The sequence below is a fragment of the Tympanuchus pallidicinctus genome, unplaced genomic scaffold, assembly GCF_026119805.1.
Source record: "Tympanuchus pallidicinctus isolate F22 unplaced genomic scaffold, pur_lepc_1.0 scaffold20, whole genome shotgun sequence".
Classification (NCBI taxonomy): Eukaryota; Metazoa; Chordata; class Aves; order Galliformes; family Phasianidae; genus Tympanuchus; species Tympanuchus pallidicinctus.
Genome location: NW_026294722.1, coordinates 5,022,327 through 5,139,047, shown reverse-complemented (window position 1 = coordinate 5,139,047; position 116,721 = coordinate 5,022,327). Strand labels below are relative to the sequence as shown.

The following is a 116,721-nucleotide window of genomic DNA, read 5'->3' as shown; positions in this document are numbered from 1 at the left end:
AAAGATATCCGGGAGCACCAAGCACCTCTATCAGAGCACTGAGCCCTCCACGTTGCCTCCTGCCCAGAGGAGTGGAAGCAGAGAGCTTCTGTCACCTCTCCCTGCTTTTGCTCAGCCCAAGCAGCAGGTAACACACAGACATGCCAGGATGGGGATGCACTTATAGCTAAGCTCCACCAGAGTGGGATAATTAGCTTTTGGAGAGGCACATCTGATGACAGTGTCATCTCTTTGCAATCTCCATGGCTGCATGATAAAGTTTGCTTTGCTCTCAAGAAAGTCAGGGCTCCATTCCTGCCTCTAAAGCAGTGTGACTTTGGGACTGTGAGTGATCAGCCCCACTGCCCTCTAAATACTCATACCAAGTTGCTTTTTGCAGTGGTGGATATGGAGATGGAGATGGCAGCTGAAATGACAGAGGCTCTATCATTTTAATCAAGGAAGGCATTGCTTGATTATAACAGAATTATAACAGAAGCAGAGTTAGTCTTGAAGAGCTGTGAGTGTTTGAAACCTGGTAGTAACAAAGTTATTTTTATTCAAATCAGACACAGGGAGAAAAAGAACAAACAAAAACAAGCAGACTGTGAATACCTAAGGTTGGGAGCTGGACTCTGAAATGATCTCAAATCCTGTTTTTAAATGGTAAAGTGTATTGATTATCTGACCTGTGCACTGAGCAGAACCAGGGCAGCAATTAATGCAGTCAGATACAATAACAGACACTTTATTATGTGTGAAATGAATACACCCAGTGAAGAAACCAATTTACTTCACCCAGAAAAATGTGGTCTGAAGAAGCTTTGGCACTAATTGTATTCTCAGAACAGTGGATTTTGGATGGCAGAGGCAATAGGAACAAAGTCCAGTTTATTTTTTAGATGAACATAGAAGAAACACTCCTCACAAATTGCACAGGGAGGGCTCACTCTTATCTATGGGCTCAGGCAAGCTGACATCAGAGGGAGAAGAGGAGCCATGCACAGGCTGGGGTTGGGCTGTGGTGCAATGGGCTCTGCAAGCTGCTGGAGCAATGGGAGCAGGCAGGGATGCAGCTGTGCAGGTTGGTACCAGCCCTCAGGGCCATTGCTCAGAGTTTCCTGCATCTTTTGTTCCATCTCCTGCTTCTAACAGCCTCCCATAAGTGCAGCTATTTTCCAGCGCAGTTGTAGTACGAAGGAGATGCTGTGAGAAACAGCAAAAGGTGTCACTGCTGGAATTGCATTGGACACAAACAGGAGTTTTCCCCTTGCACTTTTTTCTTGATAAGCCAGGGAAAAGGCTGCTCTGTGCTGGCTGAGCCCTGCATGCATCTGAAGGAGAACACACAAATCTTTTTTGCCTGTTTAGAAGGGTAAACACGTTATAATGCAACTGTATCACAAAGAGAGACTTAAAACTCCTACAGCCTGGTGGTGTAATCTTAACTTACATGATTTCTTGGCATGGCATGGAGCCCTCACACAGAAGCATTTGTCCTTAAATATCCAAGTGGCCTCGCTGGCTTTAGTGCAGCTGTTCCCATGCCAGTGTTTGGATGCTTGCTCCAGTGCCATGCTCTTCAGCATCTTCTGTCTATGGACAGCAGAGGAGATGCACGCAGCCTGAGCACCCCGACAGCAGGGCTGGGCTTTGGGTTACTCTTTGCAAGCCAGTTAAAAAGCATCCTGTGGACTCCTGGAAAATTCCTTATTTCAATGTGAATAAATATTAACTGAGCTGAATTTGGACCTAAGACCAAATAATAATAATAATGGATCTTCATTAGGTAGTATATTGAATTAGCAAGTGGATTAACGAGGCGTCATTGGATGGAGCAGTCCAGAGGCTGCCAAACACAATGTCAACACCAATGTGCACTGTGCCACCAGTGATGTGCTATGGGCCACCACAAAGGGCTGCTTGAAAGCCACAGGGAATGATCCTCAGCTACAAACGCTGTTCCAGAGACCCCTAGCCACGGTGCCACATCCAAAGGCAGCACATGCCTGTCCCTGTGTTGTGTGCTCCCCTGCTCAGGACAGCCTTTCCAAGGTGGCACGTCACATCCTATTCTTCTGTCACACATTGGAAGTAAAGCTCACTGCCAGTCCTCTGATTGATGGCTCCTTTCCATTGTGCACATCACAGTTTGACAGAGGAACGTGTTCAGCATGATAGGTTGGGAGCCCTTATGTAAGAATTGGGCGAGCTGCTCCAGGACACTGTGGACATTCAGAATGAATGGATGAGGGCCAATCCTGGGGAATATGTTGGATGCTGTGACAGCATCTCACTCATGGTGACCAGACGTGCCACCACTCCAGAAACTGGGCTTTGTGTTGTTCCACAGAAGACTGTTTTACATAGGAAAGGATAACTGAGCTAGCTAGAAAGGGAGAGAGATTATGTAATAAAGGGCAAAGACTTTTGATCTTCTACTTTTAAACTTGTAATGTCTTAAAGCTCTCATTACCTGGGATAATGTCCAGGGAGCTGCTCTGGGATGGAGGCCAGCTGCAGCCAATGCTACCAAAGGAGAAGAAAGCTTAAGAGTGGTGGCAAATGCTTTGTAGAAAATGAGACAGACCTGTGACAGCAAAGCACAGTGTTTTAAAAATCGTCCTCATTAGAAAGGAAACAATCCCAATGACTTCCATGCTTCAAAATAGGTTCCCAACAGCCAAGGGTGATCTGTAAGTTTTATCACAACTGGTGTGTGAATTCTGTTGTTTTCTTTCTGATCCCCGTGAAACCTTTGCTGCTGGGAGGGGACAGCTTCTAATCAGCTTCTATGGCATTTCAACACCTCATTTTGCATCTGTAATTCCCTAACATTACCTTGCTGAGCCACACAGCGCATTTCCATCACTGTTTGAAGAAGAAGTGGAGGATGGCAGAGGTGGAAGGAGGATTCAGAGCACACAGCGAGGTCAGCGCTTTGCCCACACCCACCCCATGCACATCCTTTCTTCACAGCAAGGGCTTGCATGAAGGAAACACGACTGGTATCACACTGAGATGCATTTTTCCTCCTTGGGATTGCACACCCACATTCCCAAAGGAATGGCCTGAAGCAGAGAGGAGGGAGTGCCCAAAGGGTTAATTCCCATTGGAGAAGCAAGCTGTGGCAGCTGACATCGCTGCCCTGCAATCTGAGTCCTTGGCATGATTGCAGCCACATTTCCAGCTGCAATTTCATGAGGCGGTGTGACCAAGAAGTAACTCAATGCAGCTGCTAAAATCCACGGGTATTGACACCAAGTGATCGCCCGAGGCTGCCATGCAACAGTTGCATTTCTCAAATGATAGGACACAAAGAAGAGCCAGAAGGGTGAGAGCAGGCCCTGATTTGGGGCAGCCATGTGGGAGCTCTCTTGTAGACAAGCAGCTTCCCTTGTCTGCTTAGGAATCAGTGGCAAACTTTCCCTAGCCAATTAAACACATGTACATGGGACAGAGCTGCTTTCCTGCCCTGTGTCAGCTATACTTGTTCCAGCACCAGCAACTAACACCTAAGAAAGACCTAGAAATGTGTGTAGGCAGAAGGTCTAGTGAGGCTTTCCAAACACAAGTTGCTGCTGCAGCTTTCCTTTGGCTCCAGCTATGAAGTGTCACTGCAGGAACACCAAGGATGCCTCAGTGCCATACTGATGGTGCAAACACACACACCAACATGCACTCTTAGCTCCATGCACTCCAAGCTCCATGCACTCCAAGCTGCATTTCCACAGCCAGTAGCAATAGCCATTGTTGCTTGGTGAGGCTGCTGTGTTTTGGCTGCCAAGTGCAATGAATAGCAATAATTCTGAATGCTATAATTAATAACATGTAAATGTTGTTTGATATTAAATAATTTTAAAAGGCAGTAAATAATGATAATAATACAAAATCAATGTTTGAGAAGAACTGATGTTCCATCCCATGGCAGGAAATATTCCTTAGAATCAGAGAAACCACCAAGTTGGAGAAGACTTACTTATCTCAATGTGTGAGTGGGAACAAGCTCCTACCAGGACCTATAAAAACAAGACACCCCCTAAAGTCACACAAGCTTCTCAAACTCATCCCTTTAAAAAAGTAACCCAGACAGATATGGTTTCCTAACCCTGCCAAATGCTGCCAGTACTGAGCACTGTACTGATCCAACAGGGGTGTCACTGAACAAGTCAACTTAGAGATGCTACGGATACTACGTTTTGTAGCCAAGTAAAATTAATTCTATCTGAAAAACCTCGGCATGGAAGAGACCATCCTTGCCTTCTGTTTTCTTATGTTATCCTATAATTTGTTCCTTGCTGCATTTCGTATGTGGGTGACTCAGGACGTAACAATTACAGCAATGGCAACTGTGCAAAAAACATGAGGAATTTCATGATAGAACCAATTCATAACTAGAGAAAGGGATGAGCTGGGAATACGGTGAAGGATGCCTTTGTAAATATTATTAGTATGGCATTCTATATTATCTTATAATAGGTATTTGCCACAGATTGCAGAGATGGGAAGAGAGCTATGCAGCCAGCCCAAATTCTGGGAACAGAGCAAACTGGATTTGCCAGGGAATGGCATGCACTTATGTGCTTGCAAAGGAAGGCAGATGCCTGCAGCTTCCTTTCATTCCTGCTGAAAACCAGCCCTATCCTGCAGCCTTTGCCCCTTCCATCTCAGCACACACCAACAGGTTAACGATGATGCTGGCTCAGGGCAACTCGCAGTGTGAACACAGCAGCACTGCTCGCTCTTGGTTGGTAGCAGCAGTTTTGGGCCCAGGAAGACGAAAGTGTGTGTTTGGGATACGAAGCAAGCAGCAGCCATCAGGAACTCAGCGCAGCATCGTTATGGATGGAAAACGTTGCCCAACACTGCTCCCCTGAGGCTGCGAGCACAAGTACCGAATGTGGGATGCGAGCCCAAAGCCACCGGTTCTATCACTTCGACAGAAGAACCGAGATTACAATCCTCATTAGATCTTTTAATACAGTGTGTGCATGATGGGAACCTCATTGTCCACTGGTTCGTGTTTACCAGAAAATAACAGTGCTTATCAGAAGAGACCACTTTGTCCTTAACTGGAAGAGCAAATTATCTAAGTAGAATTTTCTTTATGTTTCACACCCCCCTCCTCTCTCCTTCGAATGCGCACACATCGATGGCCCGTTATCTTCTTGTTGATGCAGGGGCCTTATGTGTAGCTGCCGTTAATGTTAATGAAAACGGCTCTTGTTAATCTCTCCTGCACCGATGGTAAGATAACAGCCTACTTATTAAGCAGGGAGGCCAGATAGGAGTTATACTGAAAACCAGCAGCATATTGTCTCCGTGGGATTCATATGTAAATGTTAAAGCTTTGCTCCGGCCTGTCTACGGCTGTTGATTAAAAATAAATTAGTGATTATTATCAGTGCGCTCTCCAGGCACTTGTCTGCAACCATCACAAAGCACTTCCACCTTCTCTTATTCATACTTGATTTCTCATCACCTTTAGGGCATTGCCGGGTGGCAAGGTATGGAAATTGCCATCTAGTGCCCACAGAATCACTGAGGTTGGAAAGATCCCCACGTCCAACCCCACTGTGCCCACTGCCCCCATCCCTCAGTGCCCCATCTCCGTGATTCTGAACACCTTCAGGGATGGTGACCTCACCTCCCCCTGGGCAGCTGTGCCACTGCATCACTGCTCTTTTGGAGATGTTTCCTAATATCTAATCTGATCACCTGGTGCAGCACGAGGCCATCACCAAGCACGGGGATTCAGATGGCACCAAATGGAGCCTGCATGCTGGGCTGGGCTGGAGTCTGGTTAGTTGGCACAAATGGCAATGGTGATGAGGAGACGGTTGGACTGGATGATCTTATAGGTCGTTTCCAACCTCGTGATTCTATGATTCCCCTTATTAAAAATGATGCAACATTTTAAAATATCTCCTTGACCCAAAGCAGGATTATAGGACAATAGCGTGTCTTGAAAAGCAGCGGTTCTGATGAGTGTTTTTAATTCAAAAGAGATTCAACCTTCATACAACATAGAAAACAGGAAGAAAAAAAAAAAAAGTAAAAAGAAAAGTAAAAAAAGAAAGGAAGAAGGGAGAAGGGAGAAGAAAAAGGAAAAAGAGAAAAGAGAAAGGGAAAAAAAAGAAAGGGAAAAGGAGAAAAGGAAAAGGGGAAAAAAAAAAGAAAAAAGTAAAAGAAAAAAGAAGATAAAAAAGAATAAGAAAAAAAAAGAAAAAAAAAAGAAATAAAAAAGGAAAAAAGAAGAAGAAGAAAAAAAAAAACTAAAGAAAAAAGGGGGAAAAAAGGGGAGGAAAATAGAAAAAAAAAAAAAAAGTTTTCCAATATTTCTTCCAACATCTCTTTTGCCATTTCGCCCCCCCCGCTTCCCCACGTCACCATTCCCACCCGCGTCGGACGCTGCCTCCTATCTCACTGCCCACCGCCGCAGGTTCCCCCCGCAGCCGCCGCTCACCCCGCCACGTCTCACCGCCTCCCCCCGCCCGGCACACAACGGGTTAACCCGGCGCCCACAATTCCTCGCGGCGCTGCAACGTCGCCGTCCGTGCCGTGAGCGGCGGCTGCGCCGTGAGGCGCCGGGCGGGACCGGAGCGGCCGCCGCGTCAGTGCTGTGCCGGTACGTGCGGCTCCGTTCTTTCCTTTCCGGGCCCGGCCGGGCGCCGTTTAGCCCTTCTGCTCTATCTGTCTCTGCTTTTCTTTCCCAGAGGTGGCTGGAAGCTGGCCATGTTCTGAAGCGGTTCTCCCGGACTCGCCTCGGATCCGCGCGGTGCAGCTCGCGGCTCTCGGTGGAGGAACCGTCCGCCCCGCGTCCCCCGCGCGGTGCTCGGTGAGCAGCCCTGCAGGCTGGAGCTGCGCCTTGGCGGCTGCTCCGTGGGCATCGTTTATCAGCCGGCACGGCCTGCGAGGTGTCTGTGCCAGGAGGCTGGAGCCGGGCGGGGGGTCGGGCTGTGCCAGGTTGGGCGTTAGGCGGCATCTCCAAATGATGCGTGGTGCGGCTGCCCTGTGTACGGGGTCACCGTCTGTGGAGGTGTCCGACGTGGAGATGTGGCGCTCAGGGATGTGGCTACTGGGTGTGGTGCTGGGTTGGGGATCCGGAAGCTCTCGTTCAACCTCAGCGATGCCACAGGGTCCTGTTACAGCTCACACCGACTTTTTAGCACGCTGGAGATTCTTAGCATAGAAATCCAGGTTGTGCATTGTGTGATTATTGCTTTGGAAGCAAACTGTTTGGCTGGGAAATAAGTATGCGAGGCTGAGCTGCCTGCAACTGCATGTTTCCACCTTGCAACCTCTAGTCCAAGGTATTTATACCCATCAGTGGAAACATTCCTAAGCTGTACGCTTTGTTTGCTGCATTAGATGACAATAATATTCATTTCAGGTATGTAGCTCAGTCCTTCCTTGGAAATAAGCTGCAGAGGGGCTTTGTGCCCAGCCAGCTTCTGTGGCTCAAGAAACCTGTGATAATGAGATCCCTTACCGTTTGTGGTGAATATAACTGGAAGCAGGCTTGGCAGTTCTGAAGGTGATTCCTGTTCTGACAAAGCTTGGAGATTGACTTTTGAAAGGTGGGAAGCTGTACTGGACTCCTTTTGTGGATGGTTTTCATGGGGGAAGCTCGTGTCTCCAGCATGGACGTATGTTCAATCTGCAGTCGGCCAAAGGTCTTTTGATAAAGGATTTTGTACAAAAAAGCAGCGACGAACAGAATCATAGAACGGCCTGAGTTGAAAAGTAGCACAGTGCTCATCCAGTTCCAAGCCCCTGCTATGTGCAGGTCACCAACCAGCAGCCCAGGCTGCCCAGAGCCACATCCAGCCTGGCCTTGAGCCCCTCCAGGAAGGGGGCATCCACAGCCTCCTTGGGCAACCTGTTCCAGTGCCTCAACTCCCTCTGTATGAAAAACTTCCTCCTAATATCTAACCTAAACCTCCCGTGTCTCAGTTTAAAACCATTCCCCCTTATCCTATCCTCTGTCAGCTGGGAGGCAAAGGTTTGAAACTTGTGCAGTCTGTGATCACTTGAGTGGTACAGACATTGGCTTGGTCTACAAAAGGTGCCTGGTTCATATACTGTCCCTTAAATTACACAGAATTAAGTGCTTGTCAAAATGTTAACAGAGGAATCAATGCTTTTCATAAAGCTAGTGAGTTCTGCCACAGATAACCTCTGCTTATGTAACAAATAGATAGTATTTTGGGTTTATTTCCTTCTGAGCCCTGTTGTCTTAGCTGGTGATGTGTGTAATTGCATTTGCACTTTTCTGTTGCACTGCTGTGGCTGGAATTCACAGGGAAGCAATAAATTGACATTCCCTCATTCATACAGATTTAATGTCAGTTTTCTTACTGGTGGGATCTTATGCTTTTGATATTTAGTTTTCCAGTCATGAGCATTTTGTGTCCTTTGGTTTTTCCAGGCTATATACTGTGAGTGAGTCACTCCTCTTTCTTCGTGTGAATTGTATCTGTAGCTTGAAATTGCTCCCTGCAGCTGCATTTCACGTGCCATGAAAAACAGAGTGAGGTGATTTGGTCTGCACTGGAATTCAAATTCTTTTTTTGGGCAAAAGGGTCCAATAATCGCGTTATTTTCTCAGAACTTAATTGATCAGGAAACTCAGTACTTCTGGTAAAACGAGGATCTTTTTTGTGTCTTCCCATCAAGTGCTCTTTTAGCAGCGTTCAGCGCCTCCTCACTGTCAGAGTCTGTGTCGTTTTGTGCTTTGTTTGGTGCATTTCTGTGTGTAAGGCCCCATGGAACCATGTAGTGCTTTTGGAAGGGGCAGCGGGTGGCACCAGTGGGTGTCAGGTTGGCAGGATGTGGCCATAGGAGGAGTTCTGTTTCTCTTCCCTTGCCTGCTCAGCTGTGGCTGAATTACAGCTTTCCAACAGATGAGGTAGGATGACTAAAACTCCCCACACTGTACGAAGTGAATGGAAAGGCAGAGTCGTGGATACTTCTTCTGTCTTCTTTATGCCCTGTTGATTCCGTGGTGTTGTTTGTTAGCTTTTTATCATGGAGGTTATGCATTTGTGGTACTGAGCATCACATCAGTATCCAGCTCTGTAGTATGACTCAGATCTTGTTGGTTTTTCTTTTTATTCTTTTGTAGAATCATGGCAAGTCCAAGAACGAGGAAAGTTCTCAAGGAAGTCAGAGCACAAGATGAGAACAATGTGAGAAAACTCTTATTCTGCTGTTGATTCCCAGAGCTGAATTGTCTTTCTATCTGCTCCACATACAGCTGCTGCCTGTGCAAGCTAACCTATTTGTAGCACCTGTATGTCTAACTGATGGTAGCAGAGAAATATGGATCTCTTGTATTCACATTACTTCTAGTAACATTTATTCAAACATGTATTGTAACACGTGGCTGTGTGTTTGGCAGAAGGCTTTCAGGGGCTTTAAGTGCTATAAACCCTAGAGTCCAAGCAAGCAATGTCTTTGGTATAACTTAATTAAAACTGTCTATTTCAAACAGCTTGATAGAATGCTGCCTTAAATGCCACAGTCAGCTTCATTTTTGTTTATGTCTTTCTCTACTGGTGTTTGGTACGTGGTCGTTTTATAATACAACTCGGGTAGGTGAATGCTTTCCATTCAGCATAAATAAACATTTAAGGGAAGCTGATGCTCTTGGGGTGGTGGTTCCAGCACAAAGAACTTTCCCTGCTGAACTTAATTCCCTCACAACACAGTTTCATGGCCCAACTATTTGAGCTGTGGTTTGGGGACTTCCACGTGGGTGAAACCTGGTTATGAGTTAGAGGTGATTGCTTTCTCTCTTGCAGGTCTGCTTTGAATGCGGTGCGTTTAACCCCCAGTGGGTGAGTGTGACTTATGGAATCTGGATCTGTCTGGAGTGCTCAGGAAAGCACCGAGGCCTGGGGGTCCACCTCAGGTCAGCCCTGCATGCAAACACTGCACTCAGTTGGGTTTCCTTGGGAGGTGTTATGGCTGTGAACAGAAAGGATGATGGTGGAGGGGTGTAGGGTATCTCAGTTTCAGCACTTCTGCTTTATGCTCCTCTCCAAAGTGAGCTTTGTTCTCTTTGCTTTCTTTGACATTAGCTGGAATCTGTGATGCATTGGTGCAGATACATTGTGCCCAGGTCCAGAAAGCAGTGTCTCCAAATGGAGGCTGTGACCTTAACTTTCTTTTTTTTAATATAGTTTAATAAACAGTAGCAAGGATTTATGGCCCAAGGCAGAGCTGGCGTGTTCATTGCAGTCATGAATGCTCTGGGATGAGGTCATGGTAGGTGTTAGCACAGGCTGTGTTAGGCAGTTGAGATGTCATACCTGGTGGTCATTATGAGCAGAAACATGAAGCAGGGGCAGGAGGTGCTTTGCAGGGCACTCACATGTATCATTGAAAGTAGTTGGGAAAGGAAAACTTCCAAGTGAAATTTTCTTCTATACAGCATGTTGTGTTTCCTGGCTCGTTGGAGAAAGCTGCTTTTTTGCCACTTTCCTTCTCTTGACAGCATTTTTTAAGTGCCAGTGCTTTATCTTTTGTTTATTTCAATGAGGATTTGACCACCTTCTTAAGACACTCTTTCTTTCCGTGCTTTGAGAGTATTTATTAACATTTCTATACCCCCATCCTTTTTTTTTTTATCCCTGCTGATGTATCAGGAAGTTAAAGCAAGCATTGATTTTATATTATTTTTTAACCTGATTTTCAGTTTTGTGCGTTCTGTAACTATGGACAAATGGAAAGATATTGAGCTGGAGAAAATGAAGGCTGGAGGTAACAGCAAATTTCGAGAGTTTTTGGAGTCTCAGGATGACTATGATCCCTGCTGGTCAATGCAAGAGAAGTACAACAGCAAAGCTGCAGCTCTTTTTAGAGATCAGGTAAGTTCTGTTGTGCGTGTCCAGCTGGAAAGCCAACTTGTCCTTGCTTTATAGGACCAGTGCCTATCTAGCATGAAAAGTTGTAGCTGGAATTCTGATTGTTTTCCTACCCGTTTAGGTTGCTACAGTAGCTGAGGGCAAGGAGTGGTCCCTTGAAACTTCTCCTGCCAGGAACTGGACACCACCTCAACCTAAAACGTCTCTCTCTTCCACCCATCGGTATGCACTGTTGTCATTTATTGTCAGTATAGCTTTTGAATCTGCTGTTGCTGATGTTTGAGTGCCTGCTGCTTTTATTCTGTTGATGGTGTTGTCTGAACAAATGTTTATTTTGCTGAAGTTTATGAATATGAGGAGGCAGAATTTCTATTCTTGTAACTCCTTTCCCCACCTCCAACTGTACCTTAAAGAATTGCACCCAAGACAGTTGAGAAGGAGGGGAGAATGAGACGCCCTGTGTCTGTCTTGACTTGCAGTGCACCTGAGATTCATTGTAGCAGTCATGCATTGTGTGTCACTGCTTTACCTTAACTACAGTTCAGCTCCAGTTCACAATTGAGTGCCAGAGAAAAAGAAACAGGCTTTTCCTTATGGCTCTAACTACTAATGAGCATCAAAGCTAGATAGCAGTTTTTTTCTGCCTTTGCCTATATGTTTGTTATTTTTTTGCAATAAGGAGTCAAGTTAACTGAAAAAGTAATTGTAAATTGGCTTTTAGTGGTTACATTAAAGTTCCCTGTGTGCTAGACCAAAGAAATAATCAATTTCACACCTGATTTGTGATGGTACACAAACAAATGCATTGCTGAACTAGTGGTTTTTGCTATGGATGGCTTCATTGTTTAAATCTTTTGTTGAAGTAGTTCTGCTGGACCTTCTCAGAACGCAGCTGCCTCTTCTGACAAGGCTTTTGAAGACTGGTTAAATGATGATGTCAACTCCTACCAAGGGTAATGCAATATTTATTAACTATGTATTTGTCGCCTGGCAGTCAGGATGTTACACTACAGCTGTGCAGTCGTGATGCTGATTCACTGGGCCATACTAATGAACAGTTACATCCAAATGTTACGGTGGTAGGCTCCAAATTAGGTGATTCTTAGTGTATGTAGTATCCTAATGTGTTTTAGTCTGGAGGAATTTATAAAGGTAATTCTATTATTCTCCTTTCTTCCTCCTGTTTTCTTATATTGCTTCGTAATGGTTTGCTTAAGTGTCTGGTATGAGTGATCTGTTGGAGAATCATTAAGTAGGCATTATCTTGCATAAGAGATGCCTTAATTAGCAAGGATTCACCAGTGGATCCTTTTTGGTGTTAAGTTTCTGTTAAGAGGGTGGGTTTGTATTTTGGGTGCATTTTGGGTGCATTTGGGTGTGTTTTGGTAATACTGTCAGCACTACCAGGCTTTTTCTTGCAAGTGTGTTTTAAAGTCTGCAAAATGATTATTCTCCTATGCTTTATATTTTTGATTAGTGATTTGTTTTATTTCAGTCTGCTAATACAGATCCTGTTTATCCCTTTTCTTATTGTAGTGGCCAAGAGAATCGCTACGTAGGGTTTGGAAATACAGTAACCCCTCCAAAAAAAGAGGATGACTTCCTGAATAATGCCATGTCTTCACTGTACTCTGTAAGAAAATACTTAAAGACTTCTTTGATCTGCAGTAGTATTTCCTTCTGTTTCAAACTCTGTTATTGCAGTGCAGATGGACAAGGGAAACTAAAGGCTGCAAGTCGATACAAGGAGATGTAGAGCAGTTCAGCTCCCAGTGCAAGAAAAATATTGGAGGGCTTGGAAAGTGAAGCATCATATCTGAGATCAGTTCTTAGAGATAAGGAAATGAGGATATATGAGAACATAACAGCATATGGCTGTACATTGTTGTGAGTAAAGCAGAGATGATGAAAGTTGGATCACTGGAAGGAAACGTGGAGTAAAGTCAGCAGCTGTCATATGCTGCAAAGTAGCTGGGCAGGGCAAAATTTGGCATTTGGAGTCACTTTGGAGCCCCACATGATGTTATGATGTGGAATACCGAAAAACCAAAAGTCACAAAACCATGACAAGACGTAGTAAGGTTTTGACCAGGGTTAGTGGTCAGTGGTCTTCTGTAGAGCGTCGTCATGTGATTTGGACATAGAAATCTCTTGTGTTAATGTGCTCGGAAGCTGTATTTCTAGTTAAGTTGTAGACTGTAGGCTAGAGAGTGAAAGTTAGGAACCACATCTATAATACATTGCAGAGGTGCTTAGACAGCAAAAAAGAGGTGGCACTGTGTTGTCCAAGTGGCTGTCAGCTGTTATTGGAATACATGACGTCATTGAAACACAACTAAAATGCCCTCTTCTGACCATGAATGCGTATTACAGTGGGATTTTCAAGCATTTATATGTATTCAACCCAGTGAGGAAGCCTAAAATGTAATGTGTTACCTCAATATCCACTCTTTAAACAAAACATCTGTACTTTGGTGGGATTTATTTTAAAAAAAATATGATTAGAATCATTCTCCTTCTGCACTTTCATTAGCTGGTTTCTTAGAATGCTTATTTTCACACAGCCATTTCTAACAGAGTTACAGCTGAAACTCACATTTCTGCACACTGAAGCATTTTGCCACAGGTAATGGAGATTCACTGCTATTTTACAGTTGAGTGGTAGACTGCCATTTTTTCTGTCACTAGTGGGTGATTCTGATGTCCATGGGACAGGCTGGAGCACAGTTTGACTTAATTAGGCATGTAATAGTGAACACTTGGTTGTCATCTGTTACTGGCATTCAAATAACTTGGTGCATTCTTGCTTTCTTTTAAAGGGGTGGAGCAGTTTTACAACTGGAGCAAGCAAGATTGCCTCAGCTGCTAAGGAGGGTGTAAGTAAGCACAGTGTATTTCAGTGTAATTCTTGTGAACTAGAAGTGGTTCTGTCATCATGATCTGGCTTCTAATAGGGATCTGTCTCTAAAAGCATTACCAAGACAGACTAAATCCCATTTGTTGCATCTCTTTGCCTACGGTGTGTGAAATATTGGCAGAGAATGTTCCTATCTGCTGTATCTCTCATGTTCCTGAGCAGTCATTTCTTGTAAATTCAATTCTAAATTTTCCATTTGTTTTGGCAGGGATCTCTCAGCATTTCAGATGTATATGTTTGCTGGAAATAAAACCTTTGATTTTTAAATTTGAACTTACTTCTTTTTGCAGGCTACCAGGTTTGGATCTCAAGCAAGTCAAAAGGTGATCATAGATTAAGCTTGATCTGACTGACGTTTAAAAGTCAGTTATTGTCATGCATTTGTCTTACCAATTGATTCAGGCTTGTGTGTTTATCTTCGTAGTGCACAGTAATTCCTAGGTTCTAGCTCTTATTTCCATGGGAATTGCACTCAGTTAATGTGATCAAATTAAACAGAGAGCAGACCATGGTAATCTGCTGTACATGTAACTGTCAGGTGCATTCAAAAGGCAGCAGAATGTAATCCTTCAATTTGACTGTGGACAGAAAACACTCCTATTTTATTTGTGTGAAGTTTGTCTGTCTTAAAGTAGTTTTCTTTTGTAGGTGATCTAATGTGAAGCAACCCATTCATAAACCTTATTAAGATATTGCAAATGTGAACTGCTTAATATTGTTGTTAAGTTCATTTGATTTGACTTAAAATGATGGAAATTCCAGAAATATTTTCTCATTCATGCTATGGTTAGAACAGAGACAGCTGGACCTGAGTTATGCAAAGCTGTGATGTAAGCAAGATCTATTTGCATAGAATAGAATTAAATTTGAACAGAAAAACCTGTAAAAGGAGGGGCTTCTTAAAAGTGCCAGCATTCTGAGTGACTTGCAGGTGTAATATAAGCCTTATATAAGGTATTTGACTTGGAGCAGTGACTGCCTGTATGCACAGCACTAGCCTGGCACGTGGCTGGGCTGCTCTTGTGCCATACACATGTGAAACTGCAGGTGTTTGAGCAGGAGACGTGTGCAGTAGGATGGCAGTGCTCCACATAGCAAGACAAGCTTGTGTGTGATTTTTCACAATGAACAAAAACGTCCTGTGAGAGCAGCCCAACTTCATACCTAGAAGCTTTGAAATATTTACTGTTTGGCTTACCTAAAAAAAAAAAATAATAATGCAGTGTCTGGCAGGTCTTCCTTTTTCACTTCAGCCAGCAGTTTGCCTTTCAGAAAACTGTTCTTCCTTTATAACACGTGTAAATAAAATGCAGAGTGTACAAACTCATCGCATCTACTGACAAGGACCTCAGCAGTGGGGCTCCTTACAGCCTAAGCTGTGTTATTGAAGCTTACATTTGCTTCCCAAAACGTGCTCTATTCCTCTGTAGAACAGACATAAGTCTTACTGGTAGATTCATTAAAAGTGCATTTGATGCCCTTTGACCAAACGTATGCACTGTCAGTCTTGTCAGTAGATGTGAGGTTGGTGGAGGTTGGTGCTACGTAACTTCATAACTTGCCTGAAAGAGTGCTTCCAAATTTTTGCTAAAAGCTGCTTCTTCTGCCTTCCTTGCTCTTTCTCTTTTGCTGTCTGGGTAAAGTTTTGGGGCTACAAGCAGCAGCCAGAGCCGGTAACACCCTCACATATGTTCTTGTGCATGGACTCCTTGTCACTGTTCGTGCTGAATATGTGCATTTGCTCTTCAGCTGTCTTTTTTTTTTTTTCTTCTTTTTTTTTCTTTTGTGCCTTCAGTCAAATCTGTTCAGAATAGTGTTGTGTGTTTCGTATGGTAACATTCCTTCAAACCTACCTAAAACAGGTTAAAATGGATAGAGATATCCAGGCTCTCTATGCTCAGAAAACATTCTGTGCTTCTTTCCATGCTCCCCATAAGCACCAATTTCAGGATTTCCTTTTTGCATGTCTGATCCAGGAATGCAGTATTCAAGGAACTACCCTGGGGTGCTGTTTGAAGGCAGGCTCTTTAATAAACACACTGATGTAGTGTTAGTAATGGTGCTATCCAAAATCAACAGTAGCAAAGATAGTGATTTCAAAGGAAACATACCCAAATCTCATTTTTCTGTATTTATAAAATTGTGTGATTGAGAATGTGGGTTTACATCAGAATTCATGCTGATACAAACAATAGCTTCACTTAGCATGACTGAACTGTTGGTCTGTTATGCCTTCTGTTAGGTAACATCCATCAGTATGACAGGCTGCTCTTGTGCCATACTCGCAGGGATCTGTCATATTTGAAGAATCCTATTTGATCCCCTCTGTTTTTTATTTGAGCACTTCCTTAGCTTCACTTCCAGTGCAGACAGTGTGAAGCATTTGCAAACCTTGATGTCTTGGTCAGAATTGTCATTTCGTGACTTGTGCTGCAGGCTCACATGCAGTTTTGTAAGGTGCCCTATGCAAGGATGGATCTTGTTCTGGGCTGTAAGAGAAGTTCTGAAGTGTGTTGTTTCCTCTCCTTGCCTACCTGCAGCCTGAAAAGAGATGGTATAAGTCTTCTGTCACAATGTTGCCTCCTGTGTATGGCTTAGAAACCATTGGCTTGTTATCAACAGACAGCACCAGCAGCACTGCGAGGCAGAAGAATTGGTGAAAAATGAGCAGAACAGATGTAATCCTACATGTGATGTCACTGGGGGAGAACAGGAAAAAAAAATAGAGTGAATGTTGTTTTTTTCCAAATTCTCAGCTGAGAGCTCAGCAGAGGGCCTGTCCTAAGGGTGGTCCATCCATTGCTTCTGCTCCTGCTGTGAGGTCAGGTTTTGCTTTGGCTCTGGGCAGCCCCAGCAACCCTCTGCCACACGCCTGTGATCTTGGTTTTCCTCAGCACTGTACTGTGTGTGCTTTCAGCTCATTCTGCTTGTACAAATCAAAGCTTAAGGCTTCATGTATTTTTGGAGACACTGCTGAGAAACCAGTCTGCCGAAAATGTTGGCTGTGTTGTTGTTGTTGTTTTTGTTTGAAGGAAAACATGACTGACTTTGTTTTTGTTTTGCTTTTAAATAGGCATCAGAGTTAGGTCAGACATTAAATGAAAATGTTCTCAAACCTGCACAGGAAAAGGTAACTTTGGAACTAGTAAATTCCTTACAGAATGTGATCACAATGACTCAGAGAGCAATTGCATCCTTCTATCACAACTTCACAAGCTGTCAGTGTGTCCTTCTGTTGGGTTGGTTTTTTTTTTCTTGTACAGGCTCAGTAGTGAAGGGGAAGCATCAAATAACTCAGAGCTAATAGGTCACTAAAGGAGGGTTACTGAATGCATTTCTCCCTGCTATGCTTTTCTATGTCCACAAGAGTCTGTCAAAGTCTTTATTGTTAGATATTCTTGTATAGATTTCATGGTTTCAGTAATGGAACATGGGCTAAGAGAAAAATACACCTTAAATGGATAGAGAAATCATTTTTGTAAATACTAATAACCGTGGGTGTTAAGTTGGTAGTCTTTTCCCTCCTCTGCATGTCAGCATTTTTTACATTCAACCAAACATCTTTAAGCCACTGTTGTTCCTCTGCTGTCTCACTGGAGACAGTAAAGTTTGGAGCAAAGTGTGTGTGTGTGTGTGTGTGTGTGTGTGTGTGTGTGTGTGTACCCATGAATGGGGACAGGTTATCAAATAGAAATTTAAAAAAATACATATCTTGCAACCTTTACTTGGTATTTGTGCAGGAACTTCTGGTGGTTAGTACCAAATTTTGCATGCATTCATCAGCAAAATTCAGTCTAAAATAACACTGAGCTGTTCTGTTTGTGCTGTTTTGTGGAAGCATAGTGTGAAGAAGGTTTTTCTTCTTACAATTATTACTGACCAGAAACATACAGCTAATGGCACTTTGAAAGCACACAGAGGCACCTGGGTGAACGTAGGAAGTGGCCATACCAAAAAGCAAGGCAGGCAGTCCTCCTGAATGCTTAGTGAGAGCTGACAGTGCCAGTTTTAGGGTCATAGAGTGGCCTGGGGTGGAAGGGACTTCAAGGATCATCAAGTTGCACTCCCTGCTGCAGGCAGGGCATCCCTGGTTCACCTCACATCAAACGTTGCCTTCCTGTTTCCTCTGGTTAAAAAAAGAAAGCAGTGCTTTTACATCTTCCCCATTTCGTGTGTTTGTTTGGATCAGCTCCAAAATGTTGAAGTCTTTTGTGGCAGCTTGGTGGTCGATTTACCTCCATGCCTTTCCCCCATCTGTAGGGATTTTGATAAAGCAGCCTGGTGTTGCTTTCCAGAGAGAAGCGATGCCACTGCTTTGGGATGTGGGTTAATCTCCAATCTGAAAAGTACATTTTAGTAACAACAGGAATTCCTTTGCATCAATTTTATTAATTCAGCATTCTTTACTCGGATTCTTCTGTGGTTTGAAATGCTAATTGGGTTTTGTCCTCCCCCAAATCATCTGCAGTTTCTTTCACAGAGCTTAGGGATGTTATTTTTAGGGCAAAATGTTGGGGGGGTGTCTTTGTTTTTAGTGCTCAGTGTTAGTGTAATGCTGCTTTCCTCAGGTTCTGTGTATGCCCATACAACATTTCAACATATTTCAAAGGGCTGAGGTTTGTTCCACTGGAGATCAATGGACTTACTATTATCTTAATGGATTATTGTTCTTATCTTAAACTTGTTAGCCTTGATTTAGGATTACTGTGATTCACATCAGGTTTTTGTTCTCGTTAATTACTTGTTGCTAGTTAATACCACAAGAAAGCTTGTTTTAAGGCTTCAGCATTGCTCTGTTTGATGACTAACGACCAATACTTTGATTCATTAGGTGAAAGAGGGGAAAATTTTTGAGGAGGTCACCGTGGGGGTATCACAGTTGGCCAGCAAGGTATGGAGAGGCCTGCTTCTCTTGGAGGAGGCCAAGCAGTAAGCCAGTCTCCATATTCTTATACAGCACTCTGAGTGACCACAAAACATCTTTAGTCTATACTTGTGGTGAATAGAAACGCAGTTTCCAATGGTCAGTACTTGTTGGGGTACTAAAAGAGCTCTACAGCTTTGATGCAGTCCTTTCAGTGGCTTCACTGAGGGCACGTTGTAGGGCTGTAAGACAACCTGTGTCCTAAGCACACCAGGAAAACCTCTGCTGGAGAATATGGAGACAGCTTGCGTTATGTTTGTGTGGTTGAACTTACTAACACTGTGTACCTTTTTCTTTGTCTTCTTTTGCAATCATTGCTTGGTTTTGGGGTAAGTGCTCTCTGTGCCTGCTGGGGGCAGAAGTCTTGCAGAATCAGTGTTACTTAGGAGGGTTTGTTTGTCTGCTAAGCACTGTATAACAGCTCAGCACCCAAAGTGCTGGGAATACTTGAATAACACAAGTTTTGTGTTGCCTGTTCTGCTTAAAGCCTGGCGACTTGGAATCTGAATTCTGGGGTTCCTCCTCCATGTCTGTGACTTAGAATAGTGGCTTCTGTAGGCATTGCTTCAGAATTTGTGTTTCTAACCCAATACCTGTTCAAAATAATAACCCTGAAAGGGGTAATTTAGTCATACTTGCTCTAGAACTCAACATTTGTCCCATTCACGTGAATAATGCTAGTGAGAATGAGTGAGAAGTGTATAAAGTATTAGAGATATCAATACTAGTCACAAGAAACATCCAAAGAGTAGTGCTGTCATTAAGTGTAATTTCACATAAGAGATAATCCCAACATTTTTGTCAAGAAATTCTAGCAGATGGTTCAAAAGCCCTTACTTAAGTGGATGAAAATGCTGAACTTCATGTACCCCTCAAATCATCCAGCAGCATGGGGCTGTCAAACGTGTTTCCTTTAGAGCAACTAGAAATTGCCCATCAAAAGTGTTAATATTAATCAGCGTAGTGCAATTTTTCATGACATGTCATCTGTATCTGAACAAGTGGGAGAATGTGTTGTGACTTTTGCTGTTGGCTCAGTCCAGGTGAGAAGTCTGTTCTTTCTGCCTAGGTTCAGGGAGTTGGGAGTAAGGGATGGCGAGATGTCACCACTTTCTTTTCTGGGAAACCAGATGATCATTCTGAAAGGTATTTCTCTTGTTATTATGTTCTGTCTCTTTAAAACATATTGTTTTGTTTCCTGTGTGTTCTGTGCAGTGCAGTAGTACCATATATATATATATATATATATATACATATTTTAAGTGAATAAATTATTCTGTCTTTGGGGAAAAATTAGCCCTTCTCTAATGTAATTCAGGGGCCCGTAAAGTTGTTCTCAGTCTGCGAGCAAAGTAGTGCTCTGCATCTTGTATGCCAAATGCATCAATGTCTTTGTATTGTAGACAGTTAGCAGTATATTTGGAGAATAACCAGTGCTGCTCTGAGAAATGCATCTAATTCTTTTGCCTTCTGTTTTTGTTTCAGCAGAGGGTGGTAGCATTACCCTTGTGGTCATTTCTGCTTATTGTTGTGTTTGTGACAACTAATTTATTTCTCTCTTCCTCTTTTTCCCCACCTTGCCATAACAGACCAGCTGAGGGAGACAGCTACCAGAACAGTGGAGGGGAGGGCTACCAGAACAGTGCTGTAGATCAAAGCTTCTGGGAGACCTTTGGCAACTCAGACCCACCAAAAGCTCATAAATCTCCAAGCAGTGAGAGCTGGACCTATGTGGACAATTCCACAGAGAAGAAGAGCTCCGATAGCTGGGACGTGTGGGGCTCAGGAACAGTCTCCAACAACAAGAACAGTAACAGCGACAGTTGGGAAAACTGGGAAACCAACTGGGAAAACACAGGAGGGGAAACCAAGGCCAAAAAACCTCCTAAGGCAACAAAAAAGGCATCTTCAGCTGATGATAAGTGGGATGACTGGTAGAACTGTTAACCCTGTTTTGTGCAGCTAGGGAAGGGAGACCACGCTGGCTCATGGAGAGGAGAAAGTTTTACACACATCTGGAGTATCTTGGTTGACCTTACTGATGTGTTACTTTTTGTGCTTTTTCCATTTGTTTTCCTTCTGCCCCAACTTAGGAAGAAAAAACAAGTAGTGTCTGAATCTTTTATTATGCGAAGATGATTCTCTCATCTTTATGGATAGTGAGAAATATATGTTCTCCTTGCACTATTGAGACTGGGTGCACTGACTTTAAGAGCCATTTGAAAGACACAAGCACGTTTTAATGCCATACTCTTGCATGTGTAAGCTCGTAGGTATTCATCCAGTCTTCATATAATTTGAGATGACCAGAGATGTTTAACACAAATAAAGAACAGGCTGTATCTTGAAAAAGGCAGCCTTTCAATGAGCAAGCTGCACTTGAGTAGATCCAGCTGAAATGCCTTATGGATTGCTGTGACAGGACGAGGTCTGGCAATTCAAACTGGTCTGTAAGATACTTTTTATTGGAGCTTTGTTTTTAATCTTTGTGAGATTTTTAGCTTTTTCCAGGTTATTTTCTCCCCTTAGGATCAGGATTCTAGAGGTAGATGATTATTTGTTCCCACTCATCATTTGGGCAGCCTGAGCTATCAAGGGATGTTCAGAATGGCTCCTTGTGCACTATAAATTCTTAACCCATCAAGCAGGAGGAGCAGCTCCCCTACATGGCTGTGATGCAATGCTGTGTATCCTCCTTCCTTGCCCTCCTTCCTTTACCCTTTTCCCACTCTGGGTATTTTGTAGGGTCTGTTTTGTTTTGTCTTTTGTCTTTTTTCCTTATATCTATCTACGTTATCTATACTGACAAAAATGAGGTCTTCCTGCTGTTTATGGCCTTCTGGACATCTGTTTGGCAACTAAGCAGCAAAATGAGTTAGGAAGAAAAAAAGAAAAGATTCCAGTAAGAAAAAAATGCATGGAAAATATGAGTACATCGAGGAGAGAGTCTGGCAGTGAGCGCCTTCCAGGATGAGTAGATGTCTATGTTTAATAGTAAAACTTAGATTAAGCAGATGTTTTCCAAATTAATCTTTAATATGTCAAACTCTATCTCTCTGTCATGTACTTCTCCACGTTTTCTTCCTGGATCCTGTTAGAGGAATATAATTTTGGAAGCTTCAGGAATTCCTTGTCAGCATTAAGGAATGGGATAGAAGGTCCAGTTCTGTCTCAGTCTTAACCCCCAAAGGTGCTTCTCATTACATGAACCATAATGTATACAAAAGACCTGTGATCTTTTAACAGATTATTGTACTTTTTGTTTGTATTTTAGGTGGTGGATCATAAATGTACACTGCTTGAAAACAATCAAACTTTAATTCATGACATCATTACATAGTTTGCTTTGGCAGCAGCATGGAGTTCTGTACTGTGGACCCTGCAGATCTTAATCCCTACCCAAAAAGCCTTTTATTTTTAAAAGTAATGAATTGTTTGAGCAACAGTGGGTCAACACCTGGGTCTTGATTGACTCAAGCTACTGAAGTTACCTCAAATGTTTTTATTTTGTGTTTGGTTTTTTTTCCCCCCCCCCCCCTCATCAAGGAGGAAAAAAGCTCATCACGGACTTTTTCCAGACTGTAGTGATATTGATAAGTCAAAAAATTATATCCAGCAGCTAAAAAGCAAAGGGGAAAAAGGAAGAGGTCTACAAATCACTCCCAAATGCAGCAGATATTAAAGGCTTACAATCTTTGCAAATACCATACAGGTATTTGTCCTGATTCTGTAGTATTATTAGCATGACTTTTCAGCTAACGAACGAAATATCTCCCCAGCCTTCTCTAGCCCTGTCCTGCAACGGTTGCATTTCTTTTTTTCTTTTTCCCCTTTGCTTCTCCTGAGGCAATGCTCCGAAGCTCACGCAGTGTGTGGTGCTGCTCAGCACCCAGATCTGGGCTGAGCCATGCCTGCTTCCCCTTGGGGGGTGGTGAGAACGGGAGAGATCTCGGTTTGCAGCGCAGCTGTTGCTGCTATTGACAGATGGTTACAGCCTTGCCTGTGGGATTTTGTTCTACTTCTCCTCTTCCAGGTATACTTCTGTTATCACGTAGTTGCATGTCAAGCAGAACTCTGTCTCTTTATTCATTTACCTCTGTTGCCTACTTGTCACCTGTCTGTGGTGCAGTACGTGGCTGTGATGCACATCCTTGAGGGCCACACACTGCAGTGTATGTGAAGGAGCCCCTGCTGTGTCCCTGACTGATGATCAGTCCTTGTGACATCCTGCAGCAACGTTAGCAAAGTGCATCTGCTGCACTGCACTGCTGGTGTCTGTCTGGAGTGATGCAGAGCTGAATCAGCCTCCTCTGGACAAACTTGGTGTGGTTTCTTTTCATCAAGCTCCTGAAATAGCTGGTAGTGGGATAAGCTTTATTTTAGTGTTTTCAGTCAGCAGTGGTGTGACGTTTGCATACATTCTCAGCTGTGTGCTTTGCCTAGGAGAAAACTGGTTTATTTATATCTCTCTTGTAGCTATGATTGGTATGAACTTTTTGTTTGCTTTTCTGGTTTTACTTCTGCATTTTTGAGATTGTATTTTGTACATTAATGTAAATGGCCAGAGCCCTCTAAGGTTTTGGGGCATTAATTTTTCTTCCAGTTCAGGTGACAACGACAGAGCATTATCTCTCTTGATACAGGTACCCAGAAAGGTGTCACTGGAAGAAGCTAAAAGCCAACGTCATGGCAGAAAGTGGAACAGCAACCACAGATCTCACGTGCTGACTGGCTTTGGTTTGATGGACAGATTGGTATTTTTTTAGGGACTTGTTTGAATCTGTGCATTTTGTCATGTCTTCCAAAGGAGAGAGGATGAAATGAGAACACTTTCTGTTGCACGGCTCCAGTTTTATTGGACTCTTTGTTTAAGAGCGTATGGTTCAGAAGCTTGTGCTGTTTGAAGTTATTGTGTGTAGAGGGAATGTTCATTAACATTCCCCTCCTTTCCTCAATTCCTCTTTTTTTTTTTTCCCCACTCCTGATCATGAACCTTTTTGATAGGTGAACATCACTTTCCTTTCAGTCCCACATCAGTTATTAACAGTTCTGAGTCATGCAAGCAAACTGCCAGGGGAGTTTCAGCGGTGGCTGAAATTGCAGCTGGAACAACCAGACATTGCAGTGGAGGATAGCAGTTTCCTTTGCACAGCTTTAACTTTGGAAGACACAGAGCAGTTGGATTCCACCAGGTAGCATGAAATCAGAGAAGCATTGAGATGTTCAGGCTGAGTGCTGCTTCCAAAGAGAGCGTTCCCAGGCAGAAAGCGAGGTTCATCGTAGAGTTGGGGATCGCTTTCAAACATTTCACTTGTGTTTTGGTGCCTCCTAACAATCACTGTGTGTTCAAGAAGTGCTTGGCCAGCTATTCCTGGTGCTGAGACCTGAAAGGTTATGCTTCTTTTGTTTTCCCAGGCAGACATGTAACATTCCATGGGTTCATCATGTATTTATGAGTGTGATGATCTGTGCAATAACTTAAGTGTAGGTAAAACGTTTCTTGTTTAATCCAGGGTACACTTAAAGATACAATGGTCTTTGGAAATAGCTGACAGCCAACCAAGGTATTTCAGTTCTCCCTCTACTTTGGCAATTCTAAATTCTATTAATGATGGATTGAGCAATCAGTGACTTAAACAGAAATCAAGAAACACGATGATGCACATCATTAGAGTTTGATTGTAACGGTTCACGGTGATCTCTCATTGTAGAGCCATTTTTCATTATTGAGGCCAGCAGAAACCTGGTCAGTCTGGAATGCTGTATCTTTAATTTTCCTGACGTGTTTCATGTGAAGTTCACAGGAATGGCAATTTCAGTGAACCCTATTCATTGTTCTGTAGAGTGATACCGGACTTGAACTGCAGTGTCATCTTTTAAAGAGCATTATAATAAAGCAAAGAGCTATGGAGCAGAGCAGTGTGAAGCCCTTTTTCAGGAAACTTCCATTGCTTTTGAAAACCTTGGGAAAAGTCGTTGGTTTCCATCAGTGTCACTGCATGGCTTTTGAATGAAGCTGGTTTTACTGTGGTTAGCAACACAGAATGGACTCAAAATAGGGTACTTCATAATTAAGAAGCAAGCAAAGTACTGTGTCAATGCCAGTATGTCTGTTTGGAGCAGAATATCTGACATCAGCAGTGTAATGGTGTCGGTGTTTTGCACATTCTCTGCTGTGGGTGATGAAGTACAAAGGAAGATGCCTGTGTTGCTGTAAGAGACCACAACAGGTGCCTCATCTGTGTCCTGTAGGGGTTTCACAGTCTCACTTTAAAGAACAATTTAAGAACTTGTTGTGTTAGGAATAGTTAATAACAACATTGTGTGCACCTTTAAAGTGAGCTACAAAACACAAATTGGAGTGGTTGCACGTACTTCTGTAGACACTATTTTAACAGCTTGCTTAGAAACACACTGCAGGAGAAGAGGTAGTTCTTATAGTCTGTCTTGCCAAGCTGCCAGGTTCCTCTGGCTCATCCTTCAGCTGGTGGCGATGCTTCACACTCAGATTCCAGTCCCCTCCATTAGGCAGCCAGCCATGGGGGTGTCTCTGTGCTTTGTGCCCTGAGCTTTATGTAAATGGCAGAAGGATCCAATCCTGCTGACTTGTGGGAGGAATTGCATTGGCTTTCCCCCAGAAAAGTGGGCAGTGGGTTGGGTGGCTGCACTGTCACCATCCCAGCGATGTGCTGCGTCTGTTCCTGTTGCAGTGCTCTGTGTGTGTGGGATGCAGAGCTTCCCGCTGTGATTGCTGTGAGTAGTGGGATGTGCTGGCTGCACAGGGGGTTCTGAAAGCATGTGGATGCCACGAAAAGCATCAGTACTTGCTCTGAGCAGGATGGGGCTGGTGGGTGAAACAAAAAGTCTTTTATAAGGAGAAGTGAAGCAGAGCTGTCCCATAGTAAAACCTAAAGATCCAACCTAACTGCAGCACCTTTGTCCATCATCTGTAAGTCACTGGTTCACACATAGGCCAGCACTCATTGCTCGTCTGCTTTGGCTCCAGCTATTCTGCAAGAGGCTGCATCCCATCAGCAGTGCAGGGGAAGAAAAGTCACCTCCTCTGAGTGAGTCACTGGTGCTCTGTTTGGGTGATGGATCAAACCACGTATCTCAGTAGCATGGTTGCTGCTCAAGCAGGGGGATGCAGTGCTATCAGCTCCTTGCAGTTTGCAACCCCCCCTTGTATTTCCCTTTAAGCACTGCCAAGTCATGCTCCCTCGGAGGGCTGCTCAGCCCTGCTGAAGCTGCAGAACATTGCAGCAGGTAAAGAAATAAATCAGCTCCTGCCAGGAAACACGGGAAGGCTGGAGTGTGGAGATAAAATTGGCCCACTTCTGATTGAAGTACCACTGCTTAATAACAGCAGGATTGCTAAAGTTACCTCCAGTGAATGTTCAGTTGTGACTACGTGGACCCAAACTCTCTTGTGTGTACAGTATTTTCTACACTCCTGCCATGAAAGTCTGATACATATGTCAGTTAATGTGCCGGGCTGTATGTGGGATGTTGTGATCAATGCTGTAATAGAAATTCACTTCACAGCAACCTGTGCTCGTTGCATGTCAGCTTGTTGCCCTTCCTGCAGGATTTGCCCCTTTAACCCTGCTCACGGGTTTCACAGAATCACAGAATGTTCAGGGTTGGAAGGGACCTCAAGGATCATGAACCTCCAACCCCCCTGCCACATGCAGGGCCACCAACCTCCACGTTTAATGCTAAACCATTGCTGACTGCAGCAATTCCCTGTACCCAGCTGCAATGCACTGCGCTTAAATGGCAAATTTAATCCTCACCAGAACTTCGCCACTCAACATAGGCTCCGCAGTGCAGGCAAGAATAGAGTCTGAACCTAAAACCACTGGGGAGACCTAAACTTGTTGCCCACGCTGTGATGCATCTCTGGGTTGGCCACAGACCTCGCAATGGAGAGCGGAATGGATCACAGAAGGGCAATGGGCTCAGCTGCTCTGATGGCTCAGCTGCTCTGATAGCTCAGCGCAGGTCGAAGGGATGCTTACTTCCCCTTCCTTCCTCTAGAGGGAATTGCGTCCCCATGCCTGGCTGCAGAAGGAACCTGGCTGTAAGGGAGCAGCTGAGTGCAGGGTGATGTTTGGTTCTGCTGTGTCTGCTTAGCTGCTCTCCCATCCTGTCCCACCTTTCACGCTGTGCTAAGCCTTCGTGGCATGCATCCCTCTGACCCCAAGGAGGGACCAGGTGGGTTCGTGCCCCTATCACTGTGCTCTGCAGTTCCCAGCTTAACGCAGCAATGACAGCCTCACCCAAAGGTGAGCAGCAGAGCCAAACCTGTCAGACCTGCTCTGAATCCTCATACCCAGCACTGGTGCTGGAGGGTGAAAGTTAAGGGCTATTGAAGTTGTAAGGTTCCTTCTGGCAGCTGGTGAGGAATGGGGAAGTGGAGGTGATGCAGGTTCCACGTGGCGCTGCGTAGGAGTGGTTTTTCTGTCGTCCTCTGCTTTAATTTGTGTGGGTTTTGGTTTTGTTTTGCTTTGTTGTCTTTATTTTTAATGAGACCATTCATCAGTTTGTTACACCTGTCGGTGTTTGATGTTCCATTATGGCTGTGGATCCGTAAAGCAATGCAACTGTGGGATGATTTTAGGTTTCTTTTTATTGCTTTCTCTTGGTTTTGGTGACTTATTGGTAGGATTGTATTGGTTGTTTTCTTTTTTGCAAGGCAGGATTCAATTCTTTGTACTTTTTGGAGAACCCTGAGCTGCGATTTCAAAAGATCCCTCCAAAAAGATCCCTCCAGTGGCTGTTCTGAAGCCAAGCAGTCTGCTTTTCCTTACTTTACTTTCATTGCTTGGGGTTAGCAGTCTTTACATTGAAAAATAGCACTATCTTTTGCCCTAACATATCCTCACTTGTTTTCTGGAGCCAAACAAAGGACACTTGATGACTTGAAATCTCCAGCTTAGATTTATAACTGTCTAATAAGAAACTGTTGACCAGTGGGCTCATGTTCCACCACTAGAAAGTGATACATGTGTCCAAACCTCTCAGCCTCTGTTGGACCTTTTGGCTGTGAATCCCCTTTTTGCTAAACTGAATCCAAGTCAGTGGGGATCAACACAGTAGGTTTAACAGCACCTGAGTTGGTGACCCTTGGGGCTGTGAAATCAGAAGGGTGTGACATTGGAACTGCTGTGCTAATGGGCAGCAGCTGCTCCTTCAGGCTGGGCTATTTGCTCACTGGCAGTCGGTGTGGCACTGGGCTGTGGGTTGAGCCTGCACAAGGCATACAAGGGCAGCCTGTGTTCCCCCACACTTGGGAGAGGGGATGTCTGAGAGGGCTGGGATAAAAGCAGTGTTGTTGGTGCAGCCCTGGATGCTGCTGTTTGCCTTGGACAGCAGTGCTGTGGCTGGGGCTTGCTCTGCTCCTTGGTCAGCACAGAGCTGGGGGAACACAGCTGCAGGCGCCTGCATCCCATGTCAGATCTTCCATCCTCGCTCTGCCCCCACCTCTATGTGCAGAAGCATTTTCTTCTGCCTTCTCTCTGTCTGCTTGGGGAGGTGAAGATCATAGAATCACAGAATCATTGAGGTTGGAAAAGATCTCTAAGATCCCCAAGTCCAACCTCACCTCACCACATCCCTCAATGCCACATCTCCATGGCTCTGGAACTCCTCCAGGGATGGCGGTACCACCACCCCCTGGGCAGCTGTGCCAATGCATCAGTGCTTTTCAGAGAAGAAATACTTCCTAATTTCCAACCTGGCCCTCTCCTAAAATAGGCAATGTGCTCACAGAGCTGGCATAGGGGCACTGCTGCTGCTGGGACCCTCTGCAAAGAGCTCACATTCTGCTCAGGGCAAAGGATGGGTGCAGTGTGACAAGTCGTTCTGTGAAGTGATGAAAACCTGATGGAGGGTTGTGTTGGGGGGCAGCCCAGGTGTCATCATCTGAAATCTCTCTTCATAGGTCTCTGTGACAAAAGGGAAACGTCTTAGGGATTTGCTCTTGCGAGAGGGGTCAGGAAAGGTAATGAAGATGCTGTGGGCACGGAGCATCCTGCTACTTAAACAATAGGTAGGTGGGCCCTTAAGGAAAGGGAGATGGACAGAATTTACTGCTGCTATGTGTTGGAATGCCCTTTGCTGATATAATTTCCTTCCCCTTTCTCCTCTCCTCTGCATTTCTGAGTTCTGCCCTCTTCCCCAGCCAGCAGCTTGCACTCTGGGTCTCACTAATGGAAATAAGTTGCACGTGCAACTGATGGCGCTGATAGCTTCCACATCCCAGTTCCTTTGCTTATTTACTTGGTGCTATCACTGCAAGATAAACAGAGAAAAATTTCAGGTAATGGAAATGGCTGTGGAAGCCGAGGCAGGAATGAGTGTCTGGGACAGATGTATTGGCCAGAGCCAGGAGCATCACACAGACAAACAGCTTGGCCTTGGTACAGTCCCAGATTGGTCAGTGCCAGCTCTTCTATTCATAGAATCACAGAATGGTTGGGTTGGAAGGGACCTTAAAGACTTCTCAGCCATTCCACCTTGCTTTATCACTATCTGCCCATGTCAAAAGTCACTCTCCTCCTTCTTCTAAGCTCCTTTTGAATACTGAAAGGTCACAATGAAGTCTTCCTGGAGCCTCCTCCTGGCTGAACACCCCCAGCTCTTGGCTTGCCTTCACAGCAGAGCTGCTGCAGCCCTCTGAGCATCCCTGTGCCTTCCTCCGGCCCCACTCCAGCAGCAATGCATCCTTCTTGTGCTCAGAGCCTCAGACCTGGGTTCAGCTCTCCCACCAAACCCCTATGATGATTGCTACAAAGAAGGAGCCAAGCTGCTCGTAGCCTGTTTTCCAGAAGGTGAGAAGGAAAAACCCAGGTAAGGGGCTGGGAGCCAGATCTCGGCGCGTGGTGTGAGTTATGCTGGGGAATGCTCCATCTGGAACCAAATAAAGGAAAGGTGCAGCTCAAAGAAAGGACTGCTGCCGTTGCTCGGCTTTGTCCGTCCTGCCGCAAACCGAAGCGCGCAGCCGGCAGAGCTCCGTGCCAGCCGCACCGCGGGGCAGCGGCAAACCGGATTGCTGCAACGCTCCTCCTCCGGCTTCGGAGGGGCGGGGAACGGGACCCGGCATCCTCCCCGCATCCATCCCGGCCGCCGCACCGCGGGCACAACCCCCCCCCCACCTCCCCTTAACCCGCACCACATGGGCTGCGCGGTGCCCCCGGCCCGCAACCGCCCGCAGCCCGGCATGGAGCCTCTGAGCGGAGCGCTGAAGAAGAGAGCGACGGAGCAGCACTACCGAGCGGAGGTGATGATCGCCGGAGAGCAGCTGAGGTAGGGCTGAGCCTGGGCTCTGCGCTAACACGGCTTCAAAGCTTGGTCCTTGAGCAAGAACTTCCCCAAGGTGCCCCGAACCCAGAGCCTGAAGCAGGGATGGGGACAGCCCTGCAGAGTTGTCCCTTGGACGCCACATGCCTGAAGCAGGGCAACACAACACAAAGGGTTTTTGTTTTGAAAGCTACCTTTGGGCACTTCTGCTGTTTTATGGCCCTGGTTCTCAAACTACTTCTAAGCTTTCTTCTTAGGAAGGCAGAAACGCACCCTGCTGTGCAACAAAACCGGTGTGGCTGAGAATGTGTTCCTTGTGTGGATGGGGTCACAATACCAGAACTGCTCTCAAGTGTGTGCCTGAAGGCTTTTCCAGCTCTTGAGCAGTTTGCTTGTTTGTGTCTCGAGCCATTCTGTTCTGTTATGAAACACATAACTAGAAAATACATCCTTGAGTAACATAAAGAGCCCATGTTTGCTAGCACCAGATTCCCAAAGTTAGTTCTGTGTCATTATGTTGTCCAGCCTCAGTGAGGCACATCAACCTCAGCTTTATTTATCTGCACCATAAAGGACTGATAATTTCCAGCTAAATACTAGAACTGCATATTGAATACACAGCCCATGGCCAAGGTGGTTGGAATTTAATAGCGCCATCAAGGTCAGCTCCATCTCCGCTGTCTTTCTAAATTGTTGCTTTCCTGGCTCCAGAAATTAAATCTGGTTTGTTTGTTTGTTTGATAGTAAACGGGAAAGAGCTGGTGCCAGGGATGGGCTGCATCAAACCTTCACACCATTCACAATTCACATTGCAAATGAGGCTTAAACATTGAGCTTAACTTTCTTACAGGGAGGAGCAGCATCAGATCTAAGGCTGGGTATTGCTTTGTTTCAATAACTCAGTGCAAGAGACACAAAGTTGTGGCTTTTTCCGTGCTGTGAGCAGGGCAAGTGCATTCGCATTTGTATTTTCAATTCTGTACTCATCCAGGGTGACTGAGGGTTAAAATGGGTTCTATAGCCAAAAAAAGGGGGGTAGGTATGCAGAGAGAAAGTAAAATAACTGAGCTGTCTGTTAAAATTGCAAAGAGTGAGCAAGCAAGGGCAACGTTGTGGCCTTCAGTGAAGAGCTGGGGCCGTTGCACCCAGGAGCACAGTGCTGGCAAACACTGTTTTGCAAACACAGTGCTGTGAGGAGCAGAGCTGGGCGGCCTCAGCTGTTTCATGCCCCAGAGCTGCTCTCTCCAAGCACTCCTACTCCATGTTAGAGAGAAGCAGGTGGCCTTTTGCAGGTGATAGGTAAAATGTCAGTAAAAAGTCCTGGAGTGCTCAGGGATGGAAGCATGCAATTGTTTGCTCATGGTATGGCATGAAGCAACTGCATCCTTCTGCTTTGGGCTGGGGTGGGAGCTTATTCCCTGCACAGAAAGGCTGCAAATTGCTGCTGGGGAGGAAGGTGGAGGGCTGGGTTCTGCCAAGCTTGGCTAACTGAAAGGGGAATGAGGGATGGGTGAGCACTGCACTGAGTGCTTGAGTCCTTTGCCTGTCCTTGGGGGACTCTTCAGCCTGGCAGTTAGAGTGGAAGCAGTGATGTGAATCTTCCTAAGATCAGTTGGGTCAGTAGTGATGGGGAAACTGAGGCAGGGACCTGGATGACATTGTCTGAGGGAAGGACTGAGCAGAACTAAATGCACTGTGCTTCTTTGCTTGCCCAAGGAGAAGGAATCAAGGTGCTGTGTAAGACAGCCTTGTAGCCTTCTCCCACTCACACTCAATATGCCTTGATCAGCTCTTGCATCTACAGAAAATCTCAACCATTTGTTTTCCCTGTTCTCTGCTTCCTGCCCTGCCTCCTCGCTATTGTATCCAGCCAAACAAACCTTTGCTCTGTCTTTATGGTTCTTTGGCTTGCTAGCAAGTTTGCAAATCCCTCTCAGTTTGTTTTGGCTGCAGCATGAAGTCTGTTCAGTGTCAGGACTCATTTCCTAGCCAGAAATAGCTGCGCAAGTGAGGGGTGAGGAAATGCTTCTTGGGGGTGGCAGGGAACAAACACATCCCAAAGAAATCAGGGGGAGAGGAGTTTGGGTCTCGAGCCTCTCCCCAGAAAGATGGAAGTATTAATTTCCATTTCAGTCACTGCTGTGTTTGCAGGGCTGCTGTGTCAGGCATTCCTTGCACATTCTGCTGTCAGTCTTTGTGTTTCAGTTGTAAAATCTGGCGTGAAAGTCACCTCAGTTTTACTGAGTGGTGAGTGTTCCTGGGTGGCATTCTGTAAGAGAAGCCCCAGTAATTGCAACAAATGGCTGATCTGCACAGAAGTGCTCTGGAGCAGCCGCTGCTCTTTGAATTCACCCTCCTCTGTAACCTGGGTTTCTCAAGTACAGGCAGGTCCTTGGGTGCAGTTTGGGGATTCATTACTGTCAGGTGAACCAGATGTTCGCCACTAACTCTGCTAAGCTGCATTAATCACTCTGAGAAAGGAAATCTTCTCCGTAAGTTCATGTCCTGGGCAAAAGGAAGGGAGAGAAGGAAAGTTTTTTCCTACAAAGAACAGAACAGTGCTTTCAGGTGCCGTCCAGGTGAGTGCTTTTATTTGGATGCTCAGATTGCAAGGCTGTTCAGCAGAGTGTGAAGATTTTGATGCATTGGGCTCGCTTTGAGGTGCAGGGCTGAATGGGTCCTGGTTTGTACCTCTGTTTGGAACTGTGAGTACCTGATGTGGTGGTCCCTGGGGTACTTCTCTGGGCTGATGTTCAGATCACACTACATGATCAGAATGATCTTAGGAATCCTACTGCTCCATTGTTTAGCACCGGTGAAAGAGAAGGCTGGAATGTACAGCTGTTCTTGCTGGAACTGCTTTCTGAGATTTAAGTCCTGTTTTCTGTTTGTGCTTTTAAATAGAAAAGGGAAAATAAGACTGCATTTTGCATTGCTTTGGGTGGGCTGCCTTGTGCATCCAGGACTCTCCCCTTCCTAAAGCCTTTGTGCTCTTGTAGACATGGGAGAGCAGCAAGCTGAGTTTTGCAGCAGTTGTTTTGCATCAGTGTTCATCTCCAGCAGCTATTTAGCAGGGGTGCTTTTGTGACTGTTTCTTCCATTTACTGAGCACTCAGCTTTATGATTTTTCATCTTCCTCTAAAGATAGGAAAACATCATTTGGATGATGTGCCTTCAGGGTCATTCATTTGTATTTAATCGCTGTGGGAATGCAGCCTTGTGTTCACATCCTTGAGAGCTCTATCATTATGGGAGGCTCCAAGGTTCAGCTGTCCAGCTGCCATGCAGGAAACCCAGCTCCTTTTCCAACGAGAGGAAGCTGTTGGCTTTCAGCAAGGTTAAGCAGGATGAATGAGATGAATAAAGATGTCTTGTTAGTGACCTTGACAAAGAAACAAGTTGGTTCCCCAGTGCTGCCCATCCAAAGCAAGAGCATGTGCTAGCAGACAGCGGGTGTGCCAGACTAGGAGTGTTTCACAACAGCTGATTGTCATGTTCCAGCAAGCATTTTATTTCATTTTTTTGTCTTTTTGAATTAGCAATAGGTACATGGGAAAGGTTTTGGCATGTAGAAGAGTCGTAATATTGCATTACATGCTGTTCCTTAACATTTTTTTTTTATTTTGAAGTTTGGTTATGAAACAATTATCATTTCACTGGCTTCATTGTCCCAGCATGGTGATAGATTGCGTTAGACTTCCTCGTGTGATTATGGTCTGTGTCATTAAGTGTCAAGATGTGTGCGTGTGTATAAATATATACACATGTGGTCCTTCTAGACTTCTACAAACTCTTAACAGTAATGGATGGCTCTTGCTTAAACAGTTCCTATCTTCAACAAACATTCCTTAGAGTGACATCCCACTTGTTGGTTTCTAGGGAAATAAAATACATCAGAAAGGCCTGCTCATCACTTCTGGCACTGGGGGATGCTGTCTGGGTGGGGAGAAGGAGCCTCTCTGCTTGCAGTGGCAGCTGTCCAGGTGTGATTGCATTGGAGGGTGCACAGTAAAATAATGGAAGGAAAAAGAGCTCAAAACTGTAAAAATAGCAGGCAACTGTCTGCAGTAGGGTAAGCTGTTCTCTTCAGGTAAAATCAATATGCAGAATATGTGTTGGTTACTTGTGGGAATGAATCTTCCTGGTAAGGAGAGTAAGATGCTGACGCAGAGCTCAGTGTTTGAAGGAGGCCAGTCAAGGCGGAATCAGGAGCTGGCTCTGCGTGGCACGCTGGGTTTCACCATTTGCATTGCTTTCTTTGTGTCTCTGCTTTGTCACATCCTGCTGTGTTTCTCTGGGGGTTACCAGAAAGGTCTGGACCTATACTGCTAAGAACTTGGCCTGAAGTATCTCAAGCACTAATTGCAGCCATCACTTAGCTTAGCCATCACTGTTTTCATTCAACAGAGGTTTTATCTTAACACTTTTGAGACCCTAATTAATCCTTATATTGGAGGATAATCCATTATTATCCAATAGATGTCAGTGAGTTTATTGCTTCTTGTATGGTACCTAAAGCTACTGTCCAACAGGCTGCACCACGTATGCTGTGCTGTACACAGAACTTCTTCAAAAAGAACAAAAGGAGTTGAAGAATTAAAGAAATGCTGCTGTGATTAATGCCTTTGTAAAATAAACCAGTCAGAGGCAAAACTGAGAGCTGAAATGAATAACTGGAAAGCAGAAATGTCCTGGAGTTACAGAGCAGATATTAATTAAACATCTCTCTGAGTCTGCTGTATGCACTGGGCACTTTCCAGGGTTGGTGTTCTGGGAACAGCAAAGACTACAGGGCAGGAGTTTGTAGGCTGCATTGGCTTTGGCCAGGACACAAAAGTTCTCTGTGCTCTGTGGCTTCATTGGCTGTAAAAGTCCTTTGAAAAGCCAAAGCCGTGCCCACCTGAGCAGCCTTCCTTCTTATGTATCTTTCCATCAGAGCTACAGACGAGCCATAACATCAGGGTGCTCAGGACAGGACACTTGTAGTTCTGCCCAACTCTGCCCCAGTCTGTCCCAGTTTGAACCAGAAAATGCCAGGACTGCTGATGGACTGAAGGCAGTGCTGTGTCTGGGTGAGCTAGAACTAATGTGTGTGTGATTTGGATCAGTGTGCTCACGTGTGCTGTGGGTGAGTGTGTACAGGAACACAGGAGAGCACAGATCTGCCTGGCATTTGTCCTTGTTGGAAGGACAAGTGCTCTCATCCAGTCCTTGTCCTGGAGGCAGTGATGTTCCTGCTTCCATAGACATGGGGAGGAAAATTAGGCACAGAGCCATGCAAGATGACAGAAACGTGTACAATTATTATTTCCTGTACTTTGGCCCTTTGGTTAGCTGATTTTAGAGGCTTATTTCAAGCACAAAGTCATGCATGGCTCAAAGTGAGTCCGGTTCAGACAATTACAAAGTGCACAAAATGGCAGAGGGAGAACAGGAGATGCTGAAAAGAGGATCCTGGGGATGGATTGATGCAGTTTGTAAAAGTGAAGAAGTTACACATAATTTTTAAATCACTGGGTGCTTTCCAGGAGTCCCAACCCATCGGTAGATTCTTCAGGCTGGGCTGGGCTATTGAATTGAGATGTCCATGCCAAGCCAGCTCTGCTCTGTGCCCATTTCTCTCTCCAGGCTTCGCCTGCATGATGGAAAGCTCATTAAGGACAGGCGTTTCCACCTCCGAACTTACCCCAACTGCTTCGTGGCGAAGGAGCTCACGGACTGGTTGATTGACCACAAGGAAGCCCCAGATCGAGAGACGGGCATCCGCCTGATGCAGAAGCTGATGGACCATTACATCATCCACCATGGTGTGTGGCATTCTCAGTGCATCCTCAGGAGATGACTGCTGGTCTAGTCACTGCTTGTGCCTAGCAGAGGCACAGCCTTGCAGCTGGGCTCTATGTTCAGCCTTCAGCCAAGCACTCGGGAAGATGCACAGATGTTCAGCCACAGCTGGGGCTGCTTTCCTCTGCCCTGCCCCTGCCTTTGGCAGTGCATCTTCTGCTTGGACAAGCAAGGGCTGAGGTGCTTTAATGAAAATGCTTTCCGTTGCAGTGAAGATTTCTTCAGATATATCTTAAACAAGGTTTTCCAAAGAGATCTTAGGGCTTTAGGCCAAAATGGTTTTGGTTTTGATTTTTAGGTTTTTCTTTTGTTACCAAAAGAATAAAACAGGGTTTTTACATTGCCCTTGGTGGGCAGTTTTGGGGGCTGAGCTGCCACCCTTGGCTGCTATCTCTTGCAAACCTGAACCCAGGTCTTTGGGACATGGTGGCCATCTGGTTGGAGCCAAGGAGACAGAAGCAGGTGACAGTCACAGAATTCTGCCCTCTCTTCTGCAGAGATCAGCATAAGCCTCCTCCAATCATTGCAGTGCACTCTGTTGCCATCTGCTCCTTGCTGGGTTTCATGCCCTTTGCATTAAGCTGCCCTGACTCAAAATCAGCTCTGCTGCTGTGATTTACCACAAAAGCATAGCAATGACTTCTCTGTTAACCATTAACACTTCAGACTGATTATTTTTCCATCTCTCCAGCCAACAATTTCCAATAAGCCCATTAGTTGGCTAAACCTGTGCAGACGTGGCTGCCAGAGCTGGTTTGATTGCTTATCATGGGCATGTCCCTCCTGCTCCTGCAGAACACACAAGCAGGTTTTCCAGCTTGCTGTGGGACCATTAGTTGTTGTTGGTCCTATGGAAATGGGACTGTCTGCTGAATGCCTTGCAGTTGGCTGCCTATGCTGTTTGCCCTCCTCTCCACTGGTATTGAGAAAGACCATAACTATTCCATGCAGATGCTCTGTGCTGCCTTTAAAAGGCTGATATGCTTCGAGCTGCTGCTCAACTACATGCTGGAAATGCATTGAAATTGGTCTCCATGTAGCAAAATGTTTTCACTCAGAAGGTGGTGACGCACTGGAACAGGTTGCTGAAGGAGGTTGTGGCTGCTCCATCCCTGCAGGCATTCAAGGCCAGGCTGGATGTGGCTCTGGGCAGCCTGGTCTGGTGGATGGTGACCCTGCACATAGCAGGGGGTTGAAATGAGATGAGCATTGTGGTCTTTTTTAACCCAGGCTTTTTTAACTAGGATTCTGTATGATTCTTATGGGTGCTGTCTGTCAAGGCTGTGTGCTTATTTCCCAACTATCACCCCATGCTATCCGAATCACTGCTCCTTTCAGTTAAGGGGATCCAAGCTTTCTCTTCTAAAACAACCACCTCACCCTGCCTTCTGCCTAGTGAGTCTCAGGCTTTGGTGCCCTGGTTTCCCACCAGCACAACTGTTCAGGAGAAGTTCTGAACTGAAGATGTTCTGATGGGTTTTAGCCTTGAGTTTGTCACCAAAAGGAGAATGAAACATTACTCACAAGAACAAATGGTAAAGTTCTAAAAAAGAAATCTATCTTTTGAATTTTATTCAAATCATATTTGCAAGGCTGACTTATTTGAAAACTGGACCATAATGTTTCATTTTATTTTCATTTCATTTCAGTCAAGTTGTTGTACAATCGTCTCTTCCAGCCAAGTTTATCTCAAAACAGCATCCCCAGTATTTTCCTGCTGAATGTTGCAGGCATTTAATAACCATGCTTTTATAGACCACTCTCATCTCCAAGGTAAATATCAAGCTGGGGTTTTATCCCAGTTGTATGCACCTAGCTGCAGGAAAAACTCTTGAGGTCTGCTTGCCATACAAGTGAATTGGCACATAATGGTAGGGAAAAGTTTCTCATTATGTCATTACACATTGTAATTCACAAGTATTTTTGGCAGGGATGGAGATGATTTGGTGGAGTTTTGGAGGCAGTGATGCCAGGTTGTTTTCCCTCTCCTCCAAGTCTGCTTACACATGGCAAAATTCCCATTCTAATGAAGCAATTTAGCGACCGGGTCAGAGTGTAAACTTGAAGTCAGTCCGTCCCAAGGGCTTTCCCATAGGGCTGACCTCTCCCAGAAGCTGCGCAGGTCTGATTTGGGGACGGAAGGCTCAGATGCTGGCTCAGCAGCACGGTCCAAGAGGAATAGAGAGGGACGCAGCACGTTTCCCATAGCAGAACGTAAGGACAACGCACTGCTGAGCCTGTGTGCAGTGCTTCTGTCTGTCCTGCATACACTGACCTCCTTCTCTCCTCCTTCCAGTTTGTGATGAGCACTCGGACTACAAGGATGCCAAGCTGCTGTACCGCTTCCGCAAGGACGATGGGACCTTCCCCCTCAGCAAGGATGTGAAGGTGTTCATGCGAGGACAGAGCCTTTACGAGAAGTGCGTGAGTCCCTTCCCAAGGCCTCGGGTCTGCCAGCTGTGCTTGCTGTGCTGCTTCATGGCTGGAACCACAGCAAACTCGTCTCTTTCTGTTCTGTATGCTGCAACCCTGGGAAATACTCTTTCTTGGAGAGGAGCTGAGCTCTGAACTAATGCGTGCTTTGATGCACCTTCTCCATACCTGCTCCCCTTCCAAGCCCATCAGTGGAGCACTCCCACAGACACCCAGCAAGCTTCCTAACTCAAAGTTACCCCACAAGCACAGTGTCAGCTAACAAGTGCTGATGGATGTGGTGTCCTGTCTCTCCACTCTACAACAGTGAGAAGCTGATTGGCCCAAAAACTTTGGGAACCAATTTAACATCCTCAGAGGTTTTTCTTCCCTGATAGAGCAGCAGTGTGATTGGGATCATCAATCACACACATCAGCCTGTTAGGACTTGTGTCCCAGCACAACCAGCAGGTACAGGGCCAGCAGGGCCTTTCTGCTCTGTGATCCTGAGCCATAGAATGGCTGGGCTGAAAGGGACCCCAAAGATCATCCAGTTCCAACCCTATGCTGTGGGCCAGCCACCAAATCAGGCACCAGATCAAGCTGCCCAGGGCCTCATCCATCGTGGCTTTGAACACCTCTGGGGATGCTCAGGGATGTCCTTTGGACAGCTGTGATTTCTGTCCTTCATACAGGCATGATTTCTACTTCCCCGTGCCCTCTGCATTGCTTTCACTTCGCTTTTGCTCAGCACTGGATGGGAGAGCATCGAGATTCTTACAGCTGAGGCTGCTGCACCCTCTCGTGGAGGCACTGCGTTCAGCTCCGCCACGCCACAGAATGAACATGGGCTTACCACAACGCACCTTCCCCATCCATCTGGACCAGCTGTTATTTGGGCACGCATTCGGTTGCTTGCTTAGCTTTCCACTGTAGCCTTTAGCTGAGGTTGCAGCCGAGCTGATTCCTCTGCATCTGCTCCCGCTGCTGGGATGAAGATTTACAAACCTGTAAATGCAGCTGTGCCTTTCGCCCTCCCTTCCCACCGCTCGCAGGCAGCGATGATTTGGCTTTGCCCACTCTTCTCATCCTTGCTTCGGGCTGCGTGGCATCACGGGCGCTTGTCCCACCTCTGCCAGGCTGGTGAGCGTGGAGGGCTCCATCCTGAAGGTGAGGGAGGAGAACTCGGTGAAGTACCAGCGGGCGTTCCTGGGCTGCGAGATGGTGGAGTGGCTGGTGCAGGAGGGAGAAGCAGAGAGCCGGAGGGAAGCGGTGGAGCTGGGCCAGGCACTGCTGGAGCACGGGATCATTCAGCACGGTGAGAGGAAGGGAAGCGAGCGATGAGCATAGCTGTCATGCCAAGAACAAATCCCCATTCATGGCATGCAACAAGTGCTGGTCAAGTGCCCACTTAGAGATAGCAACGGGGCCTTTTAGTGCTATGTTTGGAGTCGGTGACCTTTGAAGCCAGAGCAATCCACTGCCCACAGAGGCTTTGAGCTGCAATTTGAGCTGTCGCTCTGCGGTCCTTCAAAGACCTGGGCTGCAGGGCTGAGCCTCACCCTGAGTTTCCAGAGCTGGTTGTGAGGTTGCAGAGCTCAGCTGGGCTGCAGGTCACACCCACCTACAGGGCTTCAGCTTTCCATCTGTGAGGCAGGGAGCCCTCTGACCTCCTGGAGCTTGGTGATGTACTGATGGGATGGCATGTCCTGGAGAGGTGGCCCTGCTGCTCTTCCTTCTTTGCACAAAGCATTCTCCAACAGTCAGAAAAAAAACCCTAAAATATAATGCAGAAGCATTAAAAGCAATTCATCCAGATAGCTTGGTATGTTTGCTACACATCTTTCACGCTCCCTCAGCCTCTCCTTCCTCTCTTGTCCTCTCCAGTCTCCAACAGGCAGCACTTCCTGGACTCTGACATTCTCTACCAGTTCTGGATCAACTTCCGACGGCGGCGACGTCTCACCGAGCTGCTCAGTGAGAATTCCTCCCGTGCTCTGTCTGAGAGCCCCGACAGCCCCTTCTGCCTCCGCAAGCTCAACCCAGAGCCAGGCAACACCAGCTTTCTCTCTGGTAACTATCTCTGCATATTTGAAGGGTGTGAAACCGAGGCTTATGCTGCCAGAGCATCTCAGGGCTGAGGTGTAGCTCCAGCATACACCATAGGGTGCTCCTCCAGACTTCTTATGAAGTAGCCACATGTCCTGCGTGCTGGTGGATGTCACGGTGCAGTGGCAGTCTCTATCACAGTTCCCCATTCCAGGAAAAACAACTCATCAGCTCGGCTCTTGGTCCTTCTGTAAGGCTAGTTTTATTCTGCCGAAACTCAAATGCTGTATTTGGTGCATGCACATCCTTCAGATGTGGGTCAGGCTGCTGTGGGAAGTTTACTAAACTGATCTGTTCCTTCCCTGGGTAACTGTTACTTCTGACTTTTGCAGTCCAGCCCAATAAGGAGATCAAAGTTGTCTCAGCAGTTCGGAGGAGCAGCATCACTTCCCTCGCTGGAAACTCCAACCCCTACTTCAGCATTACTCCCACTCTGGTTTTCCCTCCTGTGGCTGAGTGCAACCCCAAATCAGGTCTGGGCTCCAGCACTGTCCTTTTTGCTACACAGGACATATCTGTTCCCTTGGGCATGAGCTGCCTTATTATGTGCTTTAGTGTATGAAACCCTCAATTCTGATCAGATCTGTCACCTTCTGCCCTAGTGTTAAAGAGACCCGTCACCAATGAAGAGCTCCTGTCCCCTGGGGCTCCCTACGTCAAGAAGACGCTAACTGTAAGTGACCATCATGAATGGTGTCACTGCTCTGATGGCACCGAGCTCTCTTTGATCACTTTCTGCTTTGATCACATTTTGCTGCTTTGACCTCTCAGCATTGAAACTTTGATTGCATGTCACCTCATCCCAGCTCCTTCATGGTGTGTCTCAGTGGGTCGATGTCTTCGCATGTCCTTGTTGCTGAAAGCGGCAGTGACCGCTGTGGCCTCTGCTTTAATTTAATATATATCAGAGGGATATCCAGGAAAGAAAATGTTTCCTGGACAGGAGAAATACAATTTTTGTATCGCCAGCTCCACACAAACTGTAGATTCAATCAGGTCTTTTGGCAGCTGGGACTTTGACACTCATCCCGTGTGTCACAGAGATGTCACCTTTGCAGTGCTTTATTCAGCTTCTGATTTCCTGTTGCAGAGAAGATATATTAATGTGCTCTGTCAGGTTCTGATGGAGTAGAATTGAAGGGGGAACATTCAAGGGCTGCTCTTCCTTTGCTATGATGGGCTTTCTGTCATGAATAAAATAAGCCCCTTAGTTTGGGGCTTTTGCTTTTCACTTTATTTCTAGAGCTGTAGGATCACATTAAAACAGCCCTGCCTGGGCTGGGGGCTGTGAATGTCAGAGGACAGTTCTTGCCCTGAGGATCCTTTTGTGCTTGGCTATTTCTGACTCTCTCACTATGCTGGTTTGACTCAGGTGGGTTTGGATCTGATCCCCAAGTTAACTAGGCTGCAGAAATTGGAGGGAAAGAATGAGGAAAAGAAAGCAGCTGGTTGGTGTGGCATGCATGAAGATGTGCCACTCGTTCTCCTCCTGAACGCTCTTGCCCTGCCCTTCAACTCTGCCAGCTGGGGCCTTTCATGGCTCATTGCATTCTGCTTCGCTGTGCACTTGCTGTTATTTATTTATATGGCTAATGTGCAAAGTCCTTCGAGAATTCTTTTTCTCCTTTAGTCACATCATATGGCTGCAGTGTTAAGGCAAACTGCTTTGACAAGCTGAGATCAGAACAGGAAAGGTTAGGAGTGGCTGCTCCCATCCTGTAAATTCTGCATTAAGGCACAGTGTCCCTGTGTTTTGGAAATGCTTGGTGAGCTCTTGGTGCACACCCTGCACTGAACTTCGTGTTGGCATAAGAGAAATGAACAGTCCAGGAGGGCCAAGGCCCCTGTGTGCTGTTTTCAGGTGATACGTGTTCAAAAACCTTCCATAAACGCAGAGTGGAAAAATGAAGTCAATCTTTACCCGTGGCTGAACATGGAGGAGGAAATGGGACAATTAGAAGGGATGTGTCATTGCCAAGGATACTGTGAGAGACTCTGGCACAGGTGAATGAAAAAACCTCCAGGATTAAAAAGAGAAACAAAGACTGCCCTTGAAACCAATATTTGCAAGAGCAGTTTGTCCCCAGCTGTCGTGCATGGAGGTGGCAGAAGTATTTAACTGATATGGAAAGTTTCCTGGTGCCCAAGGATGCTCTCATTTTATCTGACAGACTGAGAAAGCCACAAAGTAATGACAACTATTGCTAATGCAACTGGAAACAAAGAGTGAAGGTCTTTTTGTCTTCTCTCCCATGCTAGATGGAAATTAGGATCGCGAGCAGAGCATCAGTAGGAATTGCAGCATCCCCTCTATCCAGCCCATTCCTTTGTTCTAAGTCCTTTTGTTCTGCTTGCAGATCGTGGGGGATGCTGTGGGCTGGGGTTTTGTGGTCCGAGGAGGCAGACCGTGCCACATCCAGGCTGTGGACCCAGGAGGACCTGCTGCTGCTGCAGGCATGAAGGTACTCTGCTCGCAGTGACACGGGGCAGGATTTGTCCCCTGCTGGAGCCTTTCAGGCTGAACACATCCCCCATGGTAATCCCACCTTCTGCAGCAGAGGTGGAGTCACTGCTCTGGTTGTGTTTGTCTGCTTTTAACAACGTGGTTCTGCATGGAACTCTTTCCCCATGTGCATGAGAGCAGAATAACCTCAGACTGATGCCTTGATTTGGCTCACCAGGTCGTGCCCAATATTCCTGGCTCAGGTGTGAGAAAGGGAGGTCTTGAACATCTCTTAAGAACCAGCATCTAAGCGTGAATGGGTTTTGTGTGTAGAGCTGCAAGCCTGGATTTAGGAGTGAATGAAAGAAATGGAGTTTCAGTTACCTTGTAAGAAGAAGAGCAGTGAGTGAGCAATTTCCACAAGCTGACACAACCCTGCAGCCACGTGGATATTTGAAATAATGGGGTTCTTCAGAGGCAAAGTGTGACTCTTGCTTCAGGCAGGGTTGGAAGGAGACGTGTGAGTTCATTTCATTTGCTCCAGAGCCTAGTTTGTTTCTCCTCACCTAATCTAATTTGCTACCAAATTGCTAAATGTTATTATTGTGCCTCATTTCCATCTGTGAAATGAACCACTGCTCATAAATGAGTAACTTCTCTCTCCATTAGCTCAGTCTAAATCCCTTTGGTCTCTTTTTTTATGATACAGTGATTATAGCACAGTGATTATTAGTGGAGCTTACAGAGTGGTGATGCTTTGGGCTTTGCAGGGTTTTGCAGTTATTGGCAATACAGCCTCTGGCTGCAGTCAGCCCTGAGCAGAAGCTGCTGTTGAAGACATGAGCTGAATGTAACCAGCCCTTCCTCTCCCTGCAGGTGTGCCAGTTTGTTTTCTCAGTGAATGGCATGTATGTTTTGCATCTGGACTATCAGACCATCAGCAGCCTCATCATGACCGGACCCCGGACTCTTGTCATGGAAATCATGGAAGCCATTGAATGAACGGAGGAGCCTCATCCCACCACCGTGTGGAGGAGGAGGGCACTGCAAAGTAGGGATGGACTGTGGGCAGGGACCAAGCTCGACCTTTCGCTCTGAGATGTTTAGTCAGGCATTTTAGCATGTTTTCAAATAAACACGTTCTAATGGGAGAGTTTCGGATTTTGATGATGTTGAAATCTTCACCTCTAGCTGACCTTGAGCTCTCACCACTCCTTTCTAATGCTGGTGGGAGAGTTCAGTACTTGATGAAACCAAGTCTTGGAGCAAGCCAGCCACCCCACCAAGGCTGCAGGACAGGTGGTGCAAGCTGCTGGGCAGCAAGAAGTTTGATACCAAGAAAATGAGCATGTCTGAGCCCCCCTGAGCTGTCTGTGCAGTCTACCACAAGCTCAACGAGCTTCCCAGATGGCTCCACAAGCTGTGCCATCAGCTGTGATATATATGCTTCCTTGTAAATAAAGCCATAGGACCCTGCTACTCGTTGGGCTGGTTACTCTTCCCAACTGGGTTTCTTGAAAGGTAAGACTTCTACAGTAGCTCTTCTTGTGGGACACTCATACGCAGCCTACTTTGAATGTAAGCTTGAATACAGGTAATAACAAGAACGTGGGGAGGTTTATTGCTCTCCAGTTCACACAGCACTCTGCTCATCACTTTGAACCTCCGGTCACTTTGATTTGTCTTGAAACGTGTGCTGATTTTCCTGGAAGATGTGGTGTGAGGCACTGCAGCGCAGCTGGCTGCCTGATTTCTTATGTATACAGAGAGATGTGCTTCTCTCATGCTGGTGCAGAGGGGTAGCACTGCTGGAGCACAGGCTTCCTAGAGCACGGTCCAAGCAAGATGTTTGCACTGATAACCCACTGGGGTCTTTCCAGGCCCTAAGTGAAAGCGGACAGCCTTGTGAACTACACAAGCATAACCACTGGAACAGTCTCATTATTTTTCTGGCTTTGAATTTCCTAGAAAGCGAATGAAGCATAGGAGATTCGTGCTCTTTCGTTTCTCACCTTCTTGCTTTGCAGTAAACTGCTGCAAATCTGAGTAGCTGTTGAACTCCAGTTCAACAGCAGTTTGTGGTATTTAAATGCAGGGCAGTGCCAGTTCTGTCTCCCCAGGTGCACGACGCTTCACTTTAACAAGATTTAAGTGTTTTCTTTTCGTGTTACCCTTTGGTTTGTATATTCCGACGCTTTAAAGCTTTTACTGGATGATAAAGAAAATCTTCAGTGAACTACTAAATGTTTATTGTGCAAAAATATTTAGAAACTTTGATTTTCTTCCTTCCAACACGTCCAAGGGTGCCCGTTTCCTGGAGAGTGAGCAGTGCACATTTCCTGAAGCTCACTGTTGCCATGCAAGGCCGATGCCAGCAGTCAGCAGAGATCTACCTGCAAATCCAGTCTGCAGCAGGGAGGAAAAACACGACTATCGATTGTCCCATTCGTGGCAGTGAGGACAAAAGGTTTTGGATGAAGCCTTGCCTCTCCAGGGTTGTGTAGCCAAAGGTCAAGGCTGCAGGCACTGCTTGCTCTCCAGCTCATGAATCAGCTCCTGGCCTCGCAGAGCCTCCAGATGTGCTTAATTCCCCTATCCAAACGCAACACAATTGGCCTTCAGCACAAGCGCTGGGCTCTTAGAAATACTTAATGGGATGTGAATACTGGACTGAGTTCATCCCTGGGATCATGACAGAGGGTGGGAGGCACAGCTTCTTGCTGCGCTCTAGGAAATCAGCAAGCAGCTTCCTAGATGGAGGTTTAGCACTGAGATAACACGAGCACTCCGTGCCTTTCATTGAGATTTACAGTCACAGGCTCATGCTTTCCTTGCATGCTTTATCGAGCCACGTGTCTGGGCCACCGCTCTGCTGCACGGTGCAGAAGGGAGGTGGGGGAATCTCTGTCCCTCTCCCACTTCCTTCCTCCCTCCCTCCCCTCCCTTAACTGCACTGACTCTGGGACTGAGCTTTCTCTGTTGAGATCTCTCCAAGCACGCCGACACGCAGCGAGGCACTGGGGCTCCTTCCCAAACGTCTGAGAATGTAGCAGGATCCAAACTGCCTCCCGGCGAGCTGCTCCAACAGGTCTGTGCTTTGCTCCTTGCTGGTGCTTGATGTGCAGGGGAGGTCGGAGGGGCTGCGTTGTTTTGGGACATGTGTGGGTAGCAGGGAGCTCTGAGAGGGTTCCCAGCCATGGGGCGCTCGAGGCAGCGCTGGCAGTGCTGCAGAGGGGTGGCCTCAGGTCTTGTGTTTGCTGTAGTTCAGTTGTGAATGTCACCAGGACTGCCTTATAGAGAGCAATCTTTTTTTTTTTTTTTTTTTTTTTTTTTTTTTTTTTTTTTTAATTTTTCCAGTGATGGCTGTTGGAGATGTGGTTTGATTTTCCTTTTCTTTTGTGGCTCACAGATTAAAACTTGCAGGGAATTTATGCCAAAGGTGCTGGCAGTGGCAGCTCAGGGTGCATTTCTTCCACCTGCAGGCATGGTGTGGGTCTGCAGCAAGCTAAAGTTCCTAAACCTGCCTGGTCCGTGCCTCACAGCAGACCTCATCCCTTACTTTTTTGAGACTGATGTGGAAAGGAACTGATGATTTTTGCTCAGTAGTGAAATAAATGCAGAAGATTTGCAGGCAAGAACAGACAGGGTTTGATGAATACAGGTTTTCTTCATCTGCTGTTGGTTGTTTAACTAGGAAAGTACTCAAGGAATGTGGGCTCCTGCAGCAGGCAGGTGGCACCTCGGGGAGATCCCTGCCACTGCCTGTGTGCAGGGCCATGAGGTGACATCACTGCCAACAATTCTGTGCAGGGCTGATGATGTCCCTTGGGATAACAATGGGAACATCCCCAAACTATCAGCTGGTTCATGGGGCTGTGGAGGGCAGAAAGAATTCACACTGCTCCTATGTCCTCGCCAACTTAAAAATGCAGCAGGGATATTTCTGCATAAAATCATTGGGTTTTTTTTTTGTTTTGTTTTGTTTTGTTTTTTTTTTCCTCTTTAATTGAAGTGGCTGTTCTTACCATTTCCTGCACAAATCAGGGGATCTCATACTGCCTTAATCTCCAAATCCAATCTGAGCACACAGCTGGGACAAACGGGAAGTGGTGCGTGTCCCCCTCCCATTTTCCAGGCCCTGGAATTACTCACCACTTGCTCCATATGTTGCTGTCTCCAAATTCTTTCCCCAAACAAGTAATGGGAGAGAGGCACAGGCGTGCAGGCAGCTCCCTGTGCTCTGCTGGGCTGATGTCATCGTGGTCCCTGGTCTGGGGTCTGCAGCTCAGTCTGGCCATGGTGCCACCAAAGGGGAGAAAGTGGATGCAGAGAGTGGGAAATGGATGGGAAAGGCAGAAATGGGTGAGATTTGGGGTCCAATAAGTAACCCTATGGCACAAGGAAGCAATAGATTCTCCAGCTCTCATCTTCCACCATTTAAAACCACTGCTTTTGTTCTTCTTGATTTATGGATAGGAAAATGAAATTTGGAGAAGAAGTGCTGATGGTTTTGCCTCTGACAGGAGGCAGAGATGATAGGAAGCAGAGATGAAGTCCTTGCTTCAGCCACAGTGCTGTGACAGTGTGACAGCTACAATGCTGGAACTTACTGAGTGTAACCTGGGTTAATATCGAATTCTTCCTTACTGGCACATCCAGGTGAAAGCAGCTGATTTTGCAGCTCAGTGCAGGTTGCAGATGCCCATGTGCTTATTTCACTGGACTTTGGATCCCACATAACCCTGATTAATGTAAATATCCTGTGCAACACAGTGCTGTGCTGGAGTCCTGTTTGCCAGCAAAGCCGTAGGGAGGTGGCACAGAAATGCAGTGCCATTGCAGAATGGGACAAATGAGACCTCGAGTCAGGGAATTTTTTCAGAAATGCAAGCTCCTCTCTTCCCATTGCCACATTTACCCCTTCAGGAAGAGCAGGCTTTGCTCTTTTTGAGCACACAGATCGCAGAGCCCACCTGTAATATGCTTCTGTTTATGAGCGATGACTTCATCTTGTTAGCTGGAAAAAGGCAAGTGTTTCCCATGGCCAGGGGCTTCAGTTACACCGCAGTTGTTCCATATAACTTGATCTTCAATCAAAAAAAGTAATCACAGAGTATCATACATGAGTGTGTGTGCAGGGGGAGAATAGTTAATATCTATCTGTTATAACTTGCAGTATATTTTTCCATTCGTTCTTACAGCAATTTTGAACTGATTTTAAACCCAGGAGATCATGGCTAGGTCACTCCTGCATATTTATTTTTCCTTGAAATCATTTTAAAGCTGACATATCAGAGGAGATACAGGCATTTGCCAGGAGCCTGTAAATACCTGTCCATCAGAATGAAGGGAAATGAAATGTCGCTGCAGAGGAGGAAACTTGTGTACGGTCTGGGTCTGCCAAAAGCAATTGCATAGCACAAAAATGACAGATGCCAATGATGCAAAAAAACACCAGCATATGTTTTAAACCTGGAAAACTGAGGCTGAGGCCATGGGGAGGCTCTGCATCTATGTGTTAGAGTGGTTTTATGATGACCTGACTTTTCTGTCCAAAATGACACCTAAGTCCAGGCCAGAAAGACAACAGAAGGTCCTCGAGGTTTGTGAGCTATAGGGTGAGTTCTGAGGGGTGGGTATGTCACAGGGGGTGTTTCTAAGTCAAACTGATCCTCTGCCTTTATAAAGCCTGTAATTGCATTTTGGTCTTGTTCAGGTGAGCAAGTCAAAACAAGACCATGCCGATGCACCCTGGATGTGACTGCTCAGGAACGCCACCATATATAATAAATGAAACTCTCATTCCTAAGCTGGTGACATATAAATTGAGTGGTACCTCTTTTGCTGCTTAATTGCTTTACTGTGATCATTGGAAACCCAGCCAGCTGAGAAGAGCACTGGATTGAAGCCTCCTCCCCATCAGATGTACAAACTTGTTTCAGTTCTGGTCCAAGGAGCTGAGCAGCTGTATTGAAGAGACCAGTAATACAGAATAATATCTAGGAATTGCAGAAAAGTTAAATGTGAGCTTCACCACTTAGTGCTGTCAGTGATGGAAAGAGCTGTATATCTCAGCTCGTGGCTCCTTCACTGGGGGCTGGAAAAGAAAATTAAACAGCAACAGAACAAAAAATAAAAGCAATAAAAAAAACAATTACAAAGTCCATTACAGCAACAAGCTTCTATTCCCAGAGCCATAACAAAGCCCAGATGGTCACTACTGACATCCCTCAGAGAGCAGCAGGGTTTGCAGTGTGGAAGAACTGATTCAGGTGGGTTTTGGCATGGCGAAAAGTAACTGCAGCTCCTTCTTCCTGGTGCTTGCTCTCACAGGTCCTGCTCACCATGCTGATTCGCACCTGCTTCTTTTTTGCCTGCCTGCCTGTGGCAAGCCACGTCTGGGGACGAGGGGGGCAAGGTAAGGAGCTCACCTGCACTGCTCTGGGGGGGCTCTGGATTGGAATCTGGGCTAAGCTGCCAGCCCTTCTGGTGGGGAAGCTCCAAGCAGCGTATTCTCATATATAAAGAGCAATAGGAGATCAGGGAGGCAGTGCTGGGAGAGTGTCTCCATCCCACCCCACTCTGCAATGCCTGTTCTCATCTCTGGCAGCAGCTCAGAGTGCCTCTCCCTTGCACTGGGGATGCATTTCAGTCTGTGTAAGCAGGAGAGGATGCTTGTGGGGTCTGCTAACAGAGCTTGAGAAACAGAAAGAAAAAAGTGTTGCTTCTGTTCATTGTCATGTCTGTCCTGCACTGTGAAACTGTGGAGCTACGTGGTGATGTGTGACATCTGGGTAAGAGAGTACATGATGTGCATTCTCCTGTAGCATGTAGAGCTCCCGCAGTGCCATGAATGAGCAGAAAATACCGATAGCACCTCACCATTTCCTTTCCACCTTTCTATTCCATGTGAACCATCCATATGAGGGATCACCACAAGGTTTTCCTGAGAGGTGATGGCATGTCACATTCAGGATAGGCTTATCTCTGCGCTGTGCATCTTCCACACAGTGTGTCTGGGCTTTGCTCCCCATCAGCTGGAGAGCAAGGTTACAGCATCAGAGAGCACACATCCAACACAGGGCAGAGAAACAGTGGGGCTTTCATGGCACCGGGCTTCATTTGCATCCAGCACATAATGGAGCTTCAGAGGATGCTGTCCTTTCTGATCTCTCTGGGGACATTCTTGCCTTTTTAACTTCTGGGCTCCTAGAGCGATGGCCAAAGAGTTGGACCACACTTGTCCAGAAGAAGACAGCTTCATGTTTCCTCTATGAATTCCCCTCATTGTTGCATGATTTTTTATCACTTCTCTTCGGCACGATTCTGAAATTTGATTTTGCCCCTCACCCCTCTTCCCCATGTTTTCTTTCTTCTTCTTTACATTTGCATGGGGTGAGATGTGAATTTGAGCTTTGTTTCCCCAAAATAGTTGTCTGCTTGTTAGGCAGCCCACAGGAAGTCTCTGCAAGAAGAGGCTGAGGCACAGATGCTGGGTTGAGCCAAACAAGTCCTTGCTGCCAGCTCCCACTGCTTTCCTGGGCTGTAACTTCATGCAAAGATGTCGGGAGATGTCTGACACCATGCAAGACCAAAATAGGAACATGTGGAGTCCTACAGAACACACAGTGTGCCAGTGCTGAGCATGATTTTTGACACAGAGGGTGGTGATGCACTGGAACAGGTTGCTGGAGAAGGTTGTGGATGCCCCATCCCTGCAGGCATTCAAGGCCAGGCTGGATGTGGCTCTGGGCAGCCTGGTCTGGTGGTTGGTGACCCTGTACATAGCAGGGGGTTGGAACTGGATGAGTATTGTGGTCCTTTTCAGCCCAGGCCATACTATGATGCTCCAGGTCACCTTAAGCTTTATTTATATATGTATATTTAATAAGGAGTGAGAAAGGGAAAGAATCATAGAACCATGAAGGTTGGAAAAGAGCTCCAAGATCCCCAAGTCCAATCCCAGCCCACCCCACTGTGCCCACTGCACCCACCCCACAGCTCTGGGACACCTCCAGGGACAGTGACCCCACCACCCCCTGGGCAACCGTGCCGCTGCATCACTGCTCTTTCTAGGAATAAATGTTTCCTAACATCCATCCTGACTCTCCCCTGGCACAATGTGAGGCCATTAGCAAGAGATTGGTAACAACTGCCAAAGAGGTGGGCATTTGAAGGTATGTATTATTACTGTGCAGACAAAGGAGGCAGTTGCTCATTGCACATGAAGGAGCCTGCTGGAAAGACAGCTGTAGGTGCAGGAGCAGGGAAGAGGAGAGACAAATCTGCTGAGTTGCCACCCTACAGCTAGTCAAGTGGGAATGTTTCATACAGTGACATTTGTATGACAGTGTGACTGTATTTCCTCTGATTCAGAGACTGACACATGGGTGAGACATTTAGCAGGGCTTTAAAAGATCTCTGAGAAATCTGGAGCTGATAAGAGAATGTGCTCTTTCTTCTTTTTACCTCCTTGTCTGATACTATTTTTTTCATCAGGATTTGTCGTTTCAGTTCACTGATCCCAATGCAAGCTGGTGCCCGTGAGTTATGGTCCTGCCAGGAGGTGTTAGTTACACTTTATCAGGTTTTCTCTCCTTTTCTCTCTTTCTTTTTTTTTCTTTACTCTCTAAACCCAGCTGATCCCTGGAGCTTCCTCCTGAACAGTCTTTCTGCATAAGGGTGGCATTCATATCCTGGGGAATTTCTGTATTTTTCAGCAGCCTAAGTTCACTGTAGAGCCTCATTGACTCCCAGTATCTATTCCCTTCCCTTCTATTTCAGACATCTGCACCAAAACCCTTGCTGAAACCACACACATGCCATGAAGGTTCCTAGTAAAGACTTGCAGCGTGAGAAGAGCACAGAGGAACTCTGACTGCTTTGCTGTTTTCCTCATTTGCAGTAGCACGTAGTGAGGGCTCACCCAGAGAAGCTGCCCCTTAGCATAGGATGGAAGGTGGATTTGCAGCGATGGGTTTCCTGGTCCAGGGGCAGCAGGAGTGGCTGTGCAATGTCAGGGGATGCTGAGTGTTTGTATGGGATGATGAAGGTTCCATTTGCACTGCAGCTGTCCCTGTGTCTTTAGTAGACGTAGCACGTGGGGGGTTTCATGCATGTGTGAGTGTGTGCAGAGGGAGGAATTGCACCCACAGTGGGATGGGCACCTCTCCTCCTCCTCAGGGTCAGGCCGGCTGAAACTCACAGTCCTTTCAGAAGACAGGCTCCAGATGAAATGGAAAGAAACCGAAGGAAACATCAATGGCTACAAAGTGCGGGTAAAGCCTATGGCAGGTATGTGCTACCCAGCAGATTGCTCTGAGTGAGGGATGGGCCCCCAGCTTCTGTGTGGTGCTGGGTGTTTGCTGGATGCTCTTTCTCCTTGTCTGCACCATTGAATGTTTGCCCAGAGTGGAGAGGAAGACAGAAAACAAGTTCACGGAGCAATGGTTATAACTCTGTCACTGCAGGGGTCCTGTTTGTCTCATCCTCAGGGACGGGATGTCCTTGGCCCCATACATGGGGATGCTCAGCTCGTGGCTCCCCGCCCTGGATGAGCTCCAGCTCTCCCTGACTTCTGACTCCAGACAGGCACTGCAGGAAGGGCACTGCGTCCTCGTGGGGGAGCAGCATCCGGGTGCAACCTTAGCTTGTGCCCATCTGCCTGCTTTTAGCTCAGCCCCCAGCTGTTTGCCCAGCCGGTGCTGGAGGTTTCTCATTCCTCCCCTGCCAGGGAGCGATGGGCATCCCAGGAACGTGGGGAATCCTCATGTTGAGCACGCCTGAGGCTTTCCCCATGTGTGGGCTGGAGCTCCGTTTCCAGCCCTAAGGGTGACAAGATCAGAAATGCATCCATTCCCACATTTAAAGGCTCACACACCTTTCTTACTCAGATGATTTTAGGGAGCTGCTTTGCTTCCCTTCCTTTGCTTTGTTCTTCTGGTCCAAAGTTTCTCCATTCCACTCCTCGTAACAGAGACACGGTGCAGTATTTAGCTGTGGTTTTGCAGTGCTGCCTTGCTTTATCTGCTCCTTGCTGTGCAGAGGACAGCTTCTGTTAGAGAGAGATGAGGTTTGCAGAGGGAACACAGCAAAAACAACTGCATTAAGTACAATGAGTCCCAAGGGCCAGGACAGAACTCTGGAGATATCGGAGCACTTCCTCACTTTGTCACGAATGACCTCAAGGACATCACTTGGTTTGATGTTTCCATAAGTGGTGTTTGCCCAACCTTCACCCTCTGGAATCTGGCCTTTCTGTCTGCTGTTCTTTGAGAAGTCAGTGGGAGTCACACTAGTGCTAGGTGGGAACTTGTTTTCCATTTGGAGCATGTATCAGGGCCTTTTAAAAGACTTTCTCAGCTCTGAAAGCAGAGATCTACAGAATTAAAAATTAAATTAGAATTGATTGAGGTCCCCAGACAGACATTCTCTGTATTTCGGTGGTATTTCTGCTATTGTCAGCTTAAATGTAAGCTCTAACAGTTTCTGAACTGTGGCTTCATCCCACCTCAGGGGACTCGGAGCAAGAAGTCATGCTGAAAACAAAGACTCCCAAAGCCACGGTGGGGGGGCTGAGCCCTACCAAGGAATACACGCTGCAGGTGTATGTGCTCAATGGCTCCCAGGAAGCCTTATTCGCCAAGAGGAAATTTGTGAGTAAGTAAAAAAATCAACATTTTACCATTCTGAGGGCTCTTGGAGATGTGGCTCCTCAGAGCTCATCCTCTGGCAGATAAATAGTAGAATCAAGAATTCGTTTGAATTGGAAGAGACCTTTAAAAGCCATTTGGACCAACTCCCCTGCAGTGAACAGGAACATCCACAGCTCCATCAGTGCTCAAAGCCCTGTCCAGCCTGACCGTGAGTGCCTCCAGACGTGGGGCATGCACCGCCTCCCTGGGCAATCTGAGACACCCTTATTGTATTACATTACATTCAGTGTCCCCATAGACTGTACTGAAGCCCATTACTTTTTTGTTGGAAGCTTGGAGAGTGGAGATGGTGAATACTGATGGGATAAAGGTTGGACCATGACTCACAGACCCATCTGGATTGACTCCTCCTTCTTGTATTTGTGATTTCTATAGTAGAGGACCTTAAAAATGCATCCCAGACTAGAAATAACCGAAGGAACGCAGGAGCTGCACCAGGAAAGAATCTCACCTCTGCGGGCAGCTCAACAGTTGAGCAGAGCCTGGGGATGGAGACAGCTCCACCACCCTTGAGCACCATCCTGACACATCCAGGTGGGTGCACGGAGTGTCCTGGGGCCGCTGCCTTGCTATGCACACATATGAGCGATGGAAATGTAATCTTCAAGGCAGTAACATAGGAAGGGAAAATGTATTCTTTTTCTGTTTGGAGCACAGCAAAGGACAGAGCTGAAAAGAAAAGGCACAAAGGGACTCAGCCCAAGGGCTCAGGAGAAACCACGAGGAGCCAGCCCAGTGTTGGTGTGACACAAACACCATCACCAACCACAAAGTCATCCCAGCGTACCACTGCAAACGTGGAGCGAGAGTCTCTAGGAAAAGAAAAACCCACAAGGGATTCACTGAGGAGAGGTGAGAGCTGCTTCAAGCGTGTCCTGCTCTCTGTCCCCCACTGTTTTCTCTAGCGATTGCTAAACACAATCCTTCTAGCTGTCTCTCTGTCACCAAGGGAGCATGAGTGCTGCTGCTGCTTTTATTTGCTAGATCATGCTTTGGAGAGCTGCCAAGGATCACCCAAAGAGTTTGGAGTTCTGCGAAGCATTACAGATATAAAGGAAAGCTGGAGCTAAGACAAAAATTCCTTTACAAGGGGAGTTTTTTAATGAATTGATTTCCCACTGTTCTCTCTATGCATGTTACCACCTCTTCCTGCTCCAGACTTACCCGTACAGGTTATCATTCTCCAGCACACGCTGGCATCCTGGTCTTGTTTTTCACATTTCCCAGCTAACTGATCCTTGCTGAAACTTTAGATCCTCCGACTGAATGGCTCACAGCACTTTTGAAGTGGTGGGAAGGGCTTGGCTGGAACATCCCTCTTTGGTCCCTTGATAACAGTAGAAATTCATAGTTATAAGAAGAGATAGGAGACTGACCTGTTTGCATCTCAGTGCAGTTAGATGGTACTATCTATTTCCCTCTAACAAAGATGGAAAATTCTGCATCTGAAAAATATTTCAGGAAGATGCATTCCATCACCAACATGCCCCATCTTATCCTCTGTTAAGCTGAGGGTGGAGAGAAAGGCAGTCCTTATGTATCTGTGATGAAGATTTTTGCAGAGAGATTGGATTCAATATAACACCAGGAAATAATTATAGCCCACAGGGGATCTCACAATGGAATGTTATTAAGCGATCACCTGCAATTCTTTTGGAGACTTAGGCTCGATTAAAGGGAAGAAAGGGCTGGGGCTGAGATGTAATGGAGCTGACAGCCTGCAGAGAGCAATGCTTGGCCTAGGCACGCACTTCCCAATGGGTTTAACACTTTCTTCACAGAAAAGTTGCTACTCACTGCTCAGTTTCTTGATAGTGAGTTATGTTGCCCTTAGCCATGTGGTTTTCCCAAGATGCTGGGATGTGTCGGGCTGGCAGATGGTCCAGGGCTTTACACTGCAGACTTGCTTCTCATCTTAAAAATGAAATATTTTTCCTCCTTTGCAATTGTTTCTCTCCATATCAAACATTGTTTCTCCACAGGTTACCAGTTCCAATGTGACACGTCTGCAATGACCGATATTGTCCTGCTTGTGGATGGATCATGGAGCATTGGGCGCAACAATTTCAAGCTCATTAAAGACTTCCTGAGCGCTTTAATTTCCCCATTCAATATTGCCCAAGACAAGATAAGAGTAGGTAGGAGTCTTCCCTGTTTCCTGACCTTGGGAAATGCCTCCAGAAGGGACCTTGGTCTCTATTTCTGTGTTATCGTGCTGCCCTAGGGAGTTTTATTCCTTTTGGCTGGATTCTGTGCATCGATCTTGACAACTTTCCCATCTGGTAGCAAGCTCTGGCCTCTAGCGGCTGTACGAAAGAGCTGCATGGTGAACAAAAGCAATGTGTGAGCAGCAGCAGGCTGAGTGTTGGGGGAGCACACAATTGATGCTGAGATATGCTTGGAGTTTGCTGTCTCCCTCTGATGGGGTGCTCACCCTACAGAGTATGACACAAAGGTGGGCTGGCAATGCCACACTGGGGTTTCTTTGATCTCAGCTGAGAACAGAGCTACTTCCAGCTCTGAGGGATGCTGAACCCAGTTCTGAGGGATGCCAAACCCAGTGGATGGCACTGGCTAGGCTGTGTGTGAAACAGGGCAACATAAATCCTTCCTGTTCCTTGCAGCTAGCTAGTTTGTTCTTGAATTACTCCGAGACCTTAAAATGCTTCAGAGCACCACTCAGAGGTTACTACCACCATGGGGAAAAGTGGAGTTAGGAGCCAGGTCTGCTCACTCCCTTTCCAATTCATTACTTTGTGTCATCCGCCCATGACAAGCCCAACACCTCCTCCTCAAAACAGGTCTCCTCTTGCCAGCCTACCTTGGCTCGCACAGTGTCCATAGCTCTTGCCTTCCCCAGGGCTGTCCCAGTACAGCAGCGATCCCCGCACAGAGTGGGATCTGAGTGCTTATGCAACGAGGGACCAGGTGCTGGAGGCAGTGAGGAACCTGCGCTACAAGGGTGGCAACACCTTCACAGGTAACTCCATCTCTCAGATCACAGCAAGTCTGCGTTGGGGGAAGTTGTTCCAATGGGATAGCATCTTCCCTGGGGGACAAAGTGAATGAGGGAAGGATAAAGGTGGAGAAAAGATAAAGTCTGTTGGCTGTAGCTCACCATCCATCTGTTCTCCTCTCCAGGCCTGGCGCTCACCCATGTCCTGGAACAAAATCTGAAGCCAGATGCTGGTGCCCGACTGGAAGCTGAGAAATTGGTAATCCTCCTGACTGATGGAAAATCCCAGGATGACGCCAGCCTGGCAGCTCAGACCTTGAAAAACGTGGGCATAGAGATATTTGCTATTGGTAAGATCACAGACATCAAGCCAACTTACCTTCCCTCTTCATGCTGAAGCTTATGTTCTCTCAACGAGGACAAGAACATCCTGAAGCTGTAAAGCTAAGGTAGCAAGTAGGACTGTATTGCAGTGGGGCTGAGAAGAAAAATAAGCACAGGTAGTGTCTTCAAATGAGATTTTGTTAGCTTAAGGAAAAAAACACTCATTCTCAAGAGATTTTACACCTTCTGTCTATAAAGACCTTTGCCAGTCTCAGCAAACTGTGCCATGAGAATAGTATTCTCTGCTGTGGAATTAGGCAAGAGAATTTTGTAATTATTTTGTAATTGCTGTCTCTCAGAACTTCCAGTTTTTCTGAATAATAGCATTATCTGCTTTTTACTGTCTGGTAGCAATAATGAGACAAAAAATGGCTTCAAGCAGCTCTGTCCTCGATGACTACACAAGTCTGCTAAAGGGTAACGCACAGACAATAAAGTTATGCAGAACACTCTCCTAAAACTGCAACCTCCAGCACTTTATGTGCTTATTTAAGTTGGGAACACACAAGCAAGGCTTTATTACATACAAGTATGTACATAGTTGGCTATCACTTGGATTTCTTTCATGGACTGAGTGTAGCTGCTGAGCCTCAGCTGTGTGCTGGACTGTGCAGCTGAAATAACTTGCAGGTCAGGTCCCAGCTGGAGTCTGTGCTTCCCCTTTCTTACTCAAGGAAGGTTGTGTTGTTTGGTCCTGAGAATGAATTAATCCCAAGACACCTTAGTTCTCACCACAAGAGGAAAGGGAGAAGGACCCCTGCCTCACCTGGGCAGTGCTAAGATGGCCTAAAGGCTAGCACTGGAAAACAAAATCAGCTGTCTGCTGTTGATCCCCACAACCAACATCCAAGCAGAAGGCAGAAGTTGTCCTCTAAAGGAGCTTCCTCAGCCCTGTGCTCTGCTGTCTGTAGGGGTGAAGAACGCAGATGAGGCTGAGCTGAAGCAGGTGGCCTCAGAGCCACTGGAGCTCACAGTGTACAACGTGCTGGACTTCCCCCTGCTCAGCTCCCTGGTTGGCAGGCTCACCCGGGTCCTCTGCAGCAGGATCAAAGAGAGGAGCAGCAAGGAGAGTGCAGGTGAGGTGAAACCTTGGTGATGATGAGCTTTCTCCTGCTTAACGTCAGCTTTCCTTGCCATCAAAAAATCTCCTTTCTCAACATCCTTTCTTGTACCTTTCCCTCCATGAGCTCCACCACCTCCTCAGCACCATCTGACTCTTCTTTCCTGTGCTGATCTCCCTGCTCAGTGCTATTGCTGCCTGAAAGTAGTCCTTGCCAACATTTTGGCCAGGTTCAGCTGTGATCTTGGTGTTTACAAGACTCTCTGGATGCAGCTCTTCCAGCCTCACTCCCTGCTGTTGTGAACAAGCCATGGAGGGACTTGCAGGTGTTTCTATTCACTTGCTCTTGATTTAGGTATCTGCTCTTATCCTTGCCAATATGGGCAACAGCCATCCTCACCAGGGCCTTGGATACCTTTTGGTGGCTGTAAATCACTTAATGGCAATAACTAGCATTGTAGGCTTCTATTCTACATTTTTGTTATTTTACTGTGTGAAAAATGCGTTGCAATCATTTTTTCTCTGCATTTCTTTCAATCAACAGGAGGAATTCAACACGAAAGAGCTAATTTGAGAATATAGTAGTTGTATGGAAGAAATCTGGAAGTAGGAAGAGGAGACAGCAAAGCATCTAAACACTTTTTTTTTCCTTGCACTTTATATAATCTCTGAGGCATCTTCAAATCAAAACCAAACACTTGATTTCTTTTCGTTTTTTTTTGCTGGAGGGCAGTTTGCATGATGTACAAGAGAGTGAAGAACGACTCCAGATGTTAGCTTAGATCCTCAGGAGAAATATCACGTACACATTTCCATCTCTCTCTTCTCTCAGACTTGCCTAGGGAGAATGGGAAAGCAAACTTTCAAGCATACATTTATTTTAATGTTCTGTGGATAGACGTAGACATAATTTGATTCGTTCTTATTAATTTGTACCTGTTTGATGTAATTGGGCATCTTTTTACAGGTACAGGTTAGCCTAAAGAAAGATGGTTGCATCGAAAAAGAAGCCAAAATAACTTCTGGTTCATTTTGACAGATCTTCATAATTGAAAAAAAAAGCTGGGTCGTGTTTTGGATGCAGGCAAAAATGCATATTTCTGTTGAAAAGAATATTCTCAGCAACCAGAAGTATGCAGAAATTATTCTCGATGGAGTATTTATGTTCTCTGTTTGCTCAGTTCTTAACTATTTATTTTACAGCAGTTTGGAACAGTTTCTCAGCTCTGTAGGGAAGGGGACTGCAATTTGACTTAAAAAATGGCAGTCGTATTTATGAGCTAGGAAGTATATTTGGTATGAGAATCTGAATACAAGAAAGTAACCGTGTTTTTAATTCCCAGGTAGAACTGTGAAAGATGTCCCTACAAATACAGGTCCACAGCTGAGCCCAACAGACCTTAAAATATCAGCTGTGACTTCTAAAAGCATGCACTTGGCCTGGAGTCCTCCTCTGAGTCCACCAAAGAAATACCGCGTTGTGTACAACCCATCGAAGGGCGGCACTCCCAAGGAGGTAAGAGGTACCTGTTGGACACTGCAGTGCCTTCCAGTCAGTGGCTGGGAATTCAGGCAGACCTGGGTATGCAGAGCGATGAGGGTAGGAGTGCATTGAGCACAGGATATCAGCTAAAGCCAGGGATGAAACTGAACACTGAGTGCAAATGTGACGAGGTGATAGGATGGCAAGGCAGAAGAGGAAATTGGGTAAATACTGTGTTGCTAGAACTACTGCAAGTTATACCCATGCAGTTTTCTCTTGCACAGTGTTATCCCCTCCCTAAGGCACCTCAAAGAACACACATAATGGTGTTCAAGGATGCTCATTGGTGACAGATAGAATCAGAAAAGCAAATCCAAACACTTGGATTGTCCTTAATTATACACTTCAACTTTTGGTTAGCCCTGAAGTGGTGAGACAGTTGGGCTTGAGTATCAGTCAGGTCCCTTCCAACTGAAACTGTCAATCATGGAATCGCGTTCTGTCCCATTCACTGCAGTGAGAGCATGACTGGGGTCTTGTGCTATGTGCTTGTACAGATCCAATCCTTCAAGGGCAGGAATGCTTACAGCCTGCTATCTCCATGCTTCCCAGGGAAGACTGCTTCAGCTTTTCCTTTGCCGTGGAGTGGCTGGCACTTCCCAGACTTGACCATGTTCCTTTGTATTTCAGGTGCTTCTGGATGGAGCTGTCTCCTCTCTGTGGCTTTCCAACCTGACCTCGCACACAGAGTACCTGGTGTCGGTGTTTCCCATTTATGACACAGCTGTTGGGGATGGGCTGAGAGGCGTCACCTCCACATGTATGTCGTGAGTAGAGAACATTCCTCTGACATGTGTTTGTGGGAGGTGAACATAGCCCTGCCTTTGCAGCCACCTCATTCTGGAGCCTGGCACTATATATTCCCCCTCCCTTTGGTTCAGAAGGTTTGTCTGCAAATCTCTCCATCTCTGGAGATGTTCAGAACTTGGTTGGACAAGGGCCTGAGTAACCTCCTCTAATTTGGCTCATCAGGGTTGGACCAGAGATCCTCAAGTGTCCCATTCCACCTATGTCATTCTGCAAGTGACACCAGTGTGCCGAGCTCAACCTGCTAACACACCCCAAACAGAAATTTTCTACAACCCTTGTTCCTTTTCCACCCTTGGGCTGTAAATGAACTAATCCTACTCCTTGACAAGTGGCTGTGTTAGATGCAGGTCGGGTGTCCCCCAGCTTGTTGTAAAGCCAACTCTCCTCCGGGGCTGGAGCTGCTGCAGACCTGCTGAAAGTGTCTTTCTGCCACATTTCTCTCCCAGTGCCTCTGTCTGCCCCCCGCTCCCTGCGTGTCTCCGAGCTGAGCCACAACAGCATCAGGCTGAGCTGGAAGGCAGCCCAGGGAGCCACGCAGTACCTGGTGCTCTGCTCTGCAGCCCCCGATGGAGCAGAGGATGATACAACAGAGGTACGCTCCATGAGAATGGTGGCAATACTGCTTTTCCTTTGTCTCTCCTCAGTTAAAGAGTCCAAAATCAGTGCCTGTCTCTCTGTGTGGGGTTGAGTTCTGACAATACCATACAGAGCAGACCTGAAGCACAGAAACCTTTGGCAGCCCAGTGGCTGAGTTCACTCTTCTGCAGCCTCAAGAATCACTTCTGCATCCTTGAGACTGCACAGAAATATGTTTGCTTTGCTTATCTTCAAATGCTGACTGAAAATTTGTTAGGGCAGCTTTCACTGACCTCTAAAAGAGAACTGTGGCAGTGTATAAAAAATAAAGCAATGCCAGACGAGTGGAAAATCCTTACAAACTTCTAAGGTGAAGTTCACAATACGAACATTTTAAAGTAAACACTCAAAGTATGAACACTTTAATGAGTCATCAGAAGTGCCAGCATTACAGTGTTCCCAGCCTTTTACAAATCTCTGGCTCTGCTGCATGCAGACTCCTGGAAGTCGCTGGGTCCCTGCAGCAAACAGGCTGTGCAGGGAGGGCTGTGCCGTGCAGTGTTAGCGGCAGGTGGCAGCAGCCCGGCTGCTATGGCCCTGCTTGCAGCAGGCAGCTCTCATGCAACCTTCCCAGGCCATAGAGGAAAGGAGGCTCACCATCTCTCACTTAAAACCTTGCTTTCTTGAAGCCCCTTCCATCCCCTCTCGCTGTGTGACACAGGGATGCTGCACTCTGTGCACACTCTCCTCTCTCCACTGAGTGCTGTAGAATAGTTGGAAATGGGAGAGAACTATGCTTCCTGCTCTGTTGCCTTTCTTCTGGGGGAATTTTCACCAATAATACATATTTTTTTGCACCCTACTATCAGAAATCAACCCCTAGCTTTGTATTTGCAATAGTGGAAGCCACTCTGCTTTTTACATCCATACTCATCTTTTCATTATAAGGTATTTCCCAGGAAAATCTCAATATTTTCCTTACAAAAAATGTCATGTTTGAACTTACTTCAGGTACCCTGATCCAACCCAGAATAATAGTATCACCTCTGTATGAGAGATATACCTCTGCAGGCCCTGGGAGGAGAAATGGATGTGAGCCCTCAATGTACTTGGTGTCCCCTGGGGAGGGAGGGAGGCAGAGAAGCTCTGACAGTACAAAGCACATGTCCAAGTGGATATTAGAGGGCAGCCCAGAATGGAAGGGTGTCCTAGAACTGAAGTGTTCCCCAGGACTGAGAGGTACCCAGAACTGAAATGTCTCCCTGAATTTCTCCTGTGACAGATGAAGGTGGCTGAGCCCGAGGTCCTTCTGGACAGGCTGTCACCCAGCACTGAGTACTCCATTGCAGTGTATGCATTGTATGGGGAAGATGCCAGTGATCCAGCCAGCATCCAGGAAACCACCTGTAAGTGCTGCTGTTGGTTAAGTTGTTTTTAAACACTCAAGGTGGGAGAGATTAAATAAGTTAGGGGTTTCTTGTATTGTGCCTGTGGCTTGTAAATCCTGCCTTTTCTTAATACTGGTCCCTAAGATGGTCTCTAATCACCTGGTGAGCTGTGAAGCAGTGATTCCCCCTGTTAAAAGAGGACTCCTAAAGGGACTGTTCCTTAAGATCTTTTTGTCTGGGGAGAAAGGAGGAATTTCTTGGCCATTTCTTCACCTAAAGCGCAGATAGCATTCCATGACATACCACAGAATGAGAATTATTTTGAGTCTTCTAGTTCAAGATGGAGTCACTCGCAAGTAGCAGGAGGCAACAAGCAGCGTTTCTTTGGTGCAGCCTTTCAAACCCTGAGTGCTGTCACTCACTGTGTTGCAGTGGCCTTGAGCCCTCCCAGGTACCTGAGCTTCTCAGAGCTCAGCCACTCATCCGTGCGGGTCAGCTGGGAGCCAGCAACACTGGCAGTGAAAGGTCATCGTGTCACCTACGTGTCTAGCAGAGGGAGCAACACTGGGGAGGTGAGTCCTCAGGGGCTGCTGGAGGGAGAGCTGGGAGGTCACACACTGCCCTGTTCTCTCTGGTGCATGAAGGGAGTGTTATCTCTGAAACGGGCACTTCTGAGGGATGTGCGAAGCTCTCTGCAGCTGTCTCCATGTTCTTTTCTCCCAACTCATCCCGTTCCATTGCAGGTTGAAGTTCTTGGCACTGCAGTGTCCACTGTCCTGAGACCACTGTCCTCCCTCACCCAGTACTTCATCAGTGTCCGATCTGTGTATGATGAGGGTGACTCCTTTCCAATCACTGGCAATGTCACCACTTGTAAGTAGGCAGTGGAAATGGTTTCTTTCCTATTGACCAAACTGTACTACGTGTGCCTAAACTGAGATGTTTTCAATGCTGGTCCCAGCAGCTTATGGCCAAGATCCCTGTACAAAACTGGTGACTGTTGGAATATGCCCCACTCTGTTATGTTAATAATAGAGGTGAAGCAATAAAGGAAGAAAGCAAACTACATACTGCTAACCTCTGTGTCCTTGGGAGCCTTCTCCCCTTTGCAGTATCAGAGTGATACATACCCTCTCCACAAATGAAATAATCCTCCTTAATTAGGGTTTTGAAAACAGCGTTCTCCCCTCTGTCCTGATGGCTGTTGCCATTTGGATCAGAAGAAGTGAAAGACAGACTGATCTCAGACAGCTGCCTGGCCGATGCTCTGCTTCCCAACCATCTGCTCCCCACCTCAGCTCTGACAAGGCGCTGTCAGGGCTTCAGCTCGTTGTCCTCCTGCATCCCTCAGTGAAGGTCCCCCCGCCGCGGGCGCTGAAGGTTTCTGAGCTCTCTGAGAACAGCCTCCGGCTGCACTGGGAAGCTGTCGCTGCCTCTGATGTGGTTGTCTATCAGATCAAGTGGAGCACAGCTGGTGGAGAGAAGCCTCAGGAGGTACGGACCCACGTACAGCCGGGTTGGGTTTGTGTCTGCTGGATGGATACTGGTTGGGTATTAGGAAAAATTTATTCTCAAAAAGAATGATCAGACCTTGGAATGGGCTGCCTAGGGGAGGTGGTGCAGTCACTGTCCCTGGAGGTGTTCAGGAAGAGGGAAGATGTGGCACTGACGTGGTTTAGTTGGCATGGTGGCAATGGGCTGTTGGTCCTACTTAATGATCTTAGCGGTCTTTCCAACCTTAATGATTCTATGGCGGCTCTGTGCTGACCTGCAAGAGTGGCAGAGTTGTAGTTCAGCTTGGGTTCATGCACTCAGGACCTTCAGCACTAAGACAGGATCTATCCCACACTGTCTCTGCTGAGTGCTGTAGTCACCTTGAATGCTGGAAGCAGGAGGGACATCAGGATAGCAGGTTTGGAGTCCTGCAGGCTCTGGGAAGATTGCAGAAGTGCTCTGGAAAAACTCAAGGATGAAATTCAATAGGGACAAACAAAGTATTAAGCTTAGGTAGGAATAATTAAAGACAGGTATACAGGATGTAGAACAAACAGCTAAGAAGCGATTCAGTAGAAAAAGATCTGGGGTTGCAGAGAATCACTGGCCCACAATGTCAAGTCGTTGTGGAAAAGATAAGCACAGTAGTCAGGTATTTGTAGTGGTGGTAAGTCCTGACTGCTGTGGGGACAGTACTCCTCAGGAAGGATGAGGTCTTAAGAACCAGAGAAGATTGATCACAATCAGAGCTGATGCAGTAGGAGTAGGGATGGACCAGGTGACCTATTCTATCCCAAGCCCCTATTTTCACAGTGAATACCCCCACTGCCCTTCACATTTAGGCTGGAATAGGGATATATTGGAGCTTCTATGCACCTGTATGGGAACTGCTGAGTCACGGCCTGAACCTCTGATTAATCACCTGAGGTGAGCCTTGAGTCAGCCAGGGGAGCACAGGTGAAGGCAATTCACCTGTGCTGCCGGAAGGGGTGGAGCCAGGCTCCACCCCTCCTGGACCTATTTAAGAGCTGGCTACCAGAGGGGAAGGATCTCTTCTGGAGATCCCCTCTTTTGGTATCTTCTGGTGAGCTCAACCCAAGGGTAAGCTCTTCCACTTATTCTCTTTTTGTGATCGTTGTCTGCTTTGCCTTACTCTCTTGATTATATTGCAATTATAACATCTTGATATCTATTGATTATACACAATTGTATTGTGACTATAACATCTTGGTTGTACAGCACCATATATCTAAAAGATGGGAACTGAGCAGAGATATTTCATGCTCATAGCAGGCAGACTGCCTTGTACCAGAGACTCTATGTTGTGGGACAGAAGTAGCTATTAAGTACAACTGGCTAGCAATGGGCATCCACTCTGCATTCATTAGGGCTGGAAATTTGCCTTTGCTTGGATTTGTGCAACCCACAAGAGTCACAGCCCTGTGCTAACTCATTTGTGCCTGCAGGCAGTCTGTGAGCCAGACACTGGGATGGCATGAACTAGCTTAGGGAAGCCTGGGAATTCAACTGACTCATTTCTTGCCCTGCTTCAGCTCTCCATCGCTGGAAATGTGGCAACTGCTATCCTGCCTGGATTGCAGAAGAACACAGACTACAAAATATCCATCTGGGCCTACTACAAAGATGGTGCTCGAAGTGACACGGTTTCCATTCAGCACAGAACCAGTAAGTGATCAGCTCTCTGTCTCTACAGCCTAGTGAAAACAAAGAGGGTGCAGGATGCCTCAGACCCAGGCACAAGGCAGGAGCTCAGATCTGGTCATCTGCAGCTATGAAAACCCAGACCTGGATATCTAAATGTGGCTGGAGATATTTAGGCTCCCATACTAACATTCTGAATTTCTCCTGATGAAAATATACTGGGCAAGCATGAACTGGGTGGTACATTTCTTTCTCCTTTTGTAGCATGTATCGATGTGAGTGCATGGGCTTTTTGTTGGATGTTGAGCTGAATATGTCACTGTGCTGCCTAATGAATATTTCCTGTTAGTAAAATATTGTCTGCTAAGGAAGGTGTGGGTTTCTCCAGCTACATCATTGCTGAGCTGTGCTTCATCTGAGGGCACTTGCAAAAATAACAGAGAATCCTTCAGGCAGACTCTGCGTGGAGGCATTATCTAAATCTTGCTTTGTCCAGGCAGGATATGAGGTTAAAAAGCGGTACTCCCAGAGGTCCTCTTAATTAATATTGCCTGTATAATGGCTTTGTTGGCAGCAAATGGAATACAATTCATTCAGTAGTGGCAATCCTCTCTTCCTTCTCTCAGCTCTCAACCTCCTTTGCAGAATGAAGTCTTTCAGGCTGGTGGTGAGCTGATGAAGCTCAGAGTAAATGGCAATCCTGGAACGAGAAGCTCAGGTTTTATTAATAATGAATAATAACAACTTTTGTTTATAGAAAGCTACCTCAGGCAAGTACCTAGGAGATGCATGCCAACAAGAACAAATAAAAAATGAAAGCATCCTACAGCTCTGTGAGAAAAATGAGAGCTATTTAGAGGTTTCAGAAAAACGAATAGCTGTTTTAAAGCTTGAAGTACAAAATGTCAAAGCTGCTTCTTCAACCCACTGCCAATGGCATGTGATGGTGTTCTTCTCAGCTTATTCAAGCAAACCAATCCTTGCTGGCATTGGCTTCTGCTTGTCAGCTGCTGTTCTTGTTCAGGAACAGGGATGCATTAGGGACATCAGCCTTCACATCACTGGGATGCATGGGCATCCATCCTCAAGGCTGTGTAACACAGGAGGGCTGGTAATGCTCTTCCATGGACCCAGTCCCTCACTACCATTGCAATGAATGGAGCACTTCTTCTCAAGTCTTAGTCTCAACTAGAAAAAATAAGATGTTTAGGGATATTTTTTGAGCAGAACAGTTAAGCAAGTCCTTCTCTGCAGACTTACCAGAAGGCACAGTAGGAGCAACAGCACGTTGGTGTATTTCCCACAGATAACTAATTTGTTACCATGTACTTACCTGCAGTTCTGATATACCTTCTTGTCTCTGATATATTTAGATTCAAGGCTTATTTGTGTCAAGAACTCTCCTCTCATTATGTTCCTATAAATGATCTAGCATAACAAAGTCTTTGTCCTTGACTAAAGGCTCTATGCAGCACTCCTCTGTCATATTAATAAACAAGACTTGTGGTACTTCTGATGGACACAAACCTTGCACCCATCTAGTGGGAGTGTGCAGGATGCTCTCTGGGAGAGGAAGCTGCTGAGAAGTAGCCCTTGGCTGCTGAGCAGGAGTCCTTGGGAGACACTGGAAGTGGTTGCTTTTGTTTTCGCTGAGAAGCTGGTAGGGACCTCTCTGTTATAGAGAAGAAAAAGAGCTTAAACAAAATAGGTCACCTGTTTTGTCCTGGAGGATAAAGGGGGGGGGGATCCTCTGTCTGTGGTATCTGCTATGTAGCATTCGTTATTTAGCAGAATCTTTCTGCCCCTGTGTGAGTGCATTTCATCCTCTGCAGCACAAAGAGCAAAAGGGCAGTCTGGAGGGAGTGCTGCTAACGCTGGGCTGAGCCTCCTGGGCTGATTCTGTGCTGAAGTGGATTACAGAGTGCTTATGTGTCCCATTCCTCCAGCAGAGCTGTGCCAGAAGTGTCTGCACATTCTTCCTCCTGCTCCTCTGTGAGCTCACACTGCAAACAAAAGGGGTTGAAATTTAGGGAAGAAACTTCAACCCGTGGTACCAAGGAAACAACTATAACCTGTACAGTCACTGCAGATGGGTGTTGTGATGGAGCAGACTCCAGAGCTGTACTTTTACTTGGAATTTAGTCTGTGATTCTGGCTAGACCTGAAAACAAGTAGCCCAGGATTCCCCCTGCAGAGGAACAGGAGGTAACAGAAGCACAGATGGTGCCCTAGGTGTCAGAGATGTTTCCACCCCACATGGGCAGCTCCAGGAGGTGACCTTTCCCCTGGCTGTCACATCCATGCTGTCAGACTGTGCCCAGCCCGGGGGGCTTTCCAGAACAAACTCAATTTGGAAGACTTCACTTAACTTTCCTTTTGTTCATTTAAACAGTCACCGCTTACATCAGCTGAATGAAATAGCCAGTGCAGACAGCAAAGATGCAGAGGTATGGCACAGCACTAAGAATAGCAATGTTGAAATGACTTTTCCTCCCACACTTGTTTTCTTCTCTTCTTTACCTTGCGGTGATGCACAGCAACAGCCTCCAGCCTGATTCAGCTCTGCAAAAACTTGGTTCAGCTTCAGTAAAAGTAGGCTCGTTTTGTCCAGAAAAGGGAAGGAGGATCAATGAAGATGCAAATAATCTTCATTCAACATGTGCTCTAAGGTCACCTCAGTCTTTGCTGGGTGGGCAGAAGAGCTTGTTTGCATTGCAGGTAAAACTGCAGAATAGAAACTTCATAGCCTGGTTGTGTGTCCTTGGCTGTCCTTCGGACTTGCCCATCATTTGTAGTGTCTTCTGAAGAAGAAGAAAAAAAGCCTACTTTTCACTCTCAAAACCTCTTTTTCTTCACACCAGTGAAGATTCAAGGCCAGATATTTATACAGAGCAAGAAACTACTTAGAAATAAGCTCTTGTAGTAGGTGACCCCATACTCCCATATGTGACTCCCATAACGCTCCATCACAATACCCAACTGCAGTGATTATAGAGGTCATATTTTTTTCCATCATTGCCATGGGCTGAACTTTCTTCCCTAATTTTCAACCTCTTTTGTTTGAAAGTGGATGGATTCAGCTCCCTCTGTCTTTCTCTTAATAACCCTCAGCCCCTGCTCAGAGAAGTCGCTCTTTGACTATCTCTGTTGCCAGGTCCAGCTTGCTACACAGTGGTATTCCAGGGAAGAAATGCATTTATGTAATTAAGATATGCTCTGTTTTGGTCTCTGGCAAACCCTGTTCTTGCTGACCACAGCTCAGGCCGTCACCCATTTAGGATCCATCCATCCACTGTGGTGCAGGGCCAGGAACAGGAGAGCAGCTCAGGCTTTGTGCATGATCTTTTCCTGGGGCTGTGGGTGCTGAGTGAGAAGTGTTAGACAAACTGCTGTGTGCTGGCTGCTCTGTGTGATTTTTTTCTTTAAAGGATAATTTTAAAGCAAAGGCCAAGCTGAGAAATAGTAGAAATGATGATGCATTAGCTTTGATCCAGGCTTAACCAGCAATCAAGCCTTTTCTCCAGCGTGTCTTCAGGTCTTTGATGAGATACAAGAACAATTTGGTCTTTCTGAAGGGTATTTTGTGTTTGTCCATGATGCATCCAAAGGATCTTTTTTTTCCTCATGCCTTCAGGACTCTTCTCTCCACCAAATATTCTTTTTTTTTCCCCCAGGACCTAGGCTTTGAATTACTGAATGCTTGAGTTGTACCATGTTGTCTCAGGCAGTACTCATCCTCATTCCTCCAGACTCTATTTTCTCCCCTGCCTGGTCCCTAAGGTGGCTGCTTCTGCTCCATTCTGCACATTAACAAAGCATTGGGGAAAGGACATGGAAGCAAGCACTGCTGGCCCTGATTTCAGACTTCACTATCTGACTTTAATGCTATTCCCATTTAATCCCTGCACAGCTTCTCGGAGCCCACCCACCAACCTCTTCATAGACTCTGAGAGCCCCACCAGCCTCCAGATCCATTGGAAGCCCCCCGAGGGCCGCATACAGCACTACAGAATCACCTACAGTCCTGTTTCTGACCCCAGCACCCAGCAAACAGTAAGTTCAGCTCTTTGGCAGGTGGGACAGAGGGACTGTTTCATGGCTAACAGCGTGCTGTTCACTCCAATAGGTTTTCTCTATCAAGAATTAGTTTGCGTGAGAACAAAACCAAATTTCTTCCTTTGACTTGCTGTCAGTGTGCTGTGAAGACTTCCTTCTGATTCAGGCTTCCTTCTGATCCACTTTTCAGTGTCCATCAAAGCTGCAAATAACACAGCTTTCTCCTCTCCCTGAAACAGAGTGGGGAATTCCAAGAGGCAGAGTGGTAGAGGGTAACTCTACTGCCCACCTGATTTGACAGGTTAACAGTTAACCTTTTACAGTGAACATTTGCCACAGCAACCCAAACTGGTGACCACATTTTAAGGATCTTTTGACCCATCTACAAGGGGTACATTAAGGTCTTTACTTAAGAAAACACTCTTTCCCTGAACACAATAGTTCTGTTGGCAGTGCATAGTCAGGCTTCCACAGTTTCCTTTTATCATTCCCTAACCAATGGGGATGCTGCCCTGGAACTCACTGCTAGAAATCCTCAGAGCAGCCCCAGGGTGTGGATAAAAGCCAACCTCTGGGTTGTTTTCTATTTTCCATCCTGCTGTAGATCATGGCTTCTGGGAAAAGCAGCAGTGTGACCTTGCAGCCGCTGCTGCCCGATCGAGCCTACAAGGTGGCAGTTTCTGCTGTCCACTACACAGGAGAGAGCGAGAGCACAACTGCAACGGGTCGGACGGGTGAGTGCATCCATCAGTACATGCAGCTTCATCAGCTGTCGTCTATCAGGCTTGGTGTAACCTCTCCAGGGAAAGCATTGCCCTTTTATGCGCTGAGCTGTGGCTGTGGCCAAGGTTTTGCTCAGCAAATTGCAAAAAGCCTGGAAAAGGGAAAATCCTGCCCCAGTTTCTGCCCGTCCCATGTATAATTCCAGGATGAATGGGGAGGGTTGGTGACCATACGAGTCTTGAGCCAAGTGTCACTGTTCTGAGCAGCAGAGCTCACACACACACTGCTTTCTCTTGCAGCTCCTGTGATGTCTAAACTGCCTTCAATACGAGGATTTGTTCCATCTAAGACAGAAGGTAAATCATCTGCTATAATGTCTGGCATTAGTATTTTTTTTTTCCCCCAGTAACAAATAGCACAGTGTGGATCCCTGAGGACAGGCAGCAGTGGGTATGTCTCTTCTTGACAGATGCCTCTGGGTCCTGAGAATCTGTCCAAGAAGAGCCTGGAACCACATAGCCTTAAAAGCAGACTCACTCAGTAGAGAGTCTGGTAGGATATTTAAAGGGTTTCTGCATATCTTGACCAAAATGGAGCAAAGAGAACGATGACATGTTTTAAATTAAAGTTCCTTGTAAAGTCCCTTATTAAATTTAATGAGCATATGTTCTCCTAGCTGGTACAAAGCAAAATATTAAGTGGATTAAGGAGAAATGTTGAATTAGCAGGGTTATAAGAAGCTGCTAAGAAGCAAATGTTAGAATACATGTATTGTGGCATTAATGCCTTTTCCTGTCTATGTGAAATGATTCCAAACAAAATCTCAGCTTTAAAGTTTGTTGAGAGAAGCCAAGAAGGGAGAACAATGCAGATTAGATGAGTATGTTTTAGAATGTACCCGGCAAAGAAAATATCAGACACAATTTTCTGTGGCTTATTGAGGAAATGTGCAGGTGTGCAGATCACAGAGGAACAGTCCTGTGAACCTTCAGCTGGAAAACAATCCCCCCATAAGGCTGATGGAAAATGTAGCGTGTATGGCTATAATAGCTGAAAAGGTAACAGGAGAAACATTAAATTCTGCGTGTTTCATAACATGAATTATTTGAAGGAGTGGAGATGATATGTAATAATGTTGGGAAAACTGTTGCAGTAAAAAAATCTGATTTTAATAAGCAGTCATGTTGCTGAGGGAAGTGGTCTGAGCTGTTGTGGGAGGGGATGTTGTACAGTAACTGCGTTCCTCTGGGACCTGGGGAGAGAAGCACAAAGCAAAGAGAACAACAAGACGGCAGGAATCCTATGCTGGGAGGCCTCGGAAAAATCTTCAAAGCAAAATGCAGGCTGTCACTGACAGGGATCCTTCACCCTGACTCCGAGGTGCTCTGTGTAAGCTGAGCATTGCCAGATCAAAGAGCTGTGAGCAGTGAGAGTGCTGGGAGGGAGGTTAGAAGGGGTCTTCCTGACCCCCCAGCAAGGAAGTTGGATACCTGGCAAACAGGCAGGACTGCAGCCTGTCAGTGTGATGTTGGAGGGAATTATGTTTTCTTCATCATACTTCGGTTCTCAGCGATGCTTTGCATTTGAAAATCTGTTCTGTTTGTGTAAGGGGAAGGCAAGGAGCAGTGGTATGGCTTGTAGATGTAGACTGCTTGTAGGCTTTAGCAGTCGTATGACCATCATTGCTTTGGGTGCCTTTTCTTTTTGCATATGACTTGACTATGAATAATCGTGTTGAATGACTTAGGAAGCTCAGCTGCCATGTGGAGGATGACACCCCTCTGTTGTTAGAAAAGTCAGACAGTTGTAAGCCCTGCATTTCTCCTGAGGTGTGAACTGACACTGATGCAAGAATAGAAATATAAAAGTTATAATGAAGCCTCAGTGATGATCTATTGGCTTCTATTTTACTGGTGACCTAGAAAATCACTTATGAAATAGCCCATCTTGTCAAGTGTCCTTGATTTTCAGGGACATGTCTCACTTTGCATCAAGCATCTCCTTTGTCCCAGCTCCATCTGGCAGCCATGACCTGGCTGTACATAATTGAAAATAGCATTCATGTGCTGCTTTCTAAAGCACCCCCTTACTTGAGCCAGTTACATGGGGATGCTCATAACCATGGTGCCTCTCATTGCAGCCCGTTCTCCCCACCACCCCCTGATGCTGCTTTCTGCCTTGTGGCTAAAGGATTCATCAAGTGAGTTTCTGGCAAAGGACCTGCGAAACTTTGCCAAAACACAATTTGTGTTTCTCAAGTGCGAAGAAGAGCAAAAAACTGTCGTACAAATGGAGAAATGTAACAGGAATGTTGCAATAAGTCAAAGCCTGGTCATATGCCATACAAAAGCCACATCACTGCTCATGTGCAGCACTGCATCTTTACTCCCTTTCTAGCTATTTAAAAAAAAAAAATCAGGTTGATGCTTGAGTTTTTGTTGTCTTTTGAGTTTTATGTGCAATATTTAGAATGAAGATATGCTTATTTATTTTTCAGGCTACTAAGGTGCATGTTTCAGTAAAAGCACCATTTAAAAAAATAGTGTTTTTTATGACTGCTTCCAAAAAGAAGCTTGAAGAAAATGATGTTCCCTTGTGTTTCATATCACCAGGTGACAGATGATTCAGTGAAAAGAAAGTGATCATGAGGATGTTTGATGATGAAAGACGGTATTTTATTTTTTCGTGATGAATAAGACAAGGAAGAACTTTTATGTTAGCATAAACATAAATTCTCTCCCTCTCTCCGTTTATCTGAACAAGGTTCTGGCCAGACTGTGACTTAAGCTGTATAATATTACAGTACTCACTGTGTTTTGCTGTATTTTCCATTGCTCAGCCCATAGGAACTGCATCAATTTTGCTTTACTAATCCCCTACTCCCTTTCTTCCCTCATTTTTTCCCCTTCTGTTCCATTCCCACAGCCTGTCCCCCCATCAGCTCTTCTGCAGGCTCCGTACGAGGTACAGTATCATACCTAAACCTTTGCTGGGAATGTGCAAACAGTGTCTCATCTTGGCTTTTTTTCAAGAAATATACAACAGCTGAGCAAGGTGGAATTCTTTCCCTGCCCTGAGGGAAAGGGGAAAAGTCTGAGAATGAAATAGGGAAGCACTCTATATCAGGTAAGACCTGAGACCCTTCAAACACTGACGCTGAAGACCACTTTTCAAGCTGAGGGGGAAGAGAGAGAGCTATGGCCCCAGTTTGTAATGGCTGGAGTGTATTCATACAGTATGGACAACAGGGGTTCAAGGGTTGCTGAGCCATAGGCTTGACCCTTGTCCTCGCCTGCACCCAGAGCAGTTGCTCTTCTCATCAGAGTTTGGGCTGTTATTGCGTGAGTCTGTCTGTGCTGCTTGAGCAATCTGCCTTTATGTGAATAATTGTTCACTAGGTGCAAGGCAGAGGATGAATGTGTTGCTTAGGGCACTTACTTGAGGCCTGGGACAGCCTGCTTGCTTCCTTGCTCCAGTGAATATACAAAGAAAAATGCGTGCAGTGGGATGGGACCAAATGGGGCAGACAGGAAAAGGTGCACTGGGAGACTGAGCTGTAATGGTTTGCATCTGACACACAGGTTACTGAAGAGAATAATGCTGTTAGGTTACAATATGGTTATAATTGTGAATTGAGCTTTGTTGTCAGTCTTTACACCATTGTGTTTCATGCATGCTATAATGGAATCCTAGTGCCAGGAGCCCCATGTTGCAGATAAATGGCTCGCAAGTGGGTCATTTCTTCTGGAAAACTCCCTAGTATGTTGGGCAATGAAAACAACTGTTCTCTGGACAAACCTCTATGCAAAATAACCACTCAAGCCAAACAACTGCAGATTACAGTAAATGGTGAAGGGGTGAGGGAATCCAAACTGATAGGACTACATCGTAGTGAAGTTGTATCCCTTCATTTACTGAAGCATGAGCTATCTCCTTCAACCCGGGCTGCTGCAAACTGAGATAAAGTGGAAAAAAAAAAGAATCCAATTTCAAGATCTTGTCTTACCAAATAGAAAACTGAAATGAGAAAATGACTCAGAGCTTTAATGATGAGCCATGAAAGTGAGATGAAGTTGCATGAGCTGAACAGGCGATGTCAGAGATGTCAGGGAAGAGCCTCTCTTTGTAGATCGCATAAGCCGAGCCAACCTCTGAGTGCCTCATGGAAATAGAGAGGAATGGAAATGCTTGTATTTTAAAGTCCTTCCCCAGTATTTCTGACATATAAGGCATATGTTTTCTTACATTTCTTACATATAAAGCATTTCAGAGCAGAAATGATTCCTACTGCCAGCAATCACTGGAGAGATTCCATGTCTTTTAAAGATAATATTTTTGCATCTACTTGAAATGAATGTGGTTTTGGGATGGTGTTTGTTTGTTTGTTTTTTGGGTGGTTTTTTTTTGTTGTTTTTGTTTTTTGTTTTTTTTTTGAGTAATTACAGAATCACAAAATTTCTCACTCGTTTTTCATTCTGGAGATTTGAAAACAAAATTACGGAAGTCTTCAGCTTTACTGTATCTCTCCAAGAGGCGATTGCAGCAGTGGATGATCCAGATGCAAACTATTGCCCTTAGCTGCTACTTGTGGAATATAATCCAGTTTTATACAGAGTCTGTACAGCCTTGCTGATATCTGCGTTCCTAAGTTTTTTTTCTCCTGCTGAGGTCTCCATGCTACCTAGAAGCTTATCCTACCTGCTCTGCCATCCCACTTTTTTGGGGCAGTCTTTCCTAACCACTTCTTTCTCTGCTTTTCTTTGTTCCAGGATTCGATATGATGGAAGCGTTTGGCTTAGTAGAGAAGGAATATGCCTCCATTAAAGGAGTGGCTATGGAGCCATTCGTATTTAGTGGCTCCCGCACCTTCACCCTGTTCAGAGACATTCAGCTCACCCTGAGGACCAGGTGGGAGTGGAGCTGGGACTAGCGTTGTGCTCATCATGGTCCCTGTGCTCACACTGCTGTGTGTCAATGACAAATCCCCTCTGGCAACTTCAAAATGAAATTGTAAAGAGTCAGCTAAACTGAATTGCAGGTAGACTGAGAATAATGCCAGTTTTCCTTAATATATTCAGAAATTAGGCTTGGGTTGGCTGTAAGATGAGTATGGCATACATCTTAGAAGTCAAAAGGACACAATGGGGGCATTCGTTATTCATTTGTGTGCTGCCAAATGTTTTCACGTGGTGAGGGTTTTCCATTTTGCAGAATCCCTTTTTGCAGCAGTGTTGGTTGCTGTGATGGATGTAAGGATTATATCATGTGCAGACTCTGCATGATTCTTTAGGCATTCTGTCCACAGCCGCATACACTTTGGCCATAGCAGTTTGAGGTCATGTCTTCATCTTCAACCCTCCTCCCAGCATCACTAGTTTGGAAACAGAGCTTTGCTTTAGTAAATATTGGTCTCCTAGCTGCTCTCAGCAGCTTGGGCTTTACTTGTTGAGAAGAAATAACCGCTGAGGACTGTGGCCTGACCCCGTTTTCTCTGTGGGTGTCAGGCAGCCAGGCTGCTCCCATGACCTCACTCATTTTTTATGATAATAAATCAGGAACGATCCGACTCCTGACATTCAGTGCTAGTTTGTTTAAAGCCTAATTACTGAGGCTCTGGCTCAGTTTAATCTTAGTTAAAGTAGTAAAGCTTCTTAGAGTGCACAGAGTGATTCAGAAAGTGGTCAAATACTCCAAAAATTGTGGGCAAGTCATTTCACTCAGCTGGCACATATTCCTTTCCAAGGATGTCACTCCACCACAAGCAGAAGGAGAAATAAGAAGCCAATATTACTTATGAATCAGTCCTGAAATGATGCTTGATGAACTGTGTACATGCCCATGCAAATGTCTCATTTCACATTACAGATGTATTCCAGGCATAACCAATTTGACTTTCCTTGTTGCCTTACTGCGTCCTCCCACTGTGCTCCCAGCACGCTCTGAGGGGTTTGGCAGTGGCTGCAGAGGAAGCTGTGCTGTGCCAGGAGCTGCTGATGGGCTTTGCTGCATGCCCACAAGTTCTAGAGCTGAGCTCAAATTTTGCAGCTGGGCTGTGGGGGTTTTCTGGGAGCTCCATGCTTATCTCTGAAGGGCAATTCTAATGATTTCTGCCAAGATTTACCACAGGGTACACAGCCACCATTCCTCTTCCTTTGAAAGAGGTTGCTTGGGAAGAGTCTTGGACTCTGGCAGGATGTCTGATATTTAGTAAGCTCTGTTGTGAAGAGCACAAGGGCTGCCTGCGGTGCTCCCTGGGGCAGCTCTGGCAGTGATGGGCTGACACTGCCTCCTCCACAAGGACGCAGCACTCAGCTCAAGCGCTAGCAGCCTGAGAGGGATGCACAACATAAGGCTGGGTTCTCTCATGGCGTATCACATTCAAACCCCATGGGTGAAGCTTTTCTAGGCTCTTCTTCCCAAGAAACACAAGAGAGCCCCTTCTCTTGAATGTTGTCTTCTGGCATTTGCTGCTCTAAGTCACCAATGCTTCCTTGGCTTGTCTCATTCCAGCGATGTCCACCTCTTTGCCATCCCACCCGAGCACACCATCAGCATCCTCCTGCGCCTCCTTCCTGACACCCCCAAGGAGCCCTTTGCTGTGTGGCAAATAACCGACGAGGACTTCCAGCCCCTCCTTGGTGTTAACCTTGACCGTAAGGTTTCATGTTGAATGTGTTACATTCAGGTATCTGCTAACATTTCTGCAGGCAGCAGACCTCATTTTAGGATTCACTTGGGAAGTGTGGTGGGTTTATGGGCTTTGTTGTGCAGCTGCAGTTTTTGGCTGACATCACATTTTAAAGGCTTCCTAATGCAATTAAAAGCTGCATTTTCGTTGTTATTCTACTTGTAGCATACTCTTTATTTTTAGCTGTTATTTTTGTTTTCCATTGTTTAGAAACATTTGGTTGCGATACATGAGGTTTTCTCACAATGCTGAAGCCTATATATTTTCTGTTGCTCAGTATGTGGTGAAATCAAACTCTCTTTGAATTCTAAAAGCTGTTATTTGTCCTGTTTTTCCCTGTAGCCAGTAAGAAAACCTTGACCTATTTCAATCATGACTACAAGGCTGATTTGCAGGAAGTCTCCTTTGACCAGCAGGAAGTGAAGAAGATATTCTATGGGAGTTTTCATAAGGTCTTTATCAATAAAGGGAGAAATGTAGCTCACGATTTCATCTACTCTGAGACTATTATGCCATCAATGTGTATTGTTCAAAGCAAGGACTGATTATAAGTGCTTTGCATCCAGATTGCTAGGGAGCCAGTGAACCTTTTTCATATGCTGAACATTTTAATTGTAGACTTGACAATTATATAGGTTCATCCTATGTGTAAGACACGTTTCCCACTTATTGATTGCTTCTTAGAATGCACTGCATGATTATGCATTTTTAAAGTACTAATGAGGATGGGTAAATTATGGTCACACATGGTGGCCATTATTTTTACATATAATATGTGGTAGCAACATGAAATGGCATCAAAATAAAATACACACAGTGTATACTAAATCGCTCCCCTTTACAAGGTGTGTGTTTACCATTTCAGTAGTTGTATTGCATGTTCAGATATTTGCTTTACTGAAGATACAGCCTCCCTGCACAAACAGAGTAATTTACTGGTTGGGAGCACTTCATGGACAGCACACTCCTCCAAATCCTTCCCCTTTTTTATTTCCATCCCCAGCCAGTTTATTTATGGGCATGTGCCCTTGTTCCTTCCATAACACACAGTTGTAGAGAAAAGCTCAGACTTGTTATGTGCAGAGCCACTACCTGGGAACGTAATTCAAGGCACCCAAAGCCCTCAAAACTGAACTAAACCTGTGTAATGTAATTGTTTTGTGTTAAATTTGAGAGAGAAAAATATTCTTTCCCCCCATACATCATTACCATTGCTTCACTCATAGTATAGAAATGCTGAGATTGGAGAACTGCGCTAGAAAGTGGTAGGAAGAAAGCCTTCAAACCCTTCAACCCTTGGAGTCTCTTCTTTACTGGGAAAAAGAAAAAAAAGGGTTTTTTATTACAGTATAATTTGGATTGGCTTCCTACAAAGCAAGATGGAAACTGTTAGGGAGTTGTTAACAGGAATGGACTGAGACAGAGAGTTATAGGAGAGATCTGGCAGTTTCCTTCCTTTTCCCCGTGGGGGCTCTTATTTTCAGGACTTGAAAAAACCAAAAATTTTGGAACATGAAATATTTTTTATAATTTGGGATTTTGGTGACATTTTAATGCTGGAGGGAAGGAAAAGATAAAGTCTCATGAGAAATCCATCTGATCTCATAATGTTTTTGTTTTTTTTTGTCTGTATCCTCAGAGCAAAGGTATTCCACCCAGATGAGCATTGAGCTCTTTGTATCAGTATTTTCATTAATTCATTATTCAGCTGGTTCTGAGAACTGAATTACTCAGAACTGGGACTCCGGAAAGGTTTTGCCCAAGGAGAAGGGAACCACCAGGGAAGAGCAGAGTGCTGCTCTCTCTGTGCATTTGCTCACAAAATCCACATCTTGGATAACAGCACCAATCTGGGAACTGGGCAGAAGGTGTTTAAAAGCTCCCTGCCCCATTGCAAAGGTCCAACCTTGGTCTTCCCACCCAGGTGCACCTTGCAGTGAGCCTTTTCAAGATCAAGCTCTATCTGGACTGTAAGAAAATAGCAGAGAGACCCATCAACACCATTGGCAGCATCTCTACTGCTGGCTTCGTCATGCTGGGAAAAGTGACACGAACCAGAGGGCCCAGGAGTGGATCAGTATCGGTGAGTGCCCAGACGTGCTTGCTTTGGAAATTGGGGGGTTAAATGTGAAGTTAGTTGGGCAGATGGAGGGTTGTGCCATCTTCACTGTTCTCACACTGACAGCATTCAACAGCAGCTGTGACGCAGGGCTGTCTGCTGATCCCACTGATCTCTGTGGGTCAATGAGCTTTCCTGGTGTGGGGATTCTCCTCCTCGCCTCCTACCTGGGTTTGAGATTTGGGCTCAGGGCTCCTTACTGAATGCTTGAAGCACAGGCTCTGCCCTAACAGGCAGCAGGTGTAGGGAACTTCTTTGGAAGAGAAGGTTGTGCTATCGGCCCCCATTGAGTGTCACTGGGAAGTGTCAGGTCTGGAGGTGCCTCAATCTCCTGTGTGCTTGGGCTTGGCAAATGGTGGCCAAATACTTTTCAGTACAGAAGCTCCTTGTCAGCTGCTGTGTAAATTAAAGCAGCCTAATGCTCATTGCCAGCCTGCAGGTATGTCCCTGCTGCACTGCACAGCACCCTGCGAGAGGACAGAGCAAGGGAAGTATGGGCTCCGCACTGTGCCTTGCAACAGCCCCATGCATCACCCAAAACCACCCCTGCATGGCATTGCTCAGGAGCCTGCTGCCCTGCCATGTTTCCTCCACAAAACAGGAATGTTAAATATATGCAGAATGAGGAGGAATTGCTCAGTGAGGCTGTAGGAAATCATTCATGACTGTGAAGCTTGTACTCCTGGGTTCTGCTTTTAGGTCTAAAGATCTAGGGGGAAACAGCCCAACCACTGATTTGCAGCTTCCCTTGCCTCAAAGTAGTGCAGTAAGAACATTTTGTCCTATCCCCAGCCGCCTGGTCCTACAGAGAGCAATGTAAAGCTCTTGGGTGCACCAGAGAAAAGTGGGCATTGGAACCACAGTGAGCAGTGGTGACATATGACAAACCAGGGCACAATGGGATTCAAGCTGTATTTTCTAAATAAGTGCTGTGGCAGTTTAGATGGATCACAAGCCTGTCAGAAAAGAGCCTGAGCTCTCCCTCTCCCTCCCAAACTCTCCTTGCTCACAGCTCAGCCAGACAGATGCAGCTGACTAATGAGCAGCTTCGTGCTGCCTCTGCTCTTATTGCTTTTCAAGCCCAGCATAAGGTTTATGTCATCCACAGCTTCTGCTGCCCTTGAGAAGATGGAGGGTCTCATTATTGCTTATCATGGAACCTCGTTTAATTTGAGATATCTTTAAATGCTGCTTGATCAAGGGGGCTCACCTGTACCTGTGATGCGCTCCTCTGCTGTGCAGCTTAAATGCACAGAGCAGAATTAAAAACAGAGGAGAAATGTTGCTATGGAAAGCAAAAAAAAAAATAATCTTCACTGCCTCGCCTTCTGTTTTTGGTTTGCTTTGTGCAGTGTGTGCTCCTGTGTTCATCACAGAGGCAGTGGCTGGGAGGGATGTGGGGTAGGCAGGAGGGGTTCCTGGGATGGAACACAGCTCTCCTGGGAGCCTACTGCCACTTTTCCTCTCAGGTACATTCCTCTAAAGGGGGAAATGCAGACAGCAAGGTTTGTTTTCACATTTTGGCAGTGCTGAAGCCCAATTACCTGAGGACCTGCCTGCTGCTGTGGGATGGTGTGAAAAATCAGAGAGGCAGCTTTTGCAGGGGTGGCTTTGCAGGGCACAGAGCTGCGGCTACTATGTGTGTCATGGCTTTTTTGGTGTAATTACAGTTGGGACCACACGTGGAGTCTGTCAAACCACCACTAAACATTATTTTTAGCACATGATGAACTTTGGTGGTGCCACCTTCTCATCAAATCCTCTTCTCTTCCCCACAGTTCCAGCTGCAGTCGTTGCAGGTTGTGTGCAACAGCTTAGGGGCAGAGGAGGACAGATGCTGTGATCTTCCTGCATTGGTAAGATGATGTGAGGTTCTTTGCTGGATGGGATGAAGCTGTGCACGATGGCACAGGAGTGACACCGCACATCTTTTTCATATATAAGAAGGAAATCACTCTTCTTCTCATTTCTTGGGAATGTCAACTGGGTGTATCTTGGTGAAGGGAACCAAAAAGCATGTTTTGTCCCACTGTGTCTGTTTCAAAAGGCAAAATCTCAACACAGTGCATATCCCTCCTGCCCTGAGCTCACCTGAGCCCCCCTGGCAGCCCCACAGCTCCGCTGCCACCTCCCAGCCCCAAGGCACAGTGTCTGTTTTTTTTTTCCCCAAGACTGAATTCTGAAGCCCTGCCATCACTACCTGTCATCGATTCCACTCTCGCTGCTCACATATCTTGCTTTCTTTTCAGAGGGACGAGGAGAGCTGCCCCACCATAGCTCCTGCCTGCTCCTGCACATCTGGCCGCCCAGGCTTGCCAGGTCCTCCAGGTCCCCCTGTAAGTTCACCCTTCGTGCATATTGCATGTCTTATTTCATGCTGTTTGCACACCTCAGCTCCATGGGGCTCTGTCATCTATCTCCTGCCTTCATCCCAGGCTAAAGCAGTTCCTCCTTGCCTGGCACAGACCCCAGGGCTTTATTTCTCTATGCATGTTGTGGCATTTTGGGAGTGCAACAGCTGCAGCTGGGAGCAGGCTGAGCGTGTCTGAGTGCTGCATTAATCCTCTTAGGAGGGGAGGACAGGCCACCTCGGTGTGTGTGTGCATGCAGAGATTTCATGGATCAGTGGCTCCGAAACTCTTTGTAAATAACAAAAAAAAAAACCCTCAAAACATACAAAATCTGGATTCTCTGTTAAGCAGGAAGGCCAATAAGTGTCTGCACAAGTGGGTGATGTATAAAGAAAGGGGAATTTTGGGGATGTGGTAACAGCCAGTAAGAGTGTGGAGTGCTCCAGGAAATGTTCCAGGTAGATGCTATGAAGTGGTTATCAAGAAAAACCCCACGTTTTAGAAGTGTTGAGAAGAAAGTGTTACGTGCACCCAACAGCCAAATCTGACAGTCTGTCCAGAGCACCCCATCTGGGACACTCCTGGTGCTTTATACCTGGAAATCATAGAATCATAAATGGTTTGTGTTGGAAAGGACCCTTAAACCCCATCTGGTCCAACCCCCCTGCAGTGAGCAGGGACGTCACAGCTCCATCGGTGCTCAGAGCCCCTCTAGCCTGACCTTGGGTGACTCCATCACTGGAGTATCCACCACCTGTCTGGGCAACCTGTGCCAGTGTCTCACTGCCCTCATTGCAAAAATCTTTTTTCCTTATATTCAAACTAAATTTCCTCTCGTTCATTTTGGAACCATTTCCCCTTGTCCTGTCACACAGACCCTGCTCAAGAGCCTGTCTGCTCCTTTCTTTCAGCCCCATTATAGATACTGAACTGTGGAACATTCGGGTCTCTTTGCTCAAGTGAGGAGGCTTCAGCTAACTGCTCACATTGCTGTGGTTTCACTGTGACTTCAATGCCACGATTTGCAAGCTCCTCATTGCAGAGTAATTACGTGCTCATTCCGGTGGAAGTTTAATTACACAGCGCACTCCACTATCGCAGTGTGCTTCAATATCCTAAGTGCATAATTAGCAGCTTGCATTGCCCTGTGGTTTAAACATCTCTCCAGTACTACTATTTAAAAAGCAGGATTCTTTCAAGCATTAGAGAAAATATAGCTCTGACACACAACCGTATCCTCACACCATCAAACCCTTGCTAATTCGCTGGCCTTACAAGAGCACTCACTGCTACTTGTTAAAGTCCTTTTACTGGAGGCTGGCAAGGCTGCTGGTCGCTGTCCTTAATGGGTGTTTTTTACCAGATTCAAATGAAATGAGCTTCTGGGTGCTTCTGGGAGAACTTTTTCCAAAGCTCCCTGTAATTCTTAATCCAAATCCATTGGTTTTTTTTACCATCAAGAATAGAAACTTTCAGATTAAGTTCACGTGGTATTTTAAGTTCACAAGTTCACACGGCATTGGTTTGTGCCAGAAGATTATTTCTGTCTCTGATCCAGCAGTTCTGCAGGTGCAGAGCTGAGCTGGGTCTCCTCAGCACTGCTTGCTGGCCCTGATCTCAGAGCTCGTCCCTTCTCTTGGGTATTGCAAACACCAGACTTGTCCCAAAGGACAGCAGGCAGGAGCTCCTCCTTATCTATGTTCATATGTGATCCCTTCCGCACTGGCTGCCCCAGCACGGATTTGCTAGGAAGTTGGAGGGAGGAGGTTGAAGATGTTTAGCTTCATCTCTCCTTGCTGGAGGTGATGTGATTTCAAAGAGGGGCCATGCTGTCCTTTTCCTTCCTTCTTCCCCCTTTGCTGGATAACTCTATTTTCTCCTTGCCCCTATTTCCTGCTAGTTCTCTGGAGGGGCATCTTCCATTGTGTGTATAGCAAAATGCACCAGTGTCCTTCTGGCACCTATTTGCTCTGTTGTAAGGATTATGATGTTAATAACAGCAGCTCTGTGTCTTGCTGGCAGGGCAGCCCTGGGAGGAGAGGACCACAAGGTGAGCAGGGGGAGCCAGGCCCCAAGGTGAGTCTTGGTGTTCCTTGGGAAATGATGCATTGTGGAGGATGGGATCACATTATTAATTAAATGCTCAATTGGACTCTGGAAATTGAGATGATGGGCTTGATGAAGCTGAATTAATGCAAATTTTGTGGTCAGCAGTGTTCTTGGAAGCAGCCTTGATGGAAAATGGTTTGTCTTTGTGCTGTGCTTGGTGCTGCCTTGTCATTTTCTCCTATTGAAGATGCACCTAAACCTTACACTTAAAAGGCTGCTGAGCTTGTTGGAGATCCCCTGCTGTTCTGCCTTCATCTTGCATCCCATATTCAGCTCATGCTGACCCGGGCCATGCAGTACAGTCCTCGTGAAGGGCAGGCTCTAATTGCTTTCTTTCTTTAATTTCATATCTTTTGCTTTAGGGTGAACCAGGCCCACCTGGAAAAGTGGGACCAGCAGGTCCAAGTGGCCAGCAAGGCTCCCCAGGTTCCCAAGGAATCACAATTCAGGGCCCTGTGGTATGTCATCTCTTCCATTGCTTTTCTTCGTTTCTTGCTCTTTGCAATTGGAACACGTCTCACAAATCGGTATCTCAGCAAAACCCCTAAACCTGGTCTGTGAATTGACATCATCCTCATTAACAGTTAGACAGCTGCACTAGAAAGATGATAATAATTTTTTCATGGTGATGAGTCCTGACAGTCAGTCATTCTGGCAAAGGACCGCTTTTGTCCAGACTGTCCCTTGTGTGCTTCTAATGAAAACAAGCCCAGTGCAGCCTTCAGGCATGTCTCTTCACAGTGATCATCATTACTTGGCTAGGATGTGGAGGCTGCTGCATGCGTGCCTGGGATGACAGAATCCCATGAACGTGCTGTTGCTGCAAAGCTCCCTGCATAGCATCACAGAGAGAAGCAGCAGTGCGGGGTGCGAGCGTGCAGCAGCAGGACTCTCTTTCCTTTAAAAGACGCTGCAGTGTTTGACTGTGTGCTTCTGTTTCAATCCAAGGGGCCACCAGGTATTAAAGGAGAGAAAGGAGACACTGGAAGTCCTGGCATGCAGGTAACAGTAGACACCTTCCTTGTAACTGTATCAAGGATTTGTCCATTTCTCCCAGTAATTAATTAAAGCAAGACTGAAAAGCCATAGTGTTGTCCCTCTTCCCTTCTCATTTCCCTTGCTACAAGATGAAGTAGGACAATGATAAGCAGATGCAAACTTCACCAGCAATTCCGATTTACAGGGCATTCCTGGTGTGCAGGGAGCTCCAGGCAGAGATGGTCTTCAAGGTGCAAAGGTAAAATGCATCAGTCACCCCCCAGTTTTCACACAGTGCTGCCTAAAATCCAAACTGGATCCAAACATCCAGCTCTCCTAATGCTCTCAGTGCAAAAGTGAAAGATATTTTCACAAATCTGCAAGAAATGGAAGAAAAAAAAGCAACTATTGGATCATCTCATTTGGCCAAATCTGCATGGCTGACCAGGTGCCAACCTTCTTGCCTGCTTGGCAGATATATATACCCATTTCTGGCAAGCTCCCATTAAAAACAGCACAGGGAGAAATAACATCGCTGCTTACTGTGTCTCTTTGAGTCCCTTTGTTAATACTGGACTGGATTTGGTTTTGCAGGGGGTGAGGGGATTGGAAGGCACAGCTGGGCCCCCAGGACCTCCTGGACCAAGGGTGAGTACAGGAATAATGTGGATCTGTTTGAAGTCTCTTCCTCAGAAGGAGATTGGGATTACTGCTGGCCTGCTATCGTCCAGAGGTGTCTGGGCAAATCCTCTTCTTGGGTTTTCACAAGGGAAATATCCTCACACACGTTGCAGAAATCTACTTTCTCTGTCACTTTCTCACGGCTTCTTACGAAATAAACAGAAAAGCCTTCAGCTTACCCTTGGAGGCAACTTCCGCTTTGATCCAGCATGGAGATGCGCGTTTTACTACCCTTGCTTTTCTATAGCTAGAATTTTTCAAATATTGTGTGGGTTTGGGGTGTATGGGCTCATCAGAGTGAAGTCAGCTGGAGCCAGAGGATGCAGGCAGATATGAAAGATGTCCCTATACATTGGTTCCTGTATGTGCTACCTGGGCCATAAGCATTTGCACTCTCTTGTGCCCAGGACATCACAAACAGAACTTCAAGATGCTAAACCAAAAAACATAAAACCATGACAGTTGGTTTACATCTGGTCATTTTAAAGGCATAGCCTTACCAGTTCTGTGTAACCATGGAATTTGGCTTTAGATGATGGATGGGAGACCTGATAGTTGCTGGTTCTCATTGCTGAGTTATATGGAGTTTGGCAGTCCTAAATAGTGTAAAATGGAAACTGCTTACTGCTGCATTTGCCTTAAATCCCATAGCAGCTCTGTCGAGGTATCTATAGTGAGGGCCACATTCAGCTCCTGACTTGGACTTGCTTATCCTGGCAAGACATGGAGCCAGCAGTGAACCTCAGCTTTTTAAACATGAGGAAAGCACTGCAGCCTTTGGACTAGGCTCTGAAAGATGGCTGGTGCTGCCTTAAAGTCTTCTTTCTTTCATTTTCCACTGATCAAAAGAGTTGTTGATCTCCACTGAGCTTAAACATAATAGCTGAAAAAACTACAAAAGAAAGTATTTCTAGTGCTTTTTTGCCTTATTTTTTTCTTCCCTTTATGGCTCCAAAGGGCAGAGAAACTTCTCAAAGGAGAGATAAACAAAGAAGGCACCTTCTACTCTCTAATCTACAGTTCTACTGTAAAAACTCAGCAGCAAAACACAGGTCTTCAAGGGAAAACAAAAAAGCAGTGGCATGGTACTAGCAGGATGAAGAAAAGGGTTGTGCTCTAGGCTGTGCCTAAATCTGAACGTGTAAGGAAGGATGTAAACCCACATCTAAAAATCACATTGCAATTTGTTGGCAAAACTCAGCTTTGCTGGCTTGATGGTAGCTGAGACAGTAATAGGAAATGATGTGAAGATGACTCATACGTGATGCACTCTTAACATTGTGCTCATGGCTGAATGAGGTACTGACATAAACCTTAAGACTGCAGTGCTCTTGCTGGAGTCCTCCAAGCTCAAACTGCTGGCGCCCCTGGAGCTGCAAGGAGATGTCAAACAGAAAAAGAACAACAGTGGGAAGTATCCAGATTTTCATCTGTGTCTTGAAATTGATATCTGCAGGGTTTCCAAGGAGTGACAGGTTTCCGGGGCAGCAGCGGTGAGAAGGGACCTCCAGGTGATGTTGGGCCAACAGTAAGTGACTGAGCATGGGTCTCAGAGAAGGCCAAGGCATGAAATCATTGCATGTAAGCAAGTTGCTCCCATGGTAATTCTTCCTCAGCATCTGAAGGAGAGTTTAAATTCATGCTCGCCCTTCATATGGATGTGCAAATCCTGAGCTTGTATCTATGGAATATCTGCATCCTTGTTGATGGCGTTCCAGCTCCTTAAGCACGAATAGAAGATATTCCTATGAGCTCATGATACTTTTAGCCATTTTCATAAGGTCAAGGGAAGTACAAGTGTGTGGGAAACAAACCTTGGGCTCCACGTCCCGCTGATGTAACCTGCATCCCCACTGACCTTCTGCTTTCTCCTCCTCTCCCTAGACCGTGACTTTTCCTTTTGCTTTCCTCACAGGGACTACCAGGTCCAAAAGGAGAAAGAGGAGAAAAAGTGAGTTTTCCTGGTACTGTACATCAAGCACTCGAAAGAGTGGATGTGGTAATCTGCTTGGCAAGCTATGCTTACAAGTGAAGACATTTTCAGAACAGAATAACATAATGTACCAAGGGCTCGTTTCTTTCTGTTCACCTGCACTGGCTGTTATGATGGGTCTGAATAATGAGCTGCTTAGTACCAGTTGTAGTAGCAAAGAAGAAAAGCTAATTGAAAATCCATTCTTTGCTGAGAAGTCAAAAACAAAACCATCCAGCTTCACTGGGAGTTTGTTTTGTTTTGTTTTAAATGTGTGGCATAAGGCTGGGGCTCACGTCTGACGAACCTGTGCCACACTCAGGTACAGAGCTCCTGAGGTCAGGAGAGCCACGCTGTCTGTGGAGGTTATCTTATTGTCAGAGGAGGTTTTGTTCATCTTGACTTACAGTTAAAAAGAAATCCTATGTTTTTCTAGGAGTCCAAGTCTGCTTGCCAAGATTGAGTTAAGTGAAGTAAGCTTCAGACAGGCTCATGCTGCTTTTCACAGACTGCTTTTCTTCTTTTGTTTCAAGTGAAAGCCCCAGCATTATACTTTTTAACACCGTCCTCCTTCCATTTCCAACAGCTTTTCCTTTTCTATACTTTTTTTTTTTATTTTCACTGGAACGTTCCTTTTTCCCTCCCTTGGATGTTGTGCCAACCTTTTGTTTAAGCTTGGTAATCTGCAAGGTGGTCCACACAGAGCTGTACAGCTTAGAAATGGTTCTGGAAGCATCCAGGGTCTTAGCTATGAATTTTCATGAGGAGACTCAGCCTTCATTTTTTAAGCAGCTTTTTGCATTTGTCCCTATGTTACTAAAACTTTCTAAAGAAAAACCTCAGATGTCATTTATTTAGAGTTTAATAAGGGTAAGAATCAATATTCATAAAAGATTGAGACAAAGATAGGATATTGTAATATCTGGTCATGTTAAATGTTTTACATATCACAGACTATTAAGTTATACACTGCCTATCTGTTTTGATGAAATTTGAGAGGGAAATTTACTCTCCTTTTTTTTGGTAGCTTCAGTAATTATATCAATTCAGTCTAGGCTTTTTGATGTGTGGGAGAAAAGCAATTATTGATGCTTCCCAATGACAATTTTATGGCTTTGGAGCTTTGTAATAAATAAATCAAGAAAATGCATTTCATAGCAATTAATGTCTCAGTAACACAAGCTGACACAAAGAAAGGGCAGAAAGCTGTCCTGCAGTATGATATTGATCCTTTCTAAAAGATATCAATAAAGATGTGAATACTTCCTTTTCTAAAAAAGAACTGTAATGCTTCACTTTAGGGGGAACCACAGTCCTTGGCCACAATTTACCAGCTGGTTAGCCAGGCTTGTGAGCGGATGATCCAGAGTGAGTATAATCACCCTGAGGTTGTTTTCATGCTTCTCCAGTAGCTGTGGACAAAAGCACAGGGGAGGATGGCATGAAGCTGTAGTGAGCCAGAGATCCCTCTCTGTGCAATGCCGAGCATGGTCCCACCACACTGTCCTATCCATTGGTTTCATTGGGTGGTTTTAGCACTAAGACTTTTGTGACCTTGCAAAAGTTCCTTTCTGTCTTGCCTTCTCAGGTCACGTGTTGAAATTTGACTCATTCATTCACGAACATGCAAGGAAGCCGGTTCCTGTTTGGGAAGAAAGACTGAAGCCAGGAGAGCCGGGATCACCAGGTCCTCCAGGTCCTCCTGGGAGCAATGGAGAAAGAGGAGAAAATGGCATCCCTGGTCAGACAGGAAAAGATGGGTATCCTGGAGAAAGAGGTATGGGCAGAAGTATTTATAAGCATGTTCACCTCATCACTTAGGAAGAGCCTGGTGGGGAGGCTGCAGGGAAGAGCCACTTGTCTGTGTTCTGTGATTAGGTGCCCCAGGACCCAAGGGAGAAAAAGGAATGGCTGGAGTCAATGAGGAAGGGATCCAAGGACCCAGAGGCAGAACAGGTAAATTCTGTCTCTCTGTATTGACCACATGGGGCTGCCGGATTCAAAGCTTCTTCAGTTGTAGGACCACTGTGCTGAGACTGAATGACCTCACCACCACTGCGCTTTGCATAGTTCCTCTCTGCTCAGATATGAGACCGTTCCTCTCTTCTTTGGTACCCATTCTTAGGTAATGATGAGTTTTAAAGACTTGAGGTACATCCAGAGAATTTTACTGCATTTTTGCATGCAAGACCAGACGCTCAGGAGATAGAAACTCTTCAAAAATTCAGCTCATGGAACACAAGAGTTGTTGAGTAATCTGTTAGGATTTCATGTACTCCTCCATCTTGATCCTTTTCACTTGAAGTCAAGGGGAAGTTTACTTCATTGTGAAGTCACAAAAACAGTGACTCTGAGGTGGATCCCAGAGTTAAGGTGATTTTCTTTATTGACACATAGGTGGGCTTTCTTGTAACCAGCTTGGGGAGTTAGGTACCTTTAAGGCCAAATAGTTGCCGAGATTCAGAAGAATTCCAATTCTTTTCCCCAAAATAAAGCAACAATACTCAGAAAATGAATTGCCACGTTGGATGGGAAAAGTATAGAAGTGTTATATTGAAGCTGTAGATGTGCTGTGGCTTACAGCTTCTTCTTTAGGCCCACCAGGAGAAGTTGTGTTGGGGAAACCAGGCCCAAAGGGCTACCCAGGGAACACCGGTCCTCAAGGTTTTCCTGGTGTCAGAGGACAGCCTGGGCAGCCTGGATACTCAGGGGGCTGTGATGTCTCTGGATGTTATGGGCCAGGTAGAAGAGGTAAGTCCTGATAATTTAAATGCAAGAATTCTTTGCTCTTGTGGCTTCCCTTAAACTACGCAGGAACCTTTGTTCATCCTTCAGGCACTGTTGGTGCTGCAAGAGCCTCCTTTGCAAAGCAATCAGGATGATTCATCTGCAATTAGCCTATTAATGTGGATAACAGCCAGCTCAAATGGCTACTCCTCAGCCATCCGTTGTAGATTAACACATAATTGCAGTAGTAGAGGAACAGGTGGAATGATCTTGGTTATCTTCAGTCCTTAATGCCCCTGACAATGTGTCCATAGTGGATAGAGAGGAATATCTCAGTTCCCACATATGTCTTGGGTGGAGGATCAAAAAGTCCTGGAAAATGAACTTGCTGACACTGGACAAAAGATTTAAAGGGGAAAGAATTCATTCTGCAGCACTCCTTCTCAATACTGCTTTACTCTGGTTTATTCTCTTGCTCACTGGCCTCACCTCATTTCCATGCACAGATTTCATCCCCTGATGGCCAATGTGGAGACAGCTGAGGACAGTTCTCTGCCCTGGAAGTCTATGGGTAAAAGCTCCAAGAGAAGCAGCAACCCGAACATCAAATGTGTTTGTGCTTTTCTTATTTCCCACTATTTGTATATGGACATATCAGTCAAATGAAGCCAATATCAAAACCATCAAACCAGCCTGATGAGTCTCAGCCATCCACTGTTTTTCAGTGCTGGACACCTGCAGTATTCAAACTCACAGCAAGGCACACAGCCAAAGCTACAGGCTGACAGACTTGTAAGAAAAAGAAATAATGTATGGAAATGCTTAGAAATAACAAATTTTTGCCCATTTGTCTGCTTGTGGTTTATTTTTGTCACTTGCTATTCTGCATCCCCAGCACAGAGAAAAACAGCACCTCATGCCCAAAGATGTGAAAATCCACTGGAGCAAAATAGCGTTTTCTGTTGGTTGACAAGGTAACTAAACCTCGCGCCATTTGGGCTGTTTCTGCTTTTGGCAAATGGCTGATGGCTTTCTTGCAGTGGTGCTCTGTGCAGAAGCACTGCAGTCAGTGCAACCATCTTTCTGTGATGCGACAAACCCCACCTGCAGCCTCGCTTTCTGGGGTCTGATAAGTGCCCTGTGTTGGGCAGGGCACAGCCATGCACTGCTAGGAGCTGGAGATCAACCCGCTGGGCTTTCCCACCTTTACTTCCTGCAATCTGATCGGCTACTTTGCATTTTATCAGGTAGAATATTGAATTGCTCAAGTCTCGCTTATCCATCTGACATGGAGGTAATTGTGATGTTACGCTCTTTTCCTTTTGTGAGCCATGGTCTGATGTGAATCCAAACTGTGCAGATACTGATAAACAGTACCTTCAGCTTCACAGTTGGTGCTTTGGGCTGCCTTTCTACTTCTATCCCCCACTCCTTCCATTACAATCAATTATCCCTTAGCTTAATGCATTATGTGGCATGCATTAATTTGCATGCAGGGAGCCAGCATTCTCAGCTGGCTGTCAAACCTAATACCTGTGGACACTGGCAGATGCAAAGCAATGGGCAGGAGAGGCAAGGAGACCCAATCAAACACCCACTAATGGAGAAAGCAAGTAGTTCAAAGTGCAATGTCTGCACTTTGCAGTAATTCTGCAAATGTAAATCAGGGCAGCCAAATTCCCAGCTCTGAGCTTGCTGTTCTGTCTGTTCAAACCCAGTGGCTGCGAGTGGTTTGGCACAGAGCTCCTTTGTTTTTCTCTATCGATTAGTTTTGAAAGTGACTAACATCTTCTCACCGCTCACACCAGGGTTTAATCCATGCAGTAGAATTTCAAGTGGCGTTTGCTTTTTCTGATTATTTCAGATACAGCAGGAAAGGACAGGTTTTAACAAAACCAGCTTCTGTGAGGGCTATTGATTAGGAGAAAGAAAACTTGCACAAACAACTTGTTCATTAATGATTCTAAACTTTGTCCCATGAGTGGTTTAATTCACTTGAAATCAGGGGGATTTTGCCCTCTCACTATCACAAACTGTTGGTACCATTGCTTTGCCACTCAGTTCCTTCAGAGAATGACTTGGGTTGGAAGGGACCTTCAAGACCACCTAGTTCCAACGCCCTGCCATGGGCTGGTTCCCTTCACCAGATCAGGCTGCTCAGAGCCATCCAGTCTGGTCTTGAATGCCTGTTTGGATGGGGCATCCACAACTGGATCCTTGAAGACCAGTTCCTTGAAACCACCCATTGTGGGTATTAATATCCCACAGTCTTTGCTGGGTGCAACCTGTTGTTTCCCCTGTTGTGTTTTTCCAGCCCCATTTATCACTTTTAATGCATGCTGTAGTTAAAAGCAGCGGCATGTATTAGTAATGCAGGTTTTTTTCCTAGTAAGGGCTTTGTTCTCAAAGCATTCATCTCTACAAATAAAAGTTTGGATATTAGTTTTCCTGGATTTAATCCTGTTTTTGTTTTTGTTTTTTTTCTGAATTAATCTCAGTGCACAAATTTAGTATGTCCCTGTGAAATCCCACCAGTTCCTATTCTTTCCCCACTTTGCAAAGGAATGCCTGTTTACTTCTCCCTCTGCTCAGTCCTTAAGGAAAATCCGTCTTGATGTTCTCATTATCACTTCTGCCCTAAGCAATCATTAGAGACTTTTTTCCACACAGTGTGTAACGTGACGTCATATTTTCAGACTTTCTTACATCTTCAGATGTTTGTAAATTACGATAAGATTGGTTTTCTATCCCTGCTGCAGAGGTTGGCCCACCTGGTGCAGCCACATGCTGGCAGAGGCTGAGGACCTTTCAGAGACAGACTTTTTTGGCTACAAGCATCATTCAATCAGCCTCAGGGGTAAGATACAGTACACATGGAGGACTAACTAGCAATATTGCTAACAAGCTGCTCTGAGAAGGCTCTCTCTCCAGGGTTCAGCAGCTTGATTTTCCCAAATATAAAGGTTTGGAGACCAAAAAGAGATTTTGGGTGGGGACAGGAGATTTTATAAAAATGCATACTGCAGTGAGGCAGAGCCCAGAGGGGCTATCAAGGTAGGTGGGGCTGTTACAAGGAATGATCCTTAGCTCCATATGTGTCTGTCATCCCACATACCTCTTTCTGCCTGCCTGTCCCTATGCAAGTGAATTTATTTGAGTCTAATTTCTAGGTAAGTGTTTAGAGAGAAACTTAAGCAAAAAGGAGGTGATATAGGTTATGTGGATTAGCTCACTGAAGAAGGAGATGGTGTTGTGACCAATAGCCCTGAAAACAGCTGATAGGACTAGGAAAGGTTTATTGACAGATTATATAGCTCATCCTACCAACCAGCTGCAGATGAAATACCCCCCCAGTGTCATATGGCTGGGGGAGATGACTTAGGCAAAGTGAGTGCACATATGAAAGACTCCAGAAAATATATATCTTAAAATCTCTCTGCTTTACATGAGGTTGGAATAGCAGAATTATTCATTTTTCCATAGTTACAGTCTGGTTCACATCTCAGTTTTATTCCAGTTTCTGATCATTGAATCCTATGGAGGGATACCATCCTCTTTAGCAGTCTCCAGAGTGGAGTAATCCATCCAAGACAGAGTGATGGGGCATGATTCCTGTTTTCTCCCCTTGGATTTTACCAGAAGGCACATCAGAAGCAGAAAGCAAGACATTATTTGAACTTTAAACTGGGGAAATATTAATGCCATGTGAGAAGAAGTGGAGCTGCCACTACATGAGAAATGTTATGATGTTAGCAACACCAGAGGAAACCAGTGACCTGCATCATCCGAGCTTCTTCCAAATGCCACTAATATCTCTGTAGACGGTTTCAGCTGTCACTTCTCATCTTGCTCTGCCAAACCCTGTGATCCCTCAGTGTCACTGAGTCTTCAGGGAGACACAGCCACATCCTCTGCACTTCCCATCACACCTGGCATTTCGATGTGCTAATGGAGCAGATGTGTGTGGGCAGCCCAGGGTGGCAGGGCAGCTGTGCCAGGACTGGATTACACTGCTGTGCCCTTGCCAGGCTCCTGTGCTGTCACAGTGCAATGCTCCCCTGGAGATGCTACCGTGTGCACTGATAATCACTTTTTGCAGAGAAGACAGTGGTCTGAGGTGGCACGTTCGCTGTGGGAGAGTGGAACCTACACTTGCCTCTACAGAATCTCACAAGAAGCTGTTTAGCTCTTGAATCTGTCCTTAAACCTTTCCTAGTCCTACTGCTTCACCCAAATTGTTCCCCTGTGTTAGGCAGGGGTCTGACTGTGGCAAGTCGGCCAGCTGGGATGGTTATATGGCTGCAGATGCACATATAGCTGCAGATGCACACAGTCAAGCCCATACCTGCTCCACTGCCCTCGTGCTCATGGGCTCCTAAGTTGCAGACTGAGCTCTGAGCAGTCCCTGGGCACTGCCCAGGACCCAGCAATACTCCGGGGTCAGAATTTCTCCCACCTTCATGTATTTTGCACTGAAATGGGAGCCCAGCTTGTCTGCAGTGCAGCCCATAACCTTCATGCAAGCTGCAGCTGCATTGGTGCAATTATGCACTAGACCTTGAAGATGTTTCACTGTTTGTTTTCTTTGCGTTGCCATAAGCAAGCTAGCTGACTGTGAAAAAGGATAAATTAGCATCTCTGAAGAGTGAGTCTCTATTCTGAAAGCAAGCAAAGAGCCATCAGCTCCCTAGATGCAGCACCATGCCAGGACTACGTTTCTGCCAGCTGCATGGATGGAGGGCACATGGCCAAGGCTGTGACAAGAGGAAAAGCAGGTGGAATTGACAGGATTGGCCAACCAGGGTGATCACTGCTTTGATTTTATCTTGTCCTCAAATTTTGATGTACTGTTTTTGGAATGGTTCAACTCCAGTCTTTCCAAGATAGATTAAATGTGAAAATTCTTTGTTTTCAGTCTTCAGACTCTAGACTGTTTCTGGCAACAGTTATTGCAATTCTTGCAATTATAAGTAGAATGAAAATATTTCTCTCTAGTATAACTAATGTTCATATATTAGGATGCACAGTGCACAGAATATCAGAGCCTTCACCTTTTTTATAAAGAAGTACAAAGAACAAATTATTATTAGCTCATATTATGAACTGAATCTGGTATCTTAGCATCATAGAATGGCCTGGGTTGAAAAGGACCATACCGATCATCTTGTTTCAACCTCCCTACCTTGGGCAGGGTCACCAACCATTAGACCAGGCTGCTCAGAGCCACATCCAACCTGGCCTTGATTGCATCACGGGATGTATAGGTTTACAAGATTTGCTGTCCTTCTTGAACTGAGTGCAGTATCACTGAACCACAGAATGGTTGGGTTGAAAAGGATCCTCAAGACCACCATGTTCCAATCTCTGCTTTGGGCTGATTGCCACACACCAGGTCAGGTCCCCAGCCCAGGATTGCTGTCATGAGCAACTCCTAGCACTCTGGATGTGAGTAAGCCTCTCAAGCTCATACAGCTCTGGGTGTGAGCTGTGCATCCACCAAAGCTGGGACTGCTAGAGCTGCTGAGAAGCAAATTCCCTGCAGCCCAAAGGGTTCATGTGCACTGCCTGCAGCGTGGGCTGCAGAGGGACGTCTGGGTTCTGAGTCACACAGCCATGCGAGTCCCATGCGAAGGCTGTGTTTTTGGGCTGTATCTGCTGTTCCTCGTGCAGTTTGGTAAGCTGTTTGTAAGCCCTTCTGCTTGTGGAAGCAAACAGGGAGATATGGCACTGAGAGCTGCTGTGCTGTTCCCAGCTGGCAGCCAGCAGTGGAGATGGGAGCTGTGCATTTCTAAGTGCCAAACAGAGGGGATGCTGAGCTGAATGGGCGATGAGAAAGCTGAGAGAAACAAGGCTGCTGAAGCACCAGTGAACAAGGTGATCTATTTGTGTGAGCTCAGCACCTTATGTTCATTAAGTGACTTCTTCCAGCCAATCAGGGAAACGGCAGGCATGGAGGGGAGACCTGCTGCATGGGAAAGAGATGCAGAGGAGGATGCAAATCCTCCCTTGCTTTGTCTGAGCCTCACTGAGAGATGATGTCCTTCATACGCATGACTTCTGAAGGGTTTTGGCTAAAGAAACCTTTGCCAATATGAAAACTGCAACCACTGTATTTTGGTGGGCAAACATTCCCAGTTGTTTCCAGAGGGACTGAGCTGCCCTGAGGAATGCCTTCAGCCCGTCCCATATGGTACAGACACATCCATCACGGGTATCCCAAAGCTGGAACTTTATTTATAAAATGACTCATACAGGGACAAGCAACCCCAATCCACCTCAGCAGGACAGGGCAAGGTTACACAGGCACACGGAGACCTCTGAAGACGAGCGGAGCAAATTTGCTGGTTTATATACGCAAAGCCTCTGCATGTGCTGCTTTAGGGGGCAAGCTCATGGCCTTACACTGCTGAGTATATGCCAGTGAATGGCACCATGCTATGTACAAACTTTAATGAGAACTTTTCCCCTAAAATAGATGGAGGACATGAAAATGGCTTGGCAAAATGATGTGACTTCAGAACGTGTTCCCAGTGTACTGTGGAACAACTCATGCGTGGACACGCAGTGAATAATTCAAAGGGCCGGCTCCATTTCTCTGCTCATCTCCTTCCAGATGAACTAAGACCCACAAGGCAGGATGTATTTCCTCATTCTGTGGCTGTGCTTAGATCATTCCTGCCAGCCACGGTGGGAGGAAGAGCCCAACGGTCCCCAGCAAACACACAATGATGAACATCCAGAGGAAGATCCGGTCAATGACCATCGCTACGTACTTCCAGTCTTCCTTCACCTGGCGACACAGAGAAGAAAGGCCAGTTGTTAATGCTTAATTGAGATTAAAATGTATGAAGACTATTTGTGCTTTATTCTAAATACAGTATTTTAAGTCCTTAAGAAGTAGGGAAAAAGGAAAGGGTCTTGCTTACAAACAGTAGTGGAATATGATGGCAATTTTCACTCTGATCACTTGCATGGGAGACATCCCCAGTAACAAACCCTGTTCACAGCTCCCCAGGGATGATATGTCTGTGGATAATTAAGTGTGTATGCACACTCACAATCCCAGTTTCCACGAGCAACAGCTGTAACAGGGTGTGTAAATGAGACTGAGATTCAAGTTGAAGTGGGAAAGAAATTGCTTGTTTCTTTGTGCTGGTAAACAGATTCGTTTACAGATTAATGAAGCCGAATGCATTCTGTGAAGGGAATTACAGCTTTGGCTGAGTGAGCAGTGAAAACAAACCAGCAAATAAAACAAGTGGTTTGCCTCATCCTGCTTTTTCTCCACTTTTGTCTTGCTGTGGGATGATTTTCCAGCAATTCCTCTCTGGGGAAGCCTAGTTCTTATTAGCACCATCAGGCAAGACCTGTTGTAAATGGCTATTTCATCAAGTAAGAAACCACATAAATATGAAAACCTCTTTTATTACGCTGCTGCTATTAATTCCTTTCCCAGGAAGAGGACTGATCAGATGGTGAAGCTTTATTTGATATGGCTGCCCCAACTATAATTCTCCACAATATACCACTTGATGATTAATAGCCCTGATGTCGCCTTGCGCTTCGGGCTGAAATCTGGCAGGCTGCCCTGATCCTTAGGGAAAACATCTCAGCAGGAGCTTGCTCCTGCCTCTTCTGTGCTCGTGACTGCAGCAAATCAGGAGTGTGGTGCACGGAGTAGGAGACAGCAAAGCTGAAGTTATGCTTTGCTGGGGCTGCTTTCCCTCACCCACCAGTGGGTGCAAACGGAGGATTTCATTATTCAACAGCCAGGTTAAAAAAATAAGATTAAATACTGGCTTGTGCTGAAGCCACTTACTTTCTTGGAGGAAATGACTGATCTACCATTGGTGAGTAAAAGAAATAATAACCCTTGAAATCAGTCACTATCCTCTCGTATCAAGGATGAAGTCACTGTGGATAGCCCCCTTTTGCCTTACAGGTTTTCTGATCTATTCATCATTTGCTGAGAGTTGGAGTGAGTCTCTGAAGCTTAGAATTCCTGGTGAGAAGGCCGCTTGCAAGCTCAGGATGACTGTATTTAGAGGTTTAGCATCTCACGAAGAGGCAATGTGTAAAGAAAAGCTGAAATTCTCCATCTGATGTCAATCTGGAAAGGTTGATTGAGATAAATGCTTCCCCATTATGGCAATATAAGGGGTTTTTGAGTCTTTATGCTTAGGAGAAGTGAGTGGTAGACCACCAGAATGCAAGAAATGAATGATGAGTTTCTCTTGGAGAAAAGAAAGGGGGAATGGGAGAAGAGGAACAGCTTGAAAAGTTCAGCTGAAATTTCCTTCCAGACAAAATGGATTACTCATAAACAGTCAGCCTAACTTGAAAATGATGGTTTGGAATACACTGGATGTTTGCAAAATCAATATCCAGCTTCAGAGCAAGAGCACAGAACGGTGAAATTAAAAAATATTGAGAGAAGACGAAAAAAAAGAGGGGGAGGAGGAGGAAAAGCAAATGATTTGGGGTTTTGTTTTGTTTCCTGACTGCTCTGTAGCATTTCCCCATGATTGAAACTCTCCAGCATCTCACGTAGAGCATGATCCACAGAGGCCTGTCTGACAGCATCCATGCAGCTGTCAGCATCTGCTGCCCCAACTCCTGAGCTGTGTCCTGATTAGTTTTTAAGAGGCTCACTCAAAACTCTTTTTGGGAAAGGATCAGGGGCTGCAAACAGCTGATTGTCCAACCCTCAAATTCCTACACGGTCAGGGGCCCTCTGGCTCTTCCCTGGTCCATCTCAGCAGCAGAACAGGGCATCAGCCCCAGGGCTGGAGCTGGAGGTGCCTTGGGGACCTCCAAGTGCCATCTGATGCTCAGGAGCCTGAGCCTGTCACACAGATTAGAGGAGTCCCGAGTGGTTTTATTGTACTTTGTTAAAAATAAACCAGTGAGATTATCCCGTGTTCCCTCCCCCTCAGCTATTTTCTCTCTCCCATTTTATTTTTTAAGCTGTCTTCATGGGCTTCTTATTAGAGTAGCCCTGAGATGCACACAGTCACGAGGACAATGAGGCTTTGCAGACGGTGCTGTCGGTTATTTTGACTGGTGTGTGACATGCAGCTCGTTTTACTTCTCACTCTGTAATTAATTTCTAATGGCATTCCTATCACACACTGGGACAATTCAGTCTTGCATTTTCCCCAGTGTCTTGTTGTGCTGGTTTGGTCACAGATAAGTTTCTGTAGCAAACAACTGCCCTCTTGCATTCCCCATTTTCTCTTTGCTGAAGCACTTAATTAAATGAACTACTTACTTTTAATTTAGAAACACTGCCCCTGTGGCAATGGTGCTTTAGAAAAAAAAAGGAAGTTTAAAAGAAGCTTTGTTCCCATCCTGCAAAGGTCCGTGGCTCAGAAAATATGACCCGAAAGGCATAAGCTGTGTCCCAAGGGCTGCTCTGCACAGAGCTGCCTGCTGATGGTTTGGGGGAGGTTTCCACCCCTGGTAGAAATGCCACAATTTGATTTTGAGATGAAAGCAAATTTCTGAGCACCGATATCTATTTTTCTGTAGTAAATTCTCATTTTATTAGATCAGGTCTGTTCCTTACAGTTATTTTCAATACCAGGGAGCCTGGTGCACTGACGGGCTCCACTCACTGCTGGATGTGCACATGGTGTCTTTGCTCACCATGGAGGGCTTTTTAGAGCCCAAAGAATTCTTCCTTTTCTTCTGCTTTTGATCTTTAGTGTTCCAAATATATCCCTCCTTGGGATAATTGTTTCATTTCAAGAGGGAAACAGGGAGAGGGAAGAGTAGCAGAGAGTGAAAAGAGAAAGTTCATTTTGAATCATAGAATGGCCTGGGTTGAAAATAACCACAATGATCATTGAGTTTCAACCCCCCTGCTATGTGCAGGGTCACCAAGCACCAGACCAGGCTGCCCAGAGCCACATCCAGGGATGGGGCATCCACAACCTCCTTGGGCAACCTGTTCCAGCGCTCTTTCTTGAAGAAAGATGTGATGGATTGTGATGGATTAAGAGGAAACAACAGGTATTCATCGACTCAGTTCTTGTTGACATCAACAAGCTTAGCAGGGAGAGAATCAGTTGAAGTAAGTATTATTGATGCAATATTTTTTTCATTTGCACCATGGGGAAATATGTGAGTTAAAAATCAATTGACTTCCATGGGCTTACTCATGATTATTACTAGCTGGAGAGAGCAGAGTTTAATTCCCACAGTCCTAATGTGATGGTGAAATGTTTTAGCCCAGGAAAGAGAGCTGAGCTGTCAGCTAATGAAGGTGAGGGTTCACAGCTTTCTTTGTCACAGATTTGTTCTGCGACCTTGTACAGGTCAACTCATCTCTGTGCTTTGGCTGTCACTCCTCAAAATGAGGAATAAACAGCTGCTTCCTCAAAGGGATGCTGTGAAGTAAAATACATTAAAGAACAGAGGCCTCTAAAACTGTGGTACCAAAGAGCACATAAATGGACAGTAGCACTTAATCCTTTGTTGCTGCTGCTAAGTGCTCTGTGCTATGAAAAATGCAAATATAAAGATACTCTTCAAGCCCAGGAAGTCTTGCCTAAAAGCACTACGACTTCCTTTGACTGTAAATCTGGTGACAATCGAACTGTAAGAACTGTCAGAAAGGTATCTTTGCTGACTGATACCTCTAATTAAAACTAGATCCCGTTTTCTTAGCAAGAAGCTTGTGTCTGTGACCATAATTAGCTGGCGTACTGTAACCATAGTATTGTAAGGGAAGAGCTACGAGATATAAAAGCATGTGGCATTTGTATGTGCATCACCATCTCCATTAAAAAAAAAACCTTTCAGCCTCTACTTTCTCTCTCTATTTGTAGCCCTTCGGAGTAAGCACGAAGTCTGTCTGTCCACCCACCTTCCCGCAGACTGAGCCAAGAGGAGCTCCACTGGAAGTCCACTAATGAGGAATGGCATCACACATGGCTAAACATACCCTGCAGCATCCCCATGCTACGGCACACTTCCCACAGCCACAGCCTATTTCAGGAATTTGCCTTCCCAGGCTCAGTAACCACAATCAGTGCTGAAGAGAAACCACAGTGCAAATTCCCTGTCTGTCAGAGGCTTCGCTAAAAAGAATTCTGCTGTGTTCCCACAAAGATGACTGCTTTTCTATTTTCTTTCACAATCATAGCCCAGGAAGGGTCAAGATGCTTCCTGGAAGGATTCTGTTTCTGTGCTATCTCATTATAAAACAGTTTTTGGCTTTTATCTGCAGAAAACTGAAGGCACAATTCAGAGCCATGATGTGATCCTTGTGCAAAGAGCAGTGCTGTGAACTGCTGAACTACCAAAGCAGGGATGTTAGGGCAATGCTGGGGCAACCAACGTCAAAGTGCACTTGCTGATACTGTTCTCAGGAATGGGACAATAACAAACCATGCTGGCTCCTTCTCTGGCTGTTTCCTATAGCAGGCAAAGGCAGAATCACTACTGCAACATGCCCTCTAACCTCAATTAAAATCACATCCTTAGCTGCAATTAAAAGTGCTTTGAAATGGTTCAGTCTTGAAATAACAAAGAATTTCTCTTTTTTTCTAGCTATATTTTGATCCCCTAAGAAGCAAAATAAATTAAATACCCTTATGCCCACCCCAAAATTTGAAGACTTCAGGGGAAGATGACTGTTCTCTTCTACAACTGGTCCTACTTGACCAACAACTCCGCTTTTCTGCTGTAGAACCCTATTGTTTGAGAGCAGCCCTGAACATGCCCTGGTTGTTCCAGACCCTTGGCCTGGCAAGACCCCAGAGATAAGCTCTCTAGCTATATCCAGGGTCATGGCATTGTGGGCTTAGTGGGGACATGTTGATGGTTGGATCAAATGATCCTAGTGAGCTTTTCCAACCTTAATGATTCTATAATTCTGTGATTCTATCTATAATGCCAGTGTGTCCAGGACCCACGATGGTGAATACATTCTGATACCCCTCAAGTTTGGTGAGGTTTCCTTCAGATTATTTTCAGCTTACCCAAGGAGGCCAAATTCACATACTTACCGAGAAATCTGCATCTTCTGCTCGCAGGTGGTCTGCAATATAGTGGACCCCTTCCACTGCCAGCTTCAGGGCTGGGGACATCAGCACGAGGTGTTCGCCTTTGTTGCTGTGACTCTTGCTTCCTTGAGTCGGCGTGCCAGCTGCCTCTCCCTTTTTGCACTTACACTTGCACTGGTGGGGCTTGTGCTGGGGTTGCTCTTCATTGAGGTGGCAGCGCTGCGATGCTGGAGAGGCACTGGAGTGGCCATTGGTCTGGGAAGAGTCCTCCTGCAGGTAACAGTACTGGATGCTGCGGGACCTACAGCGGATGTTCCCTTCCTCTGTCTTATTGGGGCTGTACATCTGCTGAACACTCAGCGATCTGCCTTTTGAGATGGATGTGGTCTGGGTGTCACGTAGGGGGTGGCAGGAGGACTGCGGAGAGGAGCAGGTCACCTGTGGGGGCTCAGGGTGCAGCATCGAGTACTGTCCAGAAGGGGATTTGCACATAGGCTGGGCCTTGGCCGGCTCCTCAAGGTGGGCGCAGAAGGAAGATGTGGGTGAAGGTTCATTACTCTGGGGGCTGGGGGAGGATGAGGTAGTGAAGTTGGGCTCCATGTCGGCCTCGGACCAAAACCTTGGTGAGTTGGTCATTTTGTGCATAGATTCGATAAGTTTCTTGCAATTGTCCTTCACTGTGGAGGGACGCTTCATGAAGAGGAGACGTGGGACTATGTCAAGGAAGACTCTCCTCACCCAGTCAGGCATCGTGTGGGTACGTGGGGAACGGTGGTGCACGTTGAGCACAAAGACAGTGATGATGATAGATAAGGTGACAAATATCATGGTGAAGAGCAGATACTCTCCTATCAGGGGGATGACCAAGGAGGTAGAAGGGATGATTTCTGTGATGAGCAGCAGGAACACCGTGAGGGACAGCAGCACAGAGATACACAAGGTTATCTTCTCTCCACACTCAGAGGGTAGGTAGAAGACCAGGACGGTCAGGCAGGAGATAAGCAGGCAGGGAATGATCAAATTGATTGTGTAGAACAGTGGCAGCCTCCGGATGATGAAGGAGTAAGTTATATCAGGATAGATCTCTGTGCAGCATTCATATTTCTTGCTGTTGTAATTGCCCACAGCATTAATGATGACCCACTCCCCACTTTCCCAGTAGTCCAGTTGGTCCACGTGGCTGTGCATGCTCACCAAGTCTATCTTAGCTTTGTCATACGTCCAAGAGCCAAATTTCATTTTACAGTTCTGCTGATCAAAGGGGAAGAAGGTAACATCGATGCTGCAGGAGCTTTTATAGATGGCAGGCGGCATCCATTTAATTCTCCCATCATAGAAGAGGTGGGCTTTGGTCAGGTGGGTGACTGCAAAGTCACCGTCAGCGCTAGGGAGAAAAAGAAGATAAAAGAGACTGAAGTTCTTTGAAACTTATCTAATTACTAAAGAAATAGGATATTTACTGTTTGGCTTCCAAGGATGCACTCAGGGCACCTCAGAGATGCAAGGTGTACACCATCCACCCTACCCAGATTCTGAACTCTATTGGCTTATGCAAGCACTGGATTTGAATGCAAATGTCAAACCTTGACACTATGAGCCATGCCCTGGAGCTAAATGCACTCAAGATCCCCTGGAAAAGGAAAATGCCCTGGAAAGGGTTGATTTTGCTCTGCTTTAGAGAGGTAGGAAGGAACCGGCCAGTGTGGCTGCGAGCTCTACAGAGTTGTGACAGCCACCGTAAGTGAACACTGTTGGGTAATCAGTCAGTTTCTTACACAAAAAACAGTTAGAACATCCTATGAATAGGAGCAGTAACAGTTAGAGTCTTAATTTCCCAGTATGGGAATTATTTACATTGTCTTTTTCAGGGACTCTCAGTTGGGGGCTGTGTGCTGAGATCAGATACTTAAATAAGAACCCAGGATTTTCAATCAGAAAGCCTTATCAAGCTAGTGTCTTTGGAAAGTCACAACCTGGACACCCAATAATTATTCTGTGGTGGTGAACTGGGCTTTTTAGCTAAATTCTTGCTTCAATAATGAAAAGTCTTTACACTCTGTGGCAAGTTCTGGAAAAGCCAAAGTTTTTTTCTAAGATGAGAAAGCTAAAAATACATACAAACCCAGACTGCTCTCCCCAAGGGATCAAGGCAAAAACACCCGCACCTTTCTCTCTAACACAAATGAATAAGAGCATTACCATCGTACCATGCATTTCCTTTCTTGACTTTTCTTTTTCATGTCTAATTTACACTCATGAACTTCTTTCTCTGGATGAAAACCATCTAGTTTTCTCCTGGGTTTGTCTGCCCCGTGAAGCCAGATTGTGATACAAAACATGCAGAGCAAGTGATGCTCCAGCATTTGCTCTTCTTGGTGGTTTTCTTTCTAAATCTCAATAAGAACTTGGAATCCAATTCTGCACTTAATGAGACCTTAGAGGCCCGATTAAATTGTTCATTAATGGAACAATATGTTTATAATTGGACTGGTATTGCAGCAAAGAGATAATGAACATCCACCAGTGTTTCCTTTCTCAGGTAGAATGATGTGCAATTGGCTGGGCAAACAACACAGCTGTGGTTTTGCTATTTAATGCTACTGCTAAAGGGCATGAAGCTCTCACACTAAGGGACAGCAATTCTCTTAGGTATTATTTTCACAGACTCTGTTTCTTTCTCAAAACTGTCCTGTCTGGCAGTTTTGTCAAATTCCTATGCCTCCCTACATGCCTCTCTTCTGTAAGCATAGATGCAACTAGAGTGATGCTGCATGCCTTGCACATCAATTATTTCAGTAACTGATCTGCTTCTTTGATTAGAAGGCCATTTGAATTGCATGCCCAACAAACCCAGCCTCAGCCCCGGTCCTCTCCAGCTCACACACTTACAGATAGCTGCAGCTTTATCTTCCAAGGCAGATGTTGATGCAGTGCCATGGCAGGCATGAATCCAAAGGCAGAGTTGTTTCTTGCATCTGGGGGTTATCTAATGACTCTGAGGAGCCTTAAAACATCCTGGCATCTTCCTGCTCTTCCCTTAGCAACCTAACAAGGCTATAAAGTAATTCTTGACTTTGGATGGGTTTCATAGCATGTGCTTGAACTTCTCACTTCGGTTTAGCATAGAGATATCTGAGCAATTTTTAAGCAGGCTAAATTAACCTCGATACTGTGGGCAGATGGAATCTAAGCCAGTTATGTTGTGCAAAGATAGTATTAGCTGTTGCCTTAGCCCATTGTGCACATATATATATATATATATATATATATATATATTTATATATTTTTATATATTTGCCTATTTTCCCAGGCTTCCCACCCACACTGGACCCTCAAGCATATGCTCACAGACTTGGAAACCACGCTAGCTGGCATGCTGTTGATGTAGGGTGAAGCCAGAGAAAGTCTTTCATTCTGGCTAAGGCTTTCATTCTGTTCATCTTGACATCAAAAAGATCACCAGGCTGTTGACAGTCTTCAAAAAAGCCTTTCTCCTGTCTTCTCCAAGGTGTCAAGCTGAGAAGACCATCCATAAATGAAGTCTGCAGTTACGAGAAACCTTTTCTCATGGAAAGCTTTCCTATAGGAGAATCCATTCTTGGTCAAGTTGTGCCAACAATCACTAAATAACCTGAAGGATGCCTTAGGCAGGCAGGGGGGAAATCGGCAGGGAAAATCAGCAGTCATTGCCTCACAGTGGTAGCACAATTTCATCTCATTGAGTCTCAACCACTGTGTTGTGACAGTTGCATCGAAAAACCATTTGGAAGCAGGAGCGAGTGAAAGGTAAATATCACAACAAGAAGTTGAGAATTAAGACAGACAGGCTCTCCTGATTGCTCCGACCTGACAGCTCTAAAAAATCTGCCAGTAATAAAGTGCCAGAGCTTTTATATTTTCATGTCAAACACAACTGTGCACACTAATAAAGACAGAAGGCAGTTTCTCATTCCTTTTCTGATGGAAATAGCTCTGCTGCGTTCTGCAGCCTCTGATTCTTCAGTTCTGGGATGCAGGCACTTCTTCTAAAATCTTATACATTCCTGAAGGTGAGAGGGTGGCATTGTTTCGCTGGCAGCCATCAACCGTGTTCCATTAAAAAGCTCTGCTGATGGAGAATTTTTTGCCCGTTTCTGTTTTGCCTGCAGTTGGACATGGATCATCTCACAAAATTGAATGTTTTCAGAATGCATGCAAATGAGGTGCACGCTTATTTTAATTTCTGATGATACCACTTAAATCCAAAGAGAGCTTTAAAAGCTTGAAAATTACCTCTACACATGTATGGACGTAGTTAGAATGCCCTCATTTAAAGCATTTGTCACCCAGCAACAGGAACCAAGGCAAAATGAGGTTTGAGGACCCTGTTAAACAACCCACCCTGTGCCCTTTTGGCAGATATTAAAGAGATGCATCTGTATCGTTCAGATTAAAGCACTCCGCAAGGGCAAATCAAGTCATCTTTTGTTCAGTAATTACTTTGTATTACTGAAACGATCACCAGGAATTCAGAGGTTGAAAAGGACCTCTGGAGATGATCTAGTGCAAATTCCCTGCTCAAAGCAGTCAGCTACAAGAGGGCAGTCAGGGCCTTCTCCTGCTGGGTTTGGAATACCTACACGTTATTGGCAACTTGGGTACAAAACAGTTATGTAGATACAGAGTTTGGGCGTTGATTTCAGGTTCCATCCCAGCATTTGCTTGCTTCAGATGTTGAGAAATCCTGGATAACAGAAATCTCCAGAACTCCTCAGTAAAAGCAGCATCTGTCTCAGACGTGGCTGAGCTGCACTGATGAAATAAGCACAACTTCCTCAGAAAGCTGTCGCAGTACTGAGAATTTGGGCATTTTACCTTTACTCTTGGCTTTGCCAAAAATCCTCATCAGCACCACAGAGGTAAACTCTGTCCTGATGTTATGAGAAGGCCACAAATGCTAACTCAGCTACAGCCCAGGAGAGAGTTCCCTCTTAAAGGTTTCCATCAGTTCTTGTAATATTCAAAGGCATCTGAAGATGCCTCTAAAAATATACTGAATTCCCAGAAGAATCAGAAAAGTTTAAATGTGAAGCAGCAGTTGCAACTTAAAACTACAGTCTGGTGCAAAATGACAAGATCTGAGTATGCACACAAACCAAGAAAAATGTCAATAATGTTTCCAACATTTTTAAGGTTAGACTAAGGCATCTTTTGGCATTTCTCTTCCAAACGGTGTCCAAAAGGTTTGGAATGACTCAGAAAACCAGTGCTATCCCATAAGCTTCACTGGTTGCAAACATCATCGTACAGTTCAAAAGAACAAGCCATTGTAGCATACTTCAAAGAACTCTCTGCTTCCTCAAGATTTTCAAAAGCTGCCTGCCAGATGAACTTCTAATCCAGTCCAGCAATCCTTTGTGTCCAAATTATCACTGGCTGCATTTCCTCAAGATATGTCCTCCTCCCAATTACTGAAATTGTATTATTTGAATTCCCCTCATGCATGAGGAATCTTTTACTCACTTTTTGTTACTACGGATGATAAGGCAGGGATTTCCTTTTGGAAGAGCCAACTCCAGAAAGCATTGAGAAAAGTTAATTATGAAGTCAGAATATTTCCAATAGCCTTTCCCCAGGTTTTACACTCAGCAGGGATGAGAAATGCTGCAATGCTATCTCAAACATCTAGTTGAAAGTGAGCCAGCAAAGCTCACATTTCGAGTTCCCTGCCCAACCATTGGGCTGAAGGTTCTTGCATTCCACTTTAGCAACTGGACCAACTGGCTGCAAATTTGCTGTTCCAAAGTCCCGTGGAGTTTCAGTGATGTGCTGGATCCAAATCACACAACACAGTGGTGGAGCAGTGAAAACACTAAAATGCAGACCTAAGTGTTCATTCCTTGGTTAAGCTGACAAAAAAAATATTTTTTTTTTCCACTTTAAATACACAAAGGAAAACTAAAATGTGCATAAAGTCCATTCATGAATGGAAAAATAAGTCAATGCAGAGAATTAGATAATTCGCTTACAAATGATTTGGTGGCATCTGAACTGCCTTTAGAGACTCAGATACAGAACAGCTGGCCTTCTTGGCAGAGAAGAGAAGCTTTGACAGTTCCCTATTAACTCATATTCCTCTGCTATACATATGTTTTGTTGTGTCTAGCAGAAACTATTTACAGAGCCTTAGAATTTATCTCATCGAGCCTGAAAACCCAACAGCATATTCATTTCCCTGTAGAATATTAATTTGCTTTTAGATTCCTTGTGAATGTTTATAACTACATAGGTTCTTGAGGCCCAGCCATCCAAGTTTACTCATTTAATTTGGGCCTCTAGAGTGGATAAATGGAAGTTTTGGACAGTAACGAGCTTAGGCATGAGAATAACTCACAAAAAAGCATTATGCTTCTTTAATGATGTAAACTTGAAATCAATTTAAGTGTTATCATTTCTATACGCTCCTCAGGATGGAAACAGGAAAAGCCTTGTGCAACCTGCTGTCCTGAAAGTCTCTTTTCCAAGGGATATCATCCCAAACAGAAACACCATAATTCCACCAGGGCATGTGCTAACCATTGAATAACTCACATTAAAAAGCTCAAACAGTGCAAAGGCCAACAAGGCCACTCACCCTGTTCCATTAAGGTTCCTGCACACAATTCCCTTGATGGTAGAAACTCAGAGTTATAAGTATGTACTTTAAGTTCCCCCTAAACAATATGCATAAAATATGAGAGGGAATCCTTATTTATATCACCCATGAGCATTCACTATCATTTCTAAACTTTCCTGGAACAGTCCTAGCTGGAATAAGAACACGCTCAAGAAAAGAAATGTGGTGGAATTAAACAGCTGCTGAGCTGTTGAGGAGAGACACCTGCTGATGCCCCCTCATGCTGCGTGTTTTGCCTTACCTTGTCCTGCAATCCTTAAAGAATCATGAAACTTCATTGTCAGAGTGGTGCAACTAAGACAACAAGTGCAGTTACAGATGGATTTAGTAGGAAATCAGATAGACAAGCGCCGCCAGGACAGACAGCAGTCTACACAAGACATGTCTGACACTATATGAAAGAGCATGGGCAAGTATAGAAATAAAGAGAGAGAATTAATGGAAAGCCAATGCTGACCAGCTAATGGTTGGCGCCTACAGGCATGTTTAATTCATGGCTAAAGTAACCAATTAAAAATGTATGATGGACTCATGACAACCATCAGGAGAACACACGATTATAAACTGTAAGCATGGGTAAAAGAAGAGCTGTAAGGTTTGGTGGCTGGGTCAGACCTCACTGAGCCAAGCACTGAGGCAGGTAAAGCTCAAAGTGTTGCAGCCTCGAAGAGCACAGGAAGGACATTCTGGAATAGCTGCTGTTATCATACTGGGGTTGCTGAGGAGCATTAGCCACTGGTGTGACACCAACACTCCATGTCACTGAGGATCAGGGACAAGCTAACAGGAAAGGTGACAATTTCAATTGCCTCCAAACCTCACAGTCCTCCAGAAATTTTCCCACCAGTCGTGTCTTTGAAAAGCAAAACCAAATTATATCAAACTAGAACCAGGCAACTCTTCTTTAGAAATGAACCTGGCTTCTATTTGGTGTGTTTTCTCTGAATGAAAGCCACATACAAAGATGGATTTGTTTGATGCTTGCAGAAATATTTTCTCTGGAGCCTGTGTGGGGAGGGAGCCTAGAATACCCTGCATCCAAAGAGACCACAGAGCTCTGGTACGATAAGCAAAGGAGAAAGCAGCCTCGGCACTTGGGAACTCTTCCTTTGAGTATCAAAAGTCTCTGAAGGAAAGAAAGAAAAGCACCACCTACTCCCTGCAAGGTGTGCAAATGAGAGAAAGATTACAAGCCTTGGGGATCAGGAACAAATACCTATTTAGGAATAATTCTAGAATTGCATTGAGTAAACCTGTATTTGTAGAAAGTCTGACATTTTTTGGTTAATTTGCCTTTTTAAAACCCATTCTTGGTAATGAGCTTCTCCAGTTGATGGTGATGAATGAGAAAGGAGAGCTCCATGCTGACAAGGGCTGACAGATCCAGCTCAGATTAATTCTCTCTCCAACATGTGGCATCCCCCACATTACTCACTGCTAGAGAGCAATCATCAGGACAAAAAAACACCACCAAACCTGTGATGAGCGTTAGTCATGCCATTTGAGGCATGTCTAGGACAGATACTGTGAGAATCTAGGACAGACATTACAAAAATCTACACAGACCTCAAGAAAAGAGAGCAAAAGAAGGAGGGACAATTGCAAAAAGCTCCTCGATGCTGTAGGAAGGGAAAGTTGGCAAGGATGTGTTTGCCTTCCAGACTCTGCGCTCACACTCACTTATTATAGAGGACAATGTCTGGCCTCCAGATGAGCTCTGAGGGGATTCGGATGGATGTGACATTTTCATACTCCTGGGGGTCCCAGCGCAGCTTGTAGTCATGCCATTCCTGCCAAAAAGTAGGTGGTTACAGAACTGGGAGAGTCCAGATTGCAAAACTGAAATGTAACAGGGAAAAGCACATCTTTTGGTGCACCCACCTGCTTCACCCACACATTTGTGGTCATCATTTGGTTCTTCTCATCCTGAAAAGCAAGATCAGATGTTGGTTACAGGAGCACATGAAGCGGCCCAAGGAATAAACTAAATTAAATGTAACTTCACTGCACTTGATTTCTGTAATGACAAATCAATTCCGCAATAAAAAGAAGTTTAACCTTGGAAATAAAAAGCAGATGTTTCCTTCATTCAGAATGGGACAGGGCACAGCTGTCTGATACCACACAACAGCTGAGCCTGCACCGAAGCAATCCTGCCAGCAGACTGGCTTGAATTTACTGGGATTTCCCTGGGTTCAACCTCAGATGATGGGGACAGGTAGAAGGAAACGCTCCTCAGCTCAGCTTTGTCCTGAGCACTGAGGGAAGGGACTGTTGTACGTATGTGCTCAGTCACACTTGTGCATGGCTTACACTGCTCAGCTCTATAGCGCATAGTATTTAGTATTTCCATGCAACATTATCAGTGAGCACAGTTTTGGAAACATGAAGCTCAGTGGTATTTCTGTTTCTATAAAATACATGAACTTTGAGCACCATGGAGTGACTGATTTGGACAAAACCACGCTTGGATGACATGTAACTTTTAGGTCTAGTGCATATCTATGATGTTGACTGGCAGGCTTTCTCCCACCTCCAATTAGAAATAGCACGAGACAGCAGAACTACAAATAAACCTTCAAATAGTGCTGAATTAATAGCATAGTGGTATTACTAGTGGAACTAATTATTATTCAACACTTGCCTTGCATGCAAGTTACCAGCCCTGGGTAAATCACCAGGATGAATTATAGAGAGCCCAGAGCTTACTGGCGTGCTTGTTTCTTTTCTCTCTCTTTGGTCTGGCATCAAACCCTGCTTGGATGACAGGGCTCATTTGCAAACAAACTGCTCATCGTTAACTTTGCACTTGTGCCAGTTCAGGATTAATTCTGAGCATTAAAAACCAGAAGGCTTCACATGGCTGTGTCTCCCCACTCCTTGCGGCCACGGCATTAAGTGTAGCACTTGAGTAGAGAGACCTTCGTCCAGGAGATGGGCACCAGCAGCATGTGGAGGAAGGAGGAACACAAAGAACATTCAAATGAGTGACAAAGGAAAGACAAAATCCAGCTGTTTCCTGGGGTGCAGGTGGGACAGTAGGATTACCACTGGTGAGGCAAAGGACTGGACCACCACTCTGCTTCTTTATACTGGGGACTACAGCCTCACAGGTGCCACCATATTCCCATGTAAATTCCTGCCTACTTTCTCCCTCCAGGCTATACCTGAGTGTTCTGCTGCCCTCCTGGACCAAGCGAAGGATATCTCTTATCCAACAGGTTCCTCACAGTGGCGATGTGATGCTGCCTGCCTGGCTCACTTCTTCCACATAGAGCACAGCAGGGGATTCTGCAGCTAAGGCACAGCTGCTCTGCCTGGTCTCTTTTCTCAAGGTGAGCACAGCACCATGCAGAGACACGGGTTTGGACTCTAAGCATGCCTCTCAGTGGCTGTTCCCAGACATGTGCCTGATCCCCTACCCTTCTTCATGGCTCTGAAACAACCGGGTGAGCTGAGGACACGTGGCGATGTCAAGTTCCCCATTGATTTTTCTTTCCCTCCCAGCTTTTGTCAGCAGGAGCCAGGATTTGAATAAGGCTCTGATTTCTCTTTCAGACTTCTTGTCGTTGGGAGCTGAACAACAGCCAAGCAGGGGGCTGCACAAGGAATGCCACTGCTAGAGAGAGACAGTCAAAGTACTGCAGCAGTGGCAGAGGTGACATCCACATCCCCTGATCCCAGTAGTGTGGGAAGGGATGAGACACCCCTCCTCTTGCTTCCCCCAGCACAGGGAGGCAGCCAGTTGCACTTCTGACCACTAACACGACTTTAAAAAGATTAATTCTTCTTCAGGAACCTGGAAAGAGCTCTACAAGGCAGGTGTATCGATCCCACCCCTCCGTGGTTCTGCAGCTGCATAATAGAAATCTCTATCATGCTTCCACAGTCACTAATGTCTCATCTTTACTCTTATCAATTATTTAGATGAGAACTGAACAACTTCTTTATGAACGACTGCAAACAGCTCTGGATTGCGCAGGCTGACAGAAAGAGAGAAGAATGGAGGATCACTTTTGTGCTGCAGAGCTGTTGTCTTCCTGCAACTGCTGTCTTCCAGTTCCTCCTCTCACCCCATCTTGGCTTCATTTCCTTCGCATCTAAGGTCTGAAGCTCTGCAATCAGGGCTTGTTGTGCTTTCCATCTATCTTTCATCCTTTCACTTGGCTGCCTGTTGCCTTTAGGCTGGTACTCACAGCAGTGTAGCATCTTCCAGTGTTCTTCTTTCCCTTATAAAAATCTATTTCTCCTCATGAAGCCACAATGCTATGAGGCTCTATGAACCAATGGAAACATTCAACCTGAATACTTAAGGATTCATTGAGGATGAAGGACATAATGGCACACCATTATGAAAGATGCTTTGACCACATCAATAGGAGGCGAGGTGGAGCCCAAGAGGCCTTGGGAGACCAGATTGGTTATTAGGAAAAATTTCTTCTCAGAATGTATGGTGATGCAGTGGCACAGCAGCCCGGGGGGTGCTGGGATCATCATCCCTGGAGGTGTTCCAGAGCTGTGGCACTGAGGGATGGGGTCAGTGTGCATGGTGCTGTGGGTTGGAGTTGGACCTGGAGATCTTAGAAGATTTTTTTTTAACCTTGATGACTCCAAAATCATTTGGAAAGAGACTTTGATCACCTCAGCAGAGGTCCAAAAGGAGGGGATGGGCAGGCTCCAGCAGCACCACATTCAGCAAAGGCATGGAGGATGATTCCAGATTTCTGCTTATAGCCTCTGCTATTTCAGTTATTCCTGGATGAAATCTTGATAATAAGAAATCTCAACTTATTTAAGAGAAGTTCTAAAAGTTTTTTTCCCTCCGATTTTATAACCCTTATCTCAAAATATAAGACACAGAGAGTCATCTGCTATGATCGTCCTACACTATGGGTACTCTATTAGAGAGCAACATCTCCAATTTGCATCATACTCTGCATTATCACCCCCTTTCTTTTTGCCACAAAAAAACAGCAAAAATTGATAGAGGGAGCTTCTGAAAGCATGGCCAGAGCTTGTTCAAGAGATGTGCCTTGATGTCAACACAGTGTCCTGGGAAGCACCGTCTGCAAATGGACTGAAAGAAGCACACAGGAGCAAGATGTGCACCAGCTAGAATGTGTGTGTATGCTTTCCATCACCCTGTGGGGAATCACCTGTGTTTGTGACTGTAGGAAACACACACTGCAAGACGATAAGCCTTTAAATACCAATTCAGTGTGCATCAGTCCAGAGTACGAATCACTCTGTTCCATACAGGCAGTTTGAACATGTAAGTTCTACCTGAGCAAACATAATTTTCTCCTTAGTATCTGTCTGCACATCTAACACGCTTCAAAACTTTCATTTGCAGGGAGCTCTGTAGGCCAGCCATCTCCCAGAGATGTACAAACCACCACTCTGATCAGCTCACGCCAATTAGTGCTAACAATTATGGTTTAAATTATAATCAGCCGCTTGTTTTTCCCCTTAGCCAGGATCCTTTGGCACTCAAACCAGTTGCTCCACTGCTCTGCTGTAATCATTCCCACTGGCTTTTGGTAAGGAATTTGGGATTCTGGCTATAGTCAGTGAAGAATAAAGGATATGGTTTGGGGACCAGCTACTCACACAAGTCACAGCAGAGCTGTGTGGTGACTCTTTCCTACTGAGAGCAAAGGCTTCCCACCCTGACTCTGAATCACCCTGCAAACCCTTCCCCCCCTGCTCACCAGGAGCATCCCCCCAGCCCAGTTAATCTGCATGGGCAGGGTGCACTTACCACATCGATGAGCTGGGCTATGGACAAGCCGAAGCGGACCAGGACCACATCGGAAATGTTGGCGACAGGACGGGACCACTTGTTATAACCGGAGAAGAGTTTCTTCAGGAGACGTTCCTCCGCATGGGCTCGCGTTTCCACGTGGCCAAAAGCTGTGGGCAGGGCAGGGTGAATTCGCTTTGCTGTGCACTGCAGCCCTGAGCCATAGGGGGGAGCAGAAGCCTTCCTGGGGGGACCCCGGGATGATCCCAAGCGTGGACACAGCAGGGCAATGCCACCGTGGTGACATTCCTCCCTACCACCCCAGGCACTGATTGCTGTTTATTTCTTGCTCAGTTCACCTGTATAGAAACCGTAAGGGCTTCTGAAGAACAAGATCGGTCTGCAGAAATTGGGGGCATCACTAAAACCATTTAAAAACCACTGCACAGGCCATTTTCGCCCGAATCTTTAGTTTTTGTGGCCACTTCGTGGCAAGCTTCTAGCATAGGAGACTGTGGGCAGGAATGGGGGGTGCTAGGCAAAAAGAAAAGCAGCGTTTTTAATTAAAAACAAAACTGCAGGGGGATAGGGGTCATGGATTGGATTAGCACAAGAAAACTGGCATCAAATGCATCAGTTAAAAAATAAAAACAGACAAATTCAGCTCTTCAAACTAAGCTTCATAGCAGCCCCTCAGAAACGACGGCAGAAGGAAGAGAACGGGGGAGAGCTCAGACTGGATAACACGTGTGAGGTTTCTCTCAACAACGACTTTAGAAGTTGGATGCTGCAAAGAACAGCCCCGACCCTGACGGAGCTGCCGACGGTTGGTTTAATGAAAAACGAAATCCTCAGTTCTCTGGAGATTGCCTTGGGGCTGCATCCCATCTCCCAGCAAGGGCAGTGGGAAGAGGCAGCGGGGGGCTCTCCCCGCGTCCCCCGTGGAATATGGCTCCTACTTAGCCGCAGCCTGCCCTGGATTATACAAAAGGAAGCATTAACAGAGCGCTGCCTGCTCTCTCCCCAACCACAGCCATCGCCCGGAGACACATTAACACACTTCACCCAGGGAGAAAAACCCAGCAAGAGGCTGAGCTCTCTGTGCGTTCACTCCCCATGTCTCCCCTTCCCTGCTGTGCTTTAACCCTTTCCCCAACTGTTCGGGCAAGGAGAAGGAAATAGAAGCAAAGCGCTGAGCGATTTATGTAGGGGACCTGTAACAACGGGGCAGGGGGGTGTGGGAGTGCGGGAAATTCCTTGCAGAAAGGGACTGGTGTTCGCAGCATGGCTAAGGGAGAAAAGAAAGAGCAGGGGAGAAGAGCCTTCTCAAACTTACCGGGGAAGATGCTGGCACACAGCAGGAGGAGAAGGTTTCCCTTGGACATGAAAAATCCCATCGTGGAGCAGAGCTCGGGCTTTAGTACGCAGCGTCTCCCGTCGGGGCAACTTTTCCTCTCCGAGTCTCCGGATCCTCCGGCTTCATTCCCCTCAGCTCCTTTCTCTCCCTCTTCTCAGGAGGGTATTTGATGATTTATATTCTTCCCATTCTTTGGCTACTTCTCAGCTCTCCGCGCTAGGAAGATGCTCTTCCCCGGGGTAAGGACGGACACTTGCGCTCACTCACGAGAGATACAGGAGAGCTGCAGAGAGCTCCGGTAAGGATGCACAGAACACCCAGCCTTCCTGCCTGCCCTGCTCGCTCCTCTCTCTGCTCCGGGGCGCTTTGGCTGCTCGATTTGTTCGCTCCTGCTGCCGCCCTTCCCCCAGCCCTTTGAGCAGCCTTCGCTGAGCTTTTTGCTGCTGGTGACCACCGACGCCGAGGAGCAGCGCTTGGTGAAGCAGAGGGGGAGAACGGCGTGTTTGGGTATTTGCTGTAGTCAGACCTGCCCACCTCCAGCTGAGGAGGAGGGAATCAGTGCTCTCCAGCAAACAGGCTGCAGGAGAGGAAAACTTTGAGAGTGAGAGATAAAAGGGGAGGTCCAGAAGCTGGCTGCACGCACCCATAAGCTGTGGGGCTGGGGTCATTTGGGATCCTTATATAGCACCTGTACCCCAAATAGCTTTTAATTAACAGTAGCTGTACGTTTAATCTTGCCCGAGTGCTTTTCAAAATTGCTCCTGTAGACTCAGGTAATTAGCCTGATGGGTATTTCTGGTCAAGGCATGTAACTCTGCTGTCAAAGGTTGAGATCAGTGAGCCTGTCCATGAAAACAGGGCTCAGCTGTGCTTGGTGCTGTACAAACGCATGGCAAAAGCACAAATGTTAGGCTGCTCAGAGGCAACATGCAAATCAAAGGTGAGGCAGAGGCAGGAGCTTACCTGAACTTATCTATATCTGTGAATGCACCTTAAATACACCACAAATAGCCCTGCTGAAGTCTTGACAACTGTCTGTGAAGGAAAACTGTCAGCAACAAATTAGTGCTCAGCCCTTCATTGCGCAGCCCTGATTACTTGCACCTGAGGCACGAAGCAGAGCCCTCTCCATTTCATTCTAAAACCAGCTTTGATATTAA

General features: G+C 45.7%; 4 protein-coding genes across 12 annotated transcripts; 3 read left to right on the top strand and 1 right to left on the bottom strand.

Annotated features, from left to right (window-relative positions):
• Positions 1 to 6,697: 6,697 nt before the first annotated feature.
• On the top strand, positions 6,698 to 24,602 carry ARFGAP1 (ADP ribosylation factor GTPase activating protein 1). Of its 7 annotated transcripts, none has more exons than XM_052684275.1 (14): positions 6,698 to 6,817; positions 9,107 to 9,170; positions 9,786 to 9,895; positions 10,682 to 10,853; positions 10,972 to 11,072; positions 11,714 to 11,803; positions 12,387 to 12,483; positions 13,670 to 13,726; positions 14,058 to 14,090; positions 15,411 to 15,440; positions 16,841 to 16,897; positions 18,599 to 18,658; positions 19,761 to 19,837; positions 20,281 to 24,602. In XM_052684275.1, the coding sequence occupies exons 2-14, from the start codon at positions 9,111 to 9,113 to the stop codon at positions 20,627 to 20,629; spliced, it is 1,293 nt and encodes a 430-aa protein (XP_052540235.1). In that variant the 5' UTR covers positions 6,698 to 6,817; positions 9,107 to 9,110; the 3' UTR covers positions 20,630 to 24,602. The 7 variants fall into 7 exon arrangements, with proteins under 7 accessions (XP_052540235.1, XP_052540229.1, XP_052540231.1 ...); XM_052684269.1 differs by having other exon boundaries at positions 6,707 to 6,817; positions 11,717 to 11,803; XM_052684271.1 differs by lacking the exon at positions 15,411 to 15,440 and having other exon boundaries at positions 6,707 to 6,817; positions 11,717 to 11,803.
• A 5,220-nt stretch (positions 24,603 to 29,822) lies between these two features.
• On the top strand, positions 29,823 to 43,954 carry LOC128081226 (DEP domain-containing mTOR-interacting protein-like). The gene is made up of 9 exons (XM_052684276.1): positions 29,823 to 30,001; positions 35,624 to 35,802; positions 38,136 to 38,259; positions 39,391 to 39,569; positions 40,139 to 40,324; positions 40,693 to 40,833; positions 40,963 to 41,033; positions 42,718 to 42,822; positions 43,680 to 43,954. Exons 1-9 carry the CDS (start codon positions 29,871 to 29,873, stop codon positions 43,803 to 43,805), a joined length of 1,242 nt encoding a protein of 413 aa, XP_052540236.1. The 5' UTR covers positions 29,823 to 29,870; the 3' UTR covers positions 43,806 to 43,954.
• A 116-nt stretch (positions 43,955 to 44,070) lies between these two features.
• COL20A1 (collagen type XX alpha 1 chain) lies at positions 44,071 to 94,718 on the top strand. Of its 3 annotated transcripts, none has more exons than XM_052684264.1 (40): positions 44,071 to 44,324; positions 49,137 to 49,221; positions 51,987 to 52,097; positions 53,319 to 53,462; positions 53,894 to 54,052; positions 54,176 to 54,370; positions 55,501 to 55,656; positions 56,379 to 56,498; positions 56,660 to 56,824; positions 57,770 to 57,934; positions 59,262 to 59,434; positions 60,092 to 60,221; positions 60,718 to 60,863; positions 62,130 to 62,253; positions 62,668 to 62,807; positions 62,979 to 63,108; positions 63,587 to 63,729; positions 65,283 to 65,415; positions 69,302 to 69,444; positions 70,052 to 70,181; positions 70,470 to 70,526; positions 73,096 to 73,134; positions 74,940 to 75,078; positions 76,681 to 76,823; positions 77,201 to 77,310; positions 78,783 to 78,941; positions 80,756 to 80,833; positions 81,227 to 81,313; positions 83,351 to 83,404; positions 83,800 to 83,895; positions 84,386 to 84,439; positions 84,621 to 84,674; positions 85,010 to 85,063; positions 86,553 to 86,624; positions 87,012 to 87,047; positions 88,370 to 88,436; positions 88,657 to 88,845; positions 88,947 to 89,024; positions 89,652 to 89,819; positions 90,302 to 94,718. In XM_052684264.1, exons 2-40 carry the CDS (start codon positions 49,149 to 49,151, stop codon positions 90,313 to 90,315), a joined length of 4,428 nt encoding a protein of 1,475 aa, XP_052540224.1. In that variant the 5' UTR covers positions 44,071 to 44,324; positions 49,137 to 49,148; the 3' UTR covers positions 90,316 to 94,718. The 3 variants fall into 3 exon arrangements, with proteins under 3 accessions (XP_052540224.1, XP_052540223.1, XP_052540225.1); XM_052684263.1 differs by lacking the exon at positions 44,071 to 44,324 and adding an exon at positions 45,402 to 45,891; XM_052684265.1 differs by lacking the exon at positions 44,071 to 44,324 and adding an exon at positions 45,406 to 45,891 and having other exon boundaries at positions 89,664 to 89,819.
• Positions 94,719 to 96,023: 1,305 nt separating this feature from the next.
• On the bottom strand, positions 96,024 to 115,770 carry CHRNA4 (cholinergic receptor nicotinic alpha 4 subunit). Its single transcript, XM_052683964.1, has 6 exons — positions 115,541 to 115,770; positions 114,223 to 114,374; positions 110,343 to 110,387; positions 110,142 to 110,251; positions 101,810 to 103,190; positions 96,024 to 96,585 (listed from the first exon to the last, which is right to left on the bottom strand). The coding sequence occupies exons 1-6, from the start codon at positions 115,599 to 115,601 to the stop codon at positions 96,460 to 96,462; spliced, it is 1,875 nt and encodes a 624-aa protein (XP_052539924.1). The 5' UTR covers positions 115,602 to 115,770; the 3' UTR covers positions 96,024 to 96,459.
• Between the last annotated feature and the right edge of the window lie 951 nt (positions 115,771 to 116,721).

Bases quoted from the DNA above. Each gene is read 5' to 3' on its own strand.
- COL20A1 (XM_052684264.1), top strand. From the start codon at position 49,149: ATGCTGATTCGCACCTGCTTCTTTTTTGCCTGCCTGCCTGTGGCAAGC. The intron at 49,222-51,986 runs GTAAGGAGCTCA...CCTCCTCCTCAG, and splicing joins CTGGGGACGAGGGGGGCAAG to GGTCAGGCCGGCTGAAACTC. The intron at 78,942-80,755 runs GTGAGTGCCCAG...TCTTCCCCACAG, and splicing joins CCAGGAGTGGATCAGTATCG to TTCCAGCTGCAGTCGTTGCA.
- CHRNA4 (XM_052683964.1), bottom strand. From the start codon at position 115,601: ATGGGATTTTTCATGTCCAAGGGAAACCTTCTCCTCCTGCTGTGTGCC. The intron at 110,388-114,222 runs GTAAGTGCACCC...CTTGCTTTTCAG, and splicing joins TAGCCCAGCTCATCGATGTG to GATGAGAAGAACCAAATGAT. The intron at 96,586-101,809 runs GTAAGTATGTGA...CTGTGTCGCCAG, and splicing joins CAGAAGATGCAGATTTCTCG to GTGAAGGAAGACTGGAAGTA.
- ARFGAP1 (XM_052684275.1), top strand. From the start codon at position 9,111: ATGGCAAGTCCAAGAACGAGGAAAGTTCTCAAGGAAGTCAGAGCACAA. The intron at 10,854-10,971 runs GTAAGTTCTGTT...CTACCCGTTTAG, and splicing joins CAGCTCTTTTTAGAGATCAG to GTTGCTACAGTAGCTGAGGG. The intron at 13,727-14,057 runs GTAAGTAAGCAC...TTCTTTTTGCAG, and splicing joins CCTCAGCTGCTAAGGAGGGT to GCTACCAGGTTTGGATCTCA.
- LOC128081226 (XM_052684276.1), top strand. From the start codon at position 29,871: ATGGGCTGCGCGGTGCCCCCGGCCCGCAACCGCCCGCAGCCCGGCATG. The intron at 30,002-35,623 runs GTAGGGCTGAGC...TTCTCTCTCCAG, and splicing joins ATCGCCGGAGAGCAGCTGAG to GCTTCGCCTGCATGATGGAA. The intron at 40,325-40,692 runs GTAACTATCTCT...TGACTTTTGCAG, and splicing joins CAACACCAGCTTTCTCTCTG to TCCAGCCCAATAAGGAGATC.